Here is a 139,097-nt window from a genome sequence, read left to right on the forward strand (position 1 = left end):
GTCCGCCTTTTCCGTAGTCAAGCTCCTTACACAGAACTAGTGCAAAATGCAGATACGTGGCAAAAGGGGGGGGAGGGAATCACCTACAGTTCACGACTCCTAGCTTTTCGTGCATTTCCTCGCAACCTCTTTTGTAATGCTAGTGGGGTTTTTTGCTTTTCCCTAGTTGTTAGCATATTACACCTTCACTTTTATTTTAATTAAGACTTTTTTCAATTAACATTATAAGTGTTTCCCAGATTATCAGAAACCCTTTCTAAACACCATATTGAAGGTAACATGGTAACTCACCAAGTGGACATAGCATAATTTATGTCACACAATTTTTGACATTTAGGTTGTCTCCAATTTCTGCTACTGCAAATGAGAATGCAAGCTGTGTTTTTATACGTAAAGGTTTCAGAGAGATTGTTTCCTTAAAAGGCTCTAAAGTGGAACTGCTGGGTCAAAGAATGAAAGGTTGTAGCTGCATTTTAAAAAGCGGACCCCTCCAAGAGCCCCCCAGGGCCCTGCGGGCCAGCGTGCCCCTCCCACACCGCCGGGGGAGCTCCTCCTTTTCCCCCCTAAGGCTTTGTTAATTTAGTAGGAAACAATTGTTTATATGTCATTTCCTTGATTATTCATGAGGTAGAATACATCTCCACATAATTATCACTGTGTTTATTTCTTCGTTTGTGGGCGATTTGCTCACCTGGGATATTATTTATGGAAGGACTGGTTGAACACACACGTGAAAACACAGGTCAGAAAGTATCTGAAGCAAAGGGCCCGGCTCAGGCCTGCACTGTCGTGCAGAGTGTTGCCCGTGGAGCGGAAGGAGGAGCAATTGGGAAGAGGAGGAAGCACAGGTGAAACGTGAAAAGCAACACACACCTGGCCTCGTGGGTTATTCGAAAACTCACATGTTGCTACTTTAAAGCCAGCTGGGTTTTTTGTTACTGTTGAAATTGTGATAATATAGAGTCACCTGCAGTTGTAAGAGAAGCCCTGTATATCCTTTTATCCAGTTTCCCCTAGTGGTAACATCTTGTAAAACCATAGCACGATGACATTGTGACATTGACACAGGTATTGACATTGACACAGTACAGCTCCAGAACATTCCACCCCCACAAGAGTCCCTCCTGCTGCCCTTTCATAGCCCCACATCCCCCTTAATCCCTGGCAGCCACTGACCTGTTCTCCATTTGAATCATCTTGTTATTTCAAGAATGTTCGGTAAGGGCAACCACACGGCATGTAACCTCTGGGGCCAGAATGTTTTCACTCAGCATTATTCTCTGGAGATTCATCCAGATCCCCGTGTGTATCAATAGTTTGTTCCTTTTTTTTTTTGAGACAGGGTCTCTGTCACCCAGGCTGGAGTGCAGTGGCACAATCATAGCTCACTGCAGCCTCAAACTCCTGGTCTCAAAGAATCCTCCCGCCTTGGCCTCCCAAAGTGCTGGGATTATAGGCGTGAGTCACTGTGCCTGGCCATTTTGTTCCTTTTTATTGCTGAGTAGTATTCCGTGGTATAGATGTACCACATTTTGTTTATTCATCCATTTGAGGACATCTGGACTGTGTCTAGTCACACAAAAGGGTAACTGCTATGAACAGTCGCTGACGTGCCATTCTTTTTGCCCTGGCCATTCGCGGAGAGGGCCTGAGCAAGTCCTCTTGTGGCTCCCGTTAGATGAAGCGAATACAATATCCCAATACATAATTCAATAGGCTCCTGCAGCCTGGAGACATCGTAATGCGCTACCAGGAAAGACCATTTGAGCTCAAGTTCCAGCAACTTTTCAAAACAAAACAAAACCACAAATAACAAACCCCCAAGTGCTGTCTCATGAGAAAAGGGTCTAAAAAAAAGAATGGACATAATTAACAGGAAAAGCATCATTTCACCATTATCAAAAGGAATTGCTAAACCAGTATGTGTGCTGAATTCAAACAAGTTCCCGTGTGGGAAAAAAAAAAGGACCTCTAATAGGTCTATTCAGAGGGAAAATGGCCCCACAGTCCACTTCCTGCCCTCGAGCCGGAGCACTGCCTGGGACGGGACAGGAAAGCTTTGCCTTTGTCCTCCACGTTTCCCCCCCCCAGAAAGAAAGCTATTCCACACAGGAGCTGCCTATGGTGGCCACGACACTGTGTCCACGTCTTTGCAAAGCAGGGAATTGTTAGTGTCTGTTTCCTGGGTAGCTGGACCTAGTTCTCTGTGAGAACAGACTAAAGCCATGGAGATTCCTCTGCTGGGAGTCTATGCTTGGTACTGGCAGGGTTTTTAGTTTTAATTTTAATTTTAGCTATTTGAGTAGATGTGAAGTGGTATCTCATTTTCATTTTAATTTGCATTTCCCTGATGTCTAATCGATGTTGAGCAGCTTTTCATGTGATAACTGGTGTTTTTTGCTTGTCCCTTTTATTTTTTATTCTTCTGTTGTTCTTTTCCTGCCTCCTTTTGGATTAATCAAATATTTTCTGTTATTCCATTCTGTTTTCTCTATTGCCTTCTTAGCCAAACCTCTTTCACTTGTTTTTTTCTAGTGGCTTCGCTCTAGGGCAGAAAATATGTGTCCTTAATTACCACGTTTGATGTAGAGTCAATATCGTGTCACTTCAGTCTTCCCTCTTCATACCCAGCCCTTCACACCTCCCACTTCACACCTGAAAGTTCACCCTTCACAAAGGTAATGAGCTTGTCACCGTGTGATGTCCTTTTCCCACGACCCTTCATGCTGTCGTCTCCTTACCTTTTACTTCTGCCCACATTTCAGAACTATTTCTGATTAGTGTCCATTTCAAATAGTCAGTTGTCTCTTAAAGAAATTATGAAAAGAAGAGAAAAGCATGATATTTATCGTTTAGTATTTGCTGGTCACTTCCAGGACCATCCTCTCCTTGGCGCACACCCAAGTGTGTACCTGGTGTCACTTCCTTTCACTTCAGCATTTCTTGTACTACTTCCCTGCCAGCCACACATTCTCTCAACTTTATCTGAAAATACCTTCATTCTGCCCTTATTTTTGAAGATCACGTTTGCTGGATATAGAGTTTTGGGTTGACAGGTTTTTTTAAATGTAGCCCTTCAAAGATTTATACCATTGTTTTCTGGCCTCCAGTGTGTCTGATGAGAAGTCAGTGTCTTCTAGCCATTGTTCCCCTGAATACAACAGCTTCCCTTGCTGGCTGCTTTTAAGATTTCCTCCTTCTACCTACGACTTTCAGCAGTTTGTGACGTGTCTGCATGTGATTTTCTTCCTGTGTATCCTATTCAGGTTTTGCTGAGTTTCTTGACCTGTAAATGAACGTTTTTCAACAAGTTTTTGGATTTTGGGCCATTATTTTGCAAAAATGTTTTTCTGCCCTAGTCTTACACTCTTCTCCTTCTGGAACTCCTATTACACATGCTTTGGGCCATTTTACACTGTTCTTAGGTCTCTGAGGTTCCGTTTATTTTTCTTCAATCTTTTTTCTCTTCTTCAGGTTGAATAATTTCTATTCATATGTCTTCAAAATCACTAACTCCTGGCTGGGTGCAGTGGCTCATGCCTGTAATCCTGGCACTCTGGGAGGCCGAGGTGGGAGGATCACTCGAGGTCAGGAGTTTGAGACCAGCCTGAGCAAGAGCGAGACCCCATCTCTACTAAAAATAGAAATTATATGGACAACTAAAAAAAAAATATATATATATATAAAGTTAGCCGGGCATGGTGGCACATGGCTGTAGGCCCAGCTACTCGGGAGGCTGAGGCAGGAGGATCGCTTGAGCCCAGGAGTTTGAGGTTTCTGTGAGCTAGGCTGATGCCACGGCACTCTAGCCCAGGCAACAGAGTGAGACTGTCTCAAAAAAAAAAAAAAAAATCACTAACTCCTTCTGTTATCTCCAATCTCCTATTAATACAATTCAGTGAAACTTTCATTTCAGTTATTGTACTTTCCAGTTCTAGAATTTTTCAGTTGATTCTTTTTAAGTGCTTTCTATTACCCTGCTATGAGTCCCTATCTCTTTACTCATCGAGACTATCTTTTCATTTAATCCTTTGAACATATTTTTTATAGCTGCTTTGTTCTTTGTAAAATACAACATGTGGGCCATCAGGAGGTTGATTGACTGCCTTTTCTTCTCAACTGTGGTTTATATTTTCCTGTTTCTTTCCAAGTCTAGTGATTTTTTTAGTGTATATTGGACATTGACAAATAACAAATTGTACAGATACTGAATTATCTTCCACTGAAGAATCTTGATTTTTGTCCTAGTTTGCAGTTCAATTACTGTAATTTATCACCTTGGGCTTGTGTAGGTTTAGTTTTATGCTTTGTTCTGTTGGCTCCGAGTAATGCCCAAGGTGTTTCCCAAGCCCCTCTAACTTGGCAGGACTTACTCTCCAAACTCTCTCTTTCAGATTGTGTCAAGGCTTTTATTTAGGCTTTGTTAAGGCAGGTATAGAGTAGGCTTTATTTTGGGTAGAGGTTGACAATCTATGGCTCACAACTCGAATTTGGCCATGGCCTGTTTTTGTATAGCCCTTGGGCTAAAAATGGTTTTTATATTTTTTAAAGAATTGTTAAAAAAAAAAAAAAGTGGGGGGACAAAAACTATATGTGTCCTGCAGAACCTTAAATACTCATCTGGGCTTTTACAGATAAAGTTTGCTGATCCCTGGGGATGTGGTCCTCAATCGAGTGTCTAAGCTGAATGTCCTCAGGGCCCATGGTAGTAAAAAGGTCTTTCCTATAGCACTACTTGACCTCTAGTTCTTGTGCCATTCTCAACTCTGTTAGCAGCTACTTCCTGGTAAGTTCTGTGGACTCACATCCTACACGTGCTTAGCCCAGAGTAGGCCAAGGATTTTCAGGGAGCCCCAGGTAGACTTGGGCTCCCTGTCTGTTCCTGTCCAGTGCTCTGACTTGCCAGGTCCCTCTGCTTCGGTGGCCCTGGGGGACCGGTCTTGCCTCTCACACAGCTATGATGCGCCAAGCTACACCACGCACACACATTTAGCAGCTGTGTTCACACTCGAACTATTTCACACATACATTTTGTAACAGAAAAAATTTCAGGACCCTCTAAATTTACTACACCAAGGGGGAAGTTAAGCCCTGGAGACTGAGTCAGGTAGTATGTTTGCAATTCTACTTCACAGATTATGGATTTACTCTTTTCCTCAGTGTTCTTTGCTCTGTAAATGACTGGGCAAGACCAGAGACTAGGACGACTCCTTCCAATCACTGATCTTTGTTGAAGATTAACTGCCTCCTTTATTGTCCTGTATCTAACTCAGGCCAGATGAGCACAGGACCCCATGACTGTTACATCTTCAGTGTGAAATGTTTAATGTGCCCCTCCTGAAAGAAAAGACTAATCAGATCACGGAAACTATGCCGTAGGAAGATGCTGAATTTCTGTTCGGCTTCCCTTATCTTTGTCTGTATAAATGATCCCAAATTTCTACACTTGGGAACACTGACTTCCCAGTTTGTGGATCTGTGCTTCCTGTCCCCAAACTTCGCACCTGAATCAACTCTTGAGACTCTGACCCTTTTGATTATTTTAGGTCGGCAATTTACTTCACTTACAGAAGCATCTCAAACCCAGTTCCCTTGCACAAGAAGTTTAGACACAGTTATAAGGGAGGTTTATGTCGCGGCATTCGCAAAGTGCGCACCGCTTCCCGGAGTGGAAGCCCCGCGCGGGTGCGGGGCGCGGGCGCGGCCGGAGGAGAGCGGGCGGCGGGCGGCTCGGCCACGGAAACACGCGGGGCGCGCGCTCTGCCCGTGGGGAGCCCCGCCGGCCGCAGGGGGCCCCTCACCGCGCTCCGCTCTCCTCCTGCAGCGTCACGGCCAGCGCAGGCCCATCGTCCGGCCAGGCCCTGGTTCGGCCCGGTGACCTCGCGCACCCCCGGCGGGCCCGCTTCCCTCCCGCCTGCACCGGCGGGCGCCCCATTTCCGTCGCCGCACAAGCGGACGGAAGGCCCGCCCCTTTCAGCCTCGAGCGCCCCGGAAGTGGTCATGCGGCGGCGCCGAGACCGGAAGTGGATGCGGCGGACGGCAGCAGGCGGCGGCGGCGACGGTGGCGGCGGCGCGACTGGCTCAGGAGCTGCCTCGCGCGGCCAGGCTGGCGTCGCTGTCACGGCCGGCGGCGCCGCTCAGGGTCGGGCTCGGGCTGGGCCCGGCGCGGCCTCGGGGCTGCCCATGGGGCGCGAGGGGCCAGGCCGGTGACCCCGGACGCCAATGGACGCCCCTGAGGAGCCACTGCCGCCGGTGATCTACACCATGGAGAACAAGCCCATCGTCACCTGTGAGTGCCGGCCGGGGCGGGCGCGGCGGCCGCTGGGGCGGGCCCGGGCCCCGGCCTCTTGGTCCCCGATCTTTCGGGCCCCGGGCCCCGCCGGCGCGCTCTGGCCGGCCGCTTCCCGGAGGTGTGGCCGGGGCGGCGGCTGCGGCGGGGTCCTCCGACCGCGGGGTCGTCCTCCCGGCCGGCTGCAGTTGGGCAGAACCCGCCGGACTCCGCCCGGGACGAGGCGCGCGGCCAGGGCCGAGGGTGAGGAGCGGGGGGCCGTCCGCCCAGGCCGAGCCGCGCGCCCGAGACCGGGGCCCGTCCTTTCCCACGGGCAGCTCTCTCCGCGGGAAGGTCCTAGGGGCTCTTGGTTGCGGGCGTTGACCAAGTAGGAACAGGTTTGTTCTTGGGTGTTGTGGGTCATGGTCAGCGCCGCCCCAGCACGGGAGTAGAGCTCGGACTGCGACTTGGGACTAGCTTTTCGCTTTTTGGCTCATTGAATCTTCCCCGCAGTTCCCTCGGACGGTTTTACGGAGGAGAAAATCGCAGTTCAGGGGGGTAGGTGAGCTGCTCACCGTTTACAGTCCACTGGCGAGTGCACGCTCTGGACAGCTAGACTAGTGCCTCTTTGGGTGTCACCCCCCCCCCATTTAGTGCAAATGAACTATTTTTCTGTTACAGAAAAAATTTACCCTAATTTTTGCAAGTGTAACTTTAGAATCATACTTTTCAAAACACTTGTGGGAAGTGTTGAAATGTTGGCTAGCATTTTGATGTCTTGCAGAGAGGTATTTGAAACAGGATTTTTGACCTTTGGCAATATTGTGTCTTTACATGAATTTATGCAGTTTATTTTTTCCCAATTGTCTTTCATGCTTTGAAAGGAAGCATTCTCTTTCTATTGCAAAATCTGGGTGCCTAGGCCAGAGTAGACCATTCTATATGTCTTGAGCACTCTCTTCTTTTTCTGTTTCTTTCTTTCTTCCTGATTATGGGCATGCTCTTTTTATGCTCCCTGAAGTCAGATTCCTGAAAAATTTTATATTTAAGGTTGAAATTTGTTGCTTCATCTTTAGATGACAGACTTTCTTAGGGAAGTGGACTGTGTCTCACTTACATCAGTTGGGAGACTTGCATAGTTCAGCAATAGTTGCTTTTTTTTTTTCCTGAGAATATTTATCATCTGAAAGTCTTTCCCAACTCTGCACCTTCAGTTCCAGAGGACAGGTGTGGGTAGAGCTGGTCTGAAGGCCCTGCAATTCCCAGGTGCTTTCTTAATTCTCAGGGAAGATGAAGACATTCTCTGTTCATGTTAGATTTCAGTGTCTTCCAAATCATGAATTTTTTTCTCCCAAAGTGCTGTGCACATTATGAGTTCTGGATGAATATTTATTGCTTGTATGGGCATCTACATATCTAATTATAGCTCCTGCCTCTTAGTTTACTTACCTTTCAATAACAGTATGTTTCCCTAGGCATTATGTGAAATACCTTTCTGAAGGGAAAGTTTTTTTTTTTGAGACAGAGTCTCGCTCTGTTGCCCGGGATAGAGTGCCATGGCATCAGCCTAGCTCACAGCAGCCTCAAACTCCTGGGCTCAGGCGATCCTCCTGCCTCAGCCTCCCGAGTAGCTGGGACCACAGGCATGCGTCACCATGCCCGGCTAATTTTTTCTATATATTTTTAGTTGTCCGGTTAATTTCTTTCTATTTTTAGTAGAGATGGGGTCTCGCTCTTGCTCAGGCTGGTCTGGAACTCCCGATCCACCTGCCTCGGCCTCCGAAAGTGTTAGGATTATGGGCGTGAGCCACCGTGTCTGGCCTGAAGGGAAAGTTTTGAAAGTTCTGTTGGATTCAATGTAACTGAAGGAGTAAAATTTGTTTTCTTCATAGAAATACGTGTTTAAAGTTTAATTTCACACATGCATATGTGGTTGACAGCTAAAGGATGCAGTTACTTTTCCTACAGATTTACTAGAAGGTCATGTATTGGTGGAGATTTGTCCTGTGTTTAAAGCAGCATGGTGAATGTTATCTGCACTGATGGTGTCACTGTCTTGGAAGGTATAACCTTTCATTCATTGAAGTCTCAGAAAAGAAAGTGGCTTCAGTAAACTTTCAGAGAAAAGTTAGCTTGAAAAACAAAAAAGATCACTTTAAAAGTAAAGATTTTTTTTGACTTTTAGAAGAGCTGACTTCCTAGTTCATACTTGAAATTGCATTTTGGTATATCTGGGACTGAAGCTTTGGGAAGCACTTGTCCTGGTTTCACTTCATACCTTTATCTTGTCCTTTCTTTCAGTTGCACAAGTTTTGAAAGGAGAAGCTATGTAAGTAAGCAGTGCAGACAAGGGTAGGAAAATTGCTTAAAAAAAATCTGCCCGTAAGCTAGTTAACTCTTCAAAACTTTTTAGTAGTTACTTGAGTAGGCAACATTTTTGTTTTCAAAAGTTTGTTTACATCTGACTTGACACATTACTTCAGATCTGTGTTCTTCTTAAAATGAAAGCAAAGTTTATACTTGTTATCAATCTTTTTTCATAAAATTTATAACTTTGTACTTTAGTGGAAATGAATTTTGCTTAGACCTTTCTGGGAAATATATGGAATGTAACTGGTTCAGATAAACTTAAGGACTGTTTATATGTCATCATAAAAAGAATGAAAAGTTTCCAGACATTGGGGATAAATAGAATAGAGCATCAAAAACTTTGCTGAATTATTTTAATATTTTGAAGCTCCTTAAACGTTTTAACAGACTTTAGTCCATGATTAGACTCCTGCCTAACTGCCTCTGTTGAAGAGGGACTACATCAGTGGGAGATCTGCTTAAACCCAAAACTAGTTAAAGCTTGTAAATACTGAAGAGTGTGTCTGAATTGTATGGGGATATCAGCTGAACAGTTAGTGAAACAAATACTTTGATGAGGTGTTAGGTAATGAATCAAATCATAGTAATTTGAATACCTGTAATACAATTTATTAATCATCAAAAATGTCCAGTGGAACTGAAACAAATCCAGCGTATCCATTTTATCTGAATTTAAGTTTTAGCTTAGTTTTTTTCCCCCCCAGCCACAGGGTCATTTCTGTGTTTAAGCATAAAGACTTATGTTTCTGACCCAGGGGTGTGTTGGGAAGCACATGTTCTTTTTCCAGCTGTCTCATTCAGTGGACAAAGTTAATGTAATTTCACTGATTGTGGCTTTTCTTTGTTGACTGTTAAAAATAGCACATAACTCTCAACTTGGAATTGTATAGTATCTGAAAATAACAGTACTTTCTCAGATAATCTGTTTTCATTAGTCACATCTAATATTGCCTGTTTCATTTTTCTGAATCTCTGTATTTGGGTTCTAGGTCTGACGTTATAAACTTTGAAAGGGGAAAAAAGGCCACAGAAACTAGCAGATCCATGATGGCTTTGTACCTGGTTGGACTTTGGGTTTTTCCCCTGTTGGTTAAAGTTTTTAAATTTGCACATCACAATTTTCCACCAAGCCTGAAGGTATGGTGCTTGTGATTTAACTATCATCAGTTTCATCAGTAGAAAAGTAAAATTTAAATATCTTTTTAAATAGATAAACATAAAATGCAGGTTTTAGTCCATGTTGAATTCTGAAGCCAATATCGAACCAGTGATTAAGAAGTGGGAGAAACATTTTTCCTTAGGAACCTCAGTTCTAGAGAGAGAGTTTCTTTTTTCCCTAGCCTCCCAAGTAGCTGGGACTACAGGTATGTGCCCCCACATCTGGCTAATTTTTTATTTTATTTTTTGTAGAGATGAGGTCTCCCTGTGTTGCCCAGGCTGGTCTTGAATTGGCCTCAAGTGATCCTCCTGCCTTGGCCTCCGAAAGTTACAGGCGTGAGCCCCTATGCCTGGCCCGACAGAGCATATTTTTTTTAACTTGCTTTATATGTCATTTCCCCCTGAGCATGGTTAAAAACATTCATGTCTTGTATGCGTCACCTTGGATGTTACATACCCTCACTGGCCCTCAGCTGTGAAACAGGGTAGAGTACTGATCTCATGCGGTTGATGAGGGTTTGTAAGAGTGAATGTGCAGAAAGTGGTCAGAAGAGTGCTGGGAATATAGTCAGTGTGCAAAAAAATGTTTTCTCTATTCATACTGCCTGGTTTTTTCATGACACGCCTAGGCTTAAAGAAATACCTAATAATTCCATTTATTAAGTAGTTGGGTCCCAATAATTTATCAAGTATTATGTCCTAACAGTAGCTGTTTGAGAAAAATAATACACCTAAATTGGAAGAAAAAATATTTATATCATTTTTAGGTAACCACAGTGATGTACTGATGGGGTAGTTGTGCCTGTTGGGTGCTGCATGACTTCTCTAACCTGGGAATCAGATTGAACACTGCTACCCTCTTAGATTTATTTATTTATTTTTTTTTGTGGTACTTGCATTTCATCAGAACAACCACCCTGTTTTGCAATGATAGTGACATCATTCAAAGACATGTAGCTCAATCTGTTGAAACTGTGAAAACCTCAAGTGTGGTCTGTACATCCAAGCATTGCTGTTTCCCTCGTGAAGTTAAAATATCTGTTGGTGCCTCTCTGACTCTGCCTCAGTACTCTGGGAAGCCTGGTCACACAGTTTGGGAACCCAGGCTACTAGCATTGTTGGACCAATTCTAGGGTGGATTTGAACTGATAATTACAAGTGAAAAGCTTCCTTTTCTATTCAGCTCACATGCCTAATATACAAGATGTGTTTCTTAAGAGTTTCTAGTAAAGTGAATTCTGGTTTATGCAAATGAAATTGAAGGGCCTGCCTTTTTTTTTTTTCTTTTTTTGAGACAGAGTCTCACTCTGTTGCCCAGGCTAGGCCTAGCTCACAGCAACCTCAAACTCCTGGACTCAGGCGATCCTCCTGCCTCAGCCTCCCAAGCAGCTGGGACTACAGGCATGCGCCACCGCTCCGTGCTAATTTTTTTTACATATATATGTGTGTGTGTGTGTATGTGTGTGTGTGTGTATATATTTTATTTTTATTTTTTCTAGTTGCCTGGCTAATTTCTTTTTTTTTAGTAGAGATGGGGTCTTGCTCTTGCTGAGGCTGGTCTTGACCTCCTGACCTCAAGTGTTGCTCCCGCCTCGGCCTCCCAGAGTGCAAGGATTACCGGTGTGAGCCAAACGCCTGGCCCTGATTTTTTTTTTTAAGTATTGATGAATCTCTGAAATAAGCAAGCATGATGGTTATAACACATGAGCTGATCTTTCCTAAGAAAGGAGTTTTTTTTTTTCTTTACCATGTTTCCTCCAGAGGCCTGGTAGTGACATGATTCTGCAGTCCATCCAGGGAGAGACAAGAAAGGCTGAAGTTGGTTGTCTTCCAGTGGAAATGCAAATGACCGACTTAAGGATTTTTTGTGCTAGAAAAGCTTTTTGCCAATTGACAGAGTGTCTTCATGCAAATCGCATGATTTAGTGTGTATGTGGTTGCGTGAGGAATCACATGCTTGTCTCCAAGGGCTGCCTTTCCTGTCCCCACCCTCTGGAGTTACGGACCGGGAGTGGGGAAGACTGCACTGTCAGATAGTCCCAGACATCCCTGCGTGGTACTAGCCCCTGTGCTGTTTGCCTCCCAGCCTCCCGAGGCGTTCTCTCCTGTCTGTCCTCCCCCTGTCCTCGTCAGATCTTTCCTCTGTGTCTGCTCTTAACAGTTATTTTAAATATAGTCACAATATTTTGGTCTTATAGAATATTTGTTTTAAAATTAATAATAACTTGGGGTCATTTGTGACTCCTTTTTTTCCCCTCTCACAACTGAGATTCAGTCCATCAGTAGGTACCTTTACCTTTGAAATACATCTGGAATCCAGCTGTATACAGGGCCTGCCTGAGCAATCTGGGGTGATCCCATCTTGAGCTCCTGAACTTAATTACATCTACAAAGACCCTTTTTGCAAGTAAGGTCACATTCACAGGTTCTGAGGCTTAGGATGTGGACATATGTTTTGGGGGGACACCATTCCCCCCAGAAGTATCTGTGTCATATGCCGAGTGCATATTGGCCAGCATTCATCATGTGTCTTTGGTTTTGTGTCTTCTATCTTTGGAGGTTTGTCCTCCCTTTACTCCTGACGAAGGGAATGTTTTCTTGGCATCTGGGCTTTTGGGTTCTAGATGTGGGCACGAGGTGGGGTGCTCTCTTCTTAGAAAAAGATGAACCTCTTCTGGTCTTTCTCCCTTTTTTTTTCATCTAGGATGATAAATGCCTTATATATCTTTCTGGACATACATGACATGATGTTTCATTTCTGAATATTATTTTAGGCGCTTGTTTGCAAAATTAAAAAAAAAGTAGAGAAATGATAGAGAAACTGACAATAGGTTTAGACCTTGGTTTTACCAGAAACTGTTGTATATTTGGAAACTTTTCTTTTTTTTTTTTTTGTCTTTTTTTGAGATAGAGTCTCACTCTGTTGCCTGGGCTAGAGTGCAGTGGCCTCATCACAGCTCACTGCAACCTGAAACTCCAGGGCTCAAGGGATCCTCCCACCTCAGCCTCCCAAGTAGCTGGGACTACAGGCACATGCCACTACACCAGCTAATTTTTGTCTTTTTTTGATAGAGACAAGGTCTCACTCTGTTGCTTAGACTGGTCTTGAACTCCTGGTCTCAAGCAGTCTTCCCACTTTGGCCTCCCAAAGTGCTGGGATTATAGACATGAGCCACTATGGCCTCAATTTTTCTTATTTTTAACTGAGATCAGTTAGCATTTAGAAGTCTGCATAAATTTCAGAATTGAAATTTTAGGTAGAGCCTTGGAACTGACAACAACCCGTCTGGGTAGTACTTTTAACTAAATCTATAGCATGGCAGTTGTGGGCACTTCTAGTTTACCTGGACAGCTAGTGATGAGAAGGGCCATCGGAGGTCATTTTGAAGTTGAAGAGCTGAGGGCCATTTGTGCTGTGCCTGACTGTGGTCGTCATTGCTGTTGAGTAGGGCATCCTGGGCCAGTGTCAAGATGTCTGATTCCTCCTCTGTCGCCGGGCTGTACCAAGTACTTAGGGAGTCACACGCCATCTGCTCACATGGAAGGGGGGAGGTTTGTCCCTAAAATTATCTTTCAGAGAAAGCTTTTGCCATAGAGTTAAATAAAATAAAGATGTTACTTTCCTTTACTTCAGCATTCTAAGAACTAAGCAACACACTAGGAATTTTTAGTATAATCTTATTCATTCCAAAATTAAATTCATATTCTGAGAACTTGATATCCAGCACTGTCATCACTTCCACTGTAGGATATCCTGACCTTTGGGGTTCCTGTGTTTAGTGTAGAGTGTGGAGGAACGGGGCTGCATTCATCCGTCCGCAAATGCTTACTGAGCGACTGTTCCACGCCGGCACTGCTGTAGGGGCTTGGGTTACATCGACAAAGATCCCAGCCCTCTAAGAGCTACATTGTCTGTAGGAGATAGGCACTATGCATAAATAATAAATTATATAATATGTTAGGCGATAAGTGCTATGGAAAAAAGAAAAGGATAAGGGAAATGGGAGAATTTTAACAATTCAAATTTTTTATCATGGAAACTTGCAATATGTGCAGAAGTAGAATAGTATAAAAAACCCTACAGACCTTTCACCCAACTTCAGCAATTGGGTGAATTGCCCAGTCTTGCTTCTCTATACCCCTCATTCTCCCCAATCTTATATTATTTTGAAGCAAATCTCAGACATTATATAATTTATTTATAAATGTATGTTATGGACTGAATGTTTGTGTCCCCTCCAAAACCATATGTTGAAGCCCTAACTCCCAATGTGATGGTACTGGGAGGTGGGGCCTTTGGGAAGTGATTAGGGTTAGATTAGGTCAGGAGGGGTGGGCCTGTCAAAATGGAGTTATTGGCTTTATAGGAAGAGAGAGGACCCCACCTTTGTACCAAGGAAAGGCCACATGAGGATAATAGCAAGAAGGCGGCCATCTGCAGTCCAGGAAGCAGGCCCTCACCAGAAACTGCATCTGCTGACAACTGGATCTTGGGCATCCCAGCCTCCAGAGCTCTGAGAAAATAAATTTCTATTGTTTAAGCCACCCATTCTATGGTATTTTTTAAAATCATGCCTAAAACTATTTCTTACTGTCAAATAGTGCATAAATTTCCTCTATGTCTTAAATGTATTTTTTTTAAAAAAAAAAAAAAAACAGTTGAACTAGCATCTAAATAAAGTTTTTAGATAAGTTGTGTAAGTCTCTCTTAAAATCTCCATTTCCCCTCCATCTCCCTTTTGTTTCTTATAATTTATTGACAAACCCAGCTTGTTTGTCCTGAAGAGGTGCCACTATCTAGACTTTGGTAACTAAAGCAGGAGACAAAGTCGGCTTCAAGTTGGATTTTATTTTATTTTTTGCAATACTGTTTCATAGGTGGTGGGTGTTCTTTCTTTAGCAGACACATGATATCTTATTGTCTCTCTTTTGCAGCGTTAACAGCTATTGACTTTCATATCACTAATTCCTTAAAGGTTGCAAAAGGGTGATATTCTCACTTCGCCAGTTCTTTTTCATGTATTAGCTGAAATATTTCTGTAAAGAGTGTGTATGTATATATACATACACACACACACACGTACGTACATGTATGTATAATAATTGGCTGCCCGGTGGCATAGCAAGGCATTGAGTGCTTGCTTCTTTCCCTTTACGTAACTGGTTTCAAAATGAATTGTTCACTAGCATGCTTTGATGGTGATCAGTTAGTTTTTTTAAAACATTATCTTTATTAACTTAATCATTATGAACATAGTTGATATGTTTCAGTCCATTGAAGCTGTTGCCTCACTGATGTGCAAATTGTTCCATCTTTGGCCAAGAAGAACCTCTTTCTAGTTGTCTTCTAAGATGTAGGAATCTTTGTTAGGTTCTTTACTAATCCAGCATGACAAGATGTTCTGGGCTCATTTTGTACATTTCCTGTCCCTGATCTGCAGTCAGCCGTTTGTCCTCGGAGCCCTGATTCCTTTTAGTGAACAGTGGGATGTCAAGACTGTCATCTGCAGCTTGGGCTTCTAGTTGCTGCCAGGCATTTTCAGTGGACAGAACTAGGAATTGGGCTTCCCAGTTCTCATGGGTACTTGGGGACTTTACAGTTAGGGGTTCTCAAGCTTGTGCTGCATCATAGTCACCTGGAGGGCTTGTTAAAACAGATGGCCTAATCCCACCCTGGAGTTGCTGATTGAGCATATCTGGGTGGGGGACCTGAGAATTAGCATTTCTAACAAGTGCCCAGGCCATGCTAATGCTGCCAGGTCCAGGGGACCCCTGAGTAGAGTGTCATTTATTTCATCCCTCATTACACATAGTCTCTGAATAACACCGTTAACTCTACCTGCAACAATAGGACTAGTGAACACACACTTAAAACTTTTTTTAAGCAGTTTTTTGTGGCATTTGTATATATCCCACTAGCAATGAACAGTCACGTTACTGTAGTTTTAAAGTCACATGTCATAGTTTCTCTCTCTCAGGTTATGTGGTACACAGATATGTGGTATGTGTACATTTAAGTTCATTTGTTTTATTTTTCCTGATATTTTTAGAGAAAACCTTTTAAAAATTTAATTTTGTGTTATAATTATATAAAATATTTGCTTCCAAAATAAAATTTACAAAACGAGGTACATTTAAAGGAATCTAGCATGTGTTCTGTTCTCTGTACCCTAACCCTTCCTTTATCTAAGTATTCTGTTAGAAATTTTTGTGGTTTATCCTTCCACATAAAAAGGGAAATATTTATATTTCCTTTTCTTAAATGAGAGATTGCCGACTACATACATTTTTTCCCACCTGGCTTTTTTTCCTACACGCTACCCTATAGAAGTATACAGAGATCTTTCTCATTCCTTTTTTTTTGGAGATAGAATCTCACCGTGTCCCCCTGGCTAGACTGCCATGGTGTCATCACAGCTCACTGCAGCCTCCAACTCCTGGGCTCAAGTGATCCTCCTGCCTCAGCCTCCCCAGTAGCGTGTGCCACTTGCATCTGGCTAGTTTTTCTATTTTTGGTAAAGACGAGGGCTGGCTCTTGTTTAGGCTGGTCTCAAACTCCTGGCCTCAAGCGATCCTCCTACCTTGGCCTCCCAGAGTGCGAGGATTACAGGTGTGAGCCACCTTTTCTCATTCCTTATTGTAGTTTTGTAGTACTCCGTTATGTAGATGTCCCGTGATTTATTCTGCTAATCCCCCAGTGGTGGAATTTGAGTTCTTTTTGTCTTTTGCTTTTTCCAGTTGTTCTGCCTTGAACAATCTGTCTTTTAACCTTGCTGGTGTATCTGTTGGGAGGATTGCTAGGGCTGTGGTAAATGCTTATGTAATTTTGTTAGATGTTGCCAAATTCCCCTCCTTAATGGTTGCGTCATTTGGAAACTGCAATTAGGCCTCTTGGAGAAGGTGATCCTTGAACAAAGGCTTTAAGTAGGTGAAGGGGAAATCTGGGGAAATAGCAGTCTGGGAACTCTTGTGTCCAAAGCCCCAAGACAAGGGCATGCCAGGAGCAGTCAGCGTCTCTCTCTTCTTTTGTTTTGAGCAATAGGGTCTCGCTCTGTCACCCAGGCTGGAGGTGCAGTGGCACGATCATAGCTCACTGCAGCTTTGACCTCCTAAGCTCAGGTGATCCTCCAGCCTCAGCCTCCTGAGTAGCTGGGACTACAGACATATGCCAACATGCCTGGCTGTCTTTTTAACTTGTAACTATGGTACTATGATTCAAACTGCTACAATAATTCTATGTTTTCTTGATTTTAAAAATATATAAACTGTTAAAGGCTGATTCTTGAGTATTCTTCTATTTTGCTACAGTTATCCAATCTTTTCCTTTTTAAACTCTTCATTAAGTCTGGTCTCTGAGGACTAGAGAAGGTGACTTGTCTCCGTTGTTAGAGGAGTTCATTCAGGCCTCTGAACATCCTTGGCATGTGTGTTCAATTGTCTTTTAAGTTAAAACAGGAAAAAATTTTGGGACCTTATATCTTTTTTTTTTTTGAGACAGAGTCTTGCTCTGTTGCCTAGGCTAGAGTGCTGTGGCGTCAGCCTAGCTCACAGCAACCTCAAACTCCTGGGCTCAAGCAATCCTCCTGCCTCAGCCTCCTGAGTAGCTGGGACTACAGGCATGTGCCACCATGCCCGGCTAATTTTTTCTATACATTTTTAGTTGTCCAGCTAATTTCTTTCTATTTTTAGTAGAGATGGGGTCTCACTCTTGCTCAGGCTGGTCTCGAACTCCTGAGCTCAAACGATCCGCCCGCCTCGGCCTCCCAAGTGCTAGGATTACAGGCGTGAGCCACCGCGCCCGGCCAGGGACCTTATATCTTGTGACTAGTCTGTGTGTATCGGTTGTGGTTCCTTTTCTGCAAACTTACACAGTATAAAACTTGAACACTAATGTATTATTTTTCTTTTGGTTTTACCTCCTGGGGGCAGTAGTTATACAGATTGGGTGCTGGGAGAGAGTGTGTGTGCTTACGCGTGAGGATTCGGAAGAGGACAGGTGGAGACCACGGTGAGGACCCGGAGGAAGCTAGATGGAGTTGGTGTAACGTAAAGCCAGTGATGAAACGGCAGGGTTTACTGAGCTGGGATTTAAATGCAATGTCGTTTGGCAGACCTGACAGAGGAGATCAGTGACAGCTGACAACCAGATGGAGGTGATCCCCATCGCGTCCACTGTAGGAGTGACTTCCTTGAACTTGGCCTTTAGACTTCTTGAAACTTTGAGGTTCAGAGCTGTGGGAGTGTCATTTGCTTTACTTCTCAAATACGTGCCTTCTAATAAAGGGAGGACGATGTTTATTCATGGAAATGGGGAGTCAGTTGCCTGGTCACTATAGGGGGATGGACTGAACCTTCTTTCTACCTATAGAGTCTGGATACCGTCTGCATCCTTTGTTGTGCTTTTTCATTGACCGTCACTCCCTGCCCCAGCCCCAAATATGAAAGCCTTTCATAGACAGATGCTTGGGAGGGTTTCCTTGCTTCACGATCAGGAATTCCCATGAAAGAGCTCCCAATTTCAAGCATTAATTTTCATTACTGCATTGACGTTATCCATGAATTATAGCAAATCTACTTTATGGAGTGTTGAACAGGCTGAGATGACTTCCCAGTTTGTGACGTTGGATGTTTTTATCGTCCATTTGACGGTCTTGAAAGTCTGTTTCACCAAAAGCTGTTGAGGAGAAATAATTAATGTGCAGTCTAGGGGCAACCTTAGACTTAGGCTGACAGACAATACCCTCTGTAACACATTGTTTTCAAGCATGAATGAACTGCCTAATGGGGGATTGTGGCTTTCTTTTTGTTAACAGTATGCTCAAAGAATGGCTATTTCTGCAAATTTTTCTACAAAGCAAATCTTGGATAAATTATATGTTTCCTTTGACTTTTTTGTTCAAAAACAGGATCATAGACTGTTGCTTGGAGGGGCCTTAAAGTTAGGTCATCTCTAGTGCTAGTCCAGTCACTCTCCTGCTTTTTTAAGTCTCTCTGGGGTCCCAGCTAGGAGATCATCCAGCCCCTGGTTGGGAGCAGGACACTTGCTGGTACTGCCCCCCGTGCAGGTTCTCGCTGGGACTGGAGCACTTCCGTTGAACTAAGATCCATCCTGCTGTCTTTCCCACCGATTAGTGCTCCTGAGCCTACGAAGCCCCACGGAATAAATCTAACCTTTTAAAATTAAGACTTAGCCCATTAGCTGAAGACAGCTGTCTTGTTAACAGGCTGAAATACTCCAGGTGTCTTCAACAGTTTAAGACAAAGTGAGAGATATGTTTTATTGATAGAGTTACTATTTCCTTTTACTAAAATTATACTAAAGAATTTGAAGAAAAATTATACTGTGTCAGAGAATCAAATATTTAGAATCTTTAAGTAATATTTTTTACCCAACATAAATCTCCAAATAAAAATACTGATCTTGAAAATACGTGGTATCAGGTATTTCAGAAAGCTATACACCAGGTACGAATTGAACATTTTCTTTTTCTTTGGTACTCTCTCATGGTTATAATTTTCCTGATCCTTTATACTTCTGTGATAAGTAAGACCTTTACACAGCTTTGTATGTTTAAGAATTGGTACAATGGAAAGCAGATGACAGAAATGTTCACTCTGCCTGCAGAAGGTCGTCTGGAACCTGTATTTTCAGCCAATCGTCGCCAATATAACTGTCTAAGATTAAGTAGTAAACTTAATCACATGAAGAAATTGAGAAGCAGCACAAAGCAATAGCAAAGAATTGAGTTCAAAGCCTGGCTGCCTGGGTTCGAATCCCAGCTGTGGTCCCCCCATCAGCTGCTTGCCTTCGGACCAACTAGGGGACTTCTCAGTGCCTTGGTTTCCATGTGAAGGTCCAGTGAGTTTGTGGGAAGTGCTTAGGGCATGCAGCCCCAGTGCTGTCTGTATAGGGGCAGTAAACAGATGGCCCTTCTGACTTCTTTAGCCAGCAGCTTCTCTCTCTGCTTGCATCCCAATGTGATGCTATTAGGAGGCGGGGCCTTTGGGAGGTGATTTGGTCATGTGGTCAGAGCCCCCATGAAAGACATTAGTGTCCTTATAAAAGAGGCCCCTGAGAGCTCTCCCACCCCTTCCACCATGTGAGGGCACAGCAAGAACAAGGCGCTAAATCTGCTGCTGCCTTGATCTCGGGCTTCCAGCCTCCAGAACTGAGAAATACACTATGAGCCACCTAGTCTGTGGCATTTTGTTATGGCAGCCCTGACTGATGCTTGGACATAGAGTTTGTTGAAATTTACCTGTTATACTAAATCACTGAATCATCTTTTAAAATTCTTTCCCCCCATGTTTAATTAGTTCTTACCTGCTTTGAACATAAAAAGTTTAAAATTACACAATTAATACATGAATATGAGTTTGGAAAAAATCTCAGGGGATACAATAATAATAGTAATTCAGGAAATAGTGAAGGCCTGTGTCAGTCATCTGACTGCATATTACAGAAAATTTAATTAATTACATTTAGCATAAATAATACAAAACTGCTTGGTTCATGTCAGACCCCAGGGCTCTGCTTCTCCTTCTCGGGGATTCTCTGGGCTGGGCTTTCCTCGCCTGAGGCTTGTCCAGCGGTTCCCGCAGCAGTTAGATGGCGAGTGCCCACATCTCTCTGCACATGCTGCCGCTGGAGCTTTCCCTGCGCACGGCTCCCCTGCACGTCTCTGCTCCCTGTGCTCCCTGCCCATCCCCCCTCACTCAATCTCTGTGTCTCCCCTGCTTAGCCAGGAGCCCTGGTGGTGGGTGTGGAGACGCATACAGGGAGAGAAGTTTTTGTTAATGGCATTGTGTTTTGGATTACTCTTGTCAGTTGTTTTGATAAGTCTCTCCTTCCTCACCAAAAAAAGAAATCATAGTTGTTGAAATAAATGGTCAGAGTTGACTCTTAATAAACAGCAATTTTCTGAACAGGAGTCTCTGAACACAGGCACATCAATCTTAAGCCTCATATTTGCTTTTTTTTATTTTAACTTTATTTTTATTTATATTAATCAATAAAATAATTTTTGCGAGATCAGCCGTATTGCCAGGACAACGCTTCTGGCCCCATTTTTGCTCTTAGTAGCTATTTTATGAACAGCTGAATCCTTACTGGTTTTGCTCACCCCTCTTTACCCATGGGGTTAAAATGAAAAATCAGCCTGGAAGTTGCTCTTACAGTTCATCCCTCAAAGCTCTAATGACTTTTCTGCTTAGTGGTTGGATTATATCGGGAAACTGCAAAGTTTATGTTGTTCATTTAATTACCTATCACTTGAACCTAGATTGAATTCTTCTGGGGTTTTACACTTAAGCTCTGCCCCATCTTTTATGTGCTGATTCTCTATACCCCATTTTCAAAGTACCTCTAATTTTCATAAAACTGGATGTAAAGATTTAAGAATATACTGATTAATAATGGCTATGTATTCTGAGAAAATTATGATGGTTTTTCTTCACATGCTTATTCAATCAATGTAGAGCTCCAATAGGTTAGAAGAATTTGGCCTTCAAATCTAAATTGGGGGTACCAGGGCTGCCGTAACAAAATACCACAGACTGGGTGGCTTAACAGACATTTATTGCCTCACGGTTCTGGAGACTGAAGGTCCAGGATGAAGCTCTTGGCTTCATAAACTAAACCTGGTTTGTCCTGAGTCCTCTCTCCTTGGCTCATCTTCTCTCTCCCTCCATGTGGCGTTTCCGCACCCGTGATGTCTGTTCACGTTTTCTCCTATGAGCACACCCATCACATGGGATTAGGCCCACCCTAAAGACCTCATTTTAACTTAGTTACCTTATTAACTGAAGACCTTATTATCTTCAAATTACAGGTATGTTCTGAGTACGGGGGTTAGGGCTTCATCGTATGGATTTGAGGGGTGGGGGACACAAATGAGCCCATAACAAGTGCTGAGGCCAGCTGGGCACAGGCTAAATCCCCAGTCACATCAAGTGACGTCTTTGCCCTTGGCAGATGTGCTGACTGACCTGTCATCTTTCAGACTAACACAGGTAAAGGTTCAGTCCCTGATGGAACATGGGAGAAGGGCTAACTCTGTAGTCTCTGTTTGGATTGGGCTTATTGTAAGCAGGTTTCCCAGGGGCGATAAGCTTGGAGGGGGACTTGTGCACTTATGGGGACTTTATTGCAAGGACAGAGAGCGAGAGAGTGTGTGTAGTTTTACGTAGAAAACCAAGTAAAGGAGGAAAAAGCCTCCATTTAGTTGGCTCACTTTCCACTTAGCAAAGAGTAATGATTTTTATACATTAATCTTGGAACCTTTCAATGAGGCATCAGAAATTGGCAAAGATAAGAAACCTGAAGCTAACTGAAGGTTTTTTATTTTATTGATTTTTTAAGATGACTACCAAATAAAGGAGCAAGGTGAAAGGTGATAAGTTAAAGCATAAAAATTGTATTTATCTAACAGACATATAGTACAAGTAACCCTTTTTAAGTACTGTGTGTCAGGCCTTGTTCCAGGCAATTTGTGTGCATTGGCTCATTTAATCCTCACCGCAGCCCTGTTGAGGAGTGGTGTTCTTATTTTCCCATTTCACGTGTGCTGCCCGAGGCCCAGGAAGGGTGAGTGGTCTCCCCGGCGTAGTTAGTTGATGAGGGGTGGCTTGGAGACGGGGACTTGGGCAGTCAGACTCCCAGGCCCCGCCCACCCACCGCGCCTTCTGTCCAGAAATGGCATTGCTCTCCGCCCTGACTTGACATTATGTGAATTTTGGAGGTTTTATTTTTAGGTTCATGATAGCAAAATAAGCAAGTGTGTTAATGGCCCACATCAATTCCCAGTGATTTCTTAAAGATCAATGTAAAAGCAATTTGGAAAATGGTTTTGCTTAAAGTAAGAGGATCCTCTGAGTATAAGAATTTTAGTCATCTGTATTAAAGGGTTCTTATTAGCTTAAGTATGATACAGTTATACTATCATTTTATGAAAACAAAGTGGATTTTTCATTTCTGTTAAAGCTAAGATAAAAGAGCTGAATTAACAACCAAGTGTGCAGCGTAAAGTTAGACACAGCTGGATGGGTGACTAGTATCTGCCACTAGCCAGCTTTGTGCTCCGAACACGTGGACCTCTCAAGCCTTACTTTCTGTCTGTCAATCAGGGTTGTGTTTGCGCTTTTCCTCCCAGGAGTTATGGTGAAGACTAAATGGCATTTGGGTGGACGCTGAGTTTATTTTGGTGAAGCTGTTTATGGTCACTGCTCTGGGTTCCTTTTCTGCATGGGGGTTTTGGGCTGTTCTCTTGAAGTTGGAGAAGCAGTGGCCATAGAGCACAGTGAAACTGGCTGCGATTGAGCTGGCCCTGTCCCTCCTTAGCTCTGTGTCCAGGGCAAGTGACTCACCTCTTCTGGCCCTTACTCTCCTCCTGGGAAAGTTACACGCACCTCGTGCAGGCATCGTGAGGGCTAAGTTCACTCTTCTAGGCCTGGCACTGGGTTTTCTTGAGACTAGGCATTTAAAGGTACAAAACAATCTTGTGATGTCATTTTATTAATATTAAATATAAAATTACCTGAAAATACCAATTTTATAAACTTTAGAGCCTGTCTTGCCTGTATTCACCTAAAAATATGATAACTGAATTTCTCTTTATTCCCTTTGTAGGTGCTGGAGATCAGAATTTATTCACCTCTGTTTACCCAACGCTTTCCCAGCAGCTTCCGAGAGAACCAATGGAATGGAGGAGGTATGATGTGTTTGTTTTTTGGCTGAATCGCCCTCTTCATTTTTGAGACATTTGTGTGATCTAGTGTAGCAGCACAAGTTAAAGCCCAAGTTCTGAAGTCTGTTGTGAAGAAACAGAATGGCTTTACATAGGTGTGGGTCTTATTCTTTACAGGATAGGCTGATTTTCTTAATGAGATGTTGGGGGTAAAAACAAGACAATTCTTTTGAGTTAAAGACTCACTTTTATAGGAATGACCTGTGACTCTTCATGGTTAGTCAGAATGTCTTAGAGGCACAGGCAATTTACAGAGAAGACAGGGACTCAGATTCTACTTAAAGCAGAGATGTGGGCTTATATCTACCTTCTGACAAGAGCCCCCTTCCTCGCTGAGCTCCTGTGCACTTTTATTAAGGATGGAAAGGCATACAGAAAGGTATTACTTAAAAATTAGAGGAGAAGCCAGATCAGCCATTCGAATGGCTCTGTTGTATGTGTATAATTGGTCATTTGTCATTGACCGGGAATCATCTTCTTGGAAAACTTATTTCTGGTAAGAGCAAATAATATTTGTGGAAAATGTTTGGATTTTGTCTTTTCAATACAAGTAATCTGATTTTACCCAGGGTGCATACACAGCATACTCTGTTGTTATTCTTGTGCATGTGGTTCGGATTCTGTAGCATCATTCCTTTCTGGCCACCAGGTTGTGCCCTGGTAACGTCAGGAGTTAATGTGGGTTTATAGGGGTGACTTACCTGGGCCCTCTAGTGAAGATAGTCTAATCTCTGTGCCTGATGATAGTGTCTTACAAAGTATGCATTTAGCTACTAATATTTGATATAAAGAGTATACAGAGGGTAAGAGAAAAATTGCTCAACATAGGAGGTCCAATGCTATGAAGGAGAGAAAATATTAATAAGTTTAGCAAATAGAGGCATTTCATACCTGAAGAAGTGGAGTAATCTATAAAGGATTTTAACTAAGTATATATTATTTAAACATTCAGAAAGGTGAAAGAAGAAAAATGTGTCCATGAAACAAGAGAGGGGGTTATGAGAAAAAAGCTGAAACAAACTATGTAGATTTAATGTATGTATTTATCTCTTCACCTTTCTGAAACCCTGCTGAATGGATCAAATAAATACTAAGCAAATAAATGGACTGAAAACAATGGACCAAATAAATACTAAACAACACGACTTAAAGGACTAAAAAGGCATAAATATGCAAGGACAGAGGCAGGGAGAGGCGACAGCAGCAGCCAGGAGAGGTGGGTGTGAGGGAGAAGGAAGACAGGTGGAGGGACTAGGGACGAGAGCCGAAAAGTCAACCCCACGTGTCTGCAGAGGTGGCTCCATGAGAGCAGGCGAGTCCCTGACAGGTGAAGAAGCGCAGACCTTGGAAGGCCAGGACGAGAGCAGGGTTGGGGAAGCTCAGCAGAGGTGCAGACAGGGGCGGTTGGACTCAGCCCCACTCCCATCTGTAGTGAAGTGATTGCTCTCGTCCCCTTCTGTAGGAGCCTTGGGTAGGAGGCACTGCAGAAATGCCACTCTAAAGCCAGCAAGTGTGAGTTCTGGACAGGGCACAGCTCAGGTCCAAGAACTCTGTAGCTGTATCCATGCTTCCTAGGCAAAAGAGTAGAGAATTCATCTCAGGAAATTGGATAGCCCCAGAAAAAAGACTGCGTGTTCTCCTTTTCGGAAATGACAAGGGATCTGTACTGTCAAACTTAGGAAAGGGATGCGTCATCCTAGGGAAGATACGTCCACCTGAAACCTCAGAATGTGGCCTTATTGGAATAAGGGTCTTTGCAGATATGGTTAAGATAAGGATGTCAATATGAGATCATCCTGGATTAGGGTGGACCCTAAATCCAATGACACATGTCCTTATGAGAGACAAGAGCAGATACAGAGACACACAGGGGAGAAGGCCATGGAAGATGGAGGCAGAGATTAGAGTGCTACAGCCACGAGCCAAGGAAGACCAAGGGCTGGCTGCCAGCTGCCACCAGGAGCTGGGAGAGAGGCAAGGCACCCCCCACAGAGCTGCTGGAAGGAACCAACCCTGCTGACACATTGATTCCAAATTCCTGGCCTCTCAAAGTGTGAGAGGATGAAGTGCTGTTGTTTTAAGCCTCTGGGTTTGCGGTCATTTGTTGTAGCAGCTCTAGGAAACTGATACAGGAGGGGTGGTAGAGAAGGATGGGGCAGGCACCTGCTGGTGCGGGGTGCTGTGGTTTGAATGTATCCCCCAAAAGTTCATGTGTTAGAAACGTAATCCCTCTGCCAACATCAATGGATTGATGTCACTGTTATGGGGAGTGGGTTCTCTATCCTAGGAGTGGCTTTGTCACACAGTGAGCTTTCTCTGGCTCTCTGGCTCCTGCCCTCTTGCCAGGTGACGCGCTCTGCCGTGTTATAGTGCAGCAGGAAGGCCCTCGCCAGATACTGGCACCTTGATATGAGGCTTCCCAGCCTCTGAACTGTGAGCTGAATAAACTGTTGTTTATAAATTACGTGGTCTGTGATATTCTGTTACAACATCCGAAAACAGACTAGGACATGGGTGTGGCGGTGTGTGTGTGTGCGCGGGTGAGAAAAGCGTTTTAGTACTATTTGATGTTTTAAAGTATGTCTATATTAGCTTGATAAAAAGTGAAAACTAAAAATTGATTAGATCTTAGAAATGGGAAAATATTGAAACAGAAACTTTACCAGCTGCACTGACCAGCTGTGTGGTTGAAGAGTGGATCAGTGAGTTGGAAGGTTGAGCTGAGAAGCTCAGGAGACCAGCGCCAAGCGTGGGAGAAGGAAGGCGTGGAGGAAAAGCTGAGGCGTGGTCCACACGCCAGGCCTTTCAGAAGGAGGCAGTGGAGAGCCTGGCGTGCAGGTGGCAGCTGAAGAGCTGCTGTCGGGGTTTCCGGGACGTGAGTCCGGGTACTGCGTGGGCCCACTCGATGCCAAACAGAACGGAAGGAAAGCAAAGCAAACCGAAACCAGGCCAAGGAGTCAGAAAAGGAAGAAGAACCACATGTATAGTTTCTGACACACCATTTAAAATGCAACATAAAAGACAACATTTAAAAACAGTCTTCTCACAGTACTGAGGGAAAATACCTTTGAACCTAGAATTTTTTATTATTCATGTTGTTGCTCAAGAGGGAAGACTGAGTCAGCATCTCCCACTCTGAGGGCCTTGCCTGAGACAGGGATGCTGAGAAAGTTTGTTCCTCCGAGGCCTTGGGGAGGACAACTGGGGCACAGGATGGCTGGGCCTACCTAATCATTCTGGCTGCAAAAAACCACGTGTGTCTACCCCTGGGTACCTTTTGAATATTATTTTCACTGCTTGCCATGACATGGAGATATTTGGGAAGCACTGCAGTAAGTAAAAACATTTTCAGACATCTGTGAGATCAGAAACCTTACCACCCTTCTGAAATAATGAACGGATGTAGCCCAAGAAGAAGAAAAATGAACCCAGAAATCGCAGGATGAAAGAAGCAACTGCCAGCAAACAAGTCATAAAAATATTTTGTGTGAGTTAAGGTATCAGTCCTTTAAACAATGAAAAAAATCTAAAATTTCAGATGTGTGGGAAGGAGATCAGAGAAAAGTGGGCACAGACTTTAACTTTAGTTTTTGAAAACAAACAGGTTTGTGCATACTAAGAATTAAAATGAAACCAACAGTAGAATAGAAATAGATGATTAAAGTTTCAAACTGGCATAGAAAAAAATGGAAAAAGACAACTTGATTAATCTCACAAAGGACAGGAAAAAACAGCCTGCACACAGAAAATACAAAGGTTCTAGCACAAGCAGAATCACTTGAATTATGGCTGGTTTTAATTTATTAAACACAGAGCATCCTTGGATACCGATACGCAAACTCTAGCTGTGGATGCTTAAAGGAGACATAGCTACTAGAGGGGACGCTGAAGGTGTGGTGACAAGGTCCGTGTGGTGTGGTTGATTTCATAGGTGTAGTAGAGCAGCAGCCGTGTCCTCTGACAGCTCTAGATGAGATGCATGTCGCTTGTGGGATTTCTCTACGGGTTCGTTCTTCTTGAGTGGAGGAAAAAGCAGAGGTTTGTACCTCTGTTTTATTGTGCTCTACAACTAAAAATCTGTTCTCTTTCACCAAATGATTTTGTTTCTTGGATAATACGGGTTGTCCCAAAAGTATCAGTGCACTTTAAAACTTTAATAACTTAAAACTGCATTTTGGACACATGGGACACACTTTTTGTCTTTTGTAGTGACTTACAGGTTGAGTTACACTGCGAGTAAAGCCCATTGTTCTCGGAAATCTGCAGTGGCCCTGGTTAAACTGAATACTCGGATGAACGTATTACAGTGTCTTTATCCTTGAGTAAAATGAAACATTTTACAGAGCGGGAGCTTTGACATGTCCATGTGAACTGTGTTTAAAGTAATCCATAGAGTGTTTTTGGGTGGAATATTATAGTTATGATTCAGAGTTAATATTATGTATACTTCTGAATTTTTCTCAGTGATGTTTAAAAAATTGTTTATAGGTCCTATGGCCGGGCTCCAAAGATGATTCACCTAGAGTCTAACTTTGTTCAGTTCAAAGAGGAGCTGCTGCCCAAAGAAGGAAACAAAGCTCTGCTCACTTTCCCCTTCCTTCATATTTATTGGACAGAATGCTGTGTAAGTATTCACTTAGGGGGGAAAAGGAAAGTGTGTTGGAATATGGTTAAAAATTCATGGGTTCAGGTTTTGTTAAGACAGGTATGCTTTTTCAGATTTCCTGTTTAGTGTCCTCTTCATTCCTCAGCCAACGGGTGGCTCTGTCGCGGCTCGGTTCTGCTCTGGTCCAGCGTGTTGCACTCACGGTCGTCACCGAGGATAATTGCGTTTCCCGTGTTTTGAGCCTTGTGAGCGTCTCCCTGTGCCCTCGTGGCTGCTGGGTTTAGTCAGTTTTAATGGTTTAGTCTTTCCTTTCAGTTTTGTTTTCATGACACCTGTGTTCACCCTCACTCCCCTTATTGTGCGCGACAGTCTGTGCCGTCCCGTCTGCGCGGTTGTGAGCCCGCAGAGGCCAGGCCGCTGTCACAGCGCGCCTCGGGGAGCATCCCCCGACTCCACCGAGCGCGTGGGCCTTCCTGCTGCCGGCGTTGCAGCCTTTGCTTGTGTTTTCCACTGGGGTGTTCGCGAACCCAGAAAGAAGCTTTTCATTCTGTCATGAAATAATAGAAAATTCTGTGAGTCGTTTCTTCCTGTGTATTTTGACTCTATTAAGGCAGGCATTTAGCACCATACAAAGCACGTAAACCATTACACACCATGATGTTTTAGCCTAAATCTGAGGATCCAGGGGTAGTTTTTTTGTGATTTTAATGAGACAGGTCTCTGGAAGCCTGTGCTTGGTTTTCCTCAGACTTCACCCCATCTACCCTTCCTCTTTGCTGATTTTGTTCTATGTCCTTTCCCAGGGGAGTCACACAGGATGGCTTTATTCACCAATGCGTGTGATAACTGTGAGGTGTTTTCTACCAGCGAAGCTTGCTGGAGACTCGTTGCTCAGGGCTTTTGTTGAGGCTGGTCACATAGACCCTCCTCCTGGCACGCACCAAGACTCTACCTCCCGCAGGAAAGCCGGTGGTTACAAGCCGCGTCGTGTGTACGGACAGCGCAGGCCTGCTGAGGGCCTCTTATCGCAGGCTGCTGGGGACCCTCCCAAATCCGAGTTCTCAGAGTAGTCACGGGCCAGCCTTGTAAGCAGCTAAGAAGGATGACCATCCTAGGCCTGCCATGTGAACTCTGTGACCTCTCCTTGGTGATGTTAGATTTGGTCACTTGGTCAAGGAATTGTGTGGCTGCTCCATGGTGTGGTCACTTTTTTCCCCTTGTGATTATAAGCCATCTCTGGGGGCCACTCTAATAGCATGTGAGTATCCTGCTCCTTCTCCAGCTTTCCTGCCTAGATTCAGCATCCAGGAGTGACTCTTTCCTGAAGCAGCCTTTGCCCAGGGTTGCTAACCCCACTCCGCCCACTCTTGTCATCCGGTGCTCTGTGTGCAGGAGGGGGGTCCATGGATCTCTGTGTCCTCAGTGGGTGTAGTCAGTTACCCTTACTTACTCCGATGCTCAAGTTGTCCCAGATTTGGCTGATGAGACTCACTTCAAGCTGGGTCCCATGTCCTTTTGAGCACTTTCTAGTAACTTTCTGGCATAACAAGGTATTTCAGGTTCTTGTAGCTGGGTACCCTTGTCCTGGAATAGCCATTTCTTCACAGAGCCCTAGTTGCTTTGGCAGTAGGTGTGCTCATGGCTTCCAGAGTGTTACTGCTTCTCTGCCCTTGGAGTCGACAGAGCTAAGAAAGGATGTGTCTTAGAAATCTTGGGTTGATACTGCTGCCTCCAGTTTTAGTTTAACCCCACAGGGTTTCTTGCCTTGCCCCCTTCCATGTTTATATATGCTCTCAACAGTATATCGACACATTTACTTATTTGCTCAGTCCTGCAATGTGCATAAGGTAGTTTCAGCATTGTCACACACACCACAACTAAAATCAAACCTAGTAAGAAGAGACCCAGTTTGCTTGTAGTTAATGCTTTTCCTAGACTGGCAGCTCACGTTCATAGTGTGTGTTAGCTTCATCCTTTCAGTGTTTTCTTAGTTACTCTTGCAGGTTTGACTTTGGTATTTTTATTGGGATCATATTGAGTTTAAAAATTAACACGCAGCACTAACATCTTGATGATGTTAAGAGATCTTAAATAAGAACAAGGGACGTCTTTCCTTTTGTGCAAGTCTGCTTTTGTGTTTTATACTTTTTTCATTATAGATTTTTTAAAATTCCTGTTAAATTTATTTCCAAGTATTTTTTATTGTTGCTGTTGTCAATGGAGCTTTCTCTGCTATCGTTTCTTCTGGTTGGTTATTTTTTTTTTAGTATTTTCATGTAACTTTGCTGAATTCTTTTATTGTTTGATTTAGTTTCCATTGATTCTCTAGGCCCCCAGAGCCTAGGGATTTCCAGATGCTGTGTCTTGTCAATTTGCAGATAGTTTTACTTCTTACATCTCAAATTATTTTCTCTGATCTAAGACATTGTTAAATAGCAGGGAAATAGTCCCCTTTGCCTTGTTCCTGACCTTACTGGGAATACCTGTAGGGCTTCCCCATTAAGTAGGATGCTGGCTGTAAGATTTAGGCAGATATATGATCATGTGAAGGAAGTATCCATCCATTCTTACTTTCCCAAGCATTTTTGTTATATTATTATTATGTGAGTTGGATTTTGTTAAAGGCATTTTCAGACTCAACGGAGATACTCAAATGATTTTTCCCCCTTGTATCTACTAGTGTATTAAATCATATTAATGGGTTTCCTAATGTTAAACTATGCTTGCATTTCTGGTATACATCCCACTTGGTCATAGTATTATTTTCTTAATGTGGTATTAAGAGTCTGTTCATTGAAATTGTTTTAGGATTTTTTTTGTGTCTATATTCACAAGTGATTGGTCTACAGCTTTTGTGCAGTCTTTAATGAGGTTTAGGTATTGATGTTATACTGAATTCATTAAAAGAATTTGGAAGTTTTTACTTATTTTCTATTTCTGGAATAATTGATGTAGCACTGGAGCTATCTGGTCTCTAAGGTTTGATGGAATTGTGTGAACTATCTGACCCAGGTACTTTCTTATGGGATAGTTCCTTGATAACTTTCTGTATCCCATCCATGAAAATTGGTCTGTTTCAGACATTTGTCAATTTTGATAAGCTATATTTTTCATAGAAATTACATATTTCATTAAGTTTTAAAATTTCTTTTGTCTTTCTTTTTTTTTTTTTTTTTTTTTGAGGTAAGAGTCTCACTCTGTTGCCAGGGCTATGAGTGCTGAGGCGTCAGCCTAGCTCACAGCAGCCTCAAACTCCTGAGCTCAAGGAATCTTACTGCCTCTGCCTCCCAAGTGGCTGGGACTACAGGTGCATGCCCCCACGCCCGGCTAATTTTTTTCTGTTTTTAGTTGACCAGCTAATTTTTTCTATTTTTAGTAGAGACGGGGTCTCGCTCTTGCTCAGGCTTGTCTGGAACTCCTGACCTCAAGCAATCCTCCTGCCTCGGCCTCCCAGAGTGCTGGGGTTACAGGCGTGAGCCACCGCACCTGGCCTTAAAATTTATTTTCATTGAAGTATATGAAGTGGTCTTTTTTTACTTTTAAAACGTGCTCTGTGTCAGTAGTTATTTCCCCATCATTATTTCTTATTTTGTATATTTGTGCTTTTGCTTTTTCTTCCTTAAGTTAGCTAGTTTGATTTTTTTTCCCCCAGAGAACCAGGATTTTATTAATCTGATTTACTGTGCGTCTGTTTTCTGCTCATTAATTTCTGTGCTTTCATTTTTATTATTTCCTTCTTTTTGTTTTTTATGGTTTACTTTGTTCTTTTTATAGTTTTTTTTGAGTTTGGAGTGCATTTATTTTTCTTCGTTAATTTTTATTGATACAGGCCTTTAAAGTTATGAATTTTTCTCTGGTTGCTGCTGTAAATATTCTCCAGTGTTTTATCATTATTTTCCAGAAAAATCTTCATTTTCTGTTTATATTTCCTTTTTCATCCAATGTCAAAGTTTTTTTAGTTTCTAGAAAGAAAGAAATTTTTTAAAAATTTTGTTAAAAATTCTAGTTTTATTGCATTGTGATCAGAAAGTGTTTAGAGTATTTCTGCTTTATAAAACTTATGTTTTCTCTGTGACCTAATAAATGATTAATTTTTGTGGGTATTCCGTATGTGTTTGAGATGTATTTTCTTTATTTCCAGATTGTAATGTTAAATATTTATCCACAGATCTATCTTACTGATTGTGTTGGTTAGGTCACTTAGATTTTAATGTTGTCCTTTTGGCCTATCTTTAACTGATAGTTATGTGGTAAAGTCTATTATTGGTGTGTTTTTTATTTCTTTTGCATCTTCTGTAGTTCTTGTTTTGTGTATGTGGTTGATGTGGTATTTGGTGTATAGATATTTATAACTATTGTAGTTTTTATGGAGTAAAATATGTCATTTAAGAATGGTGTCTGGGTAATGTATCTTGCTCAGGAAAGCCTTGTCTATCTGAAGATAACTGATTATCTCCTATTTTCTTTTAATAATTTTATAATTTGCATCTTACGTTTGTATCTGTTTTAGCTTCAAGATATTTTTATGTAGGTAGGAGCTGTGGAGGTTGAGGGTCTAATTTTACCATGTAAATGGGAAGCATTTAGAGATGCCTAGCACTGTTTCCTAATAGTCTGTCTTTTCTCCACTTATTGGAAATATCACCTTTATTTTAAACCAACATCCTGTATGTAGAATATTCTGAACATTTCAGTTCTACTGATGATTGTCTATTCTGTGCCAGAATCAGACTTGTAATTACTACATTTTCATGATATGTATTGATATCTGCTCTTTTAAAATAAGCCTCTTGGTTAGTATACATTTTCTCTTCCATATGTCAAGTGTGCAAATTGTTTTCTGAAGATGGCTGTTCTAATGTGTCCCGTCCCTGTGCTCCTTTCTACGTGACAGTGACTTTCCTGTGAGAGGCTGAGTCTGGGTTTTCTACGCTTGAATCTGGGTGGGCCTCTGCCTGTGGTAGGAGCGACACTGTGATATTTGAGACTAAGTCATAAAAGGTAATTCATCTTTTGCCGAGAAGGATTCTCTGGGGATGCTTGTTCTAAGAACCCAGCCACCATGCTGAGAGGAAGCCAAGCATCTCCTTGGGAAGGCCACTGCGAGGTGTTCAGCCCCCATCCCAGGGAGACCATCTACCTCCCAGCCTTAAAGCGCTGCAGCTGATGCCCGGTGGCGCAGAGACTGCTGTCCCCACCAAATCCTCTCTAGGTTGTAGATCTGTGACCCGAGAAATGTGCTAAACCACAACAGTGTGGAGTGGTTTGTTACACAGCAGTAGGTGCCTGGAACACCAGTTGGAAAAAGAGAAGGCTAGAGACATTTTGATTGGGATTGCCTTGAATAAGTTTTCGATTCTAATCCCAATCAATTTGGGAAGAATTTAAATCAGTTATCTTCTCAAATATAGGAACATGGTGTGTTTTTCTATTCTTTTTGCCATTTTTATGTCCTTCAGTAATGTGTTATAATATTTTTAATGGAAGTCTTGCGTTTTTATTGTTAGGTTTAGTTTTTATGGCCATTTTGAATGAGTTTTTTTTTCCTTAAAATTACATTCTAATAGGGGGATCATTTTTTTAGAGTCTTGATTATCATCTATAAAAAAAGATTTCTGGAGTAAGTTGATAACATTTAGGATTTTAGATCTAAAAATAAAACTCTTTGTTGTGTTATCTCACTGGCTGCTTTAGAGTTTGTAGTATACATCTGTAACTTGTCACGTTCTTGCTTCAGCTAGTGTTATCTGGCCACAGGCACAGCGAACTTGGCAACAGCGCGCCTCCCTCTTCTCCTTCCCGGCCATTGGGGCTGCTGTCATCCTACACATTATTACTAGTTTTGCTTTAGTCGATTATGTTTTAAAGATATTAAAAATGAGACATGTCTTTTATATTTATCCATTTAGTTACCATTTCCATTGCTCTCCATTCCTTTGTGTAGATGCAGATTTTCATTTTTTATTTATTTATTTTTTAATAGGGGGTGTGTCTCACTGTGTTGCTCAGGCTGGTCTCGAACTCATGGGCTCAAAGCTATCCTCCGGCCTCAGCCTCCGAAAGTGCTGGGATTATAGGTGTGTGAGCCACCGCGCCTGGCCGAGATTTTCATTTGGTATTAATTTCCTCTGACTAAAGGATTTCTTTAACCTTTCTTGTAGTGCAGGTCTTTTGGTTGTAAGTTCTTTCAGCTTTTGAATATATGATAAAGTCTTTATTTTACCTTCACTTTTGAAAAATATTTTCATTGCGAGGGAATTCTAGCTTGACAGTTTGTTTTTTCTTTAAAAACTTTAAACATGTTACTCCACTGTCTTTTGGTTTACATTGTTTCCCACGAGAAATCTTTCATTTTTGTCTTTGTTATTTTGTACATAAATAATCTTTTTTCCTTTGGCATTTTAAGATTTTTTTCTTTATCACTGTTTTTTTTTTTTTTTAAGGACTGAGTCTTACTCTGTAGCCCAGGCTGGAATGCGGTGGCACGGTCATAGCTCACTGTAGCCTCGGACTCCTGGGCTTCAGGTGATCCTCCTGCCTCAGCCCTCTGAGTAGCTGGGACTACAGGTGTGTGCCACCACTCCTGGCTAATTTTAAATTTTTTTGTGGAGACGTGATCTCACTATTGTCCAGGCTGGCCTCGAAGTCCTGGCCTGAAATGATCCTTCCACGTTGGGCTCCCAAAGTGCTGGGATTAGAGGTGTGAGCCACTGTGCCTGGCCTATCACGAGTTTTTAACAGTTTGATTATGATATGCTTTGGTGTAGGTTTCTTCATACTTCTTGTGCTTGTGGTTTTTTGGGCTTTTTGGGTTTATAATTTTGATCTAATTTCTAAAAATTTTTGGTCATTCTAGTATTTTTCTGTTCCTCCTTCTCTCTTGGGGACTCCAAATACGTATTTGTATACATGCACACGTGCACACACACACACACACACACACACACACACACACACACGTGAGTGCCACTTGAAGTCCCATAGCTCACTGATGTTTTTTCAGTCTTTTTTTTCTCTTTGTTTCATTTGGATAATTTTTGTTGCTACGTCGTCATTGTGACTAATCCTTTTTCTTCTGTAGTGTCTACTCAGCTCCAATCTACACAGTATTTTTTCATTTTAGACATTGTGGTTTTTATCTCTAGAAGTTCTTTTTTTCTTTAAATATCTTCCATGTGCTTAACTGTAATCCTCCATCTTCAACATGAAATGTGTTATGGTAGTGACAGTAGTTACTGTAACTATTTTAATTCCTTGGTCTACTAATTCTATTCTCTGTGTCATTACAGGGTCTATTTCTATTGATAAATTTTTCTACTTATTACTGATTGTATATTCTTTCTTCTTTGCCTGCTTGGCAATTTTTATTGGATACCAGACATTGTGAATTTTATTTTGTTCGATGCTGGGTATTTTTTATTCCTCTAAATTTTCTTGAGCTTTGTTCAATTAAGTTACTTAATAAGTTTGATCCTTTTGGGAATAGCTTTTATGATTTGATGGGTCTAGGGCAGTGCTCAGTCCGGGACTAATTATCCTTACCACGAGGGAAGATCATCCTGAGTTCTGTGGTCTTTCAGTCTGGCCTGTGGGGACAGGCCCTGTTCCCGGCCCTGTGTGAGCACCAAGCACTCTGATCCTTCTGATGGTTCTGTCTCCACTTGTGCTTTCAGATCGGTTCCCTGTGGAATACTCGAGGGCCCTCTGGTGGTCTCCAGGGTTCCCCGTGTCACTTCTCCCCAGCATGTTGTCCTGTGAAGTGTAGTTGCCTCAATCTCTGGACTCTTGGCTCTGTGTCCTCAACTCAGGGATTCGGGCAGGCTTCACCACTGATCTCTCCCTGCGCTGAGGCCTGGAAACCTTCACGGTGCTCAGCCGGGTACTGGGACGCTCCCTGGCTTGTTTCCCATCTCCTGGGGAATCACTGTCCTTGGTTGCCTGATGTCCAGCATCTTGAAAACCGTTGATTCATGCTTTTCTGTTTTGGGGTTTTTTTGTGTGTTGTTTCAGTTGGTACAAATTGGTCCTTGTCACTTCGTCCTGATAGGAAGCAGTGGTCCTGTTTATTGAGTGGTGTTAGTATGCACTCGCTGATTCCTAGTTTTCAATGGAGTGTAATCTGTGACTATCATAGTATTAATAACTAATATTGGTGCTCAGGTCATTCCAGATTTGGTCTCTGTGACCTGAGATGTGCTTATTCTTTGAGCACTCTCAGACACAAGACGTTCCAGGGTCACTTGTCCTCCCCTTGCTTCAGCCCTGGGACCAGCCATTTGGGAGACCTGGTTCCTGTCAGTGGAAAATTGTATTTAGAAACCAAGATCTAGAGCTGGGTTTGCTCCTTGCCAGGGAGCTTGCAGTGGGCATAGCTAGACAGTGTACCCACACACATTACATGCACACATTTAGATCTGTGTGTATTTCCGTATGTAGCTGCCTATGGATGTACATGCTCACAGATACACACACAATCCAGTTCTAGTCTGCACTACAAGGTTAGTTCTAGTTTCTTCCCTTTCCGTATTTGTAACTCTCTTCTCTGACAGGGAAGAGCCAGGCACTCATTCTCTGTCTGTTTGCTGATTGGGATAATCCTTCTCCAGTGACTGTTTTCCTGTCACTGCCACCCTGCTTCCAACAGGAGGATGTCCCATTGCTGCACTTGGCTGACAACTCTGTGCTGAGCATTCCCCTCACGGCACAGACTTCCTCATCACCTCACCTCATGAGGGAGGGTCTTAGGGGGTCCCCTGTCTGCCCTGCTTGGCCTCTGACACCCTGTGCCAGCTCCAAAATCCTTCATTCTCCCACTTGGGGTCTCATATCTTGTGCTGTTCCTTCTGCCACCACCTAGACACCCTCCTTACCTTGCCAGGTTCTTACCCGGGAGGCCTGCCTCCCACATGGATGTCCTCCTTGTCCCATGTGGGCCTTGATGCTCTTCCCTGGGCTGCTGTCCCCTTTGTGGGCACCTTTTCCTCCGAGTCGGCTGTCCGGTCCTCCCTGCTCACGGGTTTTTCCTGTATTAGCTTCATTTTCATTCAAGACCATTAGCGTTAGTTTCACTGGTGCGGCTTGGTCTCCTTAAGAGTTGTGGAGTCATTTTCATCATGTTGCGTCGTTGGCTTGTGGTGGTGAGCAATGGCTGGACAGTGTCAACTGATTGCCCTCAGACTTGTGCAGAACGTCTGTGTTCCCTCTGCTCTGGGAGGTTCTTCTGAAGGATCCCTGCAAACTGGCTGAGCAGAGCCGCATGGGTGTCCTCTCTGGGGGTGCGGCAGCCCCTTCCTGGTGTGGAGAGCCTGCGGCCAGGACTCTTCTCCTGGCGTGGGGGCAGGCAGGGGGGTTCTGGGTAGAGGGTGCCTGGCACCCTTGTGATGGCCAGGGAGGCGTTCACCAGCTTCCGGGTAGCTCACCCTGTGACCGCGTGGGCCAGGAGCAGCAGGTGCCATGTAGCTGTTCTTGGCTTCCAAAGCTGCCAGAGTCGAGGCTGTGGGCCCTGCTGGCCTTTTGGTTTCCACTTGCAGGCACAGTGCACTTGGGGCTCTTGGAGATGCGGCAGGACACCAGCATTGCAAAGTCTACACTTGAAGTCCTAAAATCTGCCTGTTAGGCAAAATACGCACCATATAATTAGGTTACTGTTGGATATTTATTTCCAGAAAATTGGTTTTTGCAAGATGGTTCTTCTCTCACTTTTTAAGTAAAATTTCCTTTCAGATTGTATTTGTAATTTAAATCAGGATATAACAGTTTCAAAAGTCAGGATATAAATGAAAATTACTGCCTTTTGGAACTTTCTGTTTAGTGAATTAAACCAAAATTAAGATGTAACTCATGTGTGGATCTCTCAGATTAGCATATGTCTGCCTGAGTGTTACTCAAAAGTGACTAAAAAATCTAAAGAAATAAAGGCCAGACAGTAAGGAGGAACTATTGGAAGAGGGGAAAGTATGTATATAAACACTAGCTCTTAATTATTGTGTCCGAAGTTTTCTCAGTGCCTAATTGACTTGATTTTAGATTTTCTGAATCTAAATGGAATTAGAATCTGAGTGGATTTACGGAGCATAAGGCAATTATAAATAAAGTTACAAATACCAAGGGAGATGTCTGTTTTCCCGGTTCTTGTTGGAAGAGGACTGAGCTGCACCCATTTGCGTCCATGTGGGAGGGGTGCTTTCTCTGGCAGGCTTGGGTTTGGGACTCTAAGTGACAAACGGGATGGATTTAGAGGACCGGTGCACTCCCTGTGGAGTCCTGTGAATTAGATCATCACCGGGGAAGGCACCCCCTTCCTCCACCTCAGTGTCACAGCTGAAGCCGCCTTGCCTCTCGTGTGGCCTTCGTGGGTTCATGGTTGGAGCAGTTCCCGGGGGCCTTGCAGAGAGCTGAGTACATGGCGTGGTGTGGCGTGTGCACGGAGCAACGCAGGCTTGGTTGTCCCCTCTGGGGGTGCTGGGGTTTTCACACAGCTCGTGCCCCAAAGCTGTCCTGGTGCCTTAAAGCATTGTGGCCATTGAACTGTGTTATTAGACACATTTTGCCGTATAAACCAAAGGGCATTGCTTCACTTGCTTACAGTGACTTATTTATTTTTAGGATACTGAAGTATATAAAGCTACGGTAAAAGATGACCTCACCAAGTGGCAGAATGTTCTGAAAGCTCATAGCTCTGTGGACTGGTTAATAGTGGTAGTTGAAAATGATGCCAAGAAAAAAAACAAAACCAACATCCTTCCCCGAACGTCTATTGTGGACAAAATAAGAAATGATTTTTGTAATAAACAGAGTGACAGGTAAGTGTATCTTTGATTTTGCCTCGTTTGGTTGGTACCAGGGTGATACAGATTGCTGGCTTCCTGGGAGGTGATGAATATTCACCCAGCAATCTCCAGTGAGTGGCCATGGGGTGCTGATGAGAGCGTGGTCCCTGTCTTCCTGGAGTTCACGTTCTGGCAGGCTAAGGACTGCAGGCAGGAATCCCCCGGAGTGCTGCTTGGGAGGGGGCTCCTGGGTCCCGGAACCAGGGGAAGATCACATGGCAGCTCCTTTCTGAAGAGTGACAGAGAGGTCTTGTGGTCCTTGCGTAGAACAGGGTGCCTTAAGCTTTTTTTTTAACTATGAAACCCTGTGGGGGTTTTTTTCTTTCTTTTTTTAACCCTTAACACCTATTAAGATTCCTAAGAACAGAAGTTATAAAATGCCGACTTAATCCTTTCAGAAACTTTAAAGGGAGTCCTGAAAGTTTGGTAGTTAGTTTATTAAGGTAATTGCTTGGGCTGTCTTTCCCTTGTGTCCTGCTCTCTTCTGGGCGTAGCTCACCTTGTTTTTCTTCAGCGATGCTGTTCGTAGTTCCTAACTGCGCCAGGGGGTGCATTAACTCCTGTGTAACCGATGGTCCCCGTCGCACCGTTCAGCACTTGAGCACCCGGGTCCTGGGGATGCAGTGGGAGCCTGGACCCTGCTCTGGTCCAGCATGGTCACCATGGTGGCAAGGGTCAGACAGGAAGGTTCCAGAGTGCTGCGAGAGCCTGCAGCTGGGCAGCTGGAACACAGTGGGCAGCTAGGAAGTGAGTGGTGTGTGGGTAGGGAAGGCGCAGAGGGCAGCCCTGCGTGTGCAGAGGGCCACCCGATGAGTCGACGCTTCTTCAGGGGAAGGAGCCATAGCTGGATGCCTTTTTCATGTTCCACACAGTACTGGGCACGTAGTGATGGTCAAACTAGCTTCATTATAGTTTGAATTAAATAATCAGATTGTTGAGCTTATAACTTAGAGAAATCTCATGCAATCTGTACTTGTGGAAACTTCTTCTTAAGGTGTGTTGTTCATAAATTAGTTAACCAAAAGGAACTAACTTAACATTGTAACAAGATACTATATATGATTGAGCATCCTTTTCCTCAGTATTGAACAAATACCAGCATTTTTTTGTTCTGGAAAGAGTAGACTGCGGTGAAGCTTGGAAGGAAAAGAGCTCCGTTACATGGTCTGAGGGGAAAGGGGCCGACATTGACTGGTGGAACGTGGAGGCAGGGATAAAATCAAAACCAAGTGGCCTCTGAGGTTTTCGTTAATATAACAAAAGAAATTATATTTGTTTGGGATTGTATTAATTTAATAAATTGGTACTAATGAAGTATGTTAGTCTCAGCTGGTGAAGTATTCAAATTGTATAATCATTTTTGCAAAGTACCAATTGATGACTTTTAAGTCTGTTTGTAATCTTTATCTAATTTCTAAAAATATGTTTCTGCTGAGCCCATTTAAAACTAACGTGGTTTTTAATAACTTCTTTATACATAAAATTTAACTGAATACAATTTTTAACATTTCATCTTTAGTAGGTTTAAATATGCCTTCTACTATTTCAATTTTCATTAATTTGCAAAACTACCTTTCAATAAATCTATATTCTTTTAATGTAAAAAGCTTGGTCAGATTTTCATAAATTTGAATTTAGTAGAGTCTGTATTGACAATTGTTTTGTTACACAGTATAAATTCTAGCCTTTGAAAATATTGTAATGCTTGGCCCTGAAGAGTCTTACTAATTTTTTTAACTTTACACTTGTGTTTAATTCAGATATATGTATTGCATGTTCATTGTAGAATTATTAGAAAAAGGTAATGAGCAAAAAAAAAAAGGATATTAACTCTTAATATTTTGGTATTATCTTTCCAGACTTTTTTCTCATTATGCATACACACACATACATGTGTGTTTGTGTATTTTAAAGTGATATCATACTGTGCATGTTTTATATTTGCTTTTTTCACTTAATATACTGTAAAATTTTTTCACAAGCAATAAATGTATTAATATTTCTATGCCCTCGTTGTTGGTGAGTGTATAATATTCCACAGTATTAATGTACCATAGTTATTTATACAGTCCTCTGCTGGGCTTATAGGTTTTTGCTTACTTATCATTATAAACAGTAATATTATGAACATCTTTCTAGCTCAAATGTTGTAAATATCTTTAATTATTTCAGGATAAATTCCTTAAAAGAAAATTGCTTGGTAAAAGGTTTTGTGCATTCTTCAGGCTTTTGGTAAACAAGGCCAAGGATGAGGGTTGACTTGTTAGTAGTCGTGCCAGTAGCAGTCCCAGTGAGGTTCCCGGCTTCTAGGCTGGAGCTCCTTGTCCCTTGTGGGCCTCTGTGAGCAGCTGCTCAGGGTGGCTGTGCCGTCTACACCTCGGAACACGGTGCCACTCTGCAGATCGGGCACCACCCCACCCCTGTTCTTGACCTCATTAGTTGCTCTGGGCTCTCCCTTTCTGAGTGAACCATCGAGGCTTGATGCGATTTTTGAAGCACTGTTCTTTTTAATTTAAAAAAGGAGATGATGATGGTCTAAAAGCAGTGCAAGTTGAAGGGCATAACAAGGGTAGAGAATAGAGTGACTATATTGGGTCTGACTGATGACACCAGGAATCTTGTTTGGTGGTTGGTGTTTGTGTCAGTTCCCATTTCCGTCCTCCTGCAGGTGTGTGGGAGAACTCACGTCTGGTCAGGAACAAACGTCGGTAATTACGGTCCTTGAGAATGCCCAAGGACAAACCACCACACGGATAGCTTCTAGCAGCTTACACAGCGCATAAACCCACTTCAGTCCTGGGCGACCTTAGGAGTGAACTGGCTCTGGTCCCTTTGGCTTTCAGGGAAGAAAGTGTCCAGTGGGGCGGGTTGACTGGAATTAAAGCCACCTACCAATTTTTGTTTTTTTCTTGGTTCCCATTGTTCACATGGGTAGAATGTGTTCCGCTTCACTTTTTTGTCCACTGATTTGTAATTCTGTGGATTTAGTTGTCCCTCCAAAGGACATGCTGGGCACAGAGAAAGTGAAACTTAGAGTCAGTTTATTTTGCTACTTTTTGGGAATCCAGGTAAAACATTTGCCAAGTTGAAGCTCATAGCATTAGTATTTTAAAGTTATTTCTGAGTTCAGATTTATTCCTCTTCTTTCTAAAATACAGTTACCAAAGCTAAAGACAGTTATTATTTCCAACCTATTGGATGAGTACATTGTCTTTTCCAAATCCATTGGAAACTTTCTTGTAATTTTGTGTCTTTGATATTTTTACAACCTGGGTACAGTGTCTTTGTAGCTAAATTGTGTCAGAGCTGTATGTTGTGTGCTGAGCCTTTATCTATTAATCACTTATTTACCCTGCCCTTGAAGCTCTCCCAGGCTGGTGGGAGAGGCAGACCTAGGAGAGGGAAAGAGCTTTAACCACAGGCCCTTAGCTGGCAGCAGTGTGATCACAGCGGGGCAGGGAGGGCAGAGCAGCCTGGGTGGTGGTGGGGATGTAGCGTCTGGGTGAACAGGAGTGTGCTTGGTGAAGAGGGGAGAGCAGGAGAAGTTAGTGGGCTTAGACTGGGAATAGGGGGAGTTCAAGCCAGACAACTAGGTTGGATCCATGTTGTCAATGGTCCTCGTGTGCTGTACTGGAAAATCTGAATTTCCCCTGTTGATCACATGGACCTCAAAGGGATTTTGAAGGGGACAGGGCCAGTGAGGGCTGGGGAACTGAATGGGGGTGATCACCTCATTTCACAGTGAACCTGGGGGTGGGTCTGAGGCTCAAGCTGCTCATAAATCCCCCTGCCCAGGCTATCTACAGCCAGCTGTCCTTGGGGCTTCTGCAGCGCTTGCTGCTCATGTGGCAACAGACCGGTTTGTGACGAAGCCTCCTCTGAGCCTGGTGCCTCACTACTGCCTCATGCTTTTCACTATATATATATATATATATATATATATTTGGGGGGTTGGGGGTAGACAGTCTCAGTCTGTTACCCAGGCTGGAGTGCAGTGGCATGATCCTAGCTCACTGCAGCCTCCACCTCCTGGGCTCAAGCAATCCTCCTGCCTCAGTCTCCTGAGTAGCTGGGACTACAGGCATGCTCCACCATGCCGGGCTAATCTTTTTATTTTTTTGTGGAGACGGGGTCCCGTTATATCATTTGTTGGTCTTGAACTCCTGGCCTCAACTCCTGGCTCCCACAACAGCCTCTCAAAGTGCTGGGATTACAGGCCTGAGCCACCACACCCGGCTGTTTTCCCCTGTTATTTAAAGAAGGAAGGAAAGAGGAGGGAGGAGGAAGGAACTGAGTTGGCGCCTAGGCAAAGGGGAGCAGTGAGCAGTGGCGCTGTGCGTGGAGGGTCTTTCCAGATAGTCCGTTCATGTCTTTGCAGGTGTGTTGTGCTCTCCGACCCCTTGAAGGACTCTTCTCGAACTCAGGAATCCTGGAATGCCTTCCTGACCAAACTCAGGACATTGCTTCTTATGTCTTTTACCAAAAACCTAGGCAAGTTTGAGGATGACATGAGGACCTTGAGGGAGAAGAGGACTGAGCCAGGCTGGAGCTTTTGTGAATATTTCATGGTTCAGGTACTTGACTAATTATAGAACTAGACAGTTTCCTTCTTCCTTCTCTCCCTTCTTCCCTTCCTCCCCTCTTTCTTTTCCTTCCTTCCCTCCCTCCCTCCCTCCCTGCCTGCCTGCCTTCCTTCGTTCCTCACAACTCTCTCATTGGCATGGTTTTTAAAAACAAGAGACTACGATGTAGTAGTCAGAGTAGACGTTTCTGTTTCTTGGCTCATAGAGCTAAAGAGCAGAGAGGGTCTCTGGGGATGGCCTGCCAGCTCCCTGCTGCTCCAGAGCTCAGCATCCAGCCGGGCCTGACCTAGCCTTGTCCTCAGAAGAGTCTTGGTTTTGTTTGCATCTCAGGTGCCTTCTGGGGTATCTACCTTGGAATGAATTATGTAGAGACACCCCAGTAGTGGGTGATGATGCTGATGACAGGTGTTTGTTCACTCCCTGCTGGGCGCTGTGATGGAATGGGACTTCCTGGGAACATTACTGCCATAGTTTTGTTTTATAACCTTGGGTTCCAGTTATTAAGCTGGTTTCTTTACTGTAATTTACAAAAATGTTTAGGCTTTTAAAATTGGTTTATAATCAGCTCTTTTTCCCTCTGAAGATGAAGAGTCTTAAGTGAACAGAGGGATGTGGGAGGGTAAAAGCCGTTCATAACAATGCAGAGTGTTGTTTGTAGGGTTCCTTGTCCTCATTCACCATCTTTTTTGACGGAAGAAGCATAATTTTCTTATTTAGATATCGATTATATATTAATTACTGAAGAGATGATGCACTTTGAATAAATAAAAGATCCATCTGATTAGAATTTGGTTTTTATTTCTTATTCTGAGGCTTATGTCTTGGAGGTATTTGGAAGATTGGTACATGTAAGGGGGTTCGAGTATGTTAGTAATCCCCTGTGGTTGATGGTCGCAGACTTTTCTGGCTGCACTGTCCCTTCAGCCTTCAAACTTATTGAGCTTAGTCCCTGGGAGCTACAAACAAGGGCAGGAACAGGCTCACTGGGGCCAGAGGTGTTGGGTTGGAATTGGAGGTGTTGGTATGAACCAACCCATAGGGGGGATGGATGAATGGGTGGATGGATAGGTAGATTCAGAAATACAGACGTGTGTATGTGTGAGGGTCAGTACACATGCGTCTGTTTCCCTGCTTTGTCCACTGACAGGGCAGAGAACAACACCCTAGCAGCAAGAAGCATACCTGGTGCAAAGGTCGTGGTCGCTAAACTCCATTCCCCAATACAAGGAACCAGGCTCCTTGTAGAAGTGGTTGGTTATGGTGCTGGGGCAGGAATAAACAAGATGGACCTGGAATATCTCGTAGAACCAGAAAGTAAGGAAGTGCACAAAAACAGGTGGGGCCCATTGAAAGAACACAGGCACCACCCAGAGGAGCCTCCAGTGGCCAAAGCTGGACTGATTTGAATGACAGAATAAATAATGACAGAGTTGGGTTTTAACCCATGGAATAAAATTAATACTTACTAGTCTATATTGATATAAATGAATAGTTAAATAAGCAAATGTAGGAGAAGTTTCAGTTTTTTCCTACAGAAGAATTCCACTTAGTAAATGTAGAAGGAAAAAAAAATAGAAAACCGCTTTTAGGCAAACACCATAGCAAGAACTACTGGAGACAGGACCACTGATGGAGGCTAAGGGGTGGGCCAAGGCCTGGGAAGAGGGGGGTGTGCGTAGTCTCAGTCTCCCCTGAGATATCTGTCACCTGCAGAGGGAGCAGTAGTGACTTCACAGTGGGGAAGCCAGGTCCTTAGCTGCCTGCAGCAGATGGTCAAGGCCAGCTGCACCGTGAGAGGTCACGTCCATGTCGTGGACTCCTTGATACAGGTGCCCTGAGGACACAGTGTCTTTTCTCTGTAAAAAATGAAGACTCTCATGGCAATCATGGAAATATATCAAATGGACCCAGAGGGAGGGACATAAGACAAAATAGGAGGGAAGCAAAAACTCAGTGGGACGGGGGTGGGAGGAGATGGGTGGTCCTTGGGGGGAGGGGGTGTCCTGGGAAAGGACATTAGTGGAACAACTGCTAAGATTCAAATAAGGATTGTTTAGTTAATAGTATTATGCCAGTATTAATTTTCTGGTTTTGATAATTGTACTGTGGTTATCTGTTAATGTTATAGGAAGCTAAGAAAGGGCTATATGGAAACTTAATACTTTTTTTTTTTTTTTTTTTTTGAGACAGAGTCTCACGCTGTTGCCCGGGCTAGAGTGCCGTGACATTAGCCTAGCTCACAGCAACCTCAAACTCCTCCTGCCTCAGCCTCCCGAGTAGCTGGGACTACAGGCATATGCCACCACGCCCGGCTTATTTTTCTATTGTTGTTAGAGATGGCATCTCACTCTTACTCAGGCTGGTCTCAAATGCCTGATCTCAAGTGATCCTCCTGCCTTGGCCTCCCAGAGTGCTAGGATTATAGGCATGAGCCACTGCACCTGGCCAATACTTCTGTTTTTTTGTATTTCGGTAAGTGTAAAGTTAGCTCAGAGTTAAAAATGAGTAAAGAAGGAAATCCTGACCCATGCTGTTAATACAGCATGCATGGACCTTGAGGACATTGTGCAGAGTGAAATAGGCCAGTCGTGGAAGGATGAACACCACGTGATTCCACTTACGTGGAATGGAGTCCCTAGAGTGGTCAGATTCATAGAGAAAGAAGGCAGGACGGTGGGGGCCGGGGACTGGAGGAGGGGATGGAGAATTAGTGTTCCGTGGGGACAGAGTTGCAGTTTGGGAGGATGAGAAACTTTTGTAGATTGGTCGCACAATGAGGTGAACATACTTAATGCTACCAAACCGTAACCTTAAAATGGTTAAGATGATCAATTTTATGTATATTTTATCACAATTAAAAAGAAAAAATTAGTTCATTGGAGTGCTCAGTCTTGGAAATACTTCATAAAGAAAAGAACATTCAGCGTCATTTAGTGATTTCTCTTGTAAAACACTGCCCACCAATATTTTCAGGGGAACCAAGACATAAAAGAACTTGAAGCCATCCCGGGGCTCTGGCAGGAACAGCGTGGGTGTTTGTCCCCTGCTGCTCTGGGTCTCAGTTGACGAGAGGATGGTAGCTGACACGAACTGCCTACTTACCTGTGTGCCAGGGCTCTCCTACACGTTTTATAGAAATTGATCCTCACGGAAACCTCACGGGAGGGGAGCTTTCCTATCCAGAGAGGCACAGGTTACCCAGTTAACACAGTGACGGCCGGGATGTGCCGGCCTCTGGGTCTGAGCCCGGCCACGGGTCCGGTCTGTGCTCTCGATTCTCACCGGTGAGTGGGACACAGGCCTTTATGGGGTCACAGGATAGTGTCCACAGATGCACGAAGTGGGCTGGATTCCAAATACCTGGATATGTCAAGGTGTAGATTTACACATTTGTGTATGTTCTCCTGGTTTTTACTTTTTCATGTGCAATAATGGAAATAAGAAAAAGAAAAAATCACCTGTGACCATCTCCTTACGTTTTTTTTTTTTTTGTTCAACAAATATCACTGAGCACCAGCATGTGCCAGGCACTCTCCAAGGTGCCGGGATGGTATCAGTAAGCGGTTTTCACGAGCCTGTATTACAGAGGAGGGGACCCAAGCAAGGAAGTTACGCAGATGGTCGGATGGAAGCATCAAGAAACAGAGATGTGGGGCTGACGATGGGGGCATTCTAAGTAAGCGTTCAGGGACAGCCTCACCAAGCCAGTGGCACAGCAGATACTGAAGGCGGTTGAAGAGCAGGCATGTGGGTATTCAGAGGAAGAGTAAGGAAGCGTTCAGGCTTCAAGAAGAAGCAGTGCAAGGGCCCAAGGCAGCTGTGTGCCTGGTGGGTGTGGGCAGGAGGCAGGGGGCCTTGGTGGTGGAGCTGAGTGAGTGGGGTCAGAGAGGAGATGCTGGGAAGGAGTGGGGAAGCAGACCTTGCAGGGCCTGGGGACCCCTGAAAGGACTTTGGGTCCCCCTCTGACTGTCATTGACATGGGGAAGACTGTGGCTAGAGTGAATCGCGGGAAAGGCTTGGAATTCAGGTGAGACATGCAAGCTTGCAGTGACTGCTAGGTATCCGGGTGAGGATGCCGAACACGCAGCGGGAACTAGGAGTCTGGTCTGTGCTGCGGTTACACATTTGGTGATTGTAGTCGTAGATGGCCTATAAAGCCGTGTGTTGGGTAAGGTCACTAAAAGGGAAGAGTGAGTGCAGAAAGAAAAGTCCAGGGGTGAGCCCTGAGGCCTCCAGTGGAGAACCTGGGGGACAAGAGGAACCAGCAGGCAGAGGAGAAGGAGCCGCGGCGTGGAGGGGGAGGGGGAGATACAGGCGGCTGGGTGTCCCTGCAAGGAATATCCCAAGGATAGGAGGGTGACCACTTGTGTCCAGTGCTACTGAGGGGTCAAGGTGGCTGTTCAGAAATCATCGTGGTCGTTTGCACCTTGTGGGTGCATGAATGTTGATGTGTTATGGTCATGAAATCGATTTTTGCTTAGTGTAGCATAAACGTTACTCATAATGCTGTGTACTCTTCTCTATTGCAGTCTTTCATGTCTGTACATTGTTCCAGTACGTTGATTTCTGTTTTTGCTTTTTCTCAAACTTACTCTGGGTGCGCAGGAGGAGCTTGCCTTTGTCTTTGAGATGCTGCAGCAGTTTGAGGACGCGCTGGTGCAGTATGACGAGCTGGACGCCCTCTTCTCACAGTACGTCGTCAACTTCGGGGCCGGGGGTGAGTAGTGCTGTTCAGCAACAGGGTCTTTCCTCAGCATAGTTTCCCCGCTTTCAAGTAGTCTTGAGGCTGCCATTTACCTAATGATGCATCATCTTGTGTAGTTTTTGTATAAATTATATCAGATGTATTCTCATGATTCTTACAGGAAATGAAATAAGAATTAAGAATTAGTCACTTTTACTTTTTAGAAAAGACTTAAGTGATAAAAGCATTAAAAAAAGCTGTTTTCAGATCTAAAATGTCCTGCCTGTGACTTAGCAGCCTGCCAGCGTTGCTTCCATACCTCCTGGTTAGGATGAGAGGAGAAGGCTCTCTCACTGCTGTTCTCAGGTCGTCTCTGTAAGACCCAGGGGCTCCTTGCTATTTTAGATAACATCCTTGTAGTGGGTGTTCATCTTTCTTGTAAGCTTTTAAATGGTATCTTAAGTTCTTCTTTTAATATTACAAAATTAGCACAACAAAACCATATATAAAGAAAAACTGACAATCGTTTCCTCACTGTTTTTTATTAATACATGTTTTGATAGAAATGATATTATTTAGACGTTTCTCTGTAACTCCTTTTTCTTATTAATGGTCCATTGTGGGCATCTCTCCAAGGTAACAGATCCGGTTCTAAGATGTTTTTGTCAACAGCTGCACAGTGTTTCAGTGGAGATTCCTGAGAGTTTATTCAGCAATCCCTGCTGTTGGACATTTGGGTTGTTTTCTGCTTCTTGCCAACACAAGCAATGCTCAGACAGACACCTTTGCTGGGCATTCTTTGGGAGAACCCTTGTCACTGTGTCTGAAGAAAGGAGTGATTTCAGGGAACCCTTGTGTCGGCTAGAGAGCCGTATATAGGGAGATGAGGTTGTGGGACAGTCAGCGCCAGCTATGGGCACTGTCCTGACTCTGCAAATAATCATGAATGTCGCTGGTGGATACTCACCCCAAGCCAATTTTTATGAAGTTCAGGTTTGGATATTTTGTTCTGCTAACATGCAAATACAAACACATAACCAAAGCAATTAACTGAAAAAAAATCTGAAGAGGTAAAAGTATATTTCTTATATTTATTTTTTATATTTTTCTTATCCATATTATACATATATGTCTTTTAAATATCTCATATAAGGCTGGGCATGGTGGTACGTGCCTGTAGTCCCAGCTACTTGGGAGGCTGAGGCGGGAGGATCACTTGAGTCCAGGAGCTTGAGGCTGCAGTGAGCTATGATTGTGCCACTGCACTCCAGCCTGGGTGACAGAGCAAGTGCCTATCTCTAGAAAAAAAAAAATTGAAAAAAAAAAACCTTATATATTTCCTATAATTCACATAATTTCTTTTTTTTTCCCCCCTCTCAGTTTTAAAATAAATCTGGAGCAATTTACAAGCCAAAAGTAAGCCTGGACCAAGTTTTGTGGCTGACTTGTCATTATTATGAAGAGATTATTTTTGTTGTTTTATTCAACAAATACTTATTGCAGGCCCACCGTGGGTCAGGCACTGTTCTAAATACAGCGAGGAATAAAACAAAATCCCTTCCTGGAGCTTGCATGAAGGGAGACAGGCATGGAAGGCATACGTGTAACCTCATGTCCGATGGTAGCAATCGTAGCCGATAGAGAGGAACGTGGGTGAGGGTTAGAGTGAGGGAGGTGCCGTGGGACTCTAGACAGGATGGCTGGGTGGCCTCCCTGAGGAGGTGCCCTTGGCACAGAGGCCTGGTGACACGTGGGAGTGCCCTGGAGAATCCTGGGCAGGGCCTGGCAGACGGCGCTGCTGGTGTGGGGACTCGGAGGGGACAACGCTCAGCCCAGCAAGGGCTGCTGTCGGCAGCGGCTGGCACTGCAGACACTTAGTGTGCTCATGCTGAGTCAGTTCCTGGTACGAATGCAGAATGAACTGGTTACGACACCTCTTTTGGAAAGAGAAAAATAGATTAGAAAGCCTTTTTCCATAAAGATTTAATGACTTGTTATTGTAGGTTCTTATGTTGATTTCAAGATCATATTTGGGGAGCCCTGTTGAGATTTTTGACAGGCAAGGGTTTCCCCTGCTGCTGCTCAGTCCTCCCTGTAGGAGCTTGACACAGGTAGGGATAAGTACAGAAAAATGCAGAGTCTGAGGAAAACAGAAGTACCAGGGTGGTCAGGGGAACAGCTGCACTCCAGCCCCAGACGAGCCTGAGGTCTCTGACGGCTTGCCGACCACTTCAGCTCCCGCTCCTGGCTTGCTGGGCGTGGGGAGCCGGTGTGCCTTGCTGCCTGGGTCTTGCTACCCTGTGCTCAGCCACTAGGTGCTGGGAGCTGAATGGGCGAATGTCACTAGACTAAAGGGGGCGGGGCAGTGGTCAGAGAGTAACCGGTTGTTGAGCTGCCTTCTGTCCACAAGGCCGCACAGTCCTGAGCAAGAATCTCAGTAAGGTGAAGTACCCGTAGTCAGCGCCATTCATGATGTGTGTTTGTTTAGATGGTGCCAACTGGCTGACTTTTTTCTGCCAGCCGGTGAAGAGCTGGAACGGATTGATCCTCCGAAAGCCCATAGATATGGAGAAGCGGGAATTGATACAGAGGCAAGAAGCCACCCTGTTAGATCTGCGCAGTTACCTGTTCTCTCGCCAGTGCACCTTGCTCCTCTTCCTGCAGAGGCCGTGGGAGGTGGCTCAGCGCGCCCTAGAGCTGCTGCACAGCTGTGTGCAGGAACTGAAGCTCTTGGAAGTGAGTCGGTTCTTTTCCCAATTTACCCATTTCTTGATTGTTCAAACAGAAAACTCTGAACCTTGAAATCCCAGGCATTGAACTGTTTGTGCTTAGGAAAGAGTTTTCTTTCTCTGAATGTCTTTAATTTTTAGTATATTACATGCATAATTACTTTTCACATTGATTAATTGCTCAAAAATATAATTTCTGCTCACGCCACATGGTGACGTTCATGTTGGTCCAAAGCAAGTCTCGTAGCACAGTTTCTCAGTATAATTTTTAAGGTAACTTTGGCTTATATTGTGTGAGCTGATCCTCACTGATAAAAATTACTCATCTGATGCACACGCAGATGAGTTTTGTACACAGACATTTATTTTATTTCAAGACTAGCTTTTCAGATAAATGGCTTTGCACATGGCCATGCAGGTAGCCATGCGAGTGGCACACAGCTGGCCGTGTCCTGCCCATCAGTAGCATGAAGCCTGATGGAAGATGTGTTAAAAATAAGCGTGTGTACGTGTGCTGTGGTGTGTGAAAGACACCAGTTAGTGAAATACTTGCCTTTCAAGATTCATTCACCCAAGGATGACCGAACTCCTATTGCCCATAGAATCATGAACATTTCCGTGAGGGAAAGGAGTGTTAAAGACCAGTCTGATTCTTGTTTCAGTGATCTCTTTACCCAGAACAGTTCACATATGCACTTATAAAATGTCACGTATAATTTCAGAGGATTCGTGTCCACCCCGCGCTCCGTTCCCAGTGAGAGCTCCTAAGTGAGTGGTCTGATTCCATTTTATAAACCAGGAACTGAATCTGGAAGTGGTTGGTGACCTGCCCAAACTCATGTAACTAGCCATAGGGTCCAGACCATCCAAGTCCCAGGGGAGTTCCCAAGGTCTCTTCGAGTCTAAGTTTAGTATAGTAGCCAAACCGTTGGGAGGGCTGGTATTTCATAACATGGTAACTTATTTTATAGTACTCTAGCATACTAAATAACAGGCTCAACACTTAGTTTAAATAACCTTAAAATATTTAGACCTTTTTTTTTTTACCTAAGTAGAATTATTTAAGTTCCAAAGGAGAAATTCTTATCTCAGAGCTAATCTCATTAGTGCCTAGCCTGAGTCATAGATTTAAGAATTGAAGAGTTTTATCAAATTATTTTTCTTGCCTTAGATATCTGATCAAGCAAATGAGGAAAATAACATTTTCTATCTCAAAATGATACTCTTTTAGCTACCTGTAACTACAAAGATTGAGAGATCTGCTTTGGTTGTTCGCACCTGGCTGTGCAGCCCTGGGGATGAGGCTGTGAGGTTGCTGTCCATGCGCAGAACGGGGCTCACTGTGTCCACGTGGACCTGGAGATTTTACCCGACTTAGAGATGTTTGTCTTACTAGTTGGTAGGGAGAAAAAATTGGGGTGTGTATTAGAGTCCAAGTCGTTCTGATACGGCATTTTCAAATTAAGATGACCCCAGGAGGGTTTATTAGAAAGTGCTGTTGCACAGTTTGGGGCAGGTGTAGGATAGTGCAGACCCAGTTCCTTAATGCTGGGCACAGCCAAATCACAAACTCCAGGATTTAAGAATTTTCCCGAATTATTTTTCCAGCCTTAGAGCATTGACTAATAATAGCATGGCTGCCAACCTGCAGAGAGGAGGGTAAGAGTCCTCAGAGCCATTCAGGGCGAGCGCAGAGCAGGCAGCCTTGAGATGGGCCGTGCCCTGATGGTGGGGGGCTGCTGGCCGCAGCAGCTCTGCAGGGAGGGAACAGGTACCCACAACCACTCCCCTGTCCTCCTCCCTCTGACCTCCTCCCCTCTGACCTCCTCCGGCCTTCTGGAAGCTGGAAGGTGAGGGCGCCCATGGGCTGTTCCGTACGGTATCCCAGCAGAGAGAGCAGGGCGGAAAAGTGTGGAAGGCGGATCTGAGACGCCAACCAGAGACGTCACTTACGGGTTGGGAAAGACGATTCCTTCTCCCCTGACGGTGTTGCCTGCTAGCACCTGCTGCACTGTGGCTGCCTTCTCAGTCGGGCATTTGCAGACAGCACAGGTGGGCTGGGCAGAGTCGCAGGCACCGTTTGGCACTCGTTCCCTGTGGGGCAGCACACTCAGCTCCTCTCATCAGCTTTCCCGTTGTGAAGCAGGTTCCTAACTCCTTCCCAAGCTCGTCTCTGAATGCTGGCATGCCTCTCTCCATTGTGGAAAGGAATACAAGTAGGTCCCTTAAGACCCTTTTGGCTGGAAAGAGATGTGTAAGTAATAGATGGTGTAGCCCCCCCACCGTCCCGTGGGAGCATTGGGGCTCACGTTAGCCACATGGGGCCTCTTGGTGCTTCCAGGCCCTCGTGCACGGTGTGGGAGGTCCACAGAGGGCGTTTTCAGTGCTTTGTATTTCAGGACCTCAAACAAGCCATGCTGGAATTTTTTTCCTGGCTCTTTTCTTTTCTGAATGAAAATTGTCATTGTCATCTTGAGCTTTCCTTGAGTGGAAGCTGCCCCTTACTTTTAATCACATTTATTTCAGTTCTTTGCACTTTCTAGTTCTGTGTCCCCTGTGGGGAGGTGTCCACAGCTGAATGCTGGATTCCAGACGAGGACACTGCACCCACTGTTCACTTGCTATCTGTTTTCTTCTAATGACCCGCTTCCTGTTCCCTGTTTCCCTCTGGTCTCCTCTGGATGCACACGGCTGGAGGCATCTCCTTACCTGTGCTGTACCTCTTAGATTCCTGGCAGCCTTGAGTCTCCAGGACCTGCACAGGAAGGGTGGTAGGAATGGCCTGGAGGAGGAGGAGGGATGTGGGGGTGGGGCTGCTGAAGAAGGATCACAGGAACCGATGGCTCCCTGGACAGGGCTAGAGAGCTGTCAGGCATCATTCAGGAAATATTTGCTCCCCTGGTAGGCACGGCGGAAAACATGGCAGGAGAAGAGGGCAGCCAAATGAAGAAGACACGGGCCCCACCTACCAGCCAGCAGCCTGTTGTCTCGTGCACTGAGCCAGTGGCCCACAAGTGTTGTCTGGACAGTGCCTCGGCAGAGGCAGAAGCGTTGTCCAGGCACAGGTGTACCATAAACAGGAAAAGGCTACTCTGCGGGGCTCCTCAGGTCAGTTCAGTGAACATTTACGGGGTGCTGGGAAAGGTTTCTAGAGGAGGTCTTGTGTGAGCTCACTTTAAAAAGATTCATTCATTCGGCAGATATTCATTGAGCGTCTGTTTTGTACCAAGCATGGTAGTGGGCACTGTATTTCCAGTAGAGAGCAGAACAGACTGTATCCCTGCCCTTATGTAGCTTATATTTAGGGCATGAGTAGGGTGAGTAAGAACTCACCAGGTAGATGTGGCTGGAGATGGCCAGTGGGAGAGTACGTTTCAGGCCGAGAAAGTGGTTTTATCGAGGAGCTTAGTCTCGTTAGACCATCGGGGTGAGGCTTGGGGACGAGGTTCAGGAGGATCGGGAGGGAGGATCTGGAGGTCTTTGCCTTTTGTTCTGCAGCCAGTAGGAGCCGTGGCCTGATGGAGCAGGCGTGCCGCGAAAGGTGTTGGAACCTGGCAGGGCCGAGGGCAGAGAGAGGTGAAGAGTTAGGTGGAGGCCAGGAAGAGAGTTTAGAAACGTCTGCTGCAGTCCAAGGGAGAGAGGATGAAGTTCTGAACGAGGGCGATTGGGTAGATTTTAAATAGATGGATTCAAGAAAAATTTATTGAGTGAATACATGGCGACGAGTCCACTGGATATCCATATGTAAAACATCTTCATCTCACACCCTAAACAATTAATTCCAGGTGCAGTTTTGATCTAAATATGAAAGGTAAAACAAGCAATCTCTGAAAGATAACATGGGGATGTCTTCACGACTTTTAGGGTCGGCACTCGTTTCTTAAGCAGTACGTGAAAGGCGCTACCCATAAGGGAGAGTGATACGCCGGGCTCTTTACCAGGCGCTATTTAGCGAGTGAGAAGGCAAGCCACAGGGCGGGGGACACTTGCAGTGTGCGTAGTCGAGAGAGGACTCTTAGCCAGGATATGTGAAGAGCTCATATAACTCAATTAAGAAAGACTGACAAATCAATAGAAAAATAGGTGAAAGAGGATATATCCAGGTGGGCAGTGTCCATATGAAAAGGTGCTTAATCTCATTAATCACAGTGACACACAAACCAAGCCCTCAGTGAAATCAGCAGCACACACGCACCAGAGACGAGCAGAAAGGCTTTCCGGGAGCACTCGCAGAGGGCGGAGAAACTGGGGCTCATTTAGTGATGACAGCGTTAATCAGTGCAGCCACTTTGGAAAGTTGTTTGGTGACATCAGATGGAATGGGACACATGCATATGCTGTGACCCAGCCTCCCCAGCATATACAGAAACGTACACACGTGCACCAAAAGGCAAGTACAGAAATGCTTGTGGCGCCATGAGTCATCATCGCTGGAAACTGAGAAGAACCCAAATGTCCATCATGTCCAAGGGATGACGTTGTTCTGCTGTGTTCACGCACTGGCATAGCATGTAGCAGTGAGCACGAGTGAATTGCAGTGGGTGAATCTCACAACACGTAGATGGTTGAGCAGAAGTCAGGCACAGTATGTACTTTTTGATTCCTCATATATAAAGTTCAAAATTAAGCAAAACCACTCTTTTGTGAGCCTGCCTGGTGATTCACTTGTGGAAGGCCAGTGGCTGGCGTGGGGCTCCCGGGCTGCTGCCACTGTGACTCTCCGTGCACAGTGGACGTGCCGGGAGTCACCTGGGACTCTCGTACTTTCCAGTAGGTGGGTTATATTTAAAGGTAGGTTTATCAGAAGAAAGAATAAGAAGAATGCCTTTAATTTTATGCTTGAAAAATGGTAAAATGGTTCTTGCCGTTGCTAATAATACAGGAATCAGGAGAGGAGGAGGAGCTGTAAGAAAATCAAAGAATATATATTAAGAAATTAGTTTAAAGAGTCTGTTACTCACAAAAGGTGATATCTAAATGGCCAAGAAGTGTGTGGTGGTGTCGGTGTCGGTGTCATTTCTCATTAGGGAAATGGGAATTGTCAGGAGAGAGTAAGACCACCGCCCAGTTGCAAGTGAAACGACAGAGCTCTGCTGGTCGGTCACGGGCTCTCGGAGCAGAGCAGACGCAGTCTCTACAGATTGGGGTGGCGTGGCATTTGCGGGTGGTGGCCACCGCCTGCAGAGGTGTGGCTCCTGGCGAGACAGTGCTGGTCGGGTGGCCCTCCTACACGTTGGCGGAGGCGTGACGTTCGGCGTCAGCTGCCTTTCAGGAGCAAGGGGCTGTTGCTCCTTTGGATGGTTTACGACCATGGCTGCAGGACAGTCACACTTTTCCAGAGTTTGTGGGATTTTTTTTCAATTCTCAAGCTCCACCATAATGGATAAAATAAGATTTTATTATAAAAGAGACAGACGGTCCTGCGGAAGAGGAGCTCTGAGGCTGCCCGTGTCCTCCCGAGGCTCTGAGGCTGCCGCCAAGGGGCTGGGGAGGGCTTCTGAGTCCTGGAAGGGCCCCCCCTTGCGGTTGGGATGGCATTGCAAATGGCTGTATCCACAGTAGCCAGATGCTGGGAACAACCCCGACGCGTGGCAGGGGAAGGGGCTGTGAACTGTGGCCTATTCCGAGAAGGGCGTGCCACACGGCAGATAGAGAGAACCAGCTGCTGACAGACTCGGCAAGGCTGAATCTTAAAAGGCTCCATATGTATAGAAGAGGGCGCGTACTGTGGGATTCCATTTCTATGAAGTTCAGAAATCCGGCAGAAGTGATCGGTGGTTACGGAAGTGAGAAGGGGGTGCCTGTTTGGGGTGGCTCTTGACTGGGAAGAGGGGCACAGAGAACCTTCTAAGATGATGGAGAGATTTTACTTCTTGATTGGGTGGTAGTTACGGATAAAAAATTTATTGACCTCTAAATTCAGGATTTGTGCCCCTTATGTACCTCGCTGTGTGTGTTTTGTTACTTATTTTTTTAAAGTAATGAAAAAACTACCACTACAATTATATTTTAAATAAATTTGTTTCATTTAAAGTTCTGAAAGTCTCAGATGCCCTGCTGCTGAAGGGCTGGCTGCCACGGGGCCGCCGCTGTCAGGCCTTTGAAATGGGCAGAGAGGGAACAGGAGGCCTGGTCCCCTTTGGGGTGCCGGGTTGGGGGTTGCTTGGGAGCTGAGGGGGCACACACGGTGGGAAGTGACATCACCTTGAGGTGCCACTACACACTTTACGCCTGCCAGATTAACGTGCATCTGTTTTTTCAATAAAATCTTGAAATGGCGTGTGATAGGACCGTAGGAAGCTGCGGTGCTGTCTGAGAACAGGCACTGGAACCGCTGAGCCACTGCCGAGGAGGGCTTGCGGTAGAAGCCAGAGCAGTCCCAGGCCACATGGCACCTCGAGTGCTGAGTGCCCAGAGGGAGCGGTGGCTGGGGGTCACCTGGTGGGACTGGCTGGGAGCCTATTGAAAGAAAACCCTGCATTTGTCCTTGGTTGTGCGCTTGTGCCTGCACGAGGGACCTGCCTGCTCTCTCCCTCCTCCTCCGGGTTGGAAGCTGAAGCGGAAACCTGCGCGGCGGCCAGTGGCTGCCGTTGGATTTTGTTGTTCTGACCCTCAGCAGAGCTGCTGCTGCCTAATGCTGCTACTTTTAAATACTGTGGCTCACACCTACCAAAGTGCTGCTTGGTCTTTGCAGAAAGTAAATATACCAAGAAAACATCTGTTCTATAGTCTTGCCACATATTAACTAATACTACTGTTTACAGTTTGGCGCATATCTTTCTGGGCTCTTCTGAGTGTGTGTCTGTGGTGTCTGTCACTTTGCTCTCATCCTCTGCCGTTGTCACGTTTCCCTTACTTGGCTTTGGAGAGCAGCCCAGCCACTGAGGCACAGGTGCTCTGCTTGTGGAGCTGCCCACATGTGCCCAGCCACTTTTGCCCTGGCACCCTCTGTTGGCTCCTCTGCCCTTACTCAAGTGCTTTTCCTTCCCTCTCTGTGTGTTCATCTTGCCCTAGAGCACTGTGTGTAATCCTCCTTTGTATGAGTGTCTCATAATGTCCCATGAGGTCTTTCTGTCACCAGTGTGTGCCCAGGGGAGGTGGCACGTTTACAGGAAGCTTCACAGAGTTAGTACCTATGGTGGTAGTGTCTTGGGAGGTGAGAAGTACCCAGGTCACCTGGCATCTCGGACCATGCAAGGTGAGGTCGCCACTCTGCGCGCTCTGGTTGGATTGGTGAGGATGCTGCCCAGGGTCTCAAAGCTGCATCCAGCTGACTTAAGTCTTCTGTACTCCCTTTGGTGTGGTCTGTTGGGGTGAGAAAGTTGTATGACTTTGTAACAGTAGCTTCTGATCATGCAGCTTTTTTTACGGTGATTTTTTTCAAAGGATTGTAAGTAGTTTATCCCATTTTTTAAAAATTGTGCTACTTAGCTTTTGTAGGAACACTGAATGGCACTCTTTGGTCCTTGCTGATTGATCCCAGAGCCTTTCCTGTTACTTGTGCTCAGGGCATCTGGAGGACGCCTTCCCTGAGTCAGTGTCATGGGCACATGCAGCTCCTCGCCTGTGGGCTAGTGCGGGATCCCCTCCTCCATTCCCATTTTGAGTAGTGCCAGGTTATATGTTTCACCCAAACAGAGATACGTCGTGAAATCAGCGCCACCGAGAAAAAGTCAGCATTGCCAGTTACTGTAAATGTGACATGCCACTGACTGAGAGACACTCCTATTTCACACATGCTAATGTGGGGGGAAACAGGCAGCTTAGAATCCATTATATATATTAGGTGTAGAATTGATTATGTATATTAGATGCTTTGCATTTCTAATAATAAAACATTTCTTTTTAAATCTAAAAGCTGAAGTATATGCAGAAATGGAGAGGATGATACGAATTTGTAGGGTCCTTCAGCAGACAGCAGTCGCACGTCCCTGTGTCGTCTACACCCGTCTGCTCCCCCTGGATTATTTTTCACACAAATCCCAAACATCACCTTTTATCTGTAAATATTTCAGTGTGTATCTAAGCAATAGGAGCTCTTTTTTAATAAATATAATCATACTGCCTTTATCACACCTAAAAATATTAACTGTCATTCCTACATATCATATAATATCTACTCAGTATTTAGTTTCTGCTGTTGAACATGATGTTTCTTTTGTCTTTATTTAATTTTTTTTTTTTTTTTTTTTTTTTTTTTAGAGACAGGGTTTTGCTCTGTCACCCAGGCTGGAGTGCTGTGGCATTGTTACAGGTCACTGCAACCTTGAACTCCTGGGTGCCAGTGATCCTCCTGCCTCAGCCTCCCGAGCAGCTAATTTTTAAAAATATTTTTGGCAGAGACAAGGTCTCACTATGTTGTCCAGGCTGGTCTCAAACTCCTGGCCTCAAGCAGTCCTCCCACTGCGGCCTCCCAAACTGTTAGGATTACAGGCGTGAGCCACTGTGCCCAGCTACGATATTTCTTTAATGTGACCAAGCAGTCATCTGAGGTCTTAATTTTCCCTCCCTATCTCCCCTTCAGACTGAGGTGTAACCAGTTCTCGCTCTCAGAGTAAGTGACGGTATTTGATCTTTTATAGGCTTTGTTTTCTCAATAAGGTTTTTAAAATACATAATTGAAGGTTATATCCTGCTCAGTTGCTCGTTACCATCAAATACGTAAAACCCAATAACGTTTGGGTATAGACACTCCTTTTCTCTCCCCATGTGAACTCAGGTAATCATTGTCCTCTGCCCCTCTTTATTTTCTGTAGCTTTTGAGATGACAGCACAGTAGAGTGGGTAGCTGCACGCGGGGGCCGAGAGTGTCGAACATTCTAGCAAGAGCGCTGGTTTGTGCTTTTCGCCGTGCGCTCTCACAGCCGGCTCTTGTGCCCCTCAGGTCTCCGTCCCGCCTGGTGCTCTGGACTGCTGGGTGTTTCTGAGCTGTCTGGAGGTGTTGCAGAGGATCGAAGGCTGCTGTGACCGGGCGCAGATAGACTCAAACATCGCCCACACCGTGGGGCTGTGGAGCTACGCCACAGAAAAGGTACCGCCCCAGCGCGGAGTGCTCGTGCCTCTCTGCGGGCCTGCCTGGGCGATGGGGAGATCAGCACTCAGGAGAAGTGTTGCTCACTTAGATCACAGTGCGGCAGCGCTGGTGACCGTAGGCTGGGTCTGGATGCAGCCGCAGAAGTTACAGTTGCTGCTGCATGTCAGCTTGTTCAGCACGTTGGCAGCACTTGCTGTGCTCACACCATGAAAGCGGCCCTGCGCCAGGAGCTGGAGACGCAAGGAAGGACGAAGTGGGGAACACTGTGTAGAAACTCGGCTTTGGTCCCGCTGGCGGTGACAGTGCTGTGTGCAGCAGGGCGGGCTGCTAGAGCTCGTGGAGGTGCAGGTGGCGCAGTGGACCTTGGAAGCTCGGGGGAACGTGGGAACGTGGGGATGTGAGTGGTGGAAGCAGAGGGTTACTACCCTCAGAGCTGTCGTACAGGATGTACGAGTTTGAAATGATCCCAATAAGTTGTATTTTTATGTCCAGATATGAATCATTTGGATAGGAAAGCTAAATTTAGAAGAAATACATTTATTGAATTTTTATTTTTAAATTATTGAATTGTCTGCTGACTCTTATGGCAAATTAATTGAAATTGTGGGTTATCTTAACAGCTAAAGTCCTTGGGCTATCTGTGTGGACTTGTGTCCGAAAAAGGACCTGACTCAGAAGATCTCAATAGGACAGTTGATCTTTTGGCAGGTTTGGGAGCTGAGCGCCCGGAAACAGGTACTATTTCTGTGTACCTCTGCGAGTAGTACAGTAGAAAGTAAGGAAAATATCCTTTGTGACTTGGTGCATTTAACTCAAGTTCTAAGTACTCACCATTTGGGAGGTTATTTCCATTATTAGCTGACTAGATTAATACATAGGACATTTTACCTTTCAATAGCATAAAGAAATGTTAGAAATAGTTTACGAAATTGGAAGGATTTTCAAAGATGTATGTGAGTTTCTCCTAAGCTTAAATGAGCTGATGATGACATTTTTACAGCCCATGTGAAGTAAGTTTAAATGTGCCAATCTCCATCTCAATTACAGATGATCTCTTTTTCTAACAATGTGGCCTGACAAATCTTTAACGAATAAATTACTCCTGGGTAGTAAAGCACTTTGAAAGGACCATTACTAATTGTTTTAGGTACAAAAATATGATAAGAGTATTATAGCAAAACTGTTGATAATGTATAGTAAAGAATACCTCATGAACTGAAAGTACTCTTACTAAATTGAATAAATTTTTAAGGGAGAAAGTATAATATTTATATTACATTGTTTGAACTTGAGACCATTTCAGATCATTTTGGAAGTAATTTAATTCATTGGAGTATTTGTAATGCTTATTTCTAAAAATTCTAGTCTTGATTATCAGAGAAGTATATCTGAAGAGTTAAGACTACTTTAGGAATATATTAATTGGAAAAGAATATACATAGTGATACAGTTTTGGTTGGCATGGCTATGTTTGTAATTTCCACAAGAGTCAGATGAGGCCATCTACTTGCTGTGTTGTAAGGTGAATGTAAATTTGTATGACCGTATGTAATGAAGATGAAGAAGGATTCTCATTTCTTTTTATTTAAGCCAACACAGCTCAGAGTCCTTATAAGAAACTCAAAGAAGCTTTATCATCAGTGGAAGCTTTTGAAAAACACTACTTAGTAAGTATTACAGTTGTACCTGTCTGTCCACGGAGCGAACCAGTTTCTGGAAGACTTTGTCCTGCTACATAGCGTTTTGGATTGGGAAGGAGCTGGTATTTGGGACCTCCTTCTTGTTGGCCTTTATGTTTTCTTTGGTGCCTTAGGGAGTGGTGGACAAAACAGGGAATAATTATTGTTCATCAAATGTTTATTAGTACCCATGGTACTAATAATTAGGCATGAAGGCATCTTTGAATACTTACAATTTTATTCAAATTGGGTTTGCTCATTCAGTAGAATAGAAATTCTAAGAGAGGGTAATGAATCCTTTTCTTTATAAAAAGGAATAATATGAACATGGGCAGAGCTTGATTTTGAAAGATTTAAATTAGACTTCAGAAAGCAGCATGGGTAGAAGTTCAGTGGCTCGCCTGTGTTCCTGGGCCACAGTGAACTGCAGAGCATTAGAGAGTTGCCCCTAATGGTTTGTTCCTGTTACACAGACAGGGGAGAAAAGTATCAAAAATGTTCCCCACATATGGGAAGTACTTTGAAAAGTTAAATACTGTATTTTGGATTAATTTGTGGGTATTTGTTTTATTATTATGCTTCATAATTTATATATAAGTTACTGACTTTGATTACATATTATAGAAAAACTCAACACAAAAATATATGCAAAGTAAAAAGTAATATTACATTAATAACTGTCTTTTGCTTTAGCTTTGGGTAAATAAATGTAGTATTTGTCTATCATTAAAAATTCAGGTACATGGGCCAGGCATGGTGGCTCATGCTTCTAATCCTAGCATTCTGGGAGGCTGAGGCGGGAGGATTGCTTGAGGTCAGGAGTTCGAGACCAGCCTGAACAAGAGCAAGACCCCATCTCTACTAAAAAAATAGAAAGAAATTAGCTGGACAACTAAAAGTATATAGAAAAAATTAGCCAGGCATGATGGTGCATACCTGCAGTCCCAGCTACTCAGGAGGCTGGGATAGGAGGATCGCTTGAGCCCAGGAGTTTGACATTGCAGAGAGCTATGATGACACTACTGCACTCTAGCCGGGGAGACAGATTGAAACCCTGTCTCAAAAAAAAAAAAAAAAGAAAAGAAAAGAAAGAAAAAAAATTCAAGTATATGATTATATTTGTTTTACTTTTCCATAGGAGCTGTCCCACGCTACCATTGAAATGTACACAAGCATTGGGAGGATTCGATCTGCTAAGTTTGTTGGAAAAGACCTGGCGGAGTTTTACATGTAATTGATCTTGAACTTTTCTTTGAATTTTAAACATTTCACATGAATAGCAAGAGAAGATTTGTTATGTATGGAGTTTAATATAAAGTGTACATAAATTTGTTAATTGAAAATGTAAAATCTCTTAACCAATCCTTATCATTTTGTTTTTTGATTTCTCTGAAAACCAAATGGAGAGATTTTCTGCTTGTTACCCCTAACAAATGTTATTGGTATTTGAGGTTCTTTAATTTAATTACATTTATTTAATTATATAAAAATATTATATTTAACTTTAATTAAATAATATGAGGAAGTATTAAAGAATCTACATCTGACTGCTAAGTAAGTTTGGCTATAGATTCTTAAATATTTGTTGTATAGCATTTCTCTAGTTTTATCAAATATTTTTTAAAAGGATTGAAGACCTCAAGGTCTGTGTTGTAAAGTAACTGCATGAGTTAGAATGTGAGGGAGGAGTGATCTGGGAGAGACTAAACGGAGGTGTGTACAGATGGCATGAGGATTACATTCCAGCTCCAGCTTTAGAGTTTGATACCAGAGAAAAGACTCAAATTTGGCATATTTCTAGTGTGTTTGATAAAATCGGCCTGTCGAGGAGAAGAAATCTTGACTAGCAGTTGCTGTTTCAAAGCACTGAAAAGAGATATAAGGGAAAAGATGTTTGCTTTACGTTTTCTCAAAAAAAAAAAAAATGTGTTTGAAGTGAGGTCTTGAAATCTGTCTTAAGTAGAGTAATTTCATTAGATGAAGCAAGAAATAATTTATTTGAACTGATGTGAATTGGCTGGAAAGGGATTCATAGATCATCTAAGTGAACTTCCTAGTTTTCCAGATGTGGCTGGAGCAGCTAGCCAGTTACACAACTCATTAATGGCAGAGTCAGGGCTAGAATTTGGCTCTGTTAAATCTCCATCTGGTATATCTAAGGAGTAAGTTATTAGTTAATGGAGCAAAGAAGTCATATCTTCAGATGCTATGAGTTGCACTCACTTGGAACAATAGCACATTCTGCGGCAGTGAGTCACAGTGGGGGTGCTGGCCTGCTAACTGGACACTCCGGTCCTGGTCCCAGCTTGGCTGCAGGCTGGCTGGGTGACAGTCGGCCTCCATCTCCTCATCTGCAGACATCGAAGGGCTGGGTGAATGGTCTGTAGAGCTCTAGAATGGAAGAATCTTGGTTAGATTTGGTAACTGAACACGTATCGAAGGTTCCGACCCCTTTAAAACACAGGGGTTGGAGAGAGGATCATAAAGTCTAGAAAACCAATATAATTTGATAGGTTTAAAATTTCTTCAATTTGAGAAATTGAGACCTCTCACTGTTTCAAGAGTGGAGCAGTGAGAATAGGAATGTCTTCCAAGGATGCCTGGAAAAGTGAGTGCTGGTTTAGCGTTGGCCTTTGTCCCCCAGTTCAGCAGTTCTGGCCCTCTGGGGGAGGGGAGGGTCCGTGTTGCCCTGAGGCTTGGGCACGCTTTTAGTAATTTGTACTTTAAACTTCATTTTATTCTGAACATTTGTGAGATTTAAATTGGGACTGGGAAGATTTTCTCTTGGGTGATAAGTGTTGCTGTTTAATTCTTCGTATTTGTCTGCAAACCGTGCAAACCTGTACCTTGCTCTTTGCCTGAGTTTCAGAGTTGGCCCTCGTCCCCTTCCTAGTTGGGCCGTGTGAACTGCTCTGTATGGCTCTGCTCCTAGACTTCCTGGCTTCATAACTGACCAGCTGTGTATTTGTGGACAGCCCTTCGCCTTCTTTTAGCCTTGGCCTTCCTGTCTGTCAGCTGGAAACAGTGAACGATGGTCTCTCTTTACCTTGAGATTTAGCTATGGAAGTTCTTTGACCAGTGTGTATGCTAGACAAACAGTGTATCGTATTATCATGAGCCCATTTCTCAGACCTTCACCTGGGAGTCCAATTACATGGTCCTGAGTTCGTGCTGTTTCTGATGCAAGGGAAGGGCCATCTTGAGGTGGCGCATCTGCCTGGCATGGTTTGGAGGAAGGAGGGCAAGATGTAAAGGGTGGTCGCTCAGTTGATTCGTTGTCACAAGTGTAATGAAAGCTTCTGTTTGTTGACTTTTGCAAGGAGGAAGAAGTCTCCACAAAAGGCAGAAATCTATCTTCAAGGAGCATTGAAAAATTACCTGTCTGAGGGCTGGGCTCTGCCCATCACACACACAAGGAAGCAACTGGCCAAATGTCAGAAGCATCTCGGACAAATTGAAAAGTATCCTTCAAGTTTAATATTTTCATGAAATAGGGAAATTGTTTTCTACTTATACAAGAGCATTGCCCACAACTGAGTGTTTAATAAACACCTAGTATTAAGGAGAGAAAAGTCCTACCATATACATATGTATTGTGTAGAATATGAATTAAATGCCTGGTCAATTTTTTTTAAATCCAATATTGTGTATTTAATAACTTAAAAGTAAAAAAAAAAAAAAGACACCCCTTAGGCTCCTCTTCAAAGGCCGTGGGGGACTCTTGAGGCCAGTTTGAGCGACATCCCTCAGTGTGAGGGCCTCTCTCTAGGACCCTTGACTCTGCCTCAGCTACCTGCAGACCAGTAGCCTTTTAGCCAGCGACTGTCACTTAACTGAAGAGGAACGGAAATACTTCTGCCAGGAGATTCTGACCTTTGCCAGCCAACCGTCAGACAGCCCAGGTAAGACTAGTGTTTAAAATTTTATTACGAAAATTTTCCAATATTACAGAAAAGTGAAAAGAATACAAGATACACCGAGCACCCAGAGTAAACAGTTGTTAACATTTTGATGTGTAGCAAACATGTATCTACATGTCTGTCTTTTTACTTTTTTTCTTTTTGCTAAACTTTAAAGAAACTCTAGACTACATTGTAATACTTCACCCTGAAGCAATTTATCATGGATATTCTAAAAATAAGGACAGTCTCCTAACCACACCAGAAGAATCAACAACGTTCTAATATCATCTGCTAAGTAGTCCATATTCACATTTCCCTAATTGTCTCAGCAAAAAATTTTTTTCTCCGTCTCTTGCCCTGGGTAGAGTGCAGTGGCGCCGTCATAAGCTCCCTGCAGCCTCAAACTCCTGGGCTCAAGCCATCCTCCCGTCTCAGCCTCCTGAGTAGCTGGGACTACAGGCACGCACCAGCATGCCCAGCTAATTTTTCTGTTTTTAGTAGAGATAGGGTCTCACTGCTGGTCTCCAACTCCTGAGCTCAAGCAATCCTCCCGCTTCAGCCTCCCGGAGTGCTAGGATTGCAGGTGAAGAGAGTCCAACGAGAGATCACGTATTACACGTGGTTGTTATATCTCAATTCTCTCTGTTAGTTTAAAACAGTTCTTCCCATCTCTTTTTCTTCATTTTTTAAAGACAGTGGCTTTTCTTGTAAATACAACAGCTTTATTGAGATAGAATTCAAATACCATGTAATTCACTCATTTGAAGTGCGCGATTCAGTGGCTTTTAGTGTATTCACAGATGTGCAGTAATCACCACAGTCAATTTTAGAACATATTTATTTTTATTGAGGTAAAATTACATACCTAATTTGCTGTCTTTACTATTTTTAGGTGTATAATTCTATGGTAATAAATGCATTTATATTCCTTGCCCCTTCTTCTTCTCTCCCTCCCCTCTCCCCTGCCCGGCCTCTGGTGACCGCCATTCCACTCTGTCTTCATGAGGTCCATCTTTTTAGCTCCCACATGGGAGTGAGAGCATGGGATATTTATATACTTGGCTTATTTCACTTAACTTATTGCCTTCCAGTTCCATCCATATTGCTATAAATGACAGGATTTCATTCTTTTTAATGGCTGAATAGTATTCCATTGTGTATATGTATCACATTTTCTTTATCCATTCATCCATTGATGGGCACTTAGGAGGATTCCATATTTTGGCTATTTTGGATAGTGCTACAGTAAACACGAGAGTGCAGATACCTCTTTGATATGTAGATTTCCTTTCATTTGGGTATATACCCAGTAGTGAGTCACTGGATGATATGGTTGTTCTATTTTTGGTTTTTGAGGAACCTCTACAATGTTGTCCATAGTGGCTGTACTGATTTACATTCCCACCAAAAGTGTGTGAGGACTCCCCTTTCTCCACATCCTCACCAGCCTCTGCTGTTGCTTTTTTGATACAAGCCATTTTAACTGGGGTGAGATGATATCTTACTGTAGTTTTGATCTGCATTTCTCTGATGACTAATAATGTTGAGCATTTTTTCATATACCTGTTGGCCATTTGTATGTCTTCTTTTAAGAAGTGTCTATTCAGATCCTTTGCGCATTTTTAATTGGATTTTTTTCTATTGACTTATTTGAGCTCTTTATATATTCTGGTTATTAATCCCTTGTCAGATGGATAGTTTGTAAATGTTTTCTTCCGCTTTGTGGGTTATCTCTTCCTTTTGTTGATTGCTTCCTTTGCTGTGCAGAAGCTTTTCAGCTCGTTGTGATCCCAGTTGTCTATTTTTGCCTTGTTGCCTGTGGTTTTGAGGTCTTACACAAAATATCTTTGCCCAGATCAATGTCCTGGAGTGTTTCCCTGGTGTTTTGTTCTAGTAGTTTCATAGTTTGAGGTCTTAGATTTAAGTCTTTAATCAATTTTGATTTGATTTTTATATATGGTGAGAGGTGGGCATCTAGTTTTATTCTTCTGCCTATGGATATCCAGTTTTTCCAACACCATTTATTGAAGACAACTCTCCTTTCCCCAATGTATGTTCTTGGCACCTTTATTGAAAATCAGTTGACTGTAAATGTGTGGATTTATTTGGGGGCTTTTTATTATTACATTCGTTTGTGTCTGTTTTTATGCCAGTACTATACTGTTTTGGTTGCTGTAGCTTTGTAGTAAATTTTGAAGTCCGGTAGTGTGATGCCTCCAGCTTTGTTCTTTTTGCTCAGGATGGCTTTGGCTATTCAGGGTTTTTTGTGCAAGGTTCCGTGTAAAGTTTAGGAGGGTTTTTTTTTTTTTTTTTTTCCTATTTCTGTGAAGAGTGCCATTGGTATTTTGATAAGTATTGCATTGAATCCATAAATTATTTTGGGTAGTTTGTCATTTTAACAATATTAATTGTTCTAATCCATGAGCATGGAATATCTTCTTATTTTTTTATTTTTTTGTGTCCTCTTCAGTTTCTTTCATCAGAATTTTATGGTTTTCATTGTATAGATCTTTCACTTCTTTGGTTAGATTCATTCTTATGTATTTTATATTGTTTGTAGCTATTGTAAAATGGGATTGCTTTCTTGATTTCTTTTTCAGATTGTTCACTGTAAGTTCATATAAATGCTACTGATTTTTCTATATTGATTTTGTGTGCTGCAACTTTAGTGAATTCCTTTTTCAGTTCTAACAGTTTTTTGGTAGAGTCTTTTAAGTTTTTCTAGGTATAAGATCATGTTATCCGCGAGTGAGGCTGATTTGACTTCTTCCTTTCCAATTTGGATGCCCTTTATTTCTTTCTCTTGCCTAATTGCTCTGGCCAGGACATACTTACAACCTGCAAAAGAAACCCCATGCTCATGCCCCACCTACGCTCAGCCCCTGGCAACCACTGATCTGTTTCTGTCTCTAGACATACCTGTTATGGATGTTTCATATAAATACAGGTTGGATATCCCTAATTTGGAAATCTGAAATGGTTGGAAATCCGACATTGTTTGATTACTGACACGTTCAAAGGAAAAGCTCATTGGAGCCTTTCAGATTTTTAGATTAGGGATGCTCAGCTGGTAAATATAATGCACATGTTCCAAAATCCAAAAGCCCTGAAATTTGAAACACTTCTGGTCCCAAGCTTTTTGGATAAGGGATACTCAACCTGAAGACTCTGTCAACCTAATAACAAATGGAGAGGCTCTCTGAAGAAAATGCTGTTTATTGGGGAGCAGGGCATTGCAGTGGGAATACACTCGCCATGGTAAATTGTGTGCACATTCAGGGAGCTAAAGGAAGACAAAGGTTTCTAAAGGAAAAATGAGGATCACATAATTGTTTTGAAATAATTATCCTTGGCTACAAGGATCAACAAGGGTGGCACCGGTCAGGGATGGACAGGGAGTTTCTGGGTCAGTGTCTTTGAAGAAGTATTTTTTGTGTGTGAAGTTGCAATGGCCTTTGCATAAGGTTGTAGTTTTTGCAGAATCTTTTGTGATAGTTTTTGTTACCAGGCGTATGTGCGTGAGAACCTTCCCTTCATGGCCTTTTCTGGTTCTGTTTGTCAGAGTTTTTTTTTTTTTTTTTTGATTCTGACAACTTTCACAAATCATACGATTATGTGGTCTTTGTGTTGTGACTGGCACCTGTGACTTACTGTGGTGTTTCCAGGCTCCTCCCTGCTGTAGCACGTGTCAGGACTTCATTTCTTTCTGTTGCCTAGCGCGTCAACCAGTTGTCTCATAGACTGGCCCGCCTTCTGGAGTACTCAGTGTCTCCTCACCGGGACATCTCAGTGGAGGTTAGATCAGAAAGGCTTAGATTCAGGTTTAATGTTTTGGAAAGTATACTTTAGAGAGGATGCTGTGTGGTAAGTAAGGTTAAATTTATTGTGAAGTTTAGCTCTTCATGTTTACTTTACCAAGAAGAGTACTTATTTAAAGTAGTTATGACGTTACTCTACTTCGGCTGACATAACGAATTACCATAGACTGGGTGGCTTAATCACCGAGCATCTATTGTTCACAGTTCTGTAGGCTGGAAATCTGAGATCAGGGTGCTGGCAGGGTGATGGCCCTCTTCCTGGCTTGTCATGGTGTCCTCACACGGTGGGAGGGAAGAGAGCAAGCTCTCTGATGTCTTTTCTTATAAGGTGCACCTTGAGGGCCCCACCCTCATGACCTCATCTAACCCTAATCACCTCCCAATGTCCCCATCTCCAAATAACGTCACATTGGGGGTCAGGGCTTCACTGTATGAACATTGGAGGAGCACAGTTTAGTCCATCACAGTTACTACTTGAAAGCCAGTTTTTCCAAAATTGTTGGCTTCAGGTTTATATGGTCATGACTGCTGGGTTGTGTAGAGCCACCCGGCTAGGGGGTTCAGGAGAGTCATGACTTCAGTTGGGTTTCTAGATTCTTCATCATGCCTACACTGATGGGTGGTGGGACCATGGCCATGTCAGCTGCTCGAGGTGAGACTACTTGAGTGATGATTTTCCTGCCAGCGTCCGTCAGTGTCTCTATATGAATAAAATATTCCATAATTGTTTAGTGTTCTCATGTCCTTATGGTGTCAGTCTCAGCAAGTGCTTTAGTCAATGGGTGTTTAGTAAGTACGTAACTGATCAGTTCCGCAGCCTTGTGGATTTTCTAGTCAAAACCGAGGTGCTTATAGAAAGAAGGTGAGAGAGGGAGGGAGCAGGGTGAGAGCCGTCCCCCTCCAGCCCCCGCCACGGTGACGGCAGAGCAGGCCGTGGCGCTGCTGGGCACAGCAGGGTCCATGCTCCATGGGCTGACTCCACAGGCTGGTGGACACCTGGCATTCATTTTCACATGCACAGTGGGTGCTTGGGCATCTTTACTTGAAAATTTCTTTCAGTAGGTGGGAAAGTATTGGAATCCCTTGGAAACAATTCTAGAAATTGGACTATTTACAAATTTTAGTTAGATAAAGAGTTAGTTGACCTGTATTTCTTTTAGGTTTGTCAGAGCAGACTTGGGAACCTTAATTTCTGTAGATTTTATAAATTCTAGAAGTTATCTAGGTATTTGTTTAGATTTTGCTTCTGACCAAATAGCTTTTTGGGGGGGTGGGAGGTGGTGGAGATGGCAGGAGGTTAGGAATGTCTCTTTTGCACTTCACTGCTCCTTGCTTCCTTGTTGCGTGTGTGCCAGGTGACCTGACCTTGTTCAAGGCCTGCAGCCTCCATCACAGTCGGTCAGATGTGAGTAAGGTCTGCTAATATGTATTTACAGGTCACAAAATCGTGCTACCTATGCATTCCTTTGCACAACTGAGAGATCTCCATTTTGACCCTTCCAATGCCGTGGTCCATGTGGGTGGCACTTTGTCTGTTGAGATAACTGTGTGCAGTCAGATGCCTGTCCCTGTTCACGTGGAGCAGATTGCTGTCAACGTCCACTTCAGCATCGAGAAGAACAGTTACCGGAAGACGGCTGAGTGGCTTACCAAGCACAAGACATCCAATGGGATTATTAACTTCCCAACTGAAACCTCATCTTTTCCTGCATCCCAGAACAGCTTACCTGCACTGGAGCTGTATGAGATGTTTGAGAGAAGCCCTTCTGATAATTCCTTGAACACGACAGGGATTATTTGCAGAAACGTTCACATGCTTCTGAGAAGGCAGGAGAGCAGCTCTTCTCTAGAGACACCCTCAGGGGTGGCCCTGGAGGAGGGGGCCCACATGCTAAGGTGTAGCAACGTGACTCTGGAGCCAGGGCTCAACAAGATAACATTCAGGACTCAGGTATGTGTCCAGATTGGGAAGTTGACTTCCTAGTTGACAAAGAAGGGCCATCGAGCTCACAAGGACCGGTCTGAAGTGTGGTGAGAATTGAGTCAGAGTCCTCTGTTCTGTCAACCCTGTTTTTGTCATTATCCTTAAAGCAAAATATACTGACATTTTATGTTGTATTTATACAATTTTATGGCAGTTGATAAATTCTGAGCAAAGTTCTTAACATGGATATTTGTTTTTAGATTCAATTAGCTTTTTAACTCATTGGATTTTTGGATTTAGTTAGCTTTTCCCCCTGTGTATTAAAATACACCCTCATTTGTTAAAGTGAGATTTCAGAGAAGGTGGTACACTTTGATGTTAAACCTTGTTTTCCTTTGTGCCTGCCTGGATGTCAGAACCATTGCTCTGACCCACTCTGACATAAATTTTTCTCTGGTGCGGGATAGCATGTAAGTCCCGCTAGTTCAAGAGGATTTGGCCTGTGGAAAGGACAGCTGTTTGCCACATGTGTTTTTGGTCTACTCTTAGAGCAGGTCTTAAATCTCATGCTGAACGTCTCCACTAAATACCCTTCAAATAAAGTTCATTAAGTAGAAAATACCTTGTTGGAAGTGTAAAGTCAAATTTAAGAGTCAGTTACTTGGAGAATCATAGATTGCGAGATTCCAGGGGCCGTTCTGAGCAGCCCAGTGCAGGCACAAGAGCAGGAGGTGTAGGAGGGGAGAAACACAGTCCTTCTGTGTTTCAGGGGGATCATGGCACAGCTCTGCCTTAGGAGGCTCCTAATTGTGTGACATCTTTTCAAATGCCTGATTCTGACCCTAGGCCAGGGAGCCGGGGACGTACACGCTCAGGCAGCTGTGTGCCTCCGTGGGCCCCGTGTGCTTTGTCCTTCCTCACATCTACCCGGTCGTGCAGTACGACGTGTACTCTCAGGAGCCCCAGCTGCATGTGGAGCCTCTGGCCGGTGAGTGCAGTCCCTGGCCGCAGTGGCAGTGGTCTTAGAGGACTTTCTAAAATGTTCTAGTGGTTTTTAGTTGTGTCTGCCTTTAAGAGCCATTTTGGGTAACTTAATGGAAATTTTGCCTGGGAACTAAGTGACTAAGGCTCTTTTGTTCCTCTGAATACTTGCTTTACTGTAGTTGCTTTCATGTTTAATAAATACGGTATTTCTGAAAGTAAGAAAAATAGAGAAATTAGCTGTGAGAGTAGAAAAAAGAAACTCAGTAGTAGTTTTTCTATTCTTTCACGCAACACAACAATCAACACAGAAGACATCTGTGATCAGATGTGTGGGGATTTCTCCCGCCAGCAAGCAAGTGATCAGTTCTGCAGGGGACTCCCGCTGGGTGTCCTCCAGTCAGTTCCAATGGTCTACTTGGAGACAGTGTTGGCTCCCACAGGCCGGGGGCTCAGGCCCACAGACCGCCCCTCCCCCAGTGCCAATGGCAAGCCCCAGGTTGTTTTGCCTGTGCTTCTGACCAGCTAGAAATTGGGGTTCCCACAACCCCCTCCTTGAGTTTGATTAATTTGCTGGAGTGGCTCACAGAACACAGGGAAGCACGTTTACTGGTGTATTATATTATGTTGTGTTATATTATAAGGACACAGATGAAGAGATGCATCGGGCACTGTGTAGGGGAAGGGATTGGAGCCTCCATGCCCTCCCTGGGCAAGCAACCTCCAGGAACCTCGATCCCCACATGCTCAGCTAGCTGGAAGCTTTCCACATACCGTCCTCTTGGGCCTTTTATGAGACTTCATTACGTAGGCATGATTGATTAAACCATTGGTCCTGGCGATCCAGCCCCTCTCCTCTTCCCTGGAGATTTCAGGGTGGGCTGAATGCCTTAACCCTCTAGTCCTGCCTTGGTCTTTCCTCTGACCAGCCCCCATCCTGGAGCAACCAGTCAGCTCATTAACATACAAAAAGACAGGACTGTAGAGATTCTAAGGATTTTAGGAGTTAATATGCTAGGAAATGGGGTTGAGGACCAAATCCATATTTTACGGTATCACATTAGCCAAGTATCAGCTAGTGTCTGCTGCAGAGAGTTTAATAAATACATATAATTTCCTGCTTAGAGGTCCCTTTCAAAGTCTAAATACTAGGTTTATTCTTCTCAGATCAGAAGTGTTTCCGTGAGAGTGGCCATTAGACTTGACCCTTACGTGTGGCATTTGGGAGATTCCCAGCTGCCGTCCTTCCTGATGAGTTCTGAGGTTAGGAGGAATCAGTGCAATGACTGAAGACCACGTGGCAATTAGACACTAGTGAGTGAATGTCTCAGTTGTTTAGGTTAGGAATGATGTATGTATTTGTTTGTTTCTTCCATTTGGGGAAAAAAAAATCCAGAAAAGCATTTTTTTCTACTTAATCTCCCCATTCTCCCTATTTTTCTGCATTCAAACTTCTCCCATGGCCCCCAGCAAAGGCCCTAAGATGCTGACACAGCAGTCAGTCTCTCAGATGGTCCTTCCGTCGGAGACGCTTGTGGCAGAAGCAGAACTCAGCTGGCAGATGTGGCGCTGCCCTCGCTCCCTGCCCTGCCTCCCTCTGCTCTCTCCCCTTCTCAGTCCTCGGATTCTCAGAAACCTCAGCCCATTCCTGCCCCTCCATTTCTGTCTGGGAGTAAGGGGGGCCATCCCCACTGTGGACTGCTCCTGAACCAAAGGCCTGTGGCCCCAAGCTAAGAAGGCCCGAGAAAGCCCTGAGGGCACCAGCACGTTGGAGTCTCCTTTCAGCCTCGTCCTCTGAGTCTCTCTTACTTATTGGCAAGTAAATCTTGTGACCCTAAGAGACATAGTTGCTGTCATAATCCCTAGTTCTCTAAACCAGGGTGAGGATAAGACCCCCTCGACTCAGAGTCCTTTTGTTCCCAGTAAGGTCTCTCCCAAATTCTGCAGGACACATCACTGAGATTAAAAGTTAGGGCAAAGGGAATGGAATTGAGTGAATTCATGGAGTATCCAAAATGAACAAATCCTTTGTAGTAAAAGAAACAGAGTGCCCTTGAACCTTGCAGTAGGCCCTGAATTACTATTAATACTTCTTGTTGGCAGTGATGCTAATTGCTGTCTTTTTCCCTTTAGATAGCCTTTTGGCAGGCATTCCTCAGAAGGTCAAGTTCACTGTCACTACTGGCCATTATACAATAAAAAACGGGGACAGCCTCCAGCTCAGCAATGCGGAAGCCATGCTCATTCTGTGTCAGGCGGAGAACAGAGCCGTGATCTATTCTAACACAAGAGGTAAGGCACCAGCCACCTGGTCGTGAGGCAGTGGCGTAGGAGGACCCTCGGCTTTGTCACACACTGTGAGGGTGTTAGAATGAGCCTGGCTTGCTGCCACCGGTGAGCATGGCCTAACACCTCTGTGCCCTGTGCTGTCCTCAGGTGGTGTCTGGAGTCAGTGTTCTGTACGCATCCTGGGGCCTGGCGCCTGGGCTGGGTGTTTCCCTCGAGGGAGGTGGGCAGGGAGTGGGGTACCGCCCAGTGGCCAGGTGGTGCTGCCCTGGCTAAGGACATAGGGAACCGCATCACTGGTGGGTCCCTGCTCTGTGCTGATGCCCCACCAGCCTCTGTCCACCCCGCCCCATTACGCCAGTCAGAAGCCCCAGAAAGCTTGGATCGTCCCCCAATCCCTGGCCAGGAGGAATGGAAAGGGAAAAACCCTGCTCCCTTTCCGGGGGTTGTTGATCTGCTGATGGGGTACAGTGGGAAGGGGGACATCTGCAGGCCACACAGGACGTGGTGGGCCACGTGGGGAGTGCCCTTGTGCTGTCTTCAGATGGAGAGCAGTGACAGCTGTCTGGGCTCCGCCCACCACGCCATGGCTCTGTCCTGAGGATTTGTTCCTGGCTTTCCTGCCTTTCCCTCCCCTGCAATCCTTCCGTGTGCAGAGGAGCAGGAGGAGTGCAGCTGCAAGCCCACTGCTGGGCCCAGTACCTACTAGAAGTGAATGGAAAAATGAAACAGACGACACGTGTTTGCAGTGACTTTTTCTGTCTTTCGTAGAACAGTCTTCCAACGCATTGCTCCGGATTCAGTCCTCCGACAAGGTCACGAGCATCAGTCTGCCCGTTGTGCCTGCGTATCACATGATTGAATTTGAACTGGAAGTTCTCTCTTCACCGTCAGCCCCAGCACCCAGAGGGGAGAGTGACCTTCTGGGGACTCTGGAACCCCACTGGAAGCATAAGGACAAGCAGAAGACTGGCCACTGCATGGTCACCACGGACCACAAAGTGAGGGGGGCTGTGGAGTGGCTGGAGTGGCAGCGCCGCCTGTCCTGCCTGCTGGGAACAGCAGTGTGGCAGAGGTGCCTGTGCACCCCCTTCTTAGATGAGGGGTGCATCTTGCAAGGACACACAGACAGGCTCTAATGTTCCCAACCAAGAGGACAGGAAGTCTGCCGCAAGAGCTACGGTGGCAGCCTAGGCGTGAGGGGAGCTAGATCCAGGCCATTGTCCGTCTGTGCCCATGGGCAGGCTGGAGGAGTGTGTGTTGTGTGCTTCAGTTTTTGTCCACCGAAACGTCACGTCAGACGTAGGCGGGAAGGAGGTCTGTCATTTTAGGCATTGGTGCTGGTATTTAGCGACAGTTACCTGAGAGATGCGTGGTTTGGTCACAGACCGTGTTGCTGGCATCGTGTTTCTCTGAGATGTACTGTGGCTTGTGACAGAGAGCAGGTCTGAGGGCGCTTTTGAACAGCCTGGGGCTGCAGCGTATACCAAGAGCTGCAGGATAAGAGGGTAGGGTAAACCACCTTTTCACAGCAGAAAATTATCAGACAGGCCCACACCTAAGAACAATGTTTTAATTTTCAGTTCTTGAAGAATTAAAACATCTCTTCCCCTTGTGTCATAAAGAGGTTCCTGAGCAAGGGTGCCGCTTGCTGAGGTAGGAGCACTTAGCGCTGAGTACGTGGCTCTGCGCCAGCGTGTTCGTGCATTTCCTGTGGGAGCGCGGTGAAGCTGAGACCTGCCTCCCGGCCCTTGAGGGAGTCGACGGCTTTGTGCGCGTGGCGCCCACGTCCACGGCTTTCCAGTCACGTGTTGGCCTCAGAGGGGTCCAGTGCTCAGGTGTTCTTCTCACTTGGCGTGGTTACTGATTGATCAGTGTCATCTGGGCGTATGTGACTCAGGCACTTTGTCATAGCCTCCTGCACATTAAGACACGTCTGGCACCACAGCCCCACGTGTGTGGGCACAGGAGCTGGGTTTGCTGCTTTTGAAGGTACCTGTGCTCTGTAGCCATGGAGACCTTTCTGGAGACCTGTGTACATTCTGCCACTTCTGCGTCTGTTCTTCTGTGAACGTAGCTTCCTGTTTCTGGTTTGGGTGTGCATATGTTCAGTAGGGTTTTGCTTTCTGAACAATGAGTGGTGAAGCCACAGGAACATGTCTAGGGAATGGGGAGCCACTGCAGATGTGGCTGGGTGGTGGCGGTGGCTGCACCGTCTGTCAGGCGCGTCATCTGAGTGTGTGTCCTCTGCTTCTTCCTCAGGTGTCCATTGACTGCCCGTGGTCCATCTACTCCACCGTCATTGCACTGACCTTCAGCGTGCCCTTCAGGACCACGCACTCCCTGCTGTCCTCTGGAACACGGTGAGGGAGGCGTGGCGGGCAAGCCCTAGCTGCCTTCCCAGGCCTCTCCTAAGTGGAGACTGTTCATGTTCAAAGCTTGGCCTGAGAGATGACTAAGGATACTTTCTTACATAGCCACGATGCTATCGTCCATCTATGAAAATTCACAGTAATTCCCTGGTGTCCTGTAACGTCCAGCCCACATGCAGATTTTTCCAGCTGTCTCAAAAATGATTCTTTACAGTTGGTTTGTGCGATTCAGGGCCCAAATAAAGTCTCCATTTCACTACTAGATCTCTTTTTGTGCTGCTTTCCCTGTTTTTTAAGCCATTGACTTGTTGATACGCTCAGGTCTGTTGTCCTCTGGAAGTTCTGCCATTCTGGATTTGGCTGGTTGCGTCTTCATGGGTTTAACTAGTTCCCCTGTCCTTGTGTCCCTTACCGATTGCTAGTTAACCTGTAGAGCAGGGTTTTTCAGCCTCAGCACAGCTGCCGTCCTGGGCTGGGTGGTTCCTGTTGAGGGGCCGTCCTGAGCACTGTCGGGTGTTGGGCAGCACCCTTGGGCTCTCCCACTAGGTCCCAGGAGCAGTCCTCACCCCCAGTCGTGACAGCCACAGATGTCTGTAGACATCGCCCGGTGTCCCCTGGTACAGGTCACATTGTCCCAGTTGAGAACACCTGCGCTAGAGTAGTGATTAGACTCCGATTCAGTTTTGGACGGGAAAGTTTGGAGGTGGCATTGAACGCTTCATGTTTCACTGTGTCAGCAGACCCATGGTGTCTAGTTGTCCCACCCTGGTGATGACGCTAGAGGCTCGGGGTACTTGTCTGGCCTCTCAATGTCACGCTCCCTTTTGATTTTGTCCGTTGATGACAGTTGGATAATTTGGAAACAAAAATGTCAGAACCACGTTCAGAATGGGATGTTATACTAGCAGCTCTTTTTTCCCTTCAAATCACAGCCACAGAACAGTAGGTCTTAATGGTTAAAAACATCAATAATCTCTAAAAGAACCTGAGGTGCTTTATTAAGGAATTATTTTTTTAAACTCTACCAGTAATGGTAATTAAGGTGAGCCCTTTTTCAACAGTTTTTCAACAAGCAGTCATTACCTCTAGTGACGGAGAGTAATCACTGCTCTTTCCTACATAATTCATTGCAGTCTAGCGTGTGTTTAGGATGATCAATTATAATCATTTAATAATCCTGTACCAGAAACGATAGTTTTGATTCATTTTCCCACAGAAATAGCTTGTTTTCATGTGAAATCAAAAGTAGAAACATCTGCAACAACCTAGTCATATTTTGCCTTGTCACTTTTTTGATTCCCATTAGAGAGGGTCTCCTTAACAAAGCTAAAATGTATTTAATAAAGTTTTAAAATGTCAAAATCACATTTCTTGTTTTTCTGCTTTAGGAAATATGTTCAAGTTTGTGTCCAGAATTTGTCAGAACTTGACTTTCAGCTGTCAGATAGTAACCTTGTGGATACTGGGGCTGGCACCGACCTGCAGCTGGTACCACTGAACACGCAGTCCCAGCAGGTAAACACTTTCTAGACCTGCGCGTCAACTGCTCAGCAGGGAACTGGAGTGTAAGATGTAGTATCTGTAGTGTTCGGATGACAGTGACACAGTGTGTTTTGAGACTTGGCCCTTAGATACAGAGGAACAGTCTCACTGCCAGTTAGCACGAGCCCCTGTGTTAATGCCGGTCAGACTGTTCTCACACTAGCGCAGGGCTCGCTGCGACGTGCATGCTCCTGTTTGTGGAATACGTGGGCTTGTCGTGGGCTGAGCCGCAGGATGGATTAGGAAATAGATACCTATATTTTTAGAATTAAATCTTAAGCTTTTCCTACTCTATGCATAGATATAGGCAAATGCAAGCTTGTGTTTGAATGTGCTATGGGTTGCATGGACACCATCACTCATAAGAAGTGGAGACCGGTCCATTCTGCCTGTAACCAAATGCCGCCTGTGCCAGAGGGAAGAGCTCCTGTGTTGGTGGAGCTTTGTGAGGAGTCACGTTCATGGCCGTGCTGCCTGGCTCAGTCCTGACCTTGCTTTTTATGTGTTTTTCACGTGTGTTTTTAGACAGTAAATGCTGAGTCAAAGAATATCAAAGGTTTTCTTAATGGACATTTATATCTTTAGCATTTTTAAAGGATTTTTCCCCACAAGTACTTGACTACTTTCAAATCTTACCTGATCCTATCACTCCACTTATAGGTGTGGACTTTATGTGTCTTAGTGGTGTTTGGTCCATACATTAGGTTGTGCTAGTTCCTAAATTAACTGAATGTATAAAATAATTGGCATGGATGTAAAGATGCCCTATCTATCTATCTGTCTATCTATCTATTTATTTGAGACAGAGTCTCACTCTGTTGCCCAGGCTAGAGTGCAGTGGCATCATCACAGGTCACTGCAGCCTCAAACACCTGGGCTCAAGCGATCCTCCTGCCTCGGCCTCCTGAGTAGCTGGGACGATAGGTGCGTACCACCATGCCTGGCTGTTTTGTTTTTTAATTTTCATAGAGACGGAGTCTCGCTGTTGCCCAGGCTGGTCTCAAACTCCTGGCCTCAAGCAATCCTCCCACCTCTGCCTCCCAAAGTGCTGGGATTACAGGTGTGAGCCACCGCACCTGGCCAAGATGTACTTTTTAATTGTTTGATGACATTGTCCCTTGTTTTGGAGATGTATGGGCTATTCCATATGTAAATTAATAAATATTCTTTAAGCTTCTTTTTTATGATCCCCTGTGCTGTGAAGCTTATGGAATCATAACAAATTAAAACCTTTATACCAGTTTTGTGCAGTCTTCTGCGTGAGCAGGGCCAGGCAGGAGGAGCCAGGGTGGTGCTGGGCCCTGCAGGGCAGCAGGGCAGCGTGCTGGGGGCACCTCCGTCCTGCCTTCCCTGTGCATGAAGTGAGCTGTTTCACTGCAGTGTTGGTTTCCTCCCGGAGGTTCGTGGTATGGTGTGTGCAATGACAGCGACTCTCTTTGCAGCGTATCTGCAGCAAGCAGCCCGTGTTCTTTGTGTGGGAGTTGAAGTGGACACAGGAGCCTCCCCCTTCTCTGCATTGCCAGTTCTCCGTGGGATTCTCCCCAGCTTCCGAAGAACGGCTGTCTATCTCCTTAAAGCCGTATACTTATGAATTTCGATTGGAAAATTTTTTTGTACGTAATGTATTATTTTGGGGGGGTCTGGGGTGGGAAAATGAAAGATGGCATCATGCTCTTTATTACCTGAACCATCAAATAGACAAATTCTTTGAATATAATGAAGCAGCAGCTCAGGGAAACTAGTTAATTCTCGGGGTAGTTCAATCATTGGTCCCTCTCAGGTGACACCCCTGAGGTGCCTGCACTCCTGGTGGCTTCTCTAAGATGAGTGTTTACCATTCAGAAAGCCCGGAGACTCCTTTTCTCTTTTTCCTCTTTTTCTTATGTTGACTTAGTAATTTCCTGGAAATATTTCTTAGGGTCATTTCCTCTTGATCATTAGCTACTCCTCAGGGGCATTAGTTTCTAAGGCATAACTCTAGTTTTTTAAAAGGAAAACTGGGTATATTAAGAGAATTTGCTGAATATTGTGAAGATTTCCATATAACTGCTGCATCTTTTGGGCGGAAACCAATTTAAGTGTGGAGCTAAAAGTAACATTTGAGCTAGGTAGGGATACAGTTGTGTTTTTGTGTTTATTTAGAGAGATCATTTGATTTAGTGTTGTGTAATTTTGAGATATTTCCTTTTCTTCTCTTTACTACTTAAAATTATCAGTGTTTTATTTGAGGTGTTTGTGTTTGTATTAGTAGTTTTCTTCTCTGCCTTCTTCCAGCCAAAACAGACTAATTGTTTTGACCTTCATGTTTTGTTTAATTATCCTTATTAGCCTTAGAGTATTGAACATACTTACCAGCATAATTTATCTTTTTGTAGTGTAAACAGATGCCTTTTTGTTGAGTTAATGGCAGTTGACCATTAAATCATTGGTATGTTGAAGAGTCTGCATAAATGTAATCTGTTTGCTTATTGCAGATGATTATTACCAGTTGGCAGATTTCACTGTTGTTACTTTTCTATCTTAATTTGGAGAGGCAGAAAAAAAGAGTATAGAAAGAATTTCCCTTTAGAACTGTGCAAGCTGAGTAAAGGGCCAGAGAAAAATACTTGGATTGTTCTTTTCGAAACTGGTATTCTGAGGCTCTGAAATACAGATAGCACTTAAAAAAATGTTTCTTTTAATAATTATGGGTACATAATAATTGTGTGTCTTTATAGGGTGCACATGATGTTTTGATAGAGGCACACAGTGTGAATGAATCAAATGAGGATAATAGTCCTCACTCCCTCCTCCCCTCATCCCTAGACAACCGCTAATCTATAGGCAAATGTGTCTCATGGTTTGCCTGTTCTGAACATTTCATGTAAATGAAATCGTATTATACGTGATGTTTCTGTTATTGGCTTCTTTTTCTTAGCATAATGTTCTTAAAGTTCATCTATTTTGTAGCATCTGTCAGTACTTCATTCCTTTTCATGACTGAATAGTATTCCATTGTGTGGATGTGCCACGTTTTGTTGATCTATTTATCAGTGCCAGTAATCCAGATTGTTCCCACTTTGGGGCTATTACGAATGATGACACTATGAAAAAAATGTATGTACAAGTTTTTATGTGGACATGTGTGTTTAGCTGTCTTGGGTAAGTACCTAAGAGTGGAACGGCTGGGTCATACAGTGACTCTGTGGTTACCTTTGTGAGAAACTGCCAACCTGGTTTTCTAAGAGGCTGCACCACTTTACATTCCTGCCAGCAGCACAGTGGGCTGCGGCTGGAATGGAGAGAGTTCCAATTTCTGCACATCGTCACCAATACTTGTTTCTGCTGTCTGTTTGATTACTGCAGTCCCAGCCGCTGTGAAGGGGATCCCTGGCTTTGGTTTGCATTTCCCTCATGGCTAGTGATGGTTGAACATCTTCTATATGCGTACTGACCGTTTGTGTATCTTCTTTGGAAGGAAGTCTCTTCAAATCTTTTGCCCAGTTTTAAACAGGGTTATTTGTCTTTTTATTATTGAATTGTAAGTTCTTTATATATTCTGGATACGAGTTCCTTATATATGATTTGCAAGTATCCTCTCCCATTCTGTGAGTTGTCTTTTCACTTTCTTGATGGTGTCCTTTGGAGCACAAAAGTTCTAAATTTTGGTGAAGTCCAATTTCTCTCTCTCTTTTGTTGCTTGAATTATTGGTTTTGGATCTAAGAAATCATCACTTAATCCCAGGTCAAAAAGATTTCCTCCTGCGTTTTCTTCTAGATGTTCATAGCTTTAGCACTTCCATCCAGGTCTGCGGTGTGCTGTGTGTCAGTCTGTGTGTGGTGAGAGTGGGGTCCTCACTCGCCTCCCCCGGTGGCTCGTCGCCGTCCGGTGCCGCTCTTTCCCTCGGTAGTCTTGGCACCCTTGTTGGAGATCAGCTGTTCACAAACATTAGAGTTTACCTCTGAAGAGCCTTGTTATTTCTGGTCACTGTACCTGCGGCCTCCCCAGCTGCTGTCAGGTGAGGGCGCCCACGCCAGGAGTCCCGAGACCAAGCGGCCACAGTTGCTCTTCTGCCGGCCGAGCTGACAGTCTTTCCTCAGGGCTCCAGGGTTGTGGGCAACTCCGCGTTTGCCTTCTGCTGTGTTTCTTAAGACTGTTCAGGTACGTTTCCTTGGAACTTTTCCCTTCCTCTCCTGCCTAGACACTGTATAACGTGAAGGCCCAGATACTCCCCCCTCCAGGGATGGAGTACTGCAGGACGGGCTCACTCTGCTCCTTGGAGGTGTCGATCACGCGGCTCTCGGACCTCTTGGAGGTGGACAAGGATGACGCGCTGACAGAATCTGAAGACTATTTCTCAACAAAGCTGATGTATGAAGGTGGGTTAGAGGCTTCTTTTTTCCTAACTTTTGTCATAATCCAGCGCTTTAAGTGAGCGTTCCCTGCCTTTCACAAAATGCAGTGTTCCTTATCCAAAGAGGGATTATTCTCGAGTTTGATGTAATAGTTTCATTATATAACAAGGTCGTAAGCTCACCAGATGTTGCACTTGGTTACTGTGGAGCATCCACACTACTATTTACCCAGCAATTGTTGGGCTCGGCGCTGAGAATGCGATGGCATTTAGAGACGCCCTTTCCCCTCCATGTGCGATTGGGGCTCTTTCCACTACTGAACCAAGTTCAGACTCCACTGCATAGCAGTCAAGGCTTCCATGGTCCCACCTGCTGCCCCCGTTCCCTCCAGCCTCCCCCACATGCCCAGGCCACCCTCCCTGCCCCCCTCCCATGTGCCTGGGCTCCCCCACTTCCCTTTTTCTCCAGGCCCCCCTACCCTCGTCGCCTGCCTTCTTCGGAGCTCTGCTGCTTCGGTCTGGCGTTCTCAGAGTTTTGGGTTTGGGGACCTTTTATGCTCTAAAATGATTGAGGAGCCAAACATTTAATTATTAATTTACTTTAAAATAACAAAAAAAACCATTACATGACATTATTCATGAAAAATAACTTTTTTACAAAAAATAATGGAAGGATGACATTGTTTTGGAGTCTCCCAAATCTCTATGATATCTAGCTTACTAGAAGATACCTGAATTTTCATAACTAGTTTCTGCATTCAGTCTGAGGTGATAATCTTGGTATAAAGTACATGAAGAAACTCCAGCCTCATATAGTTGGAAAAGGGAGGAATATTTTAACAGCTGTCAGATAATTGAAGATATTCTTCTCTGATACTACACTGAAACTGACGAGTAGGAAAGTCTGGAGTCACAGGAATGGACTTGTACTCACTGTCGTTGAACCCTGTGGCCTGTCTTACATTTTGAATGGATCCTTTACCCAGGTGTCATTTTGTAACTGGTCATTTGGTTTCCTGAGTTGTGCAGATCTTCCATATGTGGACGTCTTTTATTTGGCAGTATCACAAATGCCCATTTGTGAAACTCATGCTGATCTCTCAGGAAGGTCTTTGAGCATCTGGTCTCTGTCAGGCTCACAGTGGCAAATGCAAGTTTTCCGAAATTTTAATTTTTGCTTAAAGTCTCAAATTGCATCATTGGCAACAAAGACCTTGGTGGTTTTCTTTGAAGCGACAGGCACACATTATTCATTTTCAGTGAAATGTCCGCCGGTACCCAGGACCGAATAACATCAGTTTGCCAGTTATTCTTTCCAGAGAAAAGGGTGTTCGTGAGAACAAAGGCCGGCTCAGCCCACAGCACAGAGGACTGCACAGGTGCTTTCCTTGAGCCGGCGGTGCCACTGCCGTGGGGACACTCACAGAGAATGCCAAGAGGCTGTGGCTCACACCTGTAATCCCATTGCCTTGGGAGGCTGAGGCAGAAGGATCACTTGAGGCCAGGAGTTTAATACCAGCCTGGGCAACATAGCCAGATCCTGTCTCTATCCCCTAAAAAAAGATGATGATGATGGGTACTACAGACTGGAAATAACCCACGTGTCCTTTAGCTCAAGAGCGGTTAGCCAGACTGGCAGGTCTGCACGGTGTCTCCTACTCAGCATTGAGACAGGGTGAGCTGTGATAAACGCCGCAGCGTGGATGGCTCTTGAAGGCCTTATACTAAGTGAAGAAGCCAGTCCTGTCAGTTGTGTTCTGTGTGAGTCCGGCCGGTGCCACGCTTGTACAGAGGGAGAGTGGTTCAGTGGTGGACGCCCAGGGTCGGGGTGGGGTAGGCAGCAGGAGGCCATCTGTGGTGACGCACAGTTCCGTGCCTGGGCTGCAGTGGTGGTCACAGGCGTCTACACGCGTGGCAAATGCCACTGATTATACACAGGGACTTATTACCCCAGTGGCGAGTGCCTGTAAAGCTGGTGAGATCCCAGGGAGGTGTGCGGTCTAGTTAATAGTTGTGCCAGTGTCAGTTTCCTGTGTTAGGTGGGAGGGCACAGTGGGGGACGCTGGTGATGGGGACATGTGGCCCCTCTACTGTTTTTGCAACGTCTTGTGAGTCTGTGAACATTTAAAAATTTACCAAAAAGATGTATACTCAAGAGTTGAATTTAATAAAATTAGTTCTGACTGCTTCATGAAGGGCATTTTTAAGTAAAACTGACTTTTTTGCTGTGAGTTTGTGGTGGTGAAGAACGTGGTCAGCATGACTGTGCGTGGTCTGGCCCCTCGCTCCTGCCGCTGCGGTGCCGTCGGCACTTGGAGAGACGGCCGTGTGAAACTGCTTTGAGCTCCTGGGTGCCCTGAGGGGCCTGTCGCGAGAACTCTTGCTCCCTTGCCTCCTTCATGACTCTGCTTGGGCCTCTGCGTGGCCCGTAGTGCCACCTGTCCTCAAAGTCCCCATCCCGACCTGCAGGAAGCCTGTCCTCTGTGACCCTCTTCTGCTGCTCATGGCCCTTTGGTCTCACACGGCCTGGGCTGTTGCTGGTGTCCTCATGACAGGAAGCTGTGACTTCTTTGCCAGGTCGCCTGCTTCCTGAGGGCAGGATCCTGTCCTGCTCACTGTCATTTCTCCAGGGCTGGTCCGAATGAATGCTCACGTAGCGTGCGAATTGCCTTGGACTAAGTGAAGGTTGTGTGCTAATGATCAAGGTCAGCACTGACGCTGGCCGTGCACCCACACGCCGGGCCCGGGAGTGGTGCTGCGAGTCTCACGTCCACGTCTCTTTCCCTGCTCTCAAAGCAGCTCCTCCAGGTCAGCGGCGCCACCACGCCTCAGCGTAAGCGAGCCTGGAGGCCTCAGGAGGGCTGTCCGGGTGGCAGAGGCAGGATTCAGACCCACATGTCTTTGGTGACATCACTTACCAGTGCAACTAGCACTCCGCACCCGCACCGCCACCTGTGCCTGATTTAACAGCCAGAGTAGCCATACTTGTGAAGAATTGCATACAAACTTTGCAAGGAGATTTCACATCAAAATAAAATCATCATTTTTAATTTATTAATTTCAGAGAAAAATGCAGCTTTTCATATGCATCTGACATGATTCAGTCTAAACTAGAACTAATGGAAGGTTGGATTGAAAGAAATATGTGTCTTAGTTATTAAAACATACGGGTTTATATTAAGGTGCAGTTGCAAGACACTGAGATACATATTTTCCACTGCTGGTTCTACACTCTAGAGTGTCTAAGGCGTAGTCGTTGATGGTTCTTATTTTGGTGTGACCCCTGAGTGGCCTGTCCTGCGGCAATCACGGTGTCTTCCTCTGTGTTGCAGTTGTCGACAACAGCAGCAACTGGGCAGTGTGCGGGAAGAGTTGTGGTGTCATCTCCATGCCTGTGGCTGCTCAGGCCACCCACAGAGTCCACATGGACGTGATGCCTCTGTTTGCGGGCCGCCTCCCCCTGCCCGACGTCAGGCTGCTCAAGTACCTGCCCCACCGCTCTGCACACTCCTCCCAGCTGGATGCCGGTAAGGACTTCCCAAGAAAGCGTGTAAGTTCACTATTTGGGTAGGAGACAGCTTTGTGTGGAGAGGGATAAACTAGTGTCAGAGCAGGCCAAGAAAGAGCGTGTTTCAGTGTCCGTAGACTGCGAATAACACCAAAACGGGGTCTCCGTCCGAAGTCCAGGCGCCCACCCTGGAGCTTGATCCCGTGTGCTGGGATCCTCTGGGAAGGGGCAGCCTCGGTGACGTCTCCTGCACTTTGAGCTGGGCGTCAGTGTGGCTTGGGTCTGACACCCTGTGTGTTTTGCAGACAGCTGGATAGAAAACGACAGCCTGTCAGTGGACAGGCACGGGGACGACCACCCGGACAGCGGCAGCGTCAAGAGCAGGGGCAGCGCGCACTCGGCCTCGAGCGGCGAGCACAAAGGCCTGCCCATGCCCCGCTTGCAGGCGCTGCCGGCCGGCCAGGTCTTCAACTCTAGCTCTGGCATGCAAGTCCTCGTCATCCCCAGCCAAGACGACCACGTCCTGGAAGTCAGTGTCACATGACAGCGCCCGGGAGAGCAGACACCACCGCCCAGCTGTGGGTGCGCTCTGAGGGACGGTGCCTGGATTCTGCTCGCTCAGGCTCTAGCCGGACTCCCCGTGATCCTGCCGGGCCGCGAGGCCTCAGAGAATGTCATTGCACAGCTGCTCAGCTGAGTTCTCGTTACTTCCGTGTTGTCTGTGTATACGATGACTTATTTTCTCACCCATCCCCGCGCTGGCGTCCTACGGTGTTTGCTCAGAGCCCCAGCTCCCTGCTCCTTCTCACTCACTGCTCATGAAAGATTTTTATCCATGGTCTCTCCACTGAGCAGCCTTCCGCCTGCTGGCTCTTTACGGAAGCTTGTCTTCCAGGTAGACACTCAGCAGGCCTCGCAGTCTTCGTAGAGACACGTGTGTGCCTTTCTGGTCACACGGCTGCCCCATTTCTGGACCAGGGGGATGTGTGCGTCTCCTGGTGATAAAACACAATCCTTCACCCCAGATAATCTAGTTGTGCTTTTCTAGAGTAACACCCTTGAGGGCAGGGGGTGGAGGGGATGGGGTGAGGGGTGGGGTGTGGGGAGGGAACATAACCCCTTCTGTGCCTTGGGATGCCAGAGCTAGGCAGACCTGGAGGTCCATCGCCAGAGCCATGTTAAAGGTACTTAGGAAAGACTAGACCAGGGCATGAGGAACAACTTGGCATTGAAATAGTTTAGGGATAAATGTTTCTGGAACCGTGTTTTCCCCCATAATGTTGATTGAATACCGTATGCACTCAGAATTAAATATATATTTAATTTAATTATCATTATATATGTGGGGGTTAATATGTTGTCTGTTTTTCTCTTACCTTTAAAGTCTTTACATGTAATTGTAGCTGTATAATCAATATTTTATTTTTCACCTTAAGTCTTAGAAATTAAGATGTTCCATTTAAAACGAAGATGAGGGGTCCTCTGGGTGTTTTTCTAGTCTGGTCGTAGGGCAGGACGCAAGTCCTGGGACGGCCTTTGCTGGCCAACTCAAGTGCAGTCCTATAGTTCGAATGGATTAATTTGCTTTTGGTTGTAAATTTAATTGTACATACGGTTGATTTATTATTTTTAAAAATACAGACTAACTGATACCATGTTTATGTATAAGTTGCACCAAAAATCAAGGACAGACATAAATGTGAGTTTGTTTTTACTGGTGTGAAAGTCACAGCTTGTAAATAAGTGTTGTATGTATTAAACCTTTTCCAGCTTTCCAAAGCAATGTATTTTTGTATATATGAGATAAGAGTACTCTGAATTCACTGGGAAAGTGTGCTTGGAATTGAACTCAGCAAGATTAGTGCAAGTGGACGTGGTCTGCCCTGCAGAGGGTGGGACCTCAAGAATAACCTCAGATGTGTGAGCTGCAGAGAGAGGAGCCAGGCAGCTGCGGGTCCTGCAGGGCCCTGAGCTCCCAGAGGCTGTGGGCGGGGGGCGGAGACACAGGGCAAACAGCGCGGAGCAGGGTTTCCAGTATTCCCTGTGTTGTCTTTGACTCATTCAATAAATAAAGGTGGTGTGATTCTTCCCCCCATGTCTTTTTCATTTGTAGAAATTGGAGAAACATGTAAAGAAGATTAAATGTTTAATTAAACTTTCCAGAAATTTATCTTCCTTATGTGCAGTTTAAAACTAATAAACTTGGTCAAACTAGTTAGCAAATTAGAACTTCTGTATCTAACAATAGTTTAGGGTTTCTAAAATAAGGTTTTTTATTATAAAAATTGATTGGTTGCCCTACAGATCTGCCACGTCCCGTGAATGAAGAGATCTTTTAGAGTTGAGCTGCTAGAAAAGCCTCTGCTCTATGTTGTCAGCCTTGGAGCCAAGAGAACATACCCTTCTTCCATGTGTAATGTACACCTCTCACCTTCCGGAAGAAGGAAGGTGATTAAATGTTTAATTTATTACTCTTTGATTTTCTTGTATCTGGAGTCTACACCCAGGAGGAAATTTTCTAATTACATATATATTTAGAGGAAGAAAAAGAAGGGGAAATACAAAATGTTTATGTTGGTTTCTTATGGTGGTCTGGAAATTGATTTCAAATTTGTCAGTTTTTTCCCCCGTAATTAACCCAAAAGATCTTTTGCAAACTAACTTGCATGAGTGCTTCTGCCTTTTTTAAAAGACAAAATGTCACCCAAAACTTTGTCATTCTTTTCTTAATATTCATAAGAGTAACTAAAAGGGTGTAATTGGATTTTTATTGTTTAATAATTGTTTTAAATAAAGTAAGGTTTATGTGTTTGGGACAAGCTGGTTTTGTTGATAAAGATGTGGCAGCTGTTAAAATAATTGTGAAGCCAGATATGCAATGTGTATGTATCTAGAAAGCAAAGAGCATGTCTCTGTGGAACATGTAAATATTAATACTAGCAAATGGGAAAGTAAGTTATAATTTTTGTGAATTTCATGGGGTCTCCTATGATTGGAAAAATTATAACTCTTCTGATTCTAATGTGGAAATTGTATTTAATCTGAAAATGACTTTTACCTACAGTTCATTGTCAGCAAAGCCTGGGGTGGGTCAGATTCCCATATTAATAAGTCTTGATGAGGATAGATACCCATAAAGTTAGTAAAGAAAACACACACAGGCTTCTATTCAGTTTTTCTTTAATGTTTAAAGATGAAGTTAAACACTCCATGTTTGTAAATAAAATGAAAAGTTACACCACTTTTTATAAAAGAACTGGGCTGATCTAAATGTTTTACTTTCAACTGTGATCTTCAGAGTAAATCCTACAGGATTTTAAAGTTGTATTCTTCATGACAATGCTCCTTTCTCTGAGTTATTCATCCCCGTCAGGCTGTGAGACCCACGGACATCACTGATACGTTTTGTTGGGATTCTCTAATTGGAAAAGGTGACAAGTTGGTGACTTTGACACTGCAGGTATAAATTCCATTTTCATGGTTTACTATGAAAAGTCTTTTCACATTCTGTAATATATTGTTAGACTAAAACTATTGTATTAAGACTTTAAAATGTAAGCATTATAATGCTGAAAATACACATTTTAAGAAGAAACTACTGTTTTGAGTTTATTCGTTTGCTAAGGCATGGTGGGACAACTGAGTGTGTAATGTTAAAAGATTTTCTTTTCTCCCTGCAATCCTTGTTCCTGACTCTTAGGCATGGACTATTTACCTTTTGGGGAGCATTACAGATTTTTTTCATAATTTCTTACTCACTAGCTCACAAAAACTAAGACATTTGCGTTTCCAGGGCTTTCGGGTTTTTGTGGACCTTGTAACTGTCTCTTAACGTTTGACAGCGGCCTGGGCTATGACCAGCCTGGGGTTTGGTGGCCTGGCCAACAGTTCCCTTGGGAAACTGGTTTTCCCGCTTCATTCAGACTCTTGCTCTTTCTGCTTTCCCTTTCGTTATCGTCCAGAGCTGTTAACTAAGTAGGTCTGGAGGGAGACCGTCAAGAGCCCGGACGCCTGCACCACTCCGCGCAGGCCTGGCGCACGTGCGCGTCCCGGGGCTGGGATGGGGCGGAGCTGGGGGCGGGCCCTCGTGTTCAGGCTCCGCCTTGCGGCGTGGCTGGGGTGGGAGCTGGCGCTTGTGCCCAGGCTCCACCTCGGGAAGGGGCGGGACCCTTGTGCTCAGGCTCCGCCTTGGGGCGTGGCTGGGGTGGGAGCGGGCCCTTGTGTCCAGGAGGGCGGTGCCGCTCCTTCGGGCCGCCGGGGGCGCTGTGGGCGCCAGGCGCAGTCCCGTCCCGGAAGTGTGCTGTTTAGGTGCCGTTGTTCGGCCCGCCCCGGAAGTGCGCTCTTAAGGCGCCGGTGCGCGGCCCGCCCCGGAAGTGCGCTCTTAAGGCGCCGGTGCGCGGCCCGCCCCGGCAGTGCTTCTGCCTGCGACGCTCGTGTGGCGGCCGCGATGAAGTTCTCGTACCGGGTGAGCGCGGCAGGGAGGTGCGGTCGGCACGGGCTCCTGGTCCGGCGGCCGAGCCTTGCGGGCCGGAGCGGACGCGCCGGGCGAGCCGGGGTCGCCGTGCTCGTCTCCCGCGGGACTCGGCCGCGTGGGGGGCGCCGAGGGCTCCTCGCGGGCCGGGACAGTCGGCGGGGCCGGCGGGGGCCGGGGGAGGCTTTCCCCGGAGGGAGGCCCAGCCTGCGGGCAGCGGCGTGTGCGCCAGGATGAGGCGCGGCGGCGGCAGGGCGACCCTCGTGGGGAAGTGATGAGGGTGTGAGAGCCGCGGCCCGTGGTCGCAGATGCAAAGTGAGGAGGGCACAGGAGAGACTGACGGGAGGAGGGGCAGAGCCGTCCTAGGCATCTCAGGAGCACCGGTGGCTTGGCCTGGACAGGCTGCTGCTTTGCGCAGGCGTCGGACCTGCTCGTCCCATCGTCCTTGCAGGCAGTTCTTCCCTCCGTGGGGTGTTGGCCCTGCCGCGGGGCCCAGCTGGGTCTTACACCCATCCTGGCCAAAGCTGAGCGTGGTACCGGCCCAGAAAGTGCTCCTCCTCTGCGTCCCCCATGCAGGTGAAGGCACTGCGGTGCGCCCAGCACCAAACTAGAACCCACATCCAGCTCCTGAGGGCTCGGACCTCATCCGCTCTGCAGTCACTAGGGCGATCTGCAGAAATGCGCGTTGGGTCACATCGGCCTCTGCTTACATCCCTTCTCCAGCCTAGCCAGGCTCCTCCCTGAGGTTCTCGCGGTGCTGCCCACCTGTGACTCCAGATCCTGGCCTGGCTGGCGCCTTCTCATTTAGTTTCTAACTCAGGTGACCCCTCCAAGCGGCCTTCCATGACCACCTTCTGAATAGCTGCTCCTTCCCGAGCTTCTCATCCCCTCTCCTGCTAGAGACAGAATGTGAAGTGCCTGTGTCTGGGCACTTGGCAGTGTCTCCAGTGAGCAGTTTGGATGATGAGTTTGATGAGTGAGTGACTAAATAAGCAGGATGTCAGAATGCAGCTCGGTTCGGGATGCCTTCAACCCTAGATGCCCTTGGAGCGCAGTTCCACTGTGGCTTTTCTCTTCTTGAAACGTGGGTGCCCCCCTCTTCTTCACCTGGCAAAGGCCTCCTGTCTCGGGAGGCCTCCCCAGTGCTCATGGGTGCCTCTTACCGTGGGAGCTTGGGGCTCCGCAGGCTCCTCGGGGCTCCTGAGGATTGGGCTCCCCTCTTCCTCTCTGGCCCAGGAAATGTCCCAGAGGATGGCTGGAGGGGCCCCTGGGATGAACTGGGACCCCGAGGTTGGGGCTCTCTGCCCAGATGCCTCATTTACCCTTTTCAGAGTCGAGATTCTGTTTTAAGACAGCTTTGTGTTCCTTTCAGTTTTCCAATTTGCTGGGTACAGTTTATCGGCGTGGAAATTTAAATTTTACACACGATGGAAATTCAGTTATCAGTCCTGTGGGCAACAGAGTCACTGTATTTGACCTAAAAAAGTAAGTATGTTAAAGTGATATTGATATTAATAGTGGTGGTAATTATCATTACTATTCTTAAATAGCATGTGAAAGCTCACGGTGTCTTCCTCACCTTTTTATGGTGCACCTGTTAATTAAGGCAGCCTGAGCGGGCCACAGGGCTTATGGGGTCCAGCAGGTCAGTGTGGAAGTGGCAGCGAGGTACCGCAGCTTCATTCTAGCACCTTAGTGATGCCGTGAGCACCTAGCTGGTTGGTGTCATCCTTAATGGTAGAAATCATGTGGCACTTAGTTACTTGGAAAGGGACTGACCTCTGCTGTGTGGAGACGGGGGTGGCGAGGAGAAGCCGAGGCCCAGGGTTGGCACTTCCCCCACCAGGGAAGGCCCCTGAGGGCCGAGAGGCCAGGTGTGCTGGAAGCTGCCCTGGACACCTGCTTGGGAGCCCAGGTGCTGCCGGGCCCCACCACTAGGACCAGCAGGCCCAAAGCTTCCGCTTCTGGAGCTGGAAATCAGTTTTGGCTGCCTGAGTAAACAAGTGTGTAGTTCCCTGCCTGTCTTCTCAAGGGGAAGGACTCCTTCGCAGGCTTGTTGGGGAGGCTGTGGGCTGACTCCTTCTGCAGCTTGGGCGAGGGCTGTGTGTTGTAAAGGCTGCCTGCCCCTCTGCCTTGCTCTGTAGCTTTCTAGCTGGGTGGCCTTGGGCCTCAGTTTCCCTGTCTGTAAGACAGGACAGCAGTAGGACCTGCTCTGCCGGCTTCCCTCCAAGCAGTGCCCCGTAGGGTGCATGTGAGGTCAGCTGCTGGTGGTGTTACTGTCATCATTTTGTTTAAGTGACATCTAACAGGGCTCTCTATGATAACGACCACATGTCCATTGAAGAAAATTTGGAAAATAAAGTAATGACAAAATTAGGACCTAGTTCTTGACATTTAGAGGTTTTATTACGCCTCACTTTACTGCGTTTTACATATCGAAGGGCTGTGGCAACCCTGCCTCAAGCAAGTCCGTCCATTTTCCAGCAGCATGTGCTCACTTTGGGTCTGTGTCCCGTTTGGGGAATTCTTGTATTCCGGACTTTTTCATCATTACTGTATCTGTCATGGTGATCTTTGATCGGTGAACTTTGATGTTACTATTGTAATCGTTCTGAGGCTCCAGGAAGTACATTCATATAAGATGGTGCACTTGATCCTGTGTGTTCTGACTGTTCCACAGCCCGGCCGTCCCCCCCGTCTCCCTCCCTGTCCTGGCCTCCTCACTCCCCGAGACCAACTATATTGAAATTAGGCCAGTTAACAGCCCTATGATAGGCTCTAAGTAGTCAACAAAGAAACAGCTGCACATCTCTCAGTTTAAATCAAAAGCTGGAAATGGTCAAATTTAGTGAGGAAGGCGTGTGGAAAGCTGAGACAGGCTGAAAGCTAGGCCTCTTGTGCCAAACGAACATTTAGCCAAATTGTGACATCAAAGGAAAAGTTCCTGAAGGAAATTAAAAGTGCTCCAGTGAAACACGGATGATAAGAAGGCACAACAGACTTATTACTGATACGGAAAAAGTTTTACTGGTCTGGACAGAAGATCAAACCAGCCACAACATTCCCTTAAGCCAAAGCCTAACCCAGAGCAAGGCTGAGGGAGGTGACAAAGCTGCGGAAGAAAAGTCTGAAGCTGTTAAGAGCAGCGGTTGGTTCCTTAGGGTTTGTTTTTTGATAGAGACAGGGTCTCACTCTGTCGCCCAGGCTGGAGTGCAGTGGTGTCACATCTCACTGCAGCCTCAAACTCCTGGGCTCAAGCGATCCTCCTGCCTCGGCCTCCCGAAATGCTGGGACTGCAGGCGTGAGCCACCGTGCCTGGCCTCCGTTTGTTTTACGTGGATGTGCTGTCATTGTGGTTAATCCCTGTTGGACGTTTAGCTTGTTTCTGGTTTTCTGACATTCTCTGGATAAAGTCCTAGAAGCAAAATTGATACATCCAAAGCCCATTTTTAAAGCTTTTAAGGTGTTTTGCCGAGTTTCCCTCAGGGACAGTGTCCTCTCCTCCTGTTTGGGAGACTGTCTGGAGAGGCGCTCTGGTGCGAGGGTCCAGTGGAACTGAGGTGCTGTGTGGGGAGGGTGGCCCGCTGGTCCCAGCCGTCTGCTCTGATGGTTTGAGGCCTGACTGTGCTACGGTTTGTGTCTTTCTCAGCAACAAGTCGGACACACTGCCCCTGGCCACTCAGTACAACATCAAATGTGTGGGGCTGTCCCCGGACGGCCGCCTGGCCATCATCGTTGATGAAGGTGCTCACCCTTGGTGTGGCTGGCGACTGAGGGGACGGGTGGAGGATGGACTTGGGGGCCCCAGGGTGGTGGTGTAGGGCTGCCATGGTCCACTCCCCGTCTGCTTCCATGTCCCAGGCCCTGGTGGGGCTTGGGGATAGGTGCGTCCTCCCCGCCCTTTGTGCCGTTGGCGGCACCTGGGCAGGGCCTCAGCAGGCATCCTGGCGTCCTGGTGGCCTGGAGTGGACGCGTCCGGGTGCTCCCCGTGGCTGCAGGGTGGTCACCTCCGGCCTCCTGCAGGGGGCAGCGCGCTGCTGGTCAGCCTGGTGTGCCGGTCGGTGCTGCACCACTTCCACTTCAAGGGCTCCGTGCACAGCGTCTCCTTCTCCCCCGACGGCAGGTACGTGGGGGCCGGCCCAAGCGGGATGGGGGCTGACGTGTGGCTCATCTCGGGTCTGACGGCCCACTCGTCCCTCTGGGACTTGGGGGTTACACGGGTGCAGGGGCGGCCCCTCTGGCGCCAGCACCCTCCTTTCCGGAGCAGAAGGCTCTGTGCAGCCCGAGTGCCCTCAGTGTCTGTCTGTCCCCTGACTTCTCCTGCTCCGTCTGTCCTCGGCCCCTGTCCTGCAGGAGAGGTGGGACTAGGGGCATCTCCAGGCTCTGCGATGGCTCAGGGCCATTCTGGTCTTTACTATTGACTGTGGCCCCGTTTCTGCGGCAGGAGATTTGTGGTCACGAAGGGCAACCTTGCTCAGATGTACCATGCCCCGGGGAAGAGGCGAGAGTTCAACGCGTTTGTTCTGGACAAAACCTACTTCGGGCCGTATGACGAGACCACGTGCATCGACTGGACCGATGACTCCAGGTGGGGCCTGGGGCGCTGCCAGAGCAGGCCTGAGAGGGCATCTTTCCCTGTCCCTCCCAAGGGAACGAAGGGGTCCCTTTTTGGGGTCCCAAAGCTTCATTTTGAAACGCTGCCTTAGCCTTGTTTGGGTGCAGCCTGTTTTGGGACTGGGTGGCTGGTTCCAGGTTAGGTCCACACTGCCCTGACCTTGTCACTGGGAGCCAGAGAACACAGCCTGGGTCTGGATGGGAGATGGGAATTTCGTTTGAGCTTTTATCAGCAAACAGCGAGACCGGTGGGTTGGCCAGGAGAGGCGAGAGTGTGTGAGGCCCGTGTCCCCAACAAGAGCACTGCCCTAGGCAGCCCTGTCCCCCTCAGGCACCCGCCACGTGCACCGCATGCAGGGAGTTGGCCCGGCAGTGGTGTGGCTTCTGCTGGTGGACCAGCCTTGCTCACACACCGGGTCCTGAGCACTGCTGGGCCTGGGCCCCAGCCGGGGTGGGTGCAGCCCTGAGTGCTGTGTGGCCTGTCAGCATCCCAAGGGCCATGTCGGGGTGGGCACACCGTGTGACCCAGCTGTCACACCCGTCTGACTTGGCGCCGTGAACAGAATTTGCCGTGACGGGGTCTCAGGCTGTGTCTAGGAGGCACAAGGACAGCATGCTGGAGGCAGGCCAGGGCCAGCGGGTCATGCTGGAATGTGGTCCCTCTGCTTGGTGGCTTCACAGCACTCACTCCTTGGGCCCACACGGGGTGAAGGATCTCCACGTGCCTCGCTCTGCAGGGCGGGCACTGGCCGCAGCACGTGGAGCCGCCCTGAGCAGGTGCTGTCATTGCAGGTGCTTTGTGGTTGGGAGCAAAGACATGTCCACCTGGGTGTTTGGAGCCGAGCGCTGGGACAACCTCATCTACTACGCACTGGGGGGACACAAGGACACTATCGTGGCTTGCTTCTTTGAATCCAATAGCCTGGATGTATGTCCCTGTGCCCAAGATCCCCAGCCCACGAGCCCACACAAAGCAGGGAGTCTAGGGAGGTCCCTGGGGCCTGGGGGTGGGCTGTGGGCCACCTCTTCCTGCATGTCCTGGTGGCTGCTCCCAGGCTGCCTGGGGGTATCTAGGGACTCAGGGTGGCTGTTGCTATCCCTTAGAATCGCTCCTCCCCAGTCCAGAGGGGCCTTCCGTGAAATGGGTGCCTGGAAGCCCAGCTGCCAGGGGGCTCTGGGTCGTGGCAGCCCGTGGCTGGTGGGGGCCGGGGTGACCGTGTGCCTCCCGTTGCAGCTGTACTCGCTGAGCCAGGACGGAGCCCTGTGTGTGTGGCAGTGCGACACTCCCCCCGAGGGCCTGCGGCTGAAAGCTCCCTCGGGCTGGAAGGCGGACCTGCTTCGGCGGCGGAGGGAGGAAGAGGAGGAGGAGGACAGGGACAGAGAGACCACCGTCTGGGGGAAAGCCACGCTCTCTGAGGAGGAGAAGAAAGGGAAAGTGAAGTACTCACGGCTGGCCAAGTAGGTCTCCTTCCGGAGGGCGTGGTGCTCTGTGTGGGTCTTCTGCCCTCAGAGGGTCCTGGGCAGGTCCCCAGGGGTGAGAACCAGGAGCTACAGAGAACAGGCCCGTGTTTGAGAACCCTGGGGTGTTACACCAGCCCGTAACCCAGAGGAGCCCCTGCAGGTGCCTGGCTGTCCGAGTCGTCTGCCCAGCAGCGTGGGAGGGGGGAGGCGTTCAGGGACTCGACCACAGGAATGGGGTGGCCTGTCAGGGGACATCTGTGGCTCCGCCAGCTCCTGTGGTCGGTGTGGGTGAGTCCCTTGGCCTGGTGGAGGACGCACGGTGGGCACTAACTAGTGCGCACTCAGCGAGAGCCGTGGGGGCCGAGGTGGTGGAGGGAGACGCTGAGAAAGGAACGTTCAGGGAAGGCGGAGAAGGGCCGGGCTGAGGGCAGAGAGGAGTGGGCTCTGTGCCTCTTGCTGGCTGGGGCTCCAGGTCTCCTTAGGGGACCCACTGGCCGATGGCTCTGTGCTTTGTCAGGTGCTGTGCTGGGTGCTGCAGCCCGAGGCCCTGGGTGGGACGGCCTTGACCCCACAGACTAGGCCCCGTTGAGCCTCAGCCTGAGCCAGGCACTTTTTAGCTGCAGCTGTCACCCTGGCGGACAAGCCGTCCCCGAGTTGGGGCACGGGCGTCTGCTCCTGTTCTAGGGCCTGTGGGGAACTGGTTGTGGTCACGTGAAGGCAGAGATGACACAGCCATGAGGCAGTAGTGGCGTCACCCACAGCCTGTCCTGTTATTGGGTGTCCGGCCTGGACGCCGCCATTCTGCTGTTGTCTGGTGCACGGTGTTGTCCGGTGCACGGTGTGTGCTGGGTTCTGTCCTTGGTGCTGAGAACACACCCTGCTCCCTCGCGGGCTTCCTCGATTGGGTGGAGGAGGCCGTGGGGTGATGGAGCGGCTGGGCTCCAGGCAGGGCAGGGAGGTGTCCACAGCGGGTCTGCTTCTGGGGGGACCCAGGCCCTGATGAGGGCTGGATGTAGGGAGGGAGCCCAGGCAGCCGGAGGGGGTTTGGATTTGGGGTGTGCTGGGGCCAGCAAGAGGCAGGCTTGGCAGGGTCAAGGCCCAGTCTGGGGAGCAGGAAGGGTTGGCTAGGCTGGTGGGAGACTCGGCAGGGCCCGGCCGGAGTCAAGGTCTAGGGGGCAGGGGGCGGGGGGGCAGCCGGCGAGGTTCCAGGAAGAGGGAGTGCTTGCTGTCAGGGTTGCCGGCCGTCAGCGGGAAGGGAGGGCCCTCATCTGTCATCTGCCAGCCACTTGCTCAAGAGGACAGGGGCATGAGGAAGAAGGAAAGGCCAGGGCGGAGCTTTGCTCAGAAGGAGGCTGGGGGAGGGACAGTCTGGTGGGTTTAAAGGTGGAGGTGCTGTCAGGGTCATCACCACCTGCTCGTGGGGACCCAGGGCCCATTGGAGGTAGAGGATGCAGGGAGCCAAGGGATCCGGTGGGGCCCTGGCACACCTGGCTGTGCCACTGTCACAGCTGAGGCTGCCCTGCCCCCGAGGGCCGTGCTCCCTCCAGACGTTCCGACAGCCTCCGGCCCGGGGTCAGCTGTGAGGGTGGAGCCCCTCTGAGAGTCCGCTTGGGGGCCTGAGCCACGGGTGTTAGGCAGGTGCCCTTGGGGGTGCCCGGGTCCCGGCTGAGGCAAGCGTGGGAGGGGCCGGCCTGGCTCTGCTCCTTCCAAGTCTTGGTCTTCCCCTGGGGCAGGTACTTCTTCAACAAGGAAGGGGATTTTAACAGCCTCACGGCCGCGGCCTATCACAAGAAGATTCACCTCTTGGTCACTGGCTTTGCTTCTGGAATCTTCCATCTTCATGAGCTCCCAGAGTTCAACCTCATCCACTCGCTGAGGTGAGCCTCTGCGGAGGGGGGTGGTTGTCACTCGCTCACCCCAGGCCCCTCGGCCCAGGAGCAGGTGGGTGGGAGGACGGGGCCGTGCCTGCCCTCGGGGCCACCGTGGAGCCAGGCCAGCAGGACGCCGGTTCTGGGCGGTGCCACCAGGATCGGAGAGACCTGGTGCTGCTGCCCTCCTTGGGGTCACCTTGATTCTGGGAGGCCCTTGACTGTTGTCATTTTTACTTCCATTCTTCATCTTTGGGAGACAGAGAGCCAAAACACTGGCTTCATAAAATCTTGAAGCTTCAAGTTTTTGAGCACAGGACTGGAGGGGGCTACCCGAGAGCTGGGGTGTCCTGGGCTGTCCTGGTGGCCGCTCCCCACTCACGGTCTGGCCTCGCCACGCAGCATCTCGGATCAGAGCATCTCCTCGATCGCCATCAACAGCTCCGGGGACTGGATCGCCTTTGGCTGCTCAGGTTCGTGGTGGCGCCTGCATTAGAGACGGAATCCTCGAGAAAGCCTGCCTGAGGTCGCGCTTTGGAGCGGTGACCCCTGCGGCCCGCTGGTGCCGAGCCCAGAGACCATGCTCTCCAGCCAGAGATCAGTCGCTGTCCAAGGGCCTGTTCCGAGCGGCCCAGGGCGGGCTTGCGGGTGCGGGGAGGGTCATGCGGCTTCCAGGACAGCTGCTCCTCTGAGCCCCGAGTCCTGTTGTTGGTGCTTGAGCTTCAGGCCCTGTCAGTCTCTTGAGCCAGCACTTGGCCTGGGCCCTGGCAGGGCCGTGGCAGCTGCTCATGTGTCCTCAGGACCTGGGCCTGTGCTGCAGCCGCGGGCTGGGCTGGGGGCCTTCCTCCTCGCCCTGGTCCTCAGGCAGGTGGCATCTCTGCCCTCGGCCCCCCTCTTAGGAGTTCAAGGTCACGGTGCCTGTCTCAGCTGTGACCGGTGAGGCGGGGGGAGGTCCTCTTGTCCACACGGGCAGGACCCAGAACAGGCTGGCAGTCACCCCATTAACCCGTGGCTCCCAGTTCTCTGCGCAGGGCTTCATCCTGCCTCCTCCCAGCCCCTCCCCGGGGGCTCTCTCCTCGGGCCCAGACCGGGTGGGGGGTGGGCTGTTCCCCGTTTCCATGGGGTGAGGCATTGTGAACAGGGCCCCCAGTTCCCCACATGTGCCTGCAGGCCTGGGCCAGCTGCTGGTGTGGGAGTGGCAGAGCGAGTCCTACGTGCTCAAACAGCAGGGACACTTCAACAGCATGGTGTCGCTGGCCTACTCCCCCGATGGGCAGTACATCGTGACCGGCGGGGACGATGGCAAGGTAGGCTCCCGTCCTGTGGGCCTCGGCGCACGGGGCTCTGACAGCGCGGTGGCTGAGCGCGGTGGCTGTTCCCAGCTGCCCTGAAGTGGGGCTCAGCCTAGAGCTCGTGGGTTCCCTTGGTCCCATGTGGGCTCCTGAGAAGATGTTTAAAAATGTCCTGGGATTTGAACAGAGAGGGTTTGGGTATCGACGTGTCCCTGTTTCGAGCTCCATCATCTGCTCGCTGGCAGCCGTGTGGCTGAGCGGGTCTGTGGTGCCAGCAGCCACCTGCGCCTTAGGCCCCTTTGTACTGTCCACCACCCTTGCTCCATCCTCCTGCATCTGGAGGTGACAGGAAGAGGCAGGGGCCAGATGGCCCCTCCAGTTCCCCAGGCCTGTAGGTGAGGCTGAGTAAGCCAGGTTGGCCGTGGGCATGGGGTGGGGGTCTCAGAGCGGCCGAGGGCACTAGGTTGGCACCTGCCTGCCCACCCCTCACAGGCTCTTGCCACAGGTCAAGGTGTGGAACACTCTCAGTGGCTTCTGCTTTGTCACTTTCACGGAGCACTCGAGTGGCGTCACCGGCGTGACCTTCACTGCCACTGGCTACGTCATTGTTACTTCATCCATGGACGGGACCGTGCGCGCCTTTGACCTTCACAGGTGACATCCCTGCTCTGAGTTGCCCAGAGCAGCCCCCCACCCCCCCGACCCGCAGCTGGGTGGAGGTGAAGCTGCCCAGGCCCAGGAGGGCGCAGGAAACGGGCGCGCGATGCCGACCGTGATTCTGATTTCTCGGCAGGTACCGGAACTTCCGCACCTTCACGTCTCCGCGCCCCACCCAGTTCTCCTGCGTGGCCGTGGACTCGAGTGGGGAGATCGTCTCTGCTGGGGCCCAGGACTCCTTCGAGATCTTTGTGTGGTCCATGCAGACAGGCAGGCTCCTTGACGTGAGAGCCGCATGTCCCTTGGGGACACTGGGCTGGGGGAAGGGCCCTGTGTCACTCTGGGCTGCCGTGCTGTTGTGGGAACGGGGCCTCCTGCCGCCTGTGGGAGGCGAGCAGGGAGCCGAGTTTCCACTGGAACAGGCGGCCCCTTTACGTGAGTTCCTGCCTGGCCTCCCCTCACCAAGATGGTAACAGACGCTCAGCCCACAGCTGCAGGGCGCTCCCAGGGCCACAGCCGCTGTGCACTGGAGTCGCGCGTGCCGGCTGCTGCTCACCTCTCACCCTTCAAACCTCTGCTCTGCTGCAGGTTTTGTCTGGCCACGAGGGCCCTGTCAGTGGCCTGTGCTTTAACCCAATGAAGTCAATCCTGGCCAGCGCCTCCTGGGACAAGACAGTGCGCCTGTGGGACATGTTCGACAGCTGGAGGACCAAGGAGACGCTGGCCCTGACCTCTGACGGTGAGCTGCACGGGGGTTTGGCAGCGAGGAACAGCGACCCCGGCACCAGCGTCGTGCTGCCGGGCCTCGTTTAGCTCTAGTCTTTTCTCGTCGTGTTCCTCTCCCTGTTGCGGGCTTGGTGTGAACCCAGGGGGTGGGAAGAGATAGGCAGGAGCCAGGGCAGATTGGGGGTTCAGCCCAGGGTCCAGTCCCGTCGGGCTGGGAGCCCCGGAAAGGACGGTCCACGAGTCCTTGCTGGGCTCCCACCCCAACAGAGAATGAGCCTGGCCGGGCCAGGACAGCTGCCGCTGGTTTCCCGCTATTGCCTGGAGTTGCCTTTGAGTTTGCCCCTCATCCTCGTACCCCTGGGAGGACAAGGTGGTGTTGGGGGCCCAGACCCACCTTCCTGAGGCTGGGCTTTAGGCTGTGCCTCCCCCCTGCCCCTAGTCTCCCTCCTGCCGCTAGTCTGCCAGCCAGCAAGCTGCGGCCCTCGGCACCGCCCGTCTTGTGAAGTTCCACTGGGACACAGCCCGTGCGGTGCCAGCTGTGGCTGCCGAGACGCTGCAGTGGCAGAGCCAACGGCCGTGTGGCTCACGAAGCCCGAGCAGAGCGTGCGCCCACCAGGGAGCTGCTGGTTCTTTGCAACATTCCCAGCTTCCCGCTGTTGCCACCGCAGCTGCGGTTCAGGTGTTCAGCGCTGGCATCTGCCGTCTTTGCAGGGCTCTATATTCCAGGCTGTCCTGCGTCTAACCTCAGAGTAGCCTTCCCCGTGATGTGCCCGTCAAGCTGGCCTCCCTCAGCTGAGCCTTTGAGCCAGTCCTGCCGCCCAGCTGGACCCCATAGAGCGCTCTTAGCCACCTCATCCCTGGAGGTGGCTGTCGTTGCCGGGTTGCTCCCAGCGGGGACAGGCAGTGGCGTTGCCTGCCTGGGCCGGAGCGTCTCCTAATAGGAGCTTCTCATGTGCCTGGGCCTGACGGGCTGGTCCCTTAGGGGTGCCGGGTCCGGCCTGGCTTGCTGGCTGGGGCTGCCGGGGCCTGGGTCTCCTCCAGCCTGCTCTCTTGTCTCCGTTTAGCGCTGGCTGTGAGTTTTCGCCCTGACGGTGCAGAGCTGGCTGTGGCCACGCTGAACTCACAGATCACCTTCTGGGACCCTGAGAACGCTGTGCAGACGGGCTCCATCGAGGGCAGGCACGACCTCAAGACAGGCAGGAAGGAGCTGGACAAGGTCACGGCTAAACACTCAGCCAAGGGGAAGTGAGTGATCTCCTGGGCTGGCAGGGGACAAACACACCAGGGCCCCTTTCTGTCTGCCTGGCGGGGGGTGGCAGCTCTGGGCCCTTCCCTGGATCTGACACTCCAACCTGTGGCCAGGTTCTTGCAACCTCCTCTTCTGTGTTTTTTTCTCTGTTCCTGAGATGGCTGAGTCCCTGTGGGTGGAGGCAGGTGGTCCTGAGCTCCCATAGCCCCCAGCACGGGAGGCCATTGGATTTGTTGACCATCAGCTCATCCAGCTAAAAGGCCGAATCGGATTCCAAACCTCAGTCACACCAGTGCTGCCCGCAGCCTGGTGTTCAAAGCTGAAAGCAGCTCCTGGAACCCTCAGTGTCTCAGTCACGCCAGCCACCTCCCAAGTGCCCCACCCTGTCACGTGGCCAGTGAGCACCACGCTGGACAGCAAAGGCAGAGTGTCCCCTCGTTGCAGGGAGTCAGGGGACAGCGCTGACCAGGCCCTCCTACACTGAGCCCTGAGGCACCTCCTGGGCAGCGGCGCTGCCTGGGAGGAGGGACGGGGCCTGTACCTTGGGAGCCGGGAGCCGTTCAGCAGAGCAGGGCCTTCCTCCAGAAGGAAACCTGGAACTCACCCTGCGGGTGTTTGTATGAACACCTGTTTTCAGTTCTCCAGGATGTGGACAGCCCTAGGGTGGAACCGCGGGGTCTGTGGGAGGTAGTTCTGTGTTTGAACTTTTTGAGGAACCACCGGCTGGTTTCCATGGCGGCTGCACCATTTTCCATGCCACGTGCAGTGCCTGAGGGCTCCAGTTTCTCCACGTCTTCTCCAAGACTTGTTCTGTTACTTAATTAGATCCATTCTGGTGGATAGGACTTAGTATCTTGAGGTTTTGGTTTTAATTTTCCTCATGACATTGAACATCTTTTCATCTGCTTGGTTATTTGTGTACCTTGGAAGAAATGTCTGTTCAAGTTTCTTGCCCATTTTTGAATTGGGTTGTTTGGTTTGTTGATTTTTTAGGAGTTGTTATATTCAGAATGTATCAGATATTTGATTTGCCAATATTTGTTCCATTCTCTTAGCTGTCTTTTCACTTTTTTGATGGAATTCCTTGACACATGAAAGTTTTCAGTTGTGGCCAAGTCCAGTTTGTCCATTTTTTCTTCTGTCAGTTGTTCTTTTGTTGTCCTTTCTAGTAAACGGTTGCCCATCCTACAGCCACTGTCCTGTGTCTTCAGCAGCAGGGGTTAAAGGGCCTGGTTGTGGTTTCTGTGGGAAAAGTGGAGGCTTCTGAGAGGAGGCTGCGTAGGCTGGAGGCGGCCTGGCGCTGTTCTGTGCTGACGCCAGGGTGGGGGGGAGCACTGAGTCAGCGGGTCCTTCTGTGAAGATGAGGTTGCCCCTCGGGAGCTGAAACATCTCCGGGGGGCGGTGCTGTTTCAGGCTGCACCGTTGGGATTTTTTGTTTGTGTGTTTTCCTCACAAGTATACAAATGAGGAACACCGTTGGGTTTTAAAAGTCTCCTGTGTGAGTTTAGGCAGCGAGCCTTGGAGAAACCTGGTGAAAGGTGGTGTTTGCCTTCTAGAATATTTGGGTAGGGCCTTTCCTATTTCCTAAAGTTGTTTTTCACAGATCCCATATGCCGAAAGCCCACTGGCAGCCACTCTGAGTCCGTGTCTCCTCCTCCCAGGGCCTTCACCACCCTGTGCTACTCTGCGGACGGCCAGAGCATCCTGGCAGGAGGCATGTCCAAGTTCGTGTGCATTTATCACGTCAGGGAGCAGATTCTCATGAAGAGGTTTGAGATCTCTTGCAACCTCTCTCTGGATGCCATGGAGGTAAGCCAGTGGTGCTGGGCCAAGTGCAGCTTCAAGTGCAAGGTCAACACGTTGGGCTCCTAAGTGTGGCGTTGTGAGTTTGTAATGTAAGCGTGTGAGGCTGTTGCTCTGGGTGCGTGGGGGGCCTGGGCTGCCCCGACTGGCCCAGCATAATAGCCCGGGCCGTGGAGCCTGCACCGTCCTCACCCACCAGGTGGACGAGCCACCTGGGCAGGCTGCTCTGAGGCTGAGCTGGGGGCGGGGGTCTCTAGCACAAGCCAGCTTGGGGGAGGACAAGCTCAGAGGTTGCAGGTGGGCCCTGCCGGGCGTGGCTTGCTGTCTGCCCTGTGCCACCTGTCCCAGCTCTAGCATGGAGGCTCTGCCCTCCCTACTCCTCACCCTCTGGCTCCCATGGGACCTCAGGGTGACAGTGAAGGAGCCTGGGAAGGCTCTGAGCAGGTAGGTGGCTGCCTGGGTCCACTGCTCAGGCCCCATCATAGGGCGAGGGGTCCTATAGGTGCCCAGAAGCTCCTCCCACCCCTGAGTGTTTCTGGGGGAAGGGTCCTTGGCATTTCCGGAGGGGGCAGCCACCCCGGATCCCCAGCAGGCTTCCCCGCTAAGAGTGAGTGTCTGCTCCCACGGCCTCCACATGGGCCCTGTCTGCAGCAGGCTCTGCAGGAAGTTTCTGTGGGTGCCGTAGAGTCTGTCCCTGTGTTTTGGGGGTCCATGTATGCTGTCCTCATTCAGACAGGGCCTGGGGGTGGTCCATTGTTGTTGGCATAAAAGTGAGGGAGGGACAGGAGAGAGAGGTAGCCGGGCCACCTCTTGGAGGCAAGGTGTCCATGGTTTTTGCTATTCTAGGAATTTTTGAACCGAAGAAAAATGACAGAGTTCGGCAACCTGGCACTGATTGATCAAGATGCTGGGCAGGAGGATGGAACCGCGATACCACTGCCAGGTGTCAAGAAAGGTGAGCCTGGATGAGACAGTAACAGAAGTCTGCCCACTGCCCACTGTCCCTATGTGACAGTGACCTTGCTTCTTCGGGGCTACAGCGTAAGAAGTCAGTAACTGTCACTGCGTTGTGACATTTGCTGGGTTGGGGGGTACCATCTGGAGAACACCCAGTGGGTCCAGTGTGGTGCCACCAGACCCTCTGGCAGGAGAAGCTGCCTGTGAGTTGCTGCAGGCGGCCTCCCTGCCCTGGCCGGGCCCTTTCTGTGCCACGCAGGGCTCAAGGAGCATTTTGGGGCAAGACCTGCTATTGAGGTGTCACGGCCGAGAAGTCGAGGAGGGATGCGTGTGCCTTGGGGAGGCGGGGCGGAGAGCCAGGTGTTCTGGAAGACCCGGGGACCACCTGGGTACTGGCTAGACTGGCTCACTGGACACCCACCAGCCAGAAGTCCCGAGCGCCTCCGTGTGCAGGCCCAGGGCGCCGTGTGGGACGGCTGGTAAAGCAGCGTCTGAGGCCCCGGCGCAGGGTGTGCCGCTGGCCTGCTGGCGGGACAGGAAGGGCCTGAGCAGGCAGAAGCTGCTGCTCTTGGTGGGCCCCATATCCGTCCCTAGCAGGGAGGACCTGCGGGGTGGCCTTCCTCTGCTGCCAGGTGGGCAGCCTACGTGTCCTGCCTGGTAACTGTTGCTGTGATTGGTTCTTCTGTTCCCAGGTGACATGAGTTCTCGGCACTTCAAACCTGAAATCAGGGTGACTTCCCTCCGCTTCTCTCCCACCGGTGAGCACGGAGCTAGGGGTTGCTGGTCCTGAGGGATGGAGTAGGCTCTGTGCATGTTGTCCCCCATGGGCAAGAAGGTGACACTGAACCCTGCTGACCATGCAGTTGCCCTTGTCCCTGAGGACAATGGCTGTGACAGTGCTGACCTCAGGCCTAGGCTTCGGTACAGGTCGGCTCAGCACTGCCATTGGTGCAGCAGCTGCCTGAGCACCCTTCATGCGTGGCCGGGCTGTCCAGGCCGCCTCCCTGTGGCTCTGCCATGTTCAGGGCCTTCCTCCCCCGCCCTGCCCCCATCCTCTGGCTGCAGGGGGAAGTCTGTGCCCCAGCCGCGGGTCTTGTCGGGCACACGTGGTCCCACACGGGAGCAGGCAGTGGGGTCACCAGCAGACGCCCGTGAGCAGTGTAGACTGAATGAATGGAACAAGGTACACAGCAGCCCATGCGCTGGTGTCATGTGACCCAGGGGTCTGCACAGCATGGCCTGAGGGCCAGATCCTGCCGCTACCTGTTCTTGTCCCTGAAGCTTTCCTGGGACACAGCGGCACTTGCTCACTGGCATAGCGTGTCTGTGGCTGCTTCCCGGTGCCGTGGCAGCACTGAGTGGTTGCAGCAGAGACTGTAGGGCTTGGAAAGCTGAAAATCGCTGCTCTTTATGGAAGAGTTGGCTGGCTCCTGGCGTCAGGAGCAGAGAAGACGTGCATGTACTCATTTGCTCATGTGCATAAAATAGCTCTGGGAGAACATCTACGAGGACCCTCCCGTCGGTTCCTTCCAGAGGGTGTGGTCAGGGGTGAAAGGATGGCATCCCAGCTTCCCTCTTGTACTTTTACATTTTGGACTATGGGAACGGATGCAATACCTTTTTTAAAAAAATGTGGGGTTGGGGGATGAACTTAAATTTTTAGGACACTACTGCTTAACTTCCCAGGGCGCTGCTGGGCAGCCACCACCACGGAGGGGCTCCTCATCTACTCCCTGGACACCCAAATGCTCTTCGACCCCTTTGAGCTGGACACCAGCATCACCCCTGGGCGGGTGCGCGAGGCGCTGCGCCAGCAGGAGTTCACCAGGGCCATCCTCATGGCCCTCCGTCTCAACGAGGACAAGCTGGTGCAGGAGGCCCTGGAGTCAGTGCCCCGGGGAGAGAGTGAGCATCGGGGCCTGCGGGGTCCAGGGTCACCACTCGGGCTTCTGGGGTTCTTTGCAAAGGCAGAAGGGCACAAGGTGTCACCCGGTCCTCTTCTCCTAATTTGCATTCTTTGCAGAATAAACGTGGGTTTTTTTCCCCACTGTTTTACAGTTGAAGTCGTCAGTTCCTCCCTTCCTGAATTGTATGTAGAGAAGGTGCTTGAATTTCTAGCTTCCTCCTTCGAAGTGTCTCACCACGTGGAATTCTACCTTACATGGACCCAGAAATTGCTCATGTTGCATGGACAGAAGCTGAAGTCCAGGTAAGCCTGTTTCACCATTGTTCATCCGATTCTCGTCACTGCAGCAGCTGGTCGTGGGAAATAGAGAGGGAAACTTCACATGCAGATACAGCGTGAAGTGAGCCGCATGTAACATTCTCGTTTCCGTTCCAGAGCGGGGCAGTTGCTGCCCGTGGTGCAGTTCCTGCAGAAGAGCATCCAGCAGCACTTGGACAACCTCTCCAAACTGTACGTGCTGGCCTGCTTGTGGGCAGGGTGGGGATTGCTTTGTCCTCTGCTGGTTCCACAAGGGGGATGCTGTGCCTGAAGGTTCTCGTGTTGAGGTGCTTGTTCTCTCACCTGCCATGTTGAACTGGATCCACCTGGCCACCCACAGGTTGGCCAGCTTTGGATGTGCCCTGGTGCTAAGGGGTGAGGAACGAGGACTGGCAGCAGCTGGATGAGCCAGAGGTGGGACATGTCCCAGGTGTAGCTAGAATCCTTCAGCCTCTCAGGAGGGATGTGTCATGTTCTTAGGACCAGGCAATCTTTCCTAGATTTGCATGTCACCTGCACGGGCAATGGGGGCCAGTAAAGGGGGCCTTGGGCCAGGTAGCCTGGATTCGTGGGGTGTGGCTGCTTGAGCCTCAGTTTCCCCAGCAGGAAGATGGAGGTGATAATGAAAACAGACACTATCTGAGGGCCTAGGACAGTGCCTGCTCACCCCAGCTGCTCTGCGAGGAGCCCCTTCTCCAGTCCTTTCTCTGTGGTTCCCATACTTGGTGTCTTCGGCAAAGCTCCCTCCCTTAAGGTGCAGCAGAGCCCAGACTATAAAAGCCTTATAGTGGCCTTTCAAAGATGACTTTCCTCCCTCTGTCACCACTTGGCAGGTGTCCCAGCTTCATTGCTGACAGGTCTGTTCTCTGCTTGGTATGTTGCTCATCCAGCGTCCACGGGCTGAGGCCCGAGCCTGTCTGTCCTTGCATTGGTCCCTTGGTCTTTATAAAGAGCCCGAGTCTGAAGTTAGCTGTTCCTCCTCGCGCCTTTTCTTCCCCCGTTCTGGCCACAAGAAGGCTGGGGCTGCAGAGGTGGTGGCACTGATCTGTGACCTGCTGCCGCCGAGCCTTCTCAGCTGAGACGTCCCAGACTCTCCAGCTCCCGTTAGATTTATTCCAAGTTACCTGATGTTTTCTAGAGTTAACATAAGTGCATTGCGCTTTGCACTTCTCCGGAGTCGCTGGTGTGCAGGGAAGCAGGGGCTGTTGCGCGTGACTTGGGAGGCGGTGTCGGCACGGGCAGCCCCACCACCTGCAGACAGTGCGCGCCGCTCTCGCGCCCTTCTGATCCTTGCACTTCTTCACTGGGTGGTTGTCCACGTAAAATGATGGTGTGTCTTTTCTCCTTTGTTCTATTAATGTGGGCAATTGCCTCGTTCCAAGAGTGCCCCTCTGCTCTCTAAAACAACCCTGAGCTCCGCAGAGGTCTCTGTGTTTGGTGAAACTTGCTGCTGAAGCCGTCTGCGTCGGCCCAAGGCAGTGGGTGTGAGGTGGGCGGGGGTTCTTGGCCTAGAAAATAGTCGTTGCTTGTACTGACCTGATCTCCGTGTGTTAACAGCTGTGACTGGAACCGCTACAACATTCAGTACACTCTGGCAGTTTCCAAGCAACGGGGCATGAAGCGCTCCTTGGAACTGCCAGGAAGTGAGGAGGAAGCAGAAGCGTCTGAGGACGACAGTCTGTATCTGCTCGGAGCAGGAGACGGGGACGGACACGAAGGAGAAGGGATGCTGGGGTAGAGCCGGCCACGGGGGGTTATTTCAGTGAGGCCCCGCCAAAGAGATGGAACCATTGTGCCACCTAGGACAGGAAATGGGAGGGGATCCAGAGAACAGCTGACATGTCATCATTGGTGACAGGCTTTTCCTGTAAGAACCAAACAGGCAGCCCGTCGGGACTGTGAGCTGACGGTTGATGCCCGGGGCCCAGGAGCTGCGCCGTGTGACTAGTGACCAATGTGGCACCATCTGCTGTTGAAAACGGCTCTCAGTAAATAGGTTCACATAAACTTTGTAGTAAGAGTTATTTATATTTTTAATAAAAAGTTTTGATGAAAAACTTAGGAATAAAAAAGACTTTTCTAAAATGTTAGGGAGAAACCTAAACTCTGAATTAAAAATGCTTATGTACCTGGTGTCCTACAGGGGATTGGGACCTGCCTACCCTCCCACCAGTGCTTCCGCCTGGGGGGGCAGGCGAGCAGGCAGGGTGGTCCTGGGTGCGGTGGGGGCCCTGCCCTTGTAACCTGTGTGTATTCTCGGGGTGGGGACGGGGACACCTGCTTCACTCTCTCACCTCTGGGGGTGCTGGGCCTGCTCTCTCCTGGTGCCCTCGGAGCTGCTGCACCAGCTCAGTGGGGCCACGCAGAGGACTGGACAGTCCCTTCTCCCTGCGGTGCCCTTGGAAGGGTGCCTGGTCCCCATGGCTCGATGACGGTGGCCTCCGGAGTCAGGACACGAGCAGACGCGTGCAGTGCTTCACTGACACCATGTGCGAGTGTCGTCTGTCAGGCCTGCCTGGTGTGGACCACACGTCCCTGTGTGGCAGTGACTTTCCCTTACTCATTTGGGCAGTGGAGCTGACACCTGCCCGCCTGCCTCCCAGGCTGGTGTGAGGCCAAATGGGTCAGGGCGGGGGTGGTACGTATGACACGTGGTGTACTGTCGGCACTGGCATGACCGTCATTAGACATGTGGGCACCCTGTAACCTGTGATCCCTGCGGTCACCCGTGGTGCATGTGCTCAGAGGCCTACAGACCAGAGGCATTTGTAGAAAGGAAGAGCTCAGGCCCCCGGTACCACCAGGTGTTTTGCCCCTACACAATGTCCCCTGTGTATCTCAGACTGGAAAACAGAATCTGAGCTATTACCTGTCCCAAACAGAAAGTCCAGTGCTGCCCCCTCCTCACCTCAGCCTCTGGTAAGCATCACACCTGCACAGGGACAGACAGCTGAGTGGGTGCCCCTGGGGTGCCAGGAGGAGGTGGCGCTCTACCTGGTCCCGGAGCTCTGCCTAGAGCTTCAGACCAGTGGCCGCAGCAGTCGGGTGCTTGGTAGCGGCAGGCTCCTGGCCCTGACCGCTGAGTCACATCTGCATTTGGCATTTCCTTTCCCCGAGGGAAGCTTTTAGCGCCATCCCAGGTCCCACCACTCCACCAGCCGGCGTCCCCAGATGTGCAGCGGGAGAGCAGGGTGGAGCCGCTGGTCCCCGCGAGCTGAGGAGCCGGGACGCCTCGGAGAGTTCGCGGCCGCAAGGAGGACGTCCAGGGCGGCGCTCGGTCCACCTGTGGGACGGAGGACGCCAGGGACGGGGACGGGCGTCCGGGAATGAGGACGAACGTCCCGGGCGCACCTGTGGAGCAACACCCGCTCCGTTACTCCGGTTCCCACCGTCTTGGTCTTGCGGAGGTTGACGGGAAAGTCAGTGAGGTGCAGTGTCAGCGTCGTAAGGGCAGCGACAGCCCGGGCCAAAACGCCGACGTGCCCGCGGAGTCCCTCCGCAGTGACATGACCGCAAAAGGCCGCGCGGGGTCGGCAACTGCAGAGTCGAGGAAGGAGTCGTGCCCGTGTCGTGTGTCGCCCGGGAAGGACGGCGGCCGGAGCGCGGGGACAGGACGTGGGGCACGCACAGACCGGCCCTCAGCCTCGGGGCTGCGTGCCCGGACAGGGCGGGGGGGCCCCCACGACGCGACCGCAGAGGGGCGTGGACGGGGCGGGCGACCGGCGACCGGGCGGACCAGCTCCGGAAACGGCCGCTCGGGAGGACGCAGAGCAGGAACTCAGGACCGGGCGGGCGCCGCTGAGCCACGTCACGGGGGCGGCATCTCGTGACGGGGGCGACATCACGTCACGGGGGCGGCATCTCGTGACGGGGGCGGTATCACGTCACGGGGCGACATTGAGTCAAGGGCGGCGGTATGACGACAAGGGTGACCCTCGTCTCCAGAGCCGCGGTTCAGCGCGGGACACCGGCAGCGTCGGGCTGCTGGCCGCCTCCACGGAGGCGCGGCGCGCGGGGACTCCCCGGCCCCGGGTCCGGAGCGAGACGCCGGTCCCCGCGGGCCAGGGACGTTTGCACTGGCCGGTCCCGGCGCTCCGATGGCGACTGCGCAAGCGCGACCCCGCCCACCGCCGCGGCGAGGGGAGGGGCGTGTCCCGGGGCTCCTGGGCGACTGCGCAGGCGGGCGGTGCGCAGGCTCGGCGGCCCGACCCTGCGACCCCGCTGTCCTCACCGCTATGGCGGCCGCCAGGGCCCTGATGGTGTCGAGACTGGCCGCGGCCTCCGCGTTTGCGCCGCTCCCCAGCCGCCTCCGGCCTCCTGTCCCCGTGGGTCGGACGCCCTTCCCGCGCGCCGCCCTTCACGGCTCCGCGCCGCGGCCCGCAGCCAGAGTCGCGCTGGTGAGTGGACCGCGGTCGGCGGGCCCCCTCCCTCCTCCCGGGTCAGTGCCCGCCGCCCGAGGTCGGTCCCTCCTCCCGGGTCAGTGCCCGCCGCCCGAGGTCGGTCCCTCCTCCCGGGTCAGTGTCCGCCGCCCGAGGTCGGTCCCTCCTCCCGGGTCAGTGCCCGCCGCCCGAGGTCGGTCCCTCCTCCCGGGTCAGTGCCCGTCGCCCGAGGTCGGTCCCTCCTCCCGGGTCAGTGTCCGCCGCCCGAGGTCGGTCCCTCCTCCCGGGTCAGTGCCCGTCGCCCGAGGTCGGTCCCTCCTCCCGGGTCAGTGTCCGCCGCCCGAGGTCGGTCCCTCCTCCCGGGTCAGTGTCCGCCGCCCGAGGTCGTCCCTTCCTCCCGAGGTCGGCTCCCCCCACGTCAGCTCCCGCTCCTCTGCAGGTGCTGTCTGGATGCGGCGTCTACGACGGGACCGAAATCCACGAGGCCTCGGCGTAAGTGCTCAGGGACAGCTGGTCCACCGCGCCCGCTCGGGAAGGGCTCTCTCCCCGTGCAGTTTGCCTTTTCTGGAACCGTTTAGAGAAAGCATGTATTCTAAATATACTGATGCTGACTAAAAAGGCAAAAACGAGTGACAAAAAAACAGGGGGCACCGAAAGCACTTGTAAATATCAGCGTACTGTCATCTGGAGACGGTCACTCAGCGCTTTGCTTCGGTGTGTTCAGTACACGTAACAGCCGCTGTCACAGCGGGTGGTCCCGAGGACAAACTGATCGGCACACTGGGAGAGTCGGAGAATCAAAGTTTATTCGCCAGCGGGCTCAGAGGGGTCTCACCAGCAAATTCTGAGCCCCGTCTACCCAATTTTTTTCCACTTTTATAAAGTTGGGGTGGTCCGAGGGGTGGGGTCTCAGGTGGCTGATGTGCCAAGTAATAGATGGGGGTTTTCCTTACCACACGCAGGTTTCACAAACTTGGGGAAATCCCAGTTACCTGCCACGTGTGAGTGATTCTTCCGAAGAGGAACTAACTTCCTTCCATTCAGTTCTCAGGTGCAGGATGTTAAGGTTACAGAGCATCGTATTCTGGGTTGCGGATAGGTTGTCACTTATGAAATTGGCCAGGTATTGCTGCTCTGATTTTGTATTTTATTAGAAGTTACTGTGAGCAGAACCAGTAGGGTGTTAGGCCTACTGCACATGCCAGATCACCGTGTTTCCCGTGTGGTTAAGAGTAAGTGGCAGGGGAGAGAGGCAGGTAGTGGTTAAGGTGTGTTGGGCTGCTGGGAGGGGACCACACCTGCCCAGTCTGGAGCTGGCTCTAGACATGGAGTGAGCCTCAGAGTGATGGAGCCGGGAGGCAAAGGGCCGGGATATGGTTTGTGACTGGAGCTTGGGGAGAGAGAGCCTGTGAGTCAGGAAACAGCCGGGGACGAGCCTGAGACCTCCCAGGTGGGCTGGCAAGGCATGTATCTGGGTGGCTTCCTTACGGGTGGCAGGACCCAAGGACCAGAGCCAGATCCTGACTGTGAGCCCAGGCCAGTCCCTGCGTTTCAGTTTCCTCTGTGGAAGGAGAGTAAGCCCCTGTGTCTGGGTGGGATTAGTGAGCTGTCATATGTTAGCCTTGGGGACCCAGCTCACACTGCCGGCTGTTGTCCTCAGTAGGAGCCGCCCGTTGCCGTTGGGGAGAGGGAGCTCCTCCCTGCCTGCTCATGTTGTCCTGGGGTCTCCATGTCTCTCCCACCACCTGTGACAGGGGAGTTGGGGAGACTAGGAATGGAGCTTACTAAGTCATGTGGAAACCCCCACACACACCCTCCGAGCATGTCGCACACGCTGCTGTTCATTCTGGGAGTTGTGTAGCCAGCGTCCCTGGGGGGTCAGACAGGCCTTAGGTGATGGCTGAGCACTCAGCAGCCACCTGGGAAGGTGAATGCACCCAGGCTGTGCCCTCAGCTCAGTCACACAGCCGCCCATGTCCCGGTTTGCAAAGGGCACTGTTGGGACCAGATGATCTCCCCAGACTACTTCTGTGAGTCCATCATAACTCACCAGGTGACACCGAAGTGGAATTGGGGGCATTTGGGTTAGCAAGCCAGCCATTCCTTTTGAAAGGTGAATAGGAGATTAACGTAGAGTAGGAATTTACCCCTGACACTAAGCTAAAGTCTTGTTTTTAAATTTGCGTTAACACAAACCTGGAGGGAGCATGTTTCAAAGGGTGGTCTGTGGTTTTCTTCCGTGCAGGATACTGGTGCACCTGAGCCGTGGTGGGGCCGAGGTCCAGATCTTTGCTCCTGACGTCCCTCAGATGCACGTGATCGACCACACCAAGGGGCAGCCTTCTGAGAGTGAGACCAGGTGCGGAGACAGGACGGAAACTTGGAACTTCTGCCACCGCACACACAGCACAGCCTTCGTCACTGGCTTGATTTTAATGGGTTGCCTGAAGCTGTGTGTTCAATTACTGCCCTCCTCAGGCTGTTCTGGCAGTAATGCCGCTTTGGCTTGGATTATTTCTTACCTTCCAGTACTTTCAGGAAGAGAAAATATCGACTGTGTTGCTTTCCGCTGAGCAGAGCTGCTCATTCCTTCGTCTTGAGCAAAGATGGTCTTTCTCAGCTGGGCCATCTGCTTGTTTGCCTGTCTGGGCTCCAGGTCTCTCTGAGCTAGTCCCAGCAGCGCTTCTGTTACTGGGCGTGTGGGGTCCTGGCCGTGCCCTGAGATCCGTGTCTCCCCCTGCCCGTCCTGCTCCCCCTGCAGAGTAGCAGCCCTTGTCGGTGTTTCCCGGCGCCTTCCGGCAGGCTTCAGATAGTGAGAGGAGGTAGGGGCTTGAGACCGGAGGAAGAAAACCGCAGCCCTGTCTCCCGGGGACTGTGGTTTCTCCCGCCTGGGAGACTGGGCCCTGGCCCCTGAAGCCTGTGCCAGATCCTTCTGTCCCCAAGCCTAGGCTGCCAGTAGGTTCCTGCTGGGGTGACCCTTGGGTCGCTTCACTTACCGTGAGCAGCGGCGTCTTCGCCGCGCTGTGCCACCATCCTTAGGGGATGCGCTGGGTCCTGTCTGCTTTAGAGGCCCGGGGCCATTTCCTTTCCCTGGTGGCCTGACTGGTGCAGAGGGCTGAGGCGCTGGGCGCGGGCTCTGACGTGCTGCTCTAAAGGGCCCCCGTGTGGACTGAGAATTGCTAGAACTATTCGGCCTTTCCCGGGTCTGACCTGGAAGCGTCACGCCCCTGCCCGTGTGCGCGCTGTCCCTGCTGGCCGAGAGCCGTGTGGAGAACGTGTCCTCTGCAGGCAGCGTCCCCTGTGTTGCTCCACAGCCCTCCACCCGCACTGACCCTGTCTGTCGGGCTCCGCTTTCCCAGGAACGTGTTGACTGAGTCGGCGAGGATCGCCCGTGGCAAGATCGCAGACCTGGCCACACTCAGCGCAGCCAACCACGATGCCGCCATCTTTCCCGGAGGCTTTGGAGCCGCCAAAAACCTGTGCGTATTCAAGTTTCAGGGTCTTGTGCTGCTTCCCACATGCAGTGATGGCCAGGAAGGGGGTGGTAGTAGGAGCAGCCGTTGGGGTTTTGGGGTCTGGACGGTGCGTGCGCCTGCTTGTGACTGGGAGCCGCTGTTGGGTGGGGCTCAGGTAGCATTTCAGCGAGGCAGGGGTCTTTCTCTGCTTCCCCTCCGGGCACTCCTGGTGCTGACAGCTGCCAGAGTGGGCTTCCCTCTCCTCCCCGCCACGCTGTGGGGCTCGTCACGGTGGAATCAGTCTCTGGGTGTTTATTCTTTGCAGATACCAATTCTGTCCTAGAACCTTGAAGCACAGAAGATTGCTTTCCCTGTTAGAGAGTTGGAGTGGCGTCTCCACGGGAGGAGGGGAGGCCTTCCTTGCCTTGCTGTTTGGGCTATTTCCAGAGTAACTGGACCGGGCGCTGTGGGGGCCTCTGGGTTTCAGATTCCCTGTGTTTCCTTCTCCTCTGGTGTCCAGACCCCTCCCTGTCCCGCCTTCCCGGCACGCGCCCCTCCTCGCTGCTCGGGCGGCCCTTGCCGTCCTCCCCTCTGTGCGGCGTGCTCACAGTGGTGCGGGTAGCACGCACACCCCGATCGCAAGCCGCAAGGGCTTCTGGCCTGTGTTTCCCTGCCGCCTGCTGAGGGTAGAGTCAGAATCTCTTGTTAGCATTGTGAAGCCAGCGTCCCCTTCCCTCCCCATCAGCTCCTCCAGCCTGAGTTGGGGAGGAATGGGGGAGGGGCAGGCCACCTGCTTTGAATCCGTGTGCTGACTTCGTCCTTCCTGTCCCATGTGGTCAGCTGATAAGTTGACCTTTGTTCCACCCGCAACAGCACAACAGCGTCCTGGCTGGCCGCTCGCGCTGCTCTGCGGGTCCTGTGCTGGGCAGGGAGTGACAGAGGCATCTCCTCCTCTGACCGCACCTTGCTGACTCCGAAACCACAGGGCTGCGCTTTGCCTGGGGATGCCAGGACTCTTCCTCCCCCCAAATTCCAGCCCTGGTTTCCCAGCCCCTTTGGCCGTGCCCACGCGCCTTGCTCTCCTGAAAGCCAGTGGACTCTGGTGCTGCCTGAGCCCCAGACCTAGCGTGGCCCTGTCCTTTCCAGTGGTTCCACCAGCCGCCCGGCAGGACGGGCAGGCAGTGTGTACAGCCGGAGTTTCTCTCCCAACGGTTTGTTTGTGGAAATGATGAGCTGAGCTCAAATTGCACTGCCTCGCCTCTGGCCGCGAACCCCTTGCCTGAGGGGAGGGGCCGTGGGAGGGTTTGCTGGGGCCCCATCTCCAGCCCACAGTCGCTCTGCCTCTGCTACCTGAGCAGCAGGACGGGGCATGCAAGGGCGCGGTGCGGGGAGGCTCTGTCGCAGCACTTGCGGGCTCGGGCCCTTCGGCCCCTGTGGTGTGCATCCGACCTCACGCCCCTTCCTGGGCGCTGCCCCCATCCCTGCCCACCCTTCCAGAAGAAAGCTTGGCCCCAGCGGGCCCGGCTCCCACGGAGGAGTGCTGAGGCCCGGGGCTGCTCTGAGGCGGCAGCTGCTGTTCCTGCGGGTCAGCGTGGCTACACGGGTGCAGCCGCGCCGCCAGTTGTGGGATCTGGTTCCTTCCCGCTCTGACCCCAAACTCTCCCTGGCCACTGCTAACAGCCTTGTATGTATTTCTGGAAGATTCTGTGTATACGGGTACAGCAAAATGCAACCAGGTAGGCCGGTCATGGTGGCTCACGCCTGTAATCCTAGTACTCTGGGAGGCCGAGGCGGGTGGATCATTTGAGTTCAGGAGTTCAAGACCAGCCTGAGCAAGAGCGAGACCCCGTCTCTACTAAAAATAGAAAAATTAGCCGGCCATGGTGGCGCATGCCTGTAGTCCCAGCTACTCAGGAGGCTGAGGCAGAAGGATCGCTTGAGCCCAGGAGTCTGAGGTTGCTGTGAGCTAGGCTGACACCACAGCACTCTAGCCCGGGCAACAGAGTGAGACTCTGTCTCAAAAAAAAAAAAAAAATCAATTAACCAGGTAGTAGCATCTTACACATGTCATTGTGTGCTGTGTGTTTTTACTCACCAGTGTAGTTTGGAGATGGCCAGCGTAGAGCCCCCTGCATAGACCACCTGTGACCGTTCAGTTCTTACTGACGGCCGCTCAGGGCATTTCCAGTCATCTGTTTTCATTAGCGGTGTGGAGGTGTAACTGGCGTACACATGTTTAAAGTCAGAATTGATCCGTTTGGGCCCTTGTGTACCCCTGAAGCCATCTCCACATGGGGACAGTAAACATCCATCACCCGAAAGGGTCCCAGTCCTTTGCAAGCAAACACGCCATAAAAATGCTGGAATGGGGAACGGGTAGCGCAGAGCCCGAGGAGGGGAGTTCTTGGCGAGGGCACCTGCGCCGGTAGGTCTGGGGGTGCTGCCGAGTCGCAGCCCCCTGACACAGCACCTGCCGCGATGTGGTGACGAGGGCATCCGTGAGCTGGCGTCTCTGCCGCTGTCGGTGGCGTGAGTGCGTCTCTGTTTGGGTCGGTCGGTTTCTTTTCCTGCAGCTCCTCTGCCGGCTTCCCGGGCTGTCTCGCCGCCCCGTGACTTAGCAGACTCTGGAGGGTCCACAGCGGGGGTGGGTCCCAGCGCCCTCCATCCGCCACCTCCTGCGACATCCCTCCACGTTCCCTGCTGTTCCTGCCTAAAAATGGGAAAAATCAGATACGTGATTACACGGAAAGTCACTCACACAAGACGGGCATCCACGCACACGTGTTACTCATCTCAGTTGCTTAGCACTTGGTGGAGCCAGACCTCAGAGCCGGGGCGGGGGGGGGGCTCCCCAGGAGCACGGACGCGAGCGCGGCGCTGTTTGAGGAGGCCTCTCCCGCAGGAGCACGTTTGCTGTGGACGGGAAGGATTGCCGAGTTAACACGGACGTGGAGCGTGTCCTGAAGGAGTTCCACGCGGCCGGGAAGCCCGTCGGGTATGTGTGGCCAGGCCTGGGGGAGGGTCACTCGCAGGTGGGGCTGTGGCCAGCGGCCTCTGGAGCTCAGCCGGCCACTGCAGCCGTGAGCCGTGTGGTCCTGGAAACAGGCCGGCGTTTGCACACGCCGTCACGGCTGCCTCTGGCTCCTGACATCCGTGCCGCTTGGGTGCCTGCACTCCTGATGCCTCCGCTGCCCTGGTGGAGACCTGTCATCCTTCCAGCTTCCAGAAGTGCCCCCGACAGTCCTTCCTTAACGCCCAGCCTTCCCCACACCTCCCCTCCTCGGCCAGAGCAGCCCCTTGGCCGCGGCACTCCCGCTTCCGCTGCCCGGGGCGTGGCAGCACGTGCCCCGTCTGACGCACGTTCACTCTCGGCCCCCCCAGGAGCTGTACCCGACCACACCCCTTTGTCCCCATGTCCCCCCATGTCTCTGTACTGACTGTGCTCTTTGCACCTTTCAGCTTGTGCTGCATCGCGCCTGTCCTCGCGGCCAAAGTGCTCAGAGGTGTCGAGGTCACCGTGGGCCATGAGCAGGAGGAGGGCGGCAAGTGGCCCTACGCCGGGACCGCAGAGGCCATCAAGGCCCTGGGCGCCAAGCACTGTGTCAAGGGAGTGGCCATATCCTTTCTGGCAGCCGGGACCAGGCCCGTGGTGTGCCTGTTTGTCCCTGAGACATGTGTTGGGGACGCCCCTCCTTCAGGGCAGCCTTGGTAGGTAGGTGGCTTCTTCACCAGGGGCTGTGCTTGCTGGGCTCACCGTGGGGCACCGCAGCCTCATGCCCGAGGGAGCAGCACAGGTGCTGGGAGGGAGGGTGTGTGGACGGTGAGGGACAGGCCGGTGTGCAGGAAGTGCCGCAGGGGCGTCCTGGCTCGGTTTTGGTGGAAGCTCCTCGAGCCAGTTGGGACAGTCCCATCCCAGCAGCCTGGCGTCCTCCACTCTGTCCTGCGGAGCAGGTCCTCTGGGCTGCGAAGGCTGGTGTGGCTGTGGCCGTGGTGCTGGGAGCCTCGAGGGAGCCCACGGAAGGCCCTGCAGGGCCTCTGGCTGCATGCGGGGTCCGTGGCCGTATCTGCAGGACACAGGGGAGAGCAAGGGTCTGTGGCTGGTCGGCCCTTGGCTGAGATTGGCCCTCTGCCGCCCTGCTGTCCCCAGCTTGAGGACCCAGCTCCCTCAGGGTTAGTTCTTGATCTGAAAAGTGGAGGTGCTGCCACTGCCCTCCCCGGTGGTCGTGAGGGTCCCAGGGTGGGTGTGCGCCAGCCCTGTGGGGCGCTGGCGTAAAGTGCGTCTGGAGGCAGCACCCGCCCCCTGGAGTCGAGGCTGCTTCTGTGCAACACGCGTGAATCGGAAGGTGAGTCTGTCTGGTCTAACTGGGCAGCACACGGTGTAGGGAGGTGGCGCCGGGAAGCTCCCTGTGCTCCAGGTTCTGCTAGGAAGCGAGTTAGGAGGCGCAGCCCAGGGGCTCCCAGGGAGCACGGAGGGGCCGTGCTTCACGCCTGAGATTCCCCTGGTCCTCGGCGGGTGCTGTTTTTCCATAACTTCTGCGCACGAAGCTCACGTGGACCTGAAAAACAAGGTGGTCACAACCCCGGCCTTCATGTGCGAAACCGCCCTCCACCACATCCACGATGGCATCGGAGCCATGGTGAAGAAGGTGCTGGAACTCACTGGAAAGTGATGCAGACAGCGGGGCCCTGCTCAGGGCTGTGGGCCCAGCCTCACCCACCTGGCCCTGGAGCTGGTGGCCCGATTTCCGTCCAGCTGGGAACATGGCAGACTTGACTTTTCTACCTGAGCAGGGAGGTGTGGGTACGTGGGGGTGGTACGAGAGGCCGTCCTCGGCTTAACTTCCCTTCACGTGGAGGCCAAGGCGGAGGCTGAGGCAGCCGATGGTTTAGTCTCTAAGCCACAGTGACTTGCCTGGCTGTGTCTCCTGAAAATGTACATCTGAGCTGTTTTTCCAGGATGAGAATCAGGTAGAGAAACACTATTTTATAGGCTTAGGTTTGATGATTCAGGTTATTCAGTTTTTGGAACAAAAAAATTTTAAGTTTATAAGTCTAATCAGGAAACCAGAAACAGCACATTTCTAGACAAAGGCTGGTTTTCTGGAGTGAACTTGTGCTAGTTGAAGTGGGGGATCTCTGTGGCAGGCGGTCCTTCTAGCCCGGAGAACATCTGCTTTCCAGCGGGCGCCTCCGACAGCCGCGTGTTAGGCCTGGCACTGGCGAGTGCCGCGTATAGACGGGGCTCCCTAGGTGAGTCACCGTTCCCTGGGTTCTCAGGAGGACGGGGTTGCGGACGCTTAGCATCTGTAACTGACCTGGCGGATGCCGACAGCAAAGGTCCCAGCCCGCGGGGAAGACGTGTGAAAAGGCAAAAATAAAGTACATTGACATAGTGCTGGCATTCGTCTTTGTGTGTGTGTGGGGGTGTTTGGGGAGAAAACATCTTGGATGGAAGCGTGTTGTCTGCACACATCACTCAGTGTAGAGTGTTCTTTCCCCTTCTGGTCTGTCTGCCTCAGCAGATAGGGCTGGGCCAGCCCCAGGAGGCTCCCTGCCCGGGTGGCAGTGGCTGCTGCAGCATGGGGGGCTGGTCTGGGAGGACGGTCCCTGCCCGGTGGCAGTGGCTGCTGCAGCGTGGGGGGCTGGTCCGTGAGGACGGTCCCTGCCCGGGTGGCAGTGGCTGCTGCAGCGTGGGGGGCTGGTCTGGGAGGACGGTCCCTGCCCAGGTGGCAGTGGCTGCTGCAGCGTGGGGGGCTGGTCCGTGAGGACGGTCCCTGCCCAGGTGGCAGTGGCTGCTGCAGCGTGGGGGGCTGGTCTGGGAGGACGGTCCCTGCCCGGGTGGCAGTGGCTGCTGCAGCGTGGGGGGCTGGTCTGGGAGGACGGCTGCTGTGGCCCGCACAGTCTGCTGCTGGGTTCCGTGCAGTTTGCATCTGGCTGTGTCAGGTGCAGGCCCTGGATGTGCGGGCACGTGCCACGCGCCGTCAGCTGATGGAAGGGGCCTCCCTGCTCGTGTTCCTGGCTGCGCAGCAGGCGAGTGCCGGGCAGGGCTGCAGGCGGAGGCAGGGAGGGAGGCTGGTGCGTGTGGGTCCCTGCTCCTCACCCGGCATCGTGTCTCAGCCAGTCCCGACGCCTCTGGCTTCTTCTCCACGGGAACTCGATTCTCTGCTGGCCTGTCCCTCTCCCCCCACAGCGGGGCCTCAGGAAGTCCTCGCAGGGCGGGAGCCTGCTCCACACACCCACGGCCCCGCCGCACCGGCAGGACCGCACCGCGCAGGTGCAGCTGAGGAGGCTTCCGGGCCACTGGGCTCCCTGGAGCCGGTTGTCCTGCCTCCACGTCATGCCCGCGTCTCCTCGTGTGTTGGATGCGCCGCCTCCGGAAGTGCCGTGGAGGTGCCTGCTGAGCAGGGGATGGGGCGTGGCGGCCGGGAGCCTCACTGCACCCCCGGGAAGTCTGCACAGCGGCAGGCGGGCACCACGTGGACCCCCCATGCCTGCGCCCACTGGAGGGTCTCCCACGTGGCCTGGGCATTCTTAGAGGCTGTGGAAGCATAAAGTGCCCAAGAAACGGAAGCCACACTCGGGAGTGCCAGGCTGCCGTGTTGAACCTCCTCTCACTCCTATTGCACCTACGGTGAGCAGGTAGGCCGACGGCAGGTAAGCAGACGGCAGGTAAGCAGACAGGGCAGGTAAGCAGACGGCAGGTAAGCAGACAGGGCAGGTAAGCAGACGGCAGGTAAGCAGACGGCAGGTAAGCAGACAGGGCAGGTAGGCCGACGGCAGGTAAGCCGACGGCAGGTAAGCCGACGGCAGGTAAGCAGACAGGGCAGGTAAGCAGACGGCAGGTAAACAGTGAGCAGGTAAGCAGACGGCAGGTAAGCAGACAGTGAGCAGGTAAGCAGACGGCAGGTAAGCAGACAGGGCAGGTAGGCCGATGGCAGGTAAGCAGACGGCAGGTAAGCAGATGGCAGGTAAGCAGATGGCAGGTAAGCAGACAGGGCAGGTAAGCCGACGGCAGGTAAGCAGACAGGGCAGGTAAGCCGACGGCAGGTAAGCAGACAGTGAGCAGGTAAGCCGACGGCAGGTAAGCCGACGGCAGGTAAGCAGACAGGGCAGGTAAGCCGATGGCAGGTAAGCAGACAGTGAGCAGGTAAGCAGACGGCAGGTAAGCAGACAGTGAGCAGGTAAGCAGACGGCAGGTAAGCAGACAGGGCAGGTAAGCAGGCAGGGCAGGTAAGCAGACGGCAGGTAAGCAGACGGCAGGTAAGCGGACAGGGCAGGTAAACAGACAGGACAGGTAAGCAGACTGTAGGTAAGCAGACGGTGAGCAGGTAAGCAGACGGCAGGTAAGCCATTGGAAGCGAGCGCACCAGCAAGTCCCCAGAGACACATTTATACACTCAGTATTTGCAGTCCCCGTGCTAAGTCATTTGTCCGCCCTTTTGCCATGTGAAGTATCCGACTGTGCAGTTCAGAGTGGCCGCCGTGCCTACGTTCCTCCCAGAATCCCGCTGCCGCGGTCAGACGTGGCCCCGCACTCGGCGTTTCCTGCGTGCCGGCCGTGGCCCGTCCTGGCGGCATCTGCTGATGGGCGCGGGCAGCCCTGGCAGGCGGGTCCTCCACGTCCCCGCTTCGCCGCTCCCGGGTCCTGAGGCCTGGAGGGCCGGGCTGGGCCTCGGGGCTGGGCAGCGGCTAGAGCCTGTGCTCTAGAAATGACTGGGACGTGGGGAGCCCAGGGAGGGGGCGCCGCAGACCGGAGAGTTCAGCCGTTGGTTCGTTGGACGGTGATTTGGCGCCCGCTGCAGGTGCTGGGCGGGTGCCGGGTGAGCCGTGGGGCCCGGGCAGGGTGCTCTGGTAGACAAGCTGGGGCAGGGGATGGCCAGGGAGGGGGAGGGCGCCGGCGTGGTGTGAGGACAGCACAGGGCGTGGGGCAGGGGGCGGCGCTGGAGCCAGGCCCTGCTGCCGTCCCCCAGGGCCCCTCCCTTGCGCTGTGCAGCCCTGGAGCGCGGCTGTGGCTCCAGGCACTGCCGCCAGGGGCGCTGCGGAGCTGTCGGCGTCGGGCCTCGGGCTCCTGGGCTGACCAAGGGTCAGCTCTTTTTAGCGCTGAGAAATATTTCGTCCGGAGACTCCGCTGCGTATGAGGGACGTCCCGGTTGCTTCCAGGTTTTGGCAATGACGACTAAAGCTGCCATAATGTCTCCGTGTGGGTTTTTGTGTGGAAGTAAGTGTTCACTCTTTGGGTGAATACTAGGGAGCAAGGTGGCCGCATCCCATGCACGAGCATGTTTAGTTGTGAGAAGCTGCAAACCCCCGGGCTGCAGCCACCAGCGGGAGGGTTCCTGCCGCCCCGCGTCCTGCCAGCACCCGGCGCTGTGAGTGTGGCCGCGGGCTCATTTCACGGGCAGCTCCCTGGTGTGTGACGGTGAGCATCTGCCCATGTGCTCACCTGCCATCTGCTTAGCTTCGTCCCTGAGGTTCTGTTCAGATTTTTTGTCCATTTTAAAATCTGTTCTTAAACCAGGCACGGTGGCTCACGCCTGTAGTCCCAGCACTCTGGGAGGCCGAGGCAGGAGGATGACTCGAGGTCAGGAGTTCGAGACCAGCCTGAGCAAGAGCGAGACCCCGTCTCTGCTAAAAATAGAAAGAAAGTATCTGGACAACTAAAAATATATATAAAAAATTAGCCGGGCATGGTGGCGCATGCCTGTAGTCCCAGCTACTCGGGAGGCTGAGGCAGGAGGATTGCTTGAGCCCAGGAGTTGGAGGTTGCCATGAGCTAGGATGAGGCCACAGCACTCTAGCTGGGGTGACAGTGAGATTCTATCTCAGAAATAAAAACATAAATAAATGGTAAATAAAATAAAATCTGTTTTTAAATTTTAGTGAAGTCCAGCTTATCAGTTCTTTCATGGATCAGTCTTTGCTATTGTATTTTAAAAAGTCATCACCAAACCCTAGGTCATCTAGATTTTCCTTTGTTCTCTTCCAGGAGTTGTATAGTTTTGCATTTTACATTTAGGTGTATGATCCATTTTGATATAACTTTTTTTTTCTTGAGAGAGGGTCTTACTCTGTCTCCCAGGCTATAGGACAGTGGCCCAGTTGTAGCTCACTGAAGCCTTGAACTCCTGGGCTCAGGTGATCCTCCTGCCCCCGCATCCCAAAGCACTGGGATGACAGGTGTGAGCCACCGCGCCCAGCATTTTGACTTCGTTTTTTGAAGGGTGTAAGGTGTGTGTCTAGATTCATTTTTTTGGTGTGAAATTACAATAGCTCCTCTAGCTTTCTTTTGATTTAGTGCTAATGTGGTAAATCTTTCTCCATCCATTTGCTTTTAATCTACCTGTGTCTTTATATTTAAAGTGGGTTTCTTGTACACAACATGTAGGTGGGTCTTGTTTTTTGATCCACTGTGACAGTCCCTGTCTTTTAATTGGTGCATTTAGACCATTGTTCGGTGATTATTGATGGAGCTGGATTAGTATCTGCCGTATTTGTGCCCGTGTTTGTCTCCCACTTTGTCTGCCTTTGGGGTTTAACTGCACATTTTATATGATTTTATTTTCTCTCTTGTCTTAGCATATCAATTATACTACTTTTTTTTTTTTTTTTTTTTTTTACTTTTTCCATGGTTGCCGCAGGGTTTGCTATATATGACACATTTACAACTAATTGAAGTGCACTTTCAGGTAACGTTGTATTGCTAACAGGTAGCACGAGCCTCTTAGTAACGACACATTCCTGACCCCTCCCCCTGTGCCCGTGTCATTGCTGTCATCGGTCTCACTTGCATACCAGCACACGTAACCAAATGCATTGTTGCTGTTGCAATTTTGAACAAAATTCTGTCAGATCAATTAAGAATAAGGAAAGTAAAAGCTTTTATTTCACCTCCACTTACTCCCTCTCTGGGGCTCTTCCCTCTCTGTGTGGGTCTGAGTTTCCGACCTGACCATCTTCCTTCCTCTCTGAAGAACTGATTTTAACATCTTTCACAGGTCGGGTCTGCTACTAGCAAATTCTCTCAATTTTTTTCTGAGAAAGCCTTTATTTCTCCTTCACTTTTGCAGGATAATTGCACAGGGTACTGGGTTCTAGGCTGGTGGGTGAATGATCCGTGCCCGTCTAGCTCTCATGGTGTCATCCTCGCCCCTGCTCCTCCTCCTTCCTCTGGCTCTTTCCAGATTGTTTCCCTGTCTTTCTGCAGCTGGAGTGCTCTGTGCCTCGTTGCCTCCAAAAGGCAGGCAGGGTTTGGCCCTGGGCAAGCCCCCCGCAGGGCAGAGGTTCCCAGGGTGTGTGTGGGGGCTGGGGAAGCTGTCCTGGCTCCTGCTGGGTGTGGACGTGCTCCCTCCCTCCGGCTGTGGCTGGGTTGCTCTCCTGGGGCCACCAGCCCTGGCGAGAGGCCGAGAGGCGAGAGGTGGTGGTGCGCAGACCCCCTGCTGTGGGGGTGCCTGGAGCTGGAATCCCAAGGTCGCCTTTCAGTGGTGGGCTGGGTGTGCCCCCCACGTCTGTCCCTGGTGCAGCCCAAGGCCCACGTGACGGTGGGGTGTGTGTGGCCTCCGGGGAGACCAGCCCCAGTGGCTGACGCTGCTCATGAGCAAATAAAATGATGGCTGTTTCAAGCCGCTGAGCCTCGGGTGGTTTGTTACACAGTGGGGGGACCAGGACACCCCCGGCCAGGCTGCCCACACCTCGCCCTCCTCACCCAAGGGCTCCGTGTCTCTGCCCAGCCGGTGCCCGGCGTTGGCGCACACTGAGTCAGTTTCTGGGGGCTGAGTGGCGCCTGAACGCCCCGGCCCCACCTCTTCTGCCAGGTGGACCAGGTGGCTGTGGGCCAGGATCTGGGCACCAGCAGGTCTCCAGCCCGTCCGCGAGCGGTGGGAGGGGAGGAAATGGGGGGTTGGCCGGGACAGGGCCCGGTGCCGGCTGGGGTGCGGGAGGCCCCTAGCCTGGACAGGGCCCCTAGAACTTGAGGTGGGCGTTGCGCCTGCCCGGCGCTGGGTGGATGCCCCACGGCAGCTTGGCAAGGACAGCACGGGCCGGGAGCCAGGGGTCGCGGGTGTGGGAGTTCAGTTAAGGTGGATTTTCCGCGCGGTGGGGGCCACAGCGGCGGAGGTTCGATCAGGCTGCAGCTGCCATCTTGTCTTTGTCTTTTTTTAATTGTGAGAAAATTGACATAATCTTGTCGCTTTAACAGTTCTCGGGCGCACAGTTCAGCGGCACTAAGTTCATCCGCGCTGCCCTGCAGCCCCACCCCCACCGTCTCTAGGACTTTCCCGCCTTCCCAGACCCAACCTCGCCCCCCGGCCGGCACCCCACTTCCCCTCTGCCTCTGACGACGCCCCACGCAGGGGGACCCGCAGTGTCTGTCCCTTCGGGACGGGTTTGTTGCGCTCAGCGGAAGGTCCTCGAGGCCCGCCGTGCCGCAGCGTGTGAGAGACTCGCTCGCCCCCTGAGCTCGACGCTGCTCCGTCGCACGCGTGGAACATTCCGTTTGTTCTTCCGCGATGGGCTCGGGCTGACTCCCCGCTGTAGCTAGTGTGAGGACCACGGCTGAGAACATGAGGTTCACACGTCCCTGTGGGACCCTCCTTTCAGGTCTCTGGGGCGCACAGCCGATGTGGAGTTGCTGTGTCCTGTGACAGTTCTAACGCTCTGAGCAGCCGCCGTCCTGTGTCCCACGGTGGCCACGCCCGTCTGTGTCCCGCCAGCAGTGCCCGCGTGTCTGTCCCCCATGCCCTCGCCACAGCCCCCACTTTCTGCTTTTCTGTAGAGGACGGGAGGGGGTGTGGGCCTTCCCAAGGAGCTGTTGGCCTCAGGGGCATTTCTCGGTGGACACCAAGTGACAGGAGTCCCCTGACTGTGGCCGTGGACATGTGCTCATTTGTTGTCGGTCAGCCGCCATATGTCAAGCCTGAGCTGGATCCGGGGGTGCGGACAGTGGGACCCGGGGATGTGGCCGCCTGGGCCGGCACGGACACCCCCAGGCTGCAGGCGTGAGGCCAGTGCCCCGCTGTGGGCCCCAGCGCTGGGTGAGGCTGCGGCAGGAAGGGTGTGGGTGCGGCCGTGGCCTGGGGTGTGCAGGGGGCATTTGTGAGGGGCTTCCCAAACCACTGCCCGTGCACCGGAAAGACGGGAGGGCGGGGGAAGGGAGCCCACGGGGTGCCCATGCTGGGGGGTGGGCATGGCGCTGGGTGCCGGCCTCACTGGGACAGGCTTGCAAACGGGGCCCAGCTCCCCAGCCAGGCCCAGCCCACGCATGTCCTGGGGAACGGCTCTCGGGGCACAAGGATGTGGTTTTGGACACCTGGGAGGGTGGCAGCTTCCATTTTTGACGACAGAGCCCTTCTTGGCAAAGCTCCAGGGCTGGAGGAGCCGGGCGCCCTGTGGCTGGCTGGGGCCTGGTTTGGAGGGAGGAGAAGACAGGGCCACAGGTTTTCTCTGGAGCCGCCATCGGTCCCACTGGGAGGGCCTCGGGGGTCCAGCAGGCAATGCCAGGCCAGCTGGGCCTGTCCTGGTTCCGGCTCAGGGCTGACTCTGGCACTGGGTCACCCAGGTGGATCACGCCACCCCCCAACTGCAGCCACAGAGCAGGGCCGAGGGGGCTTGCAAGCGCTTGAACCAAGTGTGTGCGTATGTAGGTGTGCACATGTGTGTGCCTCTGTGCCTGCATGTGTGTCACCTCTGGGCGAGGGCCCGGGAGGCCTGGCCTGCAGCCCTTACGTGAACAGCAGCTATTTTTATTTATTGCTTTGCTGTACAGGTTACTTTCTTAGAAAACCACTGCAGCCACAAGAAAAACAAAACCAGCCAGTCACTTAGAGACTCTGGACTTGGAGGCTGAGTGCAGTGGAGCCTGTGTGGGGTGGGAGCGGACAGGGTGTCATTTCTGAGCCTGGTGCTCTCCTGTCACTCTGCCCGGAGGGTGGTGAGTCAGTGGCCTCCTGTGCCCGTGGTCCCTGGAGCCCGACCTGTGGCAGTGCAGGTGCCCCTTTGCCGCTGGGCAGCTCACAGGCACGTCCACTTCAGATGGGTTTTCTGAGCAATGTCCGCCCAGAAGAGGGTTGGGCAAACACGCTGAAGGGATAATAAACACGGAATCCCCTTGCGCGTGATCTGCTTGGCTCGGCACAGGGGCGTGTGTGGCGAGAGAAGAGGGGTCTGGGTGTCAGCGTCCCCGGCGGAGCCTCTGTGACTGCCGGGCGCCTGCACTCCCGTCCCCAGGCAGCGGCAGCCCGTGTCTCTGGCTTCATCGGAGGAGCCGCACAGGGCAGTGCTTTGGCGCGTGGCTGCAGGCAGGTGCGCGGGGCTCTTCGTCCCTAGGGTCCTCGCATCCAGAGTGGTGGCTGCGGGCATGACCGCGGAGGCCCTGCCTGGCCAGCTCAGCCCCTGTTCTTCCTCCAACCTTTAGGCTTTCTGGAACATTCCAGGGCTGCTGTTGCTCCCACTACTTTTCCCCAGGGTGAGCCCCCGACAGGCAGGCCCTGTGTGGGCAGGGGCACCGTGTCCAGGGGCTGCAGTCACAAGCCACCGTAACAGCGGGGACTCTCAATCCTGCGTTCTGGAGGCCAGAGGTCTGTGCCGGGCTGGAGGGAGAGTCTGGCCCAGGTTTGGTGGTTGTTGGGTCTCGGCTGTCCCTTGGCTGTGGAGCCTCACCTGGCCTCTGCCTCCAGGTCAGGTGGCTTCGTCCCCCGTGCAGCGTCTGACACCAGTCATGTGGGGTCAGGGCCCACCCACAGCCTCGTTCTGACTTCCTCAGCTCCAAGAAGACCCTCGGTCCAATGCGGGCACATCACGGGGTCAGGCCTCAGCTTGGACTCTGGGGGTCACCCCAGCCTACAGCGCGGCCCTAGGACCCGTTCGCGGCAGGGAAACTGCAGTGACAGGGCAGCTGTCACATCCTCCTCCCGTGGACACGACGCGTAAAGTTGAGGCTGGGGACTATGTAACAGGGAGTGGCCTGAAAAAAAAGGCAAAAGTATTTTTCTGCCTCTTTGAAACTCCCCCTTTTTTTGAGAACTGAAACCTGCGTCCTGCCGCAGACTGGTCACTGGGGGGAGCAGGGAGGACTTTTCTTCTCATCCCAGGTGGCCCCAGCCCCCAGGTGGGCCACCTCCTGGTCTGGATGAGGGACAAACAGCAGAAGAGCTAAAACTCTCCGCACCGAGCCTCTCACGTGTTTCTGAGCTGGCCTCAGACAGGACCTTCCGTGCCCTGTGTCGCCAGAAGCTTCCAACAGCATGGCTGTGTTCCGAGCCCACCGCCCGGGTGGGGAACACGCCACGGGACCCTTGCTGGGCTTGGGGAAAATGCCACTTAACTCACTCGAGTTGACAATGGTCAGGGGGAGGCTGGGAGCCCGGCCCTGCCGGCGTCCTGGGGTTGCCGCAGCGAGGACGAGGACGCAGACCCGGCGCCCGCACAGCACATGTGGGCGCTCTGGGTCCCGCGGGCTGGACGCCCGGACCGTGTGCGGCAGGGCTGGCTCCTCTGAGGCTGGTTGTTGGTGTGCGGATGGCATCACCCCCCGGGTCCTCCCAAGCTCGTCCCTCTGTGCGTGTCTGTGTCCTCACCTCCTTGCAAGGACCCCGGTCAGACTGGACTCGGCCCACTCTGATGGCCTCATTCAAACTAACTTTGCTCTTTAAAGACCCTGTCTCCCAAGGCGGGAGGCTCGCTTGAGCTCAGGAGTTCAGGACCAGCATGAGCAAGAGCGAGACCCCATCTCTACTAAAAATAGGAAAAAACACAAAAAATTAGCCAGGCTACTAAAAATAGAAGAAATTAGCCGGGTATGGTGGTGGCACCTATAGTCCCAGCTATTTGGGAGGCTGAGGCAGGAGGGTGGCTGGAGCCCAGGAGTCTGAGGCTGCAGTGAGCTGTGATGACACCACGGCACTCCAGCCTGGGCGACAGAGCAAGACGCTGTCTCAAAAAAAAAAAAAAAAAAAGACCGTGTCTCCAAACATGGTCACTTTCTGAGGTAACAGAAAGATCAGGACTACGTCAACATGTGGATTTGGGGGACACAGTTCGGCCCGTGACACTCTTTTCCGTGTTTTTAGTTAGCACAGGGGCAGAGCTGCTGGCTGTCGGTGTGAACGGCAGGCGGCTGGTGCACGGAGCTTGCTCTTGGTGGACGGGCGTGGAGCCACGTGGCCCCTCGGCAGCTGGGGGGGACGACACCCGGAGGCACTGCCACGCAGCCCTGCCCCCCCAGGTCCGGAGGGTTTCTGGGGTGTTCGTGGTAGAATCCGCACAACAGAACGTTCCTGGTGTAGCCGTTTCGGCCTGTCCACTCGGGAGCAGCTGTGTGCAGCCACCCCAGCCTGCGGCCGGCCTCAGCCCCTCGCCCGTCAGCCAGCACAGCGGCCGGCGCCAGGCACCAGCGCACGTGGGCAGCCAGCACGTGGGTGCCTGCAGTCCTGGCCGCAGGCAGGGCCGGGCTCCCTGGTGGCATCGCTGTCCCCAGCACCGAGCAGTCCCACGGGGCCTCCCCAGGAGAGCGCCAGGAGCGCTGGGGCCCACTCTGGCCATCCTAGGTGGGCTCTGCAGAAGCCCACTGAGGTGCAGGCTCCTGTGCAGGTGACTCATGGAGGGATGTGCAGGCGAGGGGAGGAGTGAGGAGGTGAGGGGACAGGTGAGAAGGTGAGGGGACAGGTGAGGTGAGGGGAGGGGATGGATGAGAAGATGAGGGGACAGGTGAGGTGAGGGGACAGGTGAGGTGAGGGGACAGGTGAACAGGTGAGGAGGTGAGGGGACGGGTGAGGTGAGGGGACGGGTGAGGTGGTGAGGGGACAGGTGAGGGGAGAGGACAGGTGAGAAGGTGATGGGATTGGTGTGGAGGTGAGGGGACAGGTGAGGGGAGGGGACAGGTGAGGTAAGGGGGGATGGGTGAGGAGGTGAGGGGATGGGTGAGGTGAGGGGACAGGTGAACAGGTGAGGAGGTGAGGGGACAGGTTAGGGGAGGGGACAGGTGAGGTGAGGGGGGATGGGTGAGAAGGTGAGGGGATGGGTGAGGAGGTGAGGGGATGGGTGAGGAGGTGAAGGGATGGGTGAGGGGATGGGTGAGGTGAGGGGACAGGTGAATAGGTGAGGAGGTGAGGGGACAGGTTAGGGGACGGATGAGGAGGTGAGGGAACAGGTGAGGAAGTGAGGGGACAGGTTAGAGGACAGGTGAGGAGGTAAGGGGACAGGTTAGGGGACGGATGAGGAGGTGAGGGGACAGGTGAACAGGTGAGGAGGTGAGGGAACAGGTTAGAGGACAGGTGAGGAGGTGAGGGGACAGGGCGGGTGGGGGCAGGGCAGGCAGGTTGGAGCTGGGGGGCCTGGTGGGTGGGGCTCCCTATCCAGCCCCCAGGGTCCTAGGACAGGGTCCCTGCACCTCCGGATGGGCTACAGCGTTGGCCGCTGGGAGCCAGGGTGCCCGAGGTGGGGTGTGTGCGGTGGGTGGCCAGGAGAGCTCAGGGGTCCGGGTGGGGCTGCAAGGGCCCCTGCTGGGCCGGCCCCTGGGGGGTGGGAGGTGCTGCTGGACGGGGCCTCAGGTGGCCTGTGGAGGGCGGAGGGCCCAGGTGCGGTGCTGGAGGTGCCCCAGGCCTCTGTCAGCCTCCCAGCGGCCTGCGGACCAGCCCCGTCCCCTCACCGACCGGCAGTTCCTGGGGAGGAGCCGGCACAGAGCAGGTGCCACCTGCCCAGAAGAGCCGCCATGGCCGCCGCGCTCTCCAGAGAGGAAGTTGGCCTTTCGGGGGATTTCCAGACAGGCACCGTTTTCAGGGAGGGCACAGAGGCCTCTGAAAGGTCGGTCCTTTATCAAATGAGTCACCAGAGAGCGGGCGAGGGCGGGGATGCCACAGGCTGCAGGTCCCTGCAGGTCCGAGCCTGGGAGCGTCGGCAGGGGGGGGCAGTGCCAGGCTCCCCCCACCTCCTGGCCCCACAGCACCCCCGGCAGTGCCCTGTCCTCTCCTCTGACCGCACGGTCCTCCTGCCTCAGCATGGCGCCCTGACCTTGACCTGGGCCCCACCAGAGCCAAGGCCAGAGTCCTCAGAAGCCCCTGGACAGGTGCTTGCGGACGTCGGGTGGGGACTCGCTGCGGCCCCTGGCAGGCGGGCGAGGGCGTCAGGACTCCGCTGCCTCCTGCTGGGCTCGGCCCGACCCGCTTCCCGGCGAGGCTGGGCTCCCTCGGGGGCCTCCCAGGAGCCGAGGCCGGGTGGGGTCTGCGGGCCAGAGTCCCGCCTCACCCCGCTCCTGGGCCGAAGTCCCCCGTCCTCGCCCACCCTCCGGGTGAGTCCGCCCTCTCCCCGCTGCAGTCCCGCGGTCTTCCTCGCCGTGGGGACAAGGGTCAGAGTAACTTTAACAGGCTGTCTCCAGGCTAGGCCAGGGCAAGTCCGGGCTGTCACCTGTGAATTAGCTGGGGCCCCACAGCCAAGGTTGCCTGTCCAAATTCTTTCCAGAATGTTCTGTCCCACGCCCGGCCCTTTGTGCTTGTTCTGAGGCTGAGTGGCTTTGCTTGATGTCATGCCCTCTGCCCCCCCGTGTCACGCCTGGGAGGGTGAGCCCGGATGGGCCGGCTCTGGGGCGCAGACCTGGTGTCCAGCGCACGCACACCGCGGTGGCCCTCCCTGTGTGCCAGGGCCGCTCCGCTCTGCCTCCGGGACCGGGTTTCACCCAGGGCCCCACAGGGCTGGCGCAGGCTCTCTGGAGCTGGGGCTCCCGGCGCCTTGCGGGGAGGCGTGTGCCAGTGTCGGCACAGGCTTGGGAGCGCCGGCGCGATGACGCTGAACCTCACAGGCCTGTGCCCGGCAGGAACCTTCCAGACAGTGCCTGCCTCAGAGACCCAGCTGACCCCCGACCCCGCTGACCCCTGACCCCACTTATCCCTGGCCCCGCTCACCTCTGACCCTGCTGATCCTCTCCTCCCACATCTGGCAGGAAAGCGTCCCTGAAAACCGTCCTGCGAGCAGTTCCAGGAGCTGAACCCGAGGTGTGAGCATCTTAAAGGCCTGACCTGCCCCTGGGCTGGGGCATGTCATCGGGGGCTGCCTGGGACCCGTGTCCCCAGGGTGGTGGGGTCACGTCTGCCCTGCGCTGTCCACGCCCAGACGCAGCTGCTTTCTGTGTTAGGAACAAATTGAACTCAGACACTGTAGTGGGTGGAACTGTGGCCACCCCAAAATTCACAGCCACCTGGCACCTCAGAGTGTGACCTTCCTTGGAAATAGGGTCTTTGCAGATGTGACCACGTTAGGGGTCTTGAGACGAGGTCGTCCTGGATCACCAGGGAGGGCCCGGAGTGCAAAGGCAGTGTGAGGACAGGCCGCAGGCAGAGGACGCCGAGACTGCCACACCCCCGGGTGCTGGGACAGGGGCCTGGACGGTGTCCCTCTCGCCTCCCAGAGGGACTGGCCCTGTCCATGCTCCATCTCAGACGTCTGACCCCAGGGCTGCGAGAGAGTCGTTTCTGCTGTTCAGAGCCCCCCACGTGTGGTCAGTGGGGGTGCAGGCAGCAGGGGCCGACGGAGACCCTCAGTGGAGCCCCCACAGCCCGGGCCGCGGGCCGGGCTCCTTCCAGTGAGGCTGGGGGGGTGCTGGGCGCTGTGCCCGCGTTGCAGCTTCTCACTCGGCGGCACGGCCGGGCCTTCGGTGAGCCCTGCGGAGAGGCGGGTTCACGGTCAGCGGCCCGAGGGGCCCAGGCTGCGTCCTCACGAGCTCCAGGGCGGCGCTGACCCGGCACCCACCGCGGGTGCTGAGCTGCTCCCCGCTGCACCTCGGCGTCGCCTGGGAACTTTGGGAAGTGCTGGTGCCGGGACCCCTCCCCACCATCCAAGTGGGCTGGCCGGGTAGGGCTGGGGACCCCAGGGCCTGATGCCGCTGGTGCAGCCTTTGGGGCGCGGTGTCCTGGAGCAGCGTTGGCTTCGCCGGCTAGTGGGGCTACAGAGGGGCTGCCTCCAGCCCCCCACCCAGAATGGCCCGAGGAAGCTGCTGCGGGGGTCGGGGGCAGCCGCGGGCACAGGGAGGTGACAGCGGACCCCGAGGCTTGCAAGCTTCAGGTCGGACCTGGAGAGACAGGAAGGGCAGCTGGGGCGGCAGCGGGGAGGCCAGGGGGGCTCGCTCTGTCTCCCCCCTTGGTGTCGAGGGTCAAGGGCAGCACGTGGTGGAGACCTGTTTGCCCTCAGCGGAGGGCTGTGACACTCGTGAGACGCAGTGACAGGCAGAGACTCTGCCAAGGGGCAGGGTGGGGGGTGCTGTGGGGCAGGGGTCTGCGGGCACCTGGGCTTCTCCACTGCCCAGCCGCGATGTGGGGGGCAAGGAAACACCCCGTCCTGAAGCATGGCCCCCCAGGGCCGAAACAGCGCTGTCTGTGCTGTCTGCCTGTGACCAGGGACACCGGTCTCTGAGCCCTGCGGTGACTGCCTGGGAAGCAGGAGCAGGACGGCTGGGCCTCTTGGGACCCCTCGTCAGGGCCACCCTGCAGTGGGGTCCGGGCAGGGTCCTGCCAGCGGCTGGGTCCCCAGCTGCGGGTGCAGCTGGCTCAGGGTGGGCTCCCACGGGCTGGGGCGGTGAGGGACACTTCACACCGCCAGTGCCCGGGCCACTGCTGCACTGGCCTCTTCCCGCAGTCTCGACGCAGCCGCTGTGCCCCCTGTGCCCCGTGCCCCACCTGCACGGCACGTGCCCTGGCTCCCCTCCAGCCCCCCAACCCCAGGAGGGACGGGATGGCCCGGGGCTGGGGGGCGGGTGGGCAGGGTCAGTACAACCCAAACCCTGCTGCTTCTCAATGAGCCGTTCCACGGAACCCCTTCTCCCGGGCAGCAGGGTCCAGCAGTGACCCCCACTTTCACAGGAGACTTCTGTGCCCCTGGCTCTCAGGGAAGCAGTGGATGGGACATTGGGAGGGAGGGGCTGGGGACACCGCCTGCCGGGCCCCTTCCGGGTGGGCCTGCACCAGGAGGGGACTGCCCTGCTGACCACACTTCTGGGGGTGCCCACCGTGGCTGCAGACACCAACCCGCTTCTCCGGGTCACCTGGCCCCCGCTTGCCCAGCCCCCAAAGCCCCCGAGTGTGGAACGTGTGCCGCAGGGGGCGAGCCTGCTGCCCTGGAGAGGAGAGAAAACCCCAGAGCACCCGGAAGCCGGGGCAGTGGGGTCCGTGTGTCCCCGAGAGCCGACAGTCTGGACACTCGGTCTCCGGAAATGCACAGGACGTGCCGGGGGCGGTGGGCGGGCGGGCTGGTTTCAGGATGAGTGGGCACCGCCCGGGAGAGCAGGCGGAAGCCATCCCCGCCGTCCCCGCCGTCCCGCCGCGGTGGCAGAGGCCAGGAAGGAGCCGTTCCCCTTTCACACAGCCCCGTCCTGCCCCTCCCGCTCCCACACAGCAGGAGGGGACAGGGACGGGATTTCTCTGAAAAGGACCCTGGAGTTTAAGAGAGAAACCAGCTCAAATGCCAGAAGCTGTGGCTCAGAATGTTGGAAGTTTGCCCCAAAATTTTTAAACCAGAACTACGTTTTTTTTTATTGGGGTAGAATACCCGCGCATAAAACTAGCCGTCCCAACCGCTTCTGAGCGCACAGTCCAGCGGCATCAAGCACCTCACACTGCTGTGCAGCCTTCACCGCCACCCACCTCCGGAACCTTCTCATCTTCCCAAACCGAAACTCCGTCCCCTCCCAGCCCCTGGCACCCGCTGGGTCCCCACGGGAGTGGCCGCGTGCTGTGTTTGTGTTGGGAAAGCCCGTGGCCTGGGGCCCAGCACTGGAGCCGGCCTGGCTGTCCCTCCCCAGTGAGCAGAGCCTCGCTCCGCTGTGTCGCCTGTGCCGTCTTCCTTGGCGACTCCAATACCAAGACGCACTCGGCAGAAGTGTCAGACGTCACTGCTGATGTGACGCAACACATTCCACTTATGCCACAGTTTGTCCTGTGACTGGCTCACATCACTCAGTATTATGTCCTCGAGGCGCATCCGTGTTGCACCATGTGTGAGAATTCCCTCACTTTCAGGCCGGGTAACGCCGCGCTGTGTGGTTAGACCACGTCTGTGTGTCCGTCACCTGTCAGTGATCACGCGGGGCCTTCCTCGCTTGGCGGGTGTGCACGATGCTGCCACAAACGTGGCTGCGCGAGAATCTCCTTCCGCTCTTTGGGGCGTGGACCTGGAAGTGGGGTCGCCGGGCCACGTGCGAATTCTATGCTTAACTTTTTGAGAAACCGTCAAACCGTCTTCCACGGCGGCTGCACTATTTACATTCCCGCAGACAGTACGCGAGGGTTCCAGTGTCCTGCATCCTCGCCAAGACGTGGCACTTTCTGCTGTTGGACGGTGGCCTTCGCTGGGGTGCGCGGTGACAGCAGCGGCCTAAACCCCTGCCCTGTCCCCAAGGAAGCAGTTACCAGAGTCGCTCGGCCTCTCTCAGTGTGTGCGTGTGTCTCGTATTTTCAGAATGTTTTTGAAAGCAAGTTGCAGACGTCCGCATGCTTTGCCCCAGATACTCGGGAATAAGGACAGTCCCTGTTTAACCGCAGTAACATCGTCACCTTCAGAAAATTCCATGCAGCCAGCTCTGGTCTCCACCCCTTGGGATCCAGCCTTTCTAGAATTGTGTCCGCGATTGGCTTTTAAATGGCGTTGGCTGTGCTGTGGAGCACGTTGCGTCCTGGAGTCGCCATCCCCCCCGCCGGCCCCTTTGAACTTGGCCCTCCGTCCCCTCCCTGCCGAAATGTCTGTGGGCCAGCCTGGGGCCTCCTCCCACCCAGACTTCTCTGCCGTCACCCCCACCCCCCTCCCTCCTGCCTCCGTCCTGCACCCCAGTCCCCGCCCCCCGCACCCTGAGCTCAGACCCATCTCGCTCCTGCTGCCATCTGGCTGATGCCACCCGTGTCCCTGCTCTGCTCCCTGGCCCTGCCCTGTCCTCTCACCCTCGGAGTAAGAGTCCCTTCCAGGAGGGTGACCAGCTCTCAGGGTGCCCTCACACCTTGTTTTTCTGTCCCCACCTTCCTCACGGCCCAGTCTATCCTGCTGGGCCCCTCAGGCCCCTGCACCACGCCCCGTCTGCAGCCCCTCGGTGGGCTTTGGACCCCTGGAGCTGCCTCACGCCTGGGCGCTGCACCCGGCCCTGCTGCCCCCTCGGAGAGCCCGGGTGGGCAGACCGAGAGCCGCGGGCCCTCTGTGATGTGTCCTCGGTGGTGCCAGCCCCAACCTCCCACCCCAGAGGAGCTGGAGCCAGACACAGGGTCACTGGCCCCGACCTCAGGAGCCCCGCAGGGCACGTGGCCTCGCCCAGCCACAGCCCGGGGCTGACTTTTCCTTGGTGACTCGTGGTCCGGGACTTTCCAAGGCAGGATCCTTGCCACAGAGGAGGCTTCCGGGGAAACCCCAGGCATGTGAAAGTGGAGTGACCCAGGTCAGCCAGGAGGCGCCCCCAAGGGAGCCCTGTGGTCAGCAGGGCTCCCTGCACCAGCCGGAGGAGTCAGATCCCCCCCCCCCCCCGCTGCCCCCAGCCCCACCTTGACCCCTGACCTCAGCCACTCCAGGCTGGCCATTCCCTCTGCCTGGAAAGCTCTTCCTAGACCTGCCAGGTGGGCTCCCGCCCCGTGCGGCCCCTCCTGCCCCCACATCGCCGGCTCCTGTGGGCAGTCCAGGCGCCTCCATGGCTCCTGTCCCCCAGCAAGGACCCAGGGCCCCCCCGGCCAGGAGCCCGGGCCCCCCAATTGTTCTGGGACTTTCCCTCCTCTGTCCCACACATGGCCCCAGCCTTGCCTTGTGCAGCAGCCCTGGGTGGGAGGAGGGTGCTCTGACCCCTTCCTGGGGTGGGGCCCCGCGCTGCCCTGCTCGGGTCTTTGCAGACATTTGGTGAACAAGGACCGTGGTCCCAGGAAAGACCTAGAAAGGGGTGGGGGGACAGGAGACTAGCTGTCCCAACGCAGAGCCTGCCTGGGGCGTTGGGGGCGGGTGGGTGCTGCCCAGGGTCGGGGGCTGGCCTGTCCCCCCGGCCATGGGTGTTTGGGGTGGCCCCTCAGTGAGGCCGTCCCACCCTGGGGGCCCCGCGGCTCGTGGTGGGACAGGTGATGCCCAGGACGGCCGTTCTCAGGAGAGAAACCCCCTTCCCTGCTGGGGCTAAACTGAAACAGCCTGAGAACGGCGGGAGGGAATGGGGACTTTGTCGGGACTTCCCTGGGAAGCAGACCGGGGACTTGCCTGACTTTTAGTTTCTCCAGGTTGGAGTCTGACCCCGCGGGCAGGGCTGGAGGAAGTGAGCTGTTCTCCAGAGCCTTCCGGCGATAGCTCCCGGCGCGGGGGAGCCGCGCCTGCCAAGGGAAACAGCGGGCACAGACAACGCCCTGAATGGGCGGGGGGCCCGGCCGGGTCAGGCCCGAGTGCGGCGGACAGCAGATGGGGCCGGCTGGACTGGGAGACGGCCCGCAGCTGGTGGACGTTGCAGGGCGGTGGGCACAGGGCGAGGTGCTCGGACTCCAGCCCGAGAGCCTGAGCTCGACCCGGCGTCCGAGACTCCTGGCCCCGGGGGTCGGCTCCCCACCGGCTCTGCCTCGTCTCCGCAGCTGCTCCCTGAGGGCGCTGGTGGGAGCTGCCGCCCAGGAC

The 139,097-nt window shown here is 50.5% G+C and overlaps 4 protein-coding genes and 1 long non-coding RNA gene across 6 annotated transcripts in view; 4 read left to right on the forward strand and 1 right to left on the reverse strand.

Moving 5' to 3' along the window:
- Positions 1-6,017: 6,017 nt before the first annotated feature.
- TRAPPC10 (trafficking protein particle complex subunit 10) lies at positions 6,018-87,426 on the forward strand. The gene is made up of 23 exons (XM_045540782.1): positions 6,018-6,289; positions 23,424-23,505; positions 28,030-28,165; positions 38,753-38,949; positions 43,355-43,550; positions 48,165-48,276; positions 50,732-50,979; positions 59,857-60,003; positions 60,627-60,741; positions 61,597-61,673; positions 62,824-62,915; positions 65,006-65,146; positions 65,475-65,587; positions 70,842-71,356; positions 72,176-72,317; positions 74,444-74,602; positions 75,368-75,597; positions 76,859-76,959; positions 78,357-78,483; positions 79,953-80,123; positions 82,692-82,869; positions 86,177-86,371; positions 86,658-87,426. The coding sequence occupies exons 1-23, from the start codon at positions 6,223-6,225 to the stop codon at positions 86,894-86,896; spliced, it is 3,780 nt and encodes a 1,259-aa protein (XP_045396738.1). The 5' UTR covers positions 6,018-6,222; the 3' UTR covers positions 86,897-87,426.
- A 3,309-nt stretch (positions 87,427-90,735) lies between these two features.
- PWP2 (PWP2 small subunit processome component) lies at positions 90,736-109,735 on the forward strand. Of its 2 annotated transcripts, XM_045540784.1 has the most exons (21): positions 90,736-90,817; positions 92,196-92,308; positions 94,473-94,567; positions 94,847-94,946; positions 95,268-95,411; positions 96,230-96,365; positions 96,672-96,895; positions 98,632-98,775; positions 99,169-99,239; positions 99,937-100,073; positions 100,564-100,712; positions 100,852-100,999; positions 101,304-101,454; positions 102,506-102,686; positions 104,352-104,499; positions 105,340-105,448; positions 106,143-106,208; positions 107,137-107,355; positions 107,509-107,659; positions 107,792-107,866; positions 109,232-109,735. In XM_045540784.1, exons 1-21 carry the CDS (start codon positions 90,800-90,802, stop codon positions 109,410-109,412), a joined length of 2,760 nt encoding a protein of 919 aa, XP_045396740.1. In that variant the 5' UTR covers positions 90,736-90,799; the 3' UTR covers positions 109,413-109,735. The 2 variants fall into 2 exon arrangements, with proteins under 2 accessions (XP_045396740.1, XP_045396739.1); XM_045540783.1 differs by having other exon boundaries at positions 96,230-96,895.
- Positions 109,683-111,758, reverse strand: LOC123630799. Its single transcript, XR_006732764.1, has 2 exons — positions 110,583-111,758; positions 109,683-110,209 (listed from the first exon to the last, which is right to left on the reverse strand). It is a non-coding gene; the product is annotated as an uncharacterized LOC123630799 (long non-coding RNA).
- Positions 111,759-111,857: 99 nt separating this feature from the next.
- GATD3 (glutamine amidotransferase class 1 domain containing 3) lies at positions 111,858-120,903 on the forward strand. The gene is made up of 7 exons (XM_045540786.1): positions 111,858-112,071; positions 112,493-112,545; positions 114,299-114,412; positions 115,413-115,532; positions 118,411-118,503; positions 118,968-119,124; positions 120,050-120,903. The coding sequence occupies exons 1-7, from the start codon at positions 111,910-111,912 to the stop codon at positions 120,176-120,178; spliced, it is 828 nt and encodes a 275-aa protein (XP_045396742.1). The 5' UTR covers positions 111,858-111,909; the 3' UTR covers positions 120,179-120,903.
- A 17,939-nt stretch (positions 120,904-138,842) lies between these two features.
- LOC123621043 overlaps positions 138,843-139,097 on the forward strand; it is a 2,186-nt gene continuing 1,931 nt past the window's right edge. The window contains exon 1 of the mRNA XM_045526825.1: positions 138,843-139,097. This exon is cut by the window's right edge and continues 209 nt beyond it. Within this exon, the coding sequence (XP_045382781.1) occupies positions 138,843-139,097 (255 nt within the window).

The sequence above is a fragment of the Lemur catta genome, chromosome 1 (assembly GCF_020740605.2).
Source record: "Lemur catta isolate mLemCat1 chromosome 1, mLemCat1.pri, whole genome shotgun sequence".
NCBI lineage: Eukaryota > Metazoa > Chordata > Mammalia > Primates > Lemuridae > Lemur > Lemur catta.

Bases quoted from the DNA above. Each gene is read 5' to 3' on its own strand.
- PWP2 (XM_045540783.1), top strand. The intron at 92,309-94,472 runs GTAAGTATGTTA...TGTCTTTCTCAG, and splicing joins ACTGTATTTGACCTAAAAAA to CAACAAGTCGGACACACTGC. The intron at 94,568-94,846 runs GTGCTCACCCTT...GGCCTCCTGCAG, and splicing joins GGCCATCATCGTTGATGAAG to GGGGCAGCGCGCTGCTGGTC.
- TRAPPC10 (XM_045540782.1), top strand. From the start codon at position 6,223: ATGGACGCCCCTGAGGAGCCACTGCCGCCGGTGATCTACACCATGGAG. The intron at 43,551-48,164 runs GTACTTGACTAA...CTGGGTGCGCAG, and splicing joins GTGAATATTTCATGGTTCAG to GAGGAGCTTGCCTTTGTCTT. The intron at 50,980-59,856 runs GTGAGTCGGTTC...TGTGCCCCTCAG, and splicing joins AGGAACTGAAGCTCTTGGAA to GTCTCCGTCCCGCCTGGTGC.
- GATD3 (XM_045540786.1), top strand. From the start codon at position 111,910: ATGGCGGCCGCCAGGGCCCTGATGGTGTCGAGACTGGCCGCGGCCTCC. The intron at 112,546-114,298 runs GTAAGTGCTCAG...TCTTCCGTGCAG, and splicing joins GAAATCCACGAGGCCTCGGC to GATACTGGTGCACCTGAGCC. The intron at 115,533-118,410 runs GTGCGTATTCAA...CCTCTCCCGCAG, and splicing joins TTTGGAGCCGCCAAAAACCT to GAGCACGTTTGCTGTGGACG.